The sequence below is a fragment of the Adiantum capillus-veneris genome, chromosome 12 (assembly GCF_014529385.1).
Source record: "Adiantum capillus-veneris isolate H3 chromosome 12, ASM1452938v2, whole genome shotgun sequence".
NCBI classification, from domain to species: domain Eukaryota; kingdom Viridiplantae; phylum Streptophyta; class Polypodiopsida; order Polypodiales; family Pteridaceae; genus Adiantum; species Adiantum capillus-veneris.
Genome location: NC_140942.1, coordinates 157,303,816 through 157,447,994, shown reverse-complemented (window position 1 = coordinate 157,447,994; position 144,179 = coordinate 157,303,816). Strand labels below are relative to the sequence as shown.

General features: G+C 43.6%; 1 protein-coding gene and 1 pseudogene across 3 annotated transcripts; both read left to right on the top strand.

Moving 5' to 3' along the window:
• Positions 1-24,937: 24,937 nt before the first annotated feature.
• NTRC (NADPH-dependent thioredoxin reductase C) lies at positions 24,938-109,514 on the top strand. 3 transcript variants are annotated; one of them, XM_086525925.1, is made up of 11 exons: positions 24,938-25,403; positions 66,069-66,282; positions 66,371-66,476; positions 66,629-66,894; positions 66,964-67,243; positions 107,411-107,518; positions 107,618-107,704; positions 108,506-108,610; positions 108,693-108,823; positions 108,953-109,029; positions 109,162-109,514. In XM_086525925.1, exons 1-10 carry the CDS (start codon positions 25,079-25,081, stop codon positions 109,011-109,013), a joined length of 1,683 nt encoding a protein of 560 aa, XP_086382051.1. In that variant the 5' UTR covers positions 24,938-25,078; the 3' UTR covers positions 109,014-109,029; positions 109,162-109,514. The 3 variants fall into 3 exon arrangements, with proteins under 3 accessions (XP_086382051.1, XP_086382052.1, XP_086382050.1); XM_086525926.1 differs by having other exon boundaries at positions 108,953-109,050; XM_086525924.1 differs by having other exon boundaries at positions 24,940-25,403; positions 108,953-109,009.
• Positions 69,187-73,051, top strand: LOC147446748 (uncharacterized; annotated as a pseudogene).
• Positions 109,515-144,179: the final 34,665 nt, after the last annotated feature.

Below are 144,179 nucleotides of genomic sequence, written 5' to 3'. Positions count from 1 at the left end.
CCCCGTGCATTATATATACGCCCATCACTCTAGGGCTAACTATCTTTCCATTGCACACTAAGTAACATACTCTCTATTGTGTGCCTTGAGCTTCCTTCGTCTTCTCCAAGCTGTGTGTGTTTCTTTGCAACCCTAATTCCAACATGGGGGGGTTTCTCTGATTTGGATGCACGCAGGTGACATCCTCCCATTACTAATAGTGATTCCCCCAGGGTCACTGTGCTACACACTCTTCGACTAGTTTTACTCAATTAGATCATGTGAGGCATAAATTTTATATGTAAGATAGGGGTATGATAGTTTTCTTCATTGATTGTTGTATAAGCGTAGAAAGGGGGGTCATATTCTCTAGTATCAGTCGTATATAGGGGTTTTATCAAATTTGTCCACTTGCAGGTGTCGTCCTGTTTTGTATATAGAGTGAATCCCTCGGGGTGCATAGAGGGAGCCAAGCTCCAGTGGAGTTTCGTAGAGGTGGAGATCACATATGTTCATGTATTTTGAGGTGCTTTTTTAATCAAGCTCCATTGTGCAACGTTTTACCAATTTCACAATTTTGAGAACTTAAAATGGTTCTATTTGTGATGGATGTTGCATTTAGTGGTGATTTCTAAACTACACATAGACATCTTTGCACTTCAAATGAAAGACATTGTTTTTGCAAACAACATCAAGCTTATACAACTATGTTGAAGGGACGTGACGGAGCTAGATGAATGTTGGTGAGAGCAAACTTTTGATGAAGTACTCAAGAAGCTTAGCATTGTTTTCTTCCAGACTTTTTGCAAACGCTTCCTCCTTTTCATTGCTCTAGGCAATGTCAACGATGAACTCTATTAACGTTTTGTAAGAACATGTGATGCTGGCTTCAAGCTCTCTATAAGCCTTCAAACGAGGAACATGTACTCTAAAGTTGAAAAAGTGACAATGAAGAAGTTGGTGTGAACAAGAGTTATAAACGATAAAGTTGATAAAAAATGCTAGCTAAAGCTTATGGAAAAGATTGTTTGCACTGACGTTGACAATGGCAAGTAGCTTTTCTTATGCTAATTTTTTTTAACGCATCCATGCTAGTAGGTAGCTTTTGTGAGCGATCGCCCACTTTGGGTTAAGAGCAATGGCCTAGATCATGCCAAGTTGTGTCTTCTAGGCTTAAAAAACCAAAAAAGCACTTACCAAGTAAAATTAGATCAATTATGCATGATTCATGTATCCAAAGATAATGCAAGTCATGTCGATTTAGGGACACAAATGCCACCACAAGCTAAGAGAGCTCCTATAAGATTCCCTCATAGGTATCCATATAGAATTTCATAGAGAAACTTGCAAAGAGTGCCAGGTATAGTGCGAGAGAGAGAGAGAGAGAGAGAGAGAGAGAGAGAGAGAGAGAGAGAGAGAGAGAGAGAGAGATGACACATAAAGGGTACCAAGATTGGTCAGATTTATAGCAAAATAGTGGCGTATGAGGCCATTTCAAGTAGCAAAATGTGTGGTTAAGAAGTACAGGGGATCAAAATATCCCTTGCATAGGTTTCCCTTTTCAAACAAGTCTTTGAGAGCTGAATAGATAAACGATTTTCATACACAGTACAAAAGATTTTGGTTTAACCATGGAGGGGACTACGCTTACTAGGTTCAACCATTGAATGGGAGCACCTTTGCAACTATACAAGCCCTTTCACAGGAGTTTGTAGAAGAGTTTTTACACCCATTACCATTATTGTAAAGCTAGTGATCACTTGATCAAGTAGTGTCCTAAGTTGAAGGCCAAAGAGGCTAAGAAGAAAGAGGGTGGTTCCACTACAAACGCAGCCATTGTTGAGTCTTCTGTGAAAGGAGATTGTGATGCTAATATTGATGCAGAATGGGATTTTAGTGCAGAGTGCACTTACAATCCTGTTGTCCATGATGCATGCATGTCAGCTGGCTGCAAATTCACATGTGTGGTATTTTGACAGTGGTGCTACAAAGCACATTACCTCACATCGTGAATTGTTCACCTCTCTCGAGTCTGTCCCTCATGGGAATTCAGTCACTTGTGCCAACAATGCCTCTTATCCGGTTCACGAAGTTGGAAAGATTGTGCTTACTGCTGCAAATGGCAGTTCTTTCACACTTGTTGATGCACTTTATGTACCTGGGATCAAGAAGAATCCTTTGTCTATATCTACACTTGCTAGACTTAGACTTGTAGACAAATTTGCAGATGACAGATGTACAGTTCATGAATTCAATATTGGTGATGAAATTGTTATATCTGGGCTTTTGTGTCGTGGGCTATATAAGCTCACTTTGTATGAAAAGTGTGGACAAAATTTTGCAAATGCAGTTGCTGATTCAAGGGCTATTTCAGATGCAAAACTTTGGCATGAATGTTTTGGTCATCTAAATTTTGCCACTTTGCTGTGTTTGTAGAAAACTGGTATGGTTGCTTCTTTGCCACCTCTTGATGCACCTGTCAAACATGTTTGTGAAGGCTATATTTTGGGTAAGATGTAGCGTTCGAAGTTTCCAAAGGATGGTTCAGTTAGGGCCACATGTAGGTTGCAGCTTGTGCATAGTGATGTTTGTGGGCACATGCAAACTCCGTCCTTGGGATATTACCTTTACTTCGTGACTTTCATTGATGATTACTCCAAGCATGCATGGGTATTTCTGCTTAAAGCGGTCCGAAGTTTTTGTGTGCTTCAACCAATTTCTGGCTATGGCTGAAAATGTCTCGAAATGTACTATGGGCACCCTCCGTTCCGATCGAGGGGGGGAGTATATGTCTCATGAATTTAATGTATTTCTGGCTAGTCGCGGGATAAAACACCAATGTACAATGCCTTATACACCTCATCAAAATGGTGTCGTTGAGAGGAAAAACAGGTCACTTACGGAAATGGCACGATGTATGGTCAAAATTCAAGCTTTGCCGCATTCTTTTTGGCTCGAGGCCATCATGTGTGCCACTTATGTACTAAATAGGTGTCCTACGAAAGCTTTGCAGTCTATTACTCCATATGAAGCATCGCATGATAGAGAGCCTTCTATTGAGCACATGCATGTTTTTGGTTGTTTGGCATATGCTTTGGTGCCACAAACACAGCGCAAAAGTTTGGATGATAAGACTATCAAATGTATTTTTGTTGGTTATAGTGCTAAAAGCAACGGTTAGAGGTTGCATCCTCCGCAAACAAAGCGTATTCTGGTTTCACGAGATGTAGTGTTTGTGGAAGATTCTGTTTAGCCCTTGCTGTCATGTACGAGAAAAAGTAATGTAAGCTCACAGGACATTTATGACATTGTTGCCTCTTTTCAGTGGTGGAAATACGAATGTAAATTCCAATGAGGCAATGTACAGCCTATGGGGGTTTCTGAAAATGTTAGATCAGCTTATTACTGATGCAGATGTACATGATGTACTTGATGAGGAAAAGGGCTGAAAATGAGTAGGCTAGAGGCTTGCCAAAATGTCTGGTGCATACATTACGTGACAGTAAATCGGATGCACCTTAGTCTAGTCGTACTCGTTCAAGCTCTCACCATGCATCTTATGCATCAGATTGTTATGCTTTGGCTGTGTCTAGCTTACATGATGTTGAGGAACCTCTGTCTTTTGATGAAGCACATAATTCAAAAAATTGGATGGCTGTCATGCAATCAGAATATGATGCACTTATAGAAAATGACACATGGACTTTATGTGATTTGCCTCCTGGAAAAAAGGCCATTGGTACAAAGTGGGTTTACAAGTTGAAATGCAAGTTGGATGGTGAGATCCATTGCCATAAGACTCGACTTGTTGCAAAGGGTTATGCACAACAAAAAGGCATAGATTATGAAGAGACTTTTGCTCCCTCTTGTTGTATGACTACTGCGCGTTTTCTATGTGCATTGGCAGCTCATTTTGGTTGGGTACATTATTTAGACATTGTTACTGCTTTCTTGAATGGTGACATATTTGAGGAAGTTTGTATAACGCAGCCTCGCGGTTTTGTCAAGAAAGGACAAGAGGACAAAGTGTGCAGATGTAAGAAGGCTTTGTATGGGTTGAAGCAATCTCCTCGTGCTTGGTATGAGAAAGCTGACACTCATTTGGTCAAACGAGGCTTTCGTAACAATCCAACAGAAAGTACATTGTATGTAAAGCATGAAGGCAATGTACTTCTCATTGTTGTTCTTTATGTGGACGATTTGCTGATCACCGGTCCCAATGAGGCACATATTGCTGAATTTAAGGCTGATTTGAATGCTACTTTCAAGATGAAAGATTTGGGGATGTTGCATCATTATTTGGGCATACATTTTAAGTAGTGTGATGGTGGTATTGCCTTGTGTCAAAAAAGTTACATAGAGACATTACTATGTAAGTTTGGACTTGAGGATTACAAACCTATTGCCACTCCCATGGAAACAGGTATGAAGTTGAGTCTACATGATGCTGGCGATCCTACTGATGTCACTCTTTACCAAACTATCATTGGCCAGCAGATTTATGCATGGCCTAGGGTCTAAGCATTGGCAGGCTATCGAGAGGATTTTTCGCTTCCTTAGTGGCACTTTACATCTTGGCTTGTTTTATCGCAAGGGGGGATCATTGCCGCTAGACTTACATGCTTTTTCAGACTCAGATTGGGCTGGTTGTTTTGGCACAAGAGTGTCTGCAAGTGGTAGTTGTTTCATGTTTGGCAGTTCATGTATATCGTGGTTGAGCAAGAATCAACCTACTGTGGCCACTTTGACTTGTGAGCCTGAGTACAAGGAAGTCTTCACAACTACGGTTGAGTGTGTATGGCTCAGACGCCTTATGGTTGATTTGGGTGTTGGACAGATAGTGCCAACACTATCTACACTGACAGTCAGAGCGCATTGGCAAAGGAACCCAAATTTTCATGCTCGCACAAAGCACATTGAGGTGCATTACCACTATGTTAGGAAGAGGCTCTTAGCAGGAGAGATCAGCTTGGCTTATGTGCCAACACAGGACAACCTTGCAGATATTTTCACAAAGGCATTGTCTTGTGAGAAGCTCGAAGCTTTCCGCAAAGCTTTGGGCTTACTCCCCTTTGTGGACTGATCATGTCCTCATGGCATGGCACTTCCCTTTACTCATGTGCCAGCTCTCGTTCACCACATCACTCCAGGGGGGATTTGTTACCATATACATGTGGTAGTGATGTGTGTGAACACACTAGGACTACCGGGGCATTTTTTCCCTCTTTAGGAGGTTTTTCCCCCGTCATTGTATATACGCCCATCACTTTAGGGCTATCTATCTTTCCATTGTACACTAAGTAACACACTCTCTATTGTGTGCCTTGAGCTTCCTTCGTCTTCTCCAAGCTGTGCCCGTTTCCTTGCGACCCTAATTCCAACAAAAGCTTGATTCACTTGGGAGTCTATTGAGGAATCATGTAGCAAGTGTTACCATATACATGTGGTAGTGATGTGTGTGAACACACTTAGGACTGTGGGGGATTTTTTTCCCTCACTAGGAGGTTTTTTCCCTGGTGCATTATACATGCGTCCATGAATCTAGGGCTATCTTATTTTATCACTCTTTGTTGTGTGCCTTGAGCTTTCTTCGTCTTCTCCAACTTGTGTGTATTTCCCTGCAACCCTAATTCCTCACAGGCTTAGTCGCCAACAGCTCCAGCACATGCCTGCTCACTTTCTCTGATTTTTGTGAGCTTTGGTGAGCATCAACTGGTCGACAAATTCTTTGATTCGGGCTCATTTTGGCCTTAGTTTCCACTACAAGCAGCACTGCGCATACAATTTTTTCATTTTGTGCATAATTTTTGTCAATGTCATTTTCTGCATAGTAGGTCCCTTACAATCTTGTACGGATTGTGCTATATAGCATGTGTTGGTCTTGTTTGTTGTTGAGGATAGATTGGATGTGGACAATTACTGTATGTGGGCTTACATGATGCACAATGTCCTTATGTCAAAGGACGTTTGGAATCTTGTGTAGGGCATTGATGCGCGTCCCGGTTCTGAGGATGTTGTAGGTTTTGGTGGCAAGGTTGCTGCTGCCAGAGCTGTTTTGCCTACGGCTGAGCAAGCTCATTGGGATGTAAGAGATGTGCAAGGTCATGCATTGATTGTGATGTCTGTGAAGCGCACTATTACTTCTCATATTCGTTTAGCAAAATCTCCAAAACAGGCTTGGGACATTTTGGCCAGTCTTTGTTGAAGTCGCAATGAGGCTAATTGCATTGCTACGTAAAGAGCTGGAGTCAAAGATTATGCATGAGGAAGATGAGATGGACACTTTCCTTGCTGGTGTTAAGGATATTAATGAGCAACTTATTTCTGCAGGCAAAGTCGTTTCTGACAGTTCCCTTGTGCATATTGTTCTTGATGCTTTGCCAAATTCTTACAAGACTTTTGCTAGTACTTTGAGACTTATCACCCAAGGAAATTCAGAAGTTGTCAAGTTTGAACAATGTAGCCACTCCTCATGGTTCTTCAGTGAGTGGTAAATTGCTAGTTCCTAATGCTTCTGCTGGCAACAATTCTTCTGAAAATTTTGGTGAAAAGGGCAAAAAGAATATGTGTTTCCATTATTGTAAAGCTAATGATCACTTGATCAAGAAGTGTCCTAAGTTGAATGCAAAAGAGGCTAAGAATAAAGAGGTTGGTTCCATGACAAATCCGGCTATTGTTGAGTCTTCTGTGAAAGGAGATTGTGATACTGATGCTGGTGCAAAATGGGCTTTTAGTACTCAACAGACTAGAGGTATGCCAAAATGGATGGTGCATACTTTGCGTTACAATAAATTGGATGCATCTTTGTCTAGTCATACTCGTTCACGTTCTCGCCATGCATCTTATGCATTGGATTTCTATGTTTTGGCTATTTCTAGCTTATGTGATGTTGAGGAACCTCTGTCTTTTATGAAGCACATAATTTGAAGAATTGTATGGCTGCCATGCAATTAGAATATGATGCACTTATAGAAAATGACACATGGACTTTATGTGATTTGCCTCCTCGAAAAAAGCCCATTCATACAGCGTGGGTTTACAAAGTTGAAACGCAAGCCGGATGGTAAGATTGAAGGCTTGATTTATTGCAAAGGGTTATGCACAACAGAAAGGCATAGATTATGAAGAGACTTTTGATCCCATTTGTCATATGACTACTGTGCATTTTCTATGTGCATTGGCAGCTCATTGACATTGTTATTGCTTTCTTGAATGGTGACATATTGGAGGAGGTTTATGTAACACAACACCTCGTGGTTTTTGTCAAGAAAGGACGGGGATAAAGTGTACAAATGTAAGAAAGCTTTGTATGGGTTGAAGCAATTTGCTCGTGCTTGGTATGAGAAAGTTGATGCTCATTTGGTCAAACAAGGCTTTCGTAATAGTCCAATAGAAAGCACTTTGTATGTAAAGCGTGAGGGTGATGTACTTCTCATCATTGTTCTACGTATGGATGATGTGCTGATCATTGGTCAGAATGAGGCACGATTACTCAATTTAAGGCTGATCTGAATGCTACTTTTAAGATGAAAGATCTGGGATTTTGCATCATTACTTGGGCATACAGTTTAAGCAATGTGATGGTGGTATTGCCTTGTATCAGACAAGTTACATAAAGACATTGCTATGTAAGTTTGAACTTGAGTATTGCAAACCTATTGCCGCTCCCATGGAAACAGGTTTGAAATCAAGTCTTCATGATGTTGGTGATCCTGCTGATGTCACTCTTTACCAAACTGATTTTGGATGCCTTATTTATGTATCCAACACAAGGCAGAATATTCAGTTTGTAGTCTCATAGGTCGGCAAATTTATCCATAGCCTAGGGTCTAAGCATTGGCACGATGTCAAGCGGATCTTTCGCTACTTGAGTGACACTTTACATCTTGGGTTGTTTTATCCCAAGGAGATCATTGCCACCATATTTACATGATTTTTCAGACTTAGATTGGGCTGGTTGTTTTCACACGTGAGTGTCTACGAATGGTTTTTGCCTCATGCTAAATAGTTCATGCGTATCATGGTTGAGCAAGAAGTAGCCTACTGTGGACACTTCTAGTTGTGAGGCTAAGTACAGGGCAATCTTCACAACCACGGTTGAGCGTGTATGGCTCAAATGCGTTATGGATGTTTGGGGTGTTGGATAGGACAATGCCAACATCATCTACACTGACAGTGAGAGTGCATTGGCAGTTGCAAGAAACCCAGTTTTTCATGCTCACACAAAGCACATTGAGGTGCATTATCACTATTTAGGGAGAGACTTTCAATAGGAGAGATCAGCTTGGCTTATGTGCCACCATATGACAACCTTGTAAATCTTTTCACAAAGGCATTGTCTCGTGAGAAGTTCGAAGCTTTCCGCAAAGCTTTGGGCTTGCTCCCCTTTGTGGATTGATCTTGTCCTTAGGGCATGGCACTTCCTTATACTCTATGTGCTAGCTCTCGTTCACCGCATCACTCCCAGGGGGGATTTGTTACAATATACATGTGATAGTGATGTGTGTGAACATACTTAGGACCATCAAGGCATTTTTTCCCTCACTAGGAGCCCCCCCCCCCCCCCCCCCCCCCCCCCCATGCATTGTATATATGCCCATCACTATAGGGCTATCTTATCTTTCGATTGCATACAAAGTAACACACTCTCTGTTGTGTGCCTTGAGCTTCCTTCATATTCTCCAAGTTGTGTGTGTTTCTTGCAACCCTAATTCCAACATCAAGTGTAATGCATCCCATCTCTCAAATCACTTCTTTATGTCTTGCATCGATCCCGTGCTCAAGATGTTGCTTTTATGTGTCTTTGAAACTTTTTTGCTTGCTTCCCATGCAATTGTAGACTCTCTGTTGTGTGCCTTGAGCTTCCTTCATATTCTCCAAGTTGTGTGTGTTTCTTGCAACCCTAATTCCAACATCAAGTGTAATGCATCCCATCTCCCAAACCACTTCTTTATGTCTTGCATCGATCCCGTGCTCAAGATGTTGCTTTTATGTGTCTTTGAAACTTTTTTGCTTGCTTCCCATGCAGTTATAGGAAGTAAATGTGAGGGGTTTTGATGCATATTTATCATGTACTCCACCACTCTTTCCATGCCCATAAACTCAATTGAAAGAGGTCCCAACTCAAGAAGTAGGAGCATATATTGTGTTTGTGTCTTAACTTGGAGAAAGCTTGTAAGAAAATGCTTTTGGGCATTCTCAAACTCTTTCCAAGTAGACATTGAGATTCTTGCCAGCACTTCCACTCCATAAAGGAGAATCGATGTCACCAATGTGTCAAAAAGGTACTCCTTGGGAACCAACACTTGATGTGTTACACATGTTCTCAAATGCATAGTACGCTCTCTTTCCGGTTTCCAAACAATGCATAGCACATTCATGCCGCTTGTTTTTGGTCACAACCTCAAGGCCAAGGTACTTAAATCTCTCAACAATTTCAAGTGTCTCATTGTTGTCACAATGAGACACTTGAACAATTTCAAGTGTCTCATTGTTGTTCACAATGCATGGCTTCTCCTTATTGTTGGTTTTCGAAAGTATAACCTTTTTTCCGTATTCATTCACACCAGCCCACTATGCAAGCAAAAGTTCTCAAGGGCAACCATAGGAGTTTTTGCATCCTCAAAAGTGTGTTCTAGAAGCACATTGGCATACAACAAAAACATGATTACTTCATTGCAAATAGTGACCTCTTCAATGCCTTCTTCTTGCATAAAGTCAAGTACCATTTGTTCCAAATGATCGATGCATAGACCAAAGAGAGTTGGTGACAATGGGTATCCTTGTTTAACCCCAATAGTGCTTGCAAAAATAAAATAAAATTCCTCTTCCCATGTGTAATTAACACACCACCTTCTCATAGATTTGAGAAACCGCAAGCATAAAATCACTTGGCACTTGGAGTTCTTCCATCCTTCTCCAATTTTTTAAATGTGGAATCATATTAAAGTCTTTCTTAAAGTCCACAAAGCAACAATACAATTGCTTGCCTCTCAACCTACTTTCCTCCATGAGAACACATAGTGACAAGATGATCAATAGTGTTATGGCATCGACAAAAACTTACTCATCCTTTTGCACGCTTGGCATTCTCTTCATCCCAAACACTCAATTTTATCTCCATTATGCAACCAAACAACTTTGTTATAAGAGACCCAACCATTATAGTCTGGTAGTTACTTACATTCTTTACATCCCCTTCTTTATGCAAAGGCTTGACCAAATGAGTGCTCCAATAACAAGGCATGCCATGTTAAAGTGCAAGGTTGACCATATCACTATTGAGGATGTGTGCGGCGTGCTAATTTAAATGATCTCTCGCTTTGCGAGTGGCCAACTTTTTCCGCCCACCGCACACATGCTCAATAGTAAAAAAAAAAAAAACATACATGGGAGTGAACCATAAAATGGTATCTTTTCAACATTTGGTTGCTCATATAGTTGCCTACAATGTGTGTACATATCCACAAGCTCGAGTTACCAAAACTCTCAACCCGCTTGCCTCTCAAGTTTCTCCAAAATCTTCCACATGCACTTGCCTTTTCTTGAACTTTAAAATTTTGATGCTTGACTTTCCATCTTCTTCTCTTCTTTTGAATCAATGCCTTGTATGTATGCAAATGCCTTTGATAGTTGTCTTTGTCCATAGTTGCATGAAGCTTTATCAAGGACTTTTGAGCATCTTGATATTCTTTATCAAACCACCTTTTACGTAAACTATCTTTGTTGATACCATGGACATGTTTTATGGAAAAGCATTCTTCGACACAAGAACAAATGACTTTCTTGAAAGCTTCCCATTTAGTTTCCAATGGTGAGTCATATTGAAGCTTTGTCATCCATAAGTTTAGCTCAACCATTTCAATATACATTGGTACCCATTTGAAATCCATACAAAGTGATAACTTCTCTTTGGTTAAGCTAAGATTATCATGCTTAGTTGTTTCTCCACATGCAAGGTCAATAGATAAGGTTTGATGGTCTGATTTTGGGGTTCGTAAAACTCTTATGTGATACATGATAGATTTGGAAAGTAGCATATAGTCAATCACACTATCTGCATTTTCTTTTCTACGTGTAAATCCATTGGTTCCACTCTACAAAGATACACCATTTACAATGAGTATACCCATGGTATTGCACATGTGTAAAAGTAGCTTTTCATAGTGATCCACGGCTCTTTCTCTTTCATTGAAGTATGATAATACAATTGAACTCTCTCCACCTCACTTGAAATGTATGGCATATCAAATGGTAATTATGTTGAAATGTTTTTGTGCGAGCATTCATACCCCCAAAGACAATAACATCACCTTTGCCTTTAAAATATGCAATGTTCTCCTCTAAATTAATGAATACATGATCTCTATCCGTGCAAGCATAAAAGGGAGAATCATTGGAATCATGATGAGGAATGTAGCAACTGGCTACAAAAATCTTGTCATCTTTCACAATTGATACAAAATCTTCCAATCCTTTCTTAACCATACATGCTACCCCTCCTCTTCATTGCTTGAGATTCTTTGACCACATCAATGAATGTAATCATAATCCTCCAACCCACTAATCCTTTGTGTATCATGCTCCCAAGTTTCAACAAGAAGCACAACATCGGCTTTGCTTGTTAGTTCATATATGCCAACCCCCGCATTCCATGCATATCCATTGCAATTCCAAAAGCATACTTTAAATTAACTTGGCCTCATAGGTCCCACATTCCTATTAACTCAAGGGGCTTGCCTCCTCCTTGGGTACAAATTTTTTTGTGAGAGATGTCCTTGTTTTTCTTATTTCTTTCTTCATATGCCTTGCGACGCATATTTCGTCGCTCAATAGTGCGATCTCACGTACAAAACATTTTGTATTCCTCAACTAAATCCATCTATTATCAAGAATAATCTTTTATTTGGTCTCATCCGGCATGGTGCATACAATTGGCCATTTTATGAAGCAACACAATGATATGTCCCAAGAAAAGCCCACCCAAAGGCCACCAAATCCAAAAAATATCAAGAAAGACACCAAGAATTTGGCCAAATACGGTATGAACACCCCAAAAAAGGGATCGCACTTGAAGGAAATAATCACCAGTGTTTTGGCATTGCATGATACAGATATAGTGAAGCTTGTCAAAGGAACACAGATCGCGATTCATGTACCTACCGAGTACTCTATATGCTCCGTAAACCATAACTCTTGACCTACCAAAGTGGGTTTTGAAGGATTCTTCGATAACAATAGCAAGAAAAGAAAGTGTCTCTAACTTCTCTTTGGGAACTCCATGAATAAAAATGTTCTTGGAACGACGCTCTCGTTCCTTAAAATCCTCTACATCCACATTCTCAATATTCTTTGTTTGAGCCATACCTTGCATGCGGGAGGAAATAGGAACCACATTGTTACCACATACATCAGCTCAAGAGTTTCTTGTATATGCAATTTTTATGTTGCATTCACCCCCGCTCATGGTGTCAAATTTCTCTCATCTTTCAATACATGGTCATGCTCCACTTTGCTCCTGCACTCCTTCAAAGCGTTCAAGTCCACAAGAGAGCGTTTATATTCCTTGACTTTCTCTTCGAGTTGCATCAAAGGTGTTGCTTGGATCTCAAGTGTCTTTGTTGAGATTCTCATTCTCAACACAAGAACCTTTAGCGTGCCATTCTCCATTGCAAGTGCGTGTAAGTCTTCACCTTCCTTGCCATGTTTATGGTTTTCGATATTGTTGGTTGAGTGGTTGTGTTGCTATGTCCACACTTAGGAGATTTTGGATCATTTTCCACAATGGTTGTGGACCTTATTGAAGAAGAAGAACCCTTGCGAGTGCTGAAAGATATTGTATATAAAATAAGAGATGAGAGTCAACTTCCCCGAATTTGTTCACTTCAAATATGCTGCTGCAGAAAATCCTTCCATAAATCTTTTTTTTTTGCTTTTACTCAGAGAGAGAGAGAGAGAGAGAGAGAGAGAGAGAGAGAGAGAGAGAGAGAGAGAGAGAGAGAGAGGGATAGTGAGAGGTTGACTTAGAGATGTCGGGGAGGATCATGGGTGGAAATGGTGGTTCATGGTGGTTGAGGGGGGGGGAAAAAAAACTTGCTCTGAAGCTCACACCCTCAAGATCTCTTTTTGTCTTCCCCTCTTGGGAAGAAGGAGAAAGAATCCAAACTAGTGTTGTGAAATGTCGTGTATATTAGATTTCTTTACATGAGCCCACTCATGCTCGATTTTATGCCAAGTCGATCTTGGATATAGAGCATGTGTGTAAGAGCCTCTACATGGACCTTGCAAAAGACAAGGGGAGAGAAATATATTATCTTGCATGCATGCAAAAAAGCAACACCTCTCTCTTCCTCCCTTTTCTCCAATAACAAAGAGAGAATAGGGGTCTGTACCATCCATTATAGGACTACCTATGTCCTCATAGGTCTTATTCTTCACCTATCAATAAATCTTAGGCATGCCTTGTTGTCTAATAGTAGAAAATATGTTCCCCTCAAACAAAATCAGCTTTTAGGTAAGTCTTCCTTGTATGTTAGCGTTGATGCAAAATGTTTTAAGAATTCTGACGTCATTAAGAAAAATTTCCGTAAATCATATTTAGAAATACTCATATGTGTTGGGGTAAAGGCGCTTCACCTTTGCCCGGGGCCCAGACGTCCGATGTCCAATCGCCTCCCCACCACTGTGTGTACACTTCCTTATTCATTATATGCATAACCAATTGTGAGTGCGCGTGTGCGCGGATACGTGCATGTGTAGTGCGGTGCGATGCGTGCGAGAAAGGGGAGAAGCATGAGAGTGTGGGTGGAGCAACCTCAAGAAGTGGCGTGAGTGAGGATCTCCTTATTCATATGTATATAATGATTAAGGAAGTGTACACACGGTGGGCATGCGATCAATCACCGGAGGTCTGGCCCCAAGCAAAGGTGCAACGCCTTTACCCCAACAAACTCCACTTAAAGGCCATACGTCGATAAGTGAGACCTACTAGCTAAACTACTAGTATGTACAAGAAACAAGGTGAGAGACTCTCGCAACCTATGCCCACTGGCTCACTCAGTCGATCTACATACAATCGTATTGGCTCTAGTGGTAGGCGAGTGTGCGTATCCACGCTAGAGCCTGCATGTAAATCCCGCAGACAACTTTGCATGGTTTGCAAAGCTCCACGAAGCATCATGCTTAAGTCAATCACCGTACAACTTACAATCCCTACTACAAATGCTCCCACTGCAACTTCTAGATTGGGCCTCGACACTAACAAGTCAAACATGAGACGTTCGAACACTGATGAAATCTACACAAACCTGGCTGTACTCGCCTCGTCTGCACTATCTGCATGTACTACATCATAAGGACTACTCATTGCGTATGGATGTGTCAACACCGACATTAGGATGGCTACATCCCTCTCATCCATACACGAAACTGTGTATCCTAGCACCAAATCATCAGCCATCAAATAACTCTATGTATGTCAGCTCTACCTATGTCTCTAGGGAGCATAACTTCTCTACCTCTACCTGCACAAACTCTAACAACACCTGTTGTGTCTCACTAGAGCACTGCCGCTCTACCTATGTCTCTACAGAGTCTATTGGCATGTCGTGCATAGCTAAATGCTCTGTCTCATGAGCATGGTGGAGCTCACCCATGAAGGAGACATGTCTCATCTCTCGCTCAAGCACGCCAATCACAAAACCGAGACTATGCCGTTTTGAACCTCAGACACATGCATAGGATATACCAAGCCACTACGGGCTCCTCTAGCAATCACTACTGCAATGTTGCATCTGGAAACACTCCTCTCTAAGAAGTGTGTGACAACCAAGATCTGCCTATTGTCTCACTGAGATCAAACTTTGTCTCAAACGAGGAACATAATGCATATCCCGTAGCGTATATGATGCACCATTGGGTAAAGACAAGCAAACACCTCCTGCACCTACAGTGTCAAATGTCGAACCATCGGCCAAGTGTAGACAACCAAAACTCCCACTATAGAAGGTGCTAAACCAGTCACGACGCTGTGTGATGTGGAAAAATGCATCTTCATCTAGCAACCAACAAGGAGAAGTGTCACTCAAAGACATGTAATAAAGAGGAATGCTAAAGGCAAACGTGATATCACTATCACTGGCATATGAAACCATTGCTCTAGCATGTGTCAAAACCTCATTTGCACCACGCATAGACCTCCGCTACTGTCTCATACGTATGAAACAACAACACCTAATGTGCCTTGTGTGACCACAATGCCAACAACGCAAGTATCAACAACTACAAGACCGCCATCTCTCATGAGTCGTCAATGTAGACTCTAAATTGTCACACATATTGGCAGCCATAAGTGGAACCAAACTATGGCGAGAGATCCTGGGAGAACTCTGGCTGAGTCTCCCCTATAAACTGACTAAAACCTCAAGTACAATCTCTATCATAAACATTGCTAAATGGGCAACAAAGTGGGAGATAACTCGACCACTACACAATCATGAAACCATGATCAATCTGCATCAAAACCAATGCTACATATGCATAAAACCAACTCCACAATCTAAAAACTGCAAGCACACAATTTGGGACAAATTGGTCAACCGAGTGTAAAGCGCATAACCATATAAGCAAGTAGAGAGCAAACTAGCTCAAAACGCATCCCACAAGAGAAATTGCCTACAAAAATCTGCAAAAAAACCTATGAAACATGTGATTGCATATCTGCAGCCACACAAGCATACGAAATCCTCACTCCTACGAGAGTGGGTACAGGAACACCAAATTGTGTCCAAGCTGACAAAACCTGTCAAAGTGGGAGTCACGGTCGACCACTATGCCATCAGAGAGCAAACTGCGGATACACGTAAACCATGACGATGGGGTCAAGGCACTGAGCCTTTGCCTGGGGCCAGACGTCCAATGTTCGATCGCCCGCCCACCGTATGTACACTTCCTTATTCATTATATACATATGAAATAAGGAGCTCCTCACTCACACCACTTCTTAAGGTTGCTCCACCCACACTCTCGTGCTTCTCCCCTTCCCTGCACGCATCGCACTGCAGCGCACACACACGCACTCACAATATGGAGATATCAACCACTCCTTAACATCAAGATTTTTCTCAAAAGCTAGTCCATGGACTCCCTTTCATTCATGCACCCACTTCTCTAGGTGCATATATTAATTTGTAGCACAAGACTCATTGATCACGTGTCCTGATATTTCCTACTTATGCTTTGTTGTCGAACGATAGGGAATGTGTGTCCCATATAACACAATGTTGCTTTGTTGCATATACTAATTTCCAACACAAGTCTCGTTCATGACCTGTTGATGTTTCCTATGTATGCTTTATTGTCTAGCAATAGCAAATGTATGTCCAATATTGTACTATGTTGAACAAGTAGTCCAATTAAGGAATAGTGCTATACATATCGAGCATTCTAGAAAACTTCTTAACTATTTTTGACACTCTCTAGAGTTGACAATAGTAATAAACATGTATATCTTGCATGGTAATAAACATGTATAGGTCTAGCATTGACTATATTAGTAAACAAGTATATCTTGCATATTAATGAACATGTCTATCTTGCATAATACTTGTTTGAGTGGAATTGGCCATTAGTTTTGCAAGAGTCAAGATAACAAGAAACACATTTGTCATCCCCACACTTTAGAATTAAGAAAAAATAAACATGTATATCTTGCATAGTCCTTATTTGAGTAGCATTTGCCATTAGTTTTGCAAGAACTGAGATAACAAGAAATACATATGTCATCCCCACACTTTATAACAAAGAAAATTAAAGTAAATAGATATGCAATCAATGTGAAGGAACAACTACTATGTAGCAAATTACACACTTTTCTTGGAATTTGAGCTCAATGTGGACGTGCAACCATCCTATAACAAATGTCACAAATTTACTAGCTCATCTACAAGACAAGGGGCTGTTTTGGATTTGTGAAATTCTTTCTTGTAGGGTGAATCTTAGAGAAGTCAACACCATGACAAAGTTATGTGTGGGCTAGAACACACATGCATATATGGAATGCCATTCATGTATCAAGCCGAATGGGTGACAAAGAAACCTACAATTTGAATGTTTGTTAACCCTCACGGCTCACGGACACCCTATCACCTACGACGGACATTGTAACCTACGACGGACGTTGTATTATTTACTTGGTAGACTCAGGTACCGGGCTTGTTGGTCCAATAGGAAAAGGGTAAGAGTGATCGCCGATGAGAGGCGCACTCTAACTGGAACATTCAAGGGATTATTTGGCTAAGCATGGGCGCCCAAGTGTAAATGGGGCAATCTCATATAAATGTCAACTAAACCTAAAATTCACTCATTCTCTCATTTGTGCAATTGAAGAGTGCTCTTGCTCCATCCCCATCTTCTTCTTCTTCATCTCCTTGTGTGTGTGTGTATGCGAGAGAGAGAGAGAGAGAGAGAGAGAGAGAGAGTGCGATCGAGCATTGCGGCGGCACGACGGCGGCGAGGCGGTTGAGCGGGGCTTAGCGGCGTCTCCCTCTTCTTCGCGGCGAGGAATCCTCCACGAAGCAAGCGTAGAGCGGTGAGTGACACACCATCGTCATCTTTGAGCTTACTAGTTTAGGCTTGTTGTATGCTTTGAGCCATTTGTGGCTCGCACGCGGTGTATCGGCAAGTTCCTTGCATTGACACGTGCGACATATGCACACATTTTTGACGCCGTTGTCGGGGAATGCCATACACTAAGCTTGAATGGCACTCTGTGCTTCTTTTGTGGTGCAATTTCAATTGTAGGAAAGGTAAGGAACGAGGGTGTGTGTTGTTGAGAAGAAGGATTTTGTGTTATACTATGTATTTTTTTTGTTAATGGAGTTTTCAAACGTACTGTGTTTATTCTTTGTGTATTAAGGTTGTTAGTTTTGTTTGTTAATGGAGTTTTCAAAGGTACTGTGTTTATTCTCTGTGTATTAAAGGTTGTTAGTTTTCTGTGTACAGTAAGAAGGAAGTAGATATGTGAGAGCTAATATAGTGTGTTAGTGTGTAACAGTAGGTGTATTAGTTAGAAGTAGGTAGATAGAGTGTGTGTGTGCTCTCACGTAGGCCGCGGTGACCTTATCCTTTTTTAAAAAATAAAAAAATAAAAATAAAAAAATAATTTTTTTTAAAAAAAAAAGGTAGGACCGGGATCGGGAATATCTCCCAGACCCAAGCCCAAGCTCACGCTCAGGCCTTGGCCTCAGTCGCCTTTTAAAATTACGAATTTTAGCTTCACACGTAGCTAAAAATCGATTTTTTGAGGACCAACGGAACTTCAGATGCCCAAAAATTGTGTTGTAAAGCACATAACGACCCTCTAAGTGATACGCTCATTTCAAGCTATCAAACACTTTAATAAAAAAAAATCAAACATTAAAAACGTAAAAAACACGAGTGAAAATGGACGCTTAAAAAAGGTAAGCGGTTAACCTCCGAGGTTATTCGCCGACGCTTGTAGGGTGCCAAAGGCACATGTATCTCCTAAGGTAGTACAAACCAAGACCCGAACATAATGGCTAGTGACTCTTCCTCTGACTACGACGTCATGGAGGGTTTTCCAATTCCTAATCCCGATAGCTCAAGCCAAGACATGCATGCCATGGGCCTGCGGTCCGGGCCGAGCGTGCTTAGCCGCCTAAAGGAAACCTTTAGTAGAGCCACTCGCTCCGAACATGGAGCTAATGATGTAAATGAGGGGGGTGGGGAAGTAAATTCTCCATTCATGACCAACATAGACCCTACGCCCTTAGAGAATGTGCATGTGAATACTTCATTCACTGCACCTCCTAACTCTTCAGAGTTATTTCCCTCCGAGGTCATATTACCCGATGGTAGAAGCCTTGCTGAAGTGCAAGAGGTTGAGCGATATATGCTTCCAGCGAGGGAAAAGGAAGTCGAGAGCTTACGTAAGGCAGAGCAACGAAGATAGTTAAAAGCAAAAGCCCCTATGTCAATATCCTTGCTAAGAGAGCAATCGAGTGCTCCTGATTTAGCAACCGCTAAGGGCCAACCCCTAGAAACCAACATTGCATCTAGCTCAAGGGACACCCCTAGCACCTCAATCCTAGATGGAGTGTTCTTAAATGAGAAATGGGAGTACGAACTACAAACGGAAACTCTGACCGACCTATACACATGTCACACCTATCACGTGGGTTGGTTAGATATCCTACAATCCACAATGGGTGCTACTAGTGTGGAGGATCAACAACAAAGAGTTTGTGAGGTCATCCATAGGGTGATTGAGTTAGAGAGACAGAACAAGGGGATCAACATGCCTTCAACGGGTCTCATGAGATTCTTGGATACAGGAAAGGCTAAACAACCGACCTTATCACAAATGGAGACTCCCTCGGATGGATCCTCCATATGTTGTTTCGCCAGGGGTCTCAGTGCAATCTGAGCCCACAAGTGATAGCTTCACCTGTCCAAGTCTAGCTCATCTTTCCCTTGATGACACCATGGCTACCATGCCTACCCCAATGATGGGCATGCCTAGAAACACGCCATGGACCTCATTTGTTAGTAAAGCACCGCTACATGGTAGCTCAATGCCTGCCAACAATACCCACAAGTGTGTACCAATCGTATACACCCATGGGTCCTCGTACTCATGTAGTCTCTACTCTTTCCATTGTTTCAACAACATATGCTCCACAACCACAATACCCAAGTTATTATTTCCATGGGACTATACCGGCTAGCATTAGCATGTCACATCCGACGTCTGCTATGCCTATGTCTACACATATGAACTATGGACCACCACATGGCACAACATCGTACCCAACGTGGAACCCAAGGGCTTCCTATGCGCCAAGCCCAATGCCAATACCTACTCCACATGTAGTCTCTGGAGCACCTCCACCCACGGTGCCTGCTCACTTTGGTGACTTGGCAACACTTGCTCAAGCTATTGGTCGATCTATTGCTGAGAATATGCGTAACACGCCTAATAGAGAGCTTAGAAGTAAGGCAGTACAAATAGCCAAGCTCACACAAAAATTTAGTGGAGACGGGGATGTGAGGAAACATATCGAAGTGTTTGAACAAATATGCGATTCTCTAGGAGAACACAATGACCTACATAAGAGCAATGCTTTAAGCCTAACCTTAAGTGGAAAGGCTTGGGATTGGTATAGAACCCTAAGGGTGAAAGAAAAAACGATTTACCCTACTCTTAGGAGACTATTTTTAAAAGAATACATACGAGAGGGAGTACTTTGGGGTGTAGCCTCTCAGCTCCAGAAAGCCCAATGAGAGGAAGAAGAGTCGGTGAGAGACTTTATTAGTCGCTTGAAGCATTTGAATTCTCGATGTAATCCAAATGAGCGCTTCACAATAACCAATTGCTTGATAGATTCATTAGGGGATTACGACATGAGGATATCTACAATGGCTTAGTCATTAGAGGTATCACCACTTGGGAAGCAGTCACCACCAATGCGATCCAATTGGAGGATAATTTAATGATTCAAGGAGAAAGAGTGTCTGTTGAGCCTAAATCCATTAGCTCGCAAGCATCGGGGCATCAACCAATGACCCTATAGCCTATTGCTAAGGAGCCAAAGATATCTGAGATGACTTTAGCAGATCTCACCAAGGCTATTCAAGAGAGTCTTAGAGATAATCGTGCTCCGCAAAACAATCATATGTATCCAAGAAGGGAGCAACAATGGTGCTCAGTATGCTATGGACCGCATAATACCAGTGAATGCCCTACTTTTAGAGTAAAATTCAATGGGAACTACAATGTCTGTGGGAGGTATGGTCATCAAGCTAAGGATTGCATAGTATTTAAGCGCGCGATGGCCAATAGACTAACCTTAGCATGAACAGACACACCTCAAGTGCTTGCATTGATGTCGGCCCCACCTCTTGAACAAACAGCACAACACATGGTCCCTAGGGCCCAAAATGTTGTTCAAACAACACCCTTACCACCTCCAATGCTAGGACCACAACCACCACATCCGAGAATCATTTCTGTAAATCAAGTGGGTTGTGAGTCATCTATTGCTTGTTTAGAAGGCTTTAAGGAAGATATAGATCCTAATGTTGCCTATGGGATGGATGTGCTTGAAGAAAGTCCACAATACTACACGGAGGACTATTGGGGACAAGTCAAACCTGTATATCAAGTAGCTGCTCTTGCGGCAAGAGGCCAAAATATCAATTACACTGCTAAGAGACCACCTCTTCAATGCTATGAGTGTGGAGGTCCACATCGTGTAGCTGAGTGTCCTATTAGGCTACAAAAGAATGCCACACTAATGCAAACCAATCAAGTGAGCACGTCTACAATGCCGATACTCATGTGTAATCGATGTGGCATAGATCATTTGATTGCCCAATGTCCAAATAATCCAAATGCACCGAAGATCACGCCATTAAACTTGATTGAAGTTATCGAGGAGCCATCACAAAGTACACCTATGGTACCAGTAAACGTACTCACACGATTGATGCTCCAAAAACAAAACTATATTCTTGAGGAAAGAGACACGGCATCAATTTTCCAATCTCAGAAAAAGAAGAAAACACGAAGGAAGAGATCTCAAAAAGCAGCGAAGTCAGACCCCAGTTTAAAGACCAACATAGGGATTGGTGACGACCCCGTATATATGAATGACGCTGAAGAGGATTCTGATTCAGGAGAAACCATGGAGACCAAAACAACCACTAAGATAGAAACGAATCAGAAGAAACCATGGAGACCAAAACAACCACTAAGATAGAAACCAACAAGGAAGATCTTCATGAGCCACAATGGCAGGGATCCAAGAAGAAGATAGGAACTTATCCAAACCCTACAGAGGATATTGAGCGAGTCAAGCAATTAAGGAGTTTGGTAGAAGATACCCAAAGGAATCTAGAACCAGCACCTAGGAGGATCCAGATTACAGACACCATGTTCCCTATGCAACAACAACCTCACCAAGACCATAGACCCTTAGCCATACTTAGTGTCATCCAAGAAGAAAGTGACTTAAAGTCATGGGAAAGTGGGCGTACTCACTTCTTGATGGAAAGAATGTTTACAGAGGGACTACTTGATCCTATCAAAGAAATGGAGATCCTATCTTCCCCACGTCAAGGGACTCAAGGCCAAAAGGTGACGTTAAACATTGCCAAATTGATGGATTTCATGTCTTCAGAGGTTAGAACCACCATCATGTCCAAACTATATAAGACCCTGAGCTGGTCTCAGCTCTTCAAGCCTTCCTCAATGGAGAACTAAAGTTTGGGCTACCACAATTTGCACAGATGGATGGAGCTGGGGAGATGCCAATAGAGGAGGAACACTTAGATCCACAACCCAACCTAGATGAGAACCTTGGTATAGAAATACCTGTTAACAAGTTGGGACAATACTTTGAGGGTGATGAATCCAATGCGACCATACCAATCACTACTAAGGGATTAGCTGTGAAGGGAATTCTTGATGGTGGCGCTGGGGTTAGCATTGTGACTAAAAATTGATGGGAAACTATGGGAAGACCTCACCTTACGACCACAACCATAGTAGTGAAGATGGCCAATGGGTCTATGGTTAAACCTATTGGGATGCTAGAAGATCTCAAGATCAAGGTCTTTGGACATAAAAAAAGAGTTACCTTCATTGTTATGGATCTCTCCAAACACACTATGGCATCAGACATGATCTTAGGACGTCCTTTCATGAGGGAAGCAAAAATGGTTCATGACTGGTCTAAAAACCATGTGTACTTGCAGTTCCAAGATTCTGTTATTCGAGTAGATCTTGTAGCTGGTCGAGCACATCCTCTAGGAAACAGGTTTATAATTGATCATAGATCTGACACCACAGTTCACTCGGCCCCATTGCAGTATTGTTATACGTGTAAAGCGGACACTGATGTTGGGGAAGATTCTCCTTATATGGATGTACAACTGTTTATGCGTTTGATTATATTGCAATTTAATGTTTATTGCGGACAAATGGTTTCAAATTCTGTTACCAATCAAATTGTCTGCCTACAACTGCATATGCTTTTTAATTGCTTATGAGAATGCAATTACTGTGCCAATGTTGTTTGATTTTGCAGTAACTGAAGGAGGCTAAGGACATTCATCTCAAAAGCTCTTCCACCTCGACGAACGAGCTTCAACTCAATAGCTTCCGAGGACGGAATCTACATCAGGAAGGGGGGCATGTTAACCCTCACAGCTCACGGACACCCTATCACCTACGACGGACGTTGTATTATTTACTTGGTAGATTTAGGTACCGGGCTTGTCGGTCCAATAGGAAAAGGGTAAGAGTGATCGCCGATGAGAGGCGCACTCTAACTGGAACATTCAAGGGATTATTTGGCTAAGCATGGGCGCCCAAGTGTGAATGGGGCAAGCTCATATAAAATTCACTCATTCTCTCATTTGTGCAATTGAAGAGTGCTCTTGCTCCATCTCCATCTTCTTCTTATTCATCTCCTCGTGTGTGTGTGTGTGTGTGTGTGTGTGTGTGTGTGTGTGAGAGAGAGAGAGAGAGAGAGAGAGAGAGAGAGAGAGAGAGAGAGAGAGAGAGAGAGAGATTGAGCATTGCGGTGGCACGACGGCGGCGAGGAATCCTCCACGAAGCAAGCGTAGAGCGGTGAGTGACACACCATCGTCATCTTTGAGTTTACTAGTTTAGGCTTGTTGTGTGCTTGGAGCCATTTGTGGCTCGCATGCGGTATATGGGCAAGTTCCTTGCATTGACACGTGCAACATACGCGCACAATGTTCATTTTGTATCTTGCATTATATTAGATAGAGAGCTTTTTTTTTTGCCACATGTTGGAGGGTGTGTATAGTATCTACTAGCTCAATCCAAATCATTGGATGCAATTCAATGAAGATGTCATGTCCTCTTGGGAAAGAACAAGCCGAAGTCAGAGTATATTGAAGATACCCCCCATCTATTGCCTAGTTTTGTGAAGAGCGCTCTAGACAATTCTTCATACTAGCTCAAGGAAAACATTTGGTAGTGACTAAAGCTACACAAATGTAGAAAATTGGTAGTTATTGAAGCTACACATTGAATATCTAGAAGACAAAAAAATGCTGCACTATGGGAATACTTGAATTTATGGGCTAGAAATGTAAGAAAACAACCAAAATATGTGTAATGAAATCAGCAGTTGCACGTTATCATGAGTAGGCTTACATATATGCATGCCAAAACATTGCAAAACTTACATACACAAGAATATGTGACAAAAATTCCATCATGGGATTGCTTAAAGTGCTTATCAATGCGTGCCTCCAAAATACCCCAAAATTGACATTTCAAAATCAACCTAGAGCGTCTCTTTGAATCGATATAAAACATGCTCATTGTTTTCAATCAAAAGAAAATCATCCACATAAAATGCAACAATAAGAGTACTATGATTGGACTGGATACATATAATGTGCTCTCAAGTGGAGACTACAAAAAAACTATAACACTCAGCCACAAATAAATACACGTGGTCTATGAAGACTACACACGTGAAGTTTATGTTTGGCAAAAAGTTATTGTCTGATTAAAGTTTAAACTACTCAAGTAGGGGGTTAATCTCAAGGTCACCCATTAAAAAACCCTCAAATTCTCGAGCATGTAGGTATAGCATTTGGACTTTAAAATGATCTACATTTAAAGTGATGATGCGCAAAATCACACAAGTAGAAGCTCTAATACCACAAATGTTGGAAGCGATTGGTGAGCACGATAAGGATCCGATTAGACACCGATGCAGTCGTCAACAATAGAGACACACTATCAAAAGCTTCCATTCATGAGGCTCAGAAACATTGGGGCAACTTGCAATGGTACCTTTTGGGCGGACAGGTGTGGGATTTAGTGGGGTTTGAAAAGGGAGGCTATTCGGCTCAGCCACAAAGGTTCCTTGGGTTATTGTATATTGTCGTCGACCGTTCATTTAATAGATGATGGGCTGCAGCACACAGAGGAAGAAGGGCCCGCCAAGGATGAAGAGAAGAAGAGCAAGGAGGCCTACTCGTTTTTGGTCCGAGTAGCTGCGAGCTTCCATTAGCCAATTCTGTCCAGAGCTCCATGGCTCTTGCTACCACCGCTGTCTCTTGGGGCCTCTCTCGGCCTCTCGACTCATGCACTTCTTCCTCTTCCTGCTCTGCCTCCTCGTCCTCTTCGTATAGCGACGCCCTTTTCTTGGAATGCAGAGATTCAAGGCTTTTCTGCCACCACAGCAGTAGCAGCAATCTCTTTGGTGGTGGCCGCCTCTTTTTTAATGGCACATCAGGCCCTGGTTCTTGGATCATGACTACAAAGATACAATATCCACGCCGAAGAGGAAGTTCTTCTTGTACAGCCATCAATGCCGCTGTTGCTACAAAAGAAGCCCCTCCCTCCACATCTGCAGGTTGAAACCCCCCCCCCCCCCCCCCCCCCCCCCCCTCTTTTCCCCCCTTCTTCCTCTTTTATTCTCTTTAAGAAGTGTCCCTTGTAAATGTAACGAGTGCATATAGTCGAATTATCAAGGCAGCAGTGGCTAGGCCCATTCGCTCAATCCAATATCCGAGTGGGGTAAACCTTACTTAGATACTGAACAGCTTTGCTTGTCATCATCATTTTCGAGATCAAGGACTATGCCTACATTGACATGGCTCCAACAGTGAACCTAGAGCTGTTAACAGGGTTGCTGACCTTCCAAAAACTCTCAAACACGTCCAAAAGGCTGCACCATGTTGAAGCATAAATATAATCTTCATACTCATCCATTCATTCCCCCGATGTGGCCGCATCAGTACAATCCTATAGCTCGAATATGAACTGTGATGCTCATGAACCCGTTTATTTTTTCAGAAGAATAGAAAATGCTGAGTTATTTCTTTTTCATTAAATCCCTATCAATAGGGGGAGTTGCATGCTCAGTATATTTAAGAGAACAACATTGTGGACTATCAAGAATGCTGAAGATCAAGGCTTTGCATAGTTCTTGAAAGCGTTCTAGGAGTGTAAAAGGTTGCAAAAATCATCCTTTTGACCATAGTGTAGATGTGACAAGGAATCTTGAAGTTGATCTCTGGTCTGATTTGACGCACCTTTGGATCCGTCTCAATGAGGGGTTGTTGATGGCCACCAAGGGGTAGATCTATGGCTAATTGCGCTCCCAATGTGAGAGGAATGCAGGGCTGAAAAGGCAGATGATCATGGAGCTGATAATGGACAACAATGGGAGCACTCGATGCGGTGAGGGAATGGCCGAGAAGAGGCTTAATGGGCTGTGGAAGGTCCGGGTTGTAGCAGGGAAGATAGTGTTTGGAGATCCAAGCAATCTCCGACGAGGAAGAGGGCTGAATGTTGGGCTGATCTGCTGCTATAGAAAACACTGGGGATAGCAGCAAACATTGGGGCTGATCAGCGGTATGGAACCAAAAATGCAAGGGCATGTAGATACAAAACGCTTGGCTGATCTGTGATAACATTTGTCAAAACACTTGTACAAACCATTTACGCACGAGGTTTCCAAAAGTGGAAAACCTAATCTAACGGAATCGTTTGGACATAAAGGTCTTGCGAATAGGCTCACAAAATTGCCGGTACTAATTTAGAAATGGCACGTGAAGATAGGATGGGGACAAATTCACCCTTCAATTTAACATCTAGTTTGATTTGCTTGTTGTTATGTGTCAAAAGGATCTCACAATTGCAGGATTGTAGAACCAAGGCATTCAAACCAAAGGATCACATCCATCTAATTGGATTCAACTACTCTGGGATGTGGAAATTTTTCGAGTCAACAAAACTTAGGCATCTATACTCGGTCACTTGGCAAACCTTAGGCCTCTATACTCGAAAGTAAAGGTGGCTAGTGGATCCAAGAAGCGTGTTCGTATCGAGGATGGCCCCGATTCTTCTTTTGTAGAGAGTTCCAATAGTTCTTTCCCTCTAGTTCCAGTGAGGATGAGAAAAAGCGGAGAAAGACCAAGAAAAGTAGATCCAAGAAAAAGTCTAGAAAGCAATCTAGCAATTCAAAGGAGGAGACCTTGTTCTCTTTTGACAATTCAAGCAGTGATGTCCACACGTTTGGTACCATTTATGATGAGAAGGAGAATCACTTGTTGAGTGCCACTTAGCACGACAACTTCTAGAAGAAGAGAAAGACGAAAGAGTTCAAGGTGTTAGATTTACACCACTCTGCTGCTTCACAAGTCTAGGGCATACATGTACGGCTAGTGTGCCTCTAGGCTGGCCACCCTTTGTCTATGCATTTAGATTGCATCACTGTCCGGCCACCCACTCCGGGCCGGCCGCCCACTTTTGTCCGGGCGCCCTTATATCCCTTTTTGTGTTATGCTGGGTCGTGGAGCACTTTCTGGCACTGCTCGACCCCCTCCTTAGGCACCTGTATATGGAGCTAGGGGGGTACCCACATATCATTGGCGTTTTTCTGTCTATGGTCAGTGGGGGAGGATGATCGCCCCCTCTTCCACATCTAGCGTTTGTGTTCTCTGTCTCTCTCTCCTCTCCTCTCCTCTCATGCTTCTGCACATGTGCACTCTCACATGGTATGAGCAGCTTCAGGCTCTGTCTGTTCCGAGGCGCTACATCACATCAGGCTCTTCTCCCAAGGGCTGGATCAGCCAGAGTTTTTGCAACTAGAGGCAGATCTGCCAGCGTTTTTACATCAGCCAGGCAAGCGCAGAAACGGGATCCATTTCTGTCGTGGAGGACCTCACCTCAACCTGCGTTTTTTGCAAGAAACGTCAGATCTGCTGATTTCCCTGCTAGCGCTACACTTTTGGGACATTTTCGTCGCCAGAAATGCCCCTCCTCCATTTGCGTTTTTGGACAAGTGCTGCGTTTTTGCAGCAGGAGGGCAATACCGGATCTCGCCACCACCTACCCACCCTTGGCATCCAGTGCCTTGCCGGTGAAGTTCCTTCTTTAAATCTACAGATTTCAGCCATTCCCCACTGCTGTCTTTTACTCTGTTTTCAGCCATCTGGGGCTGTGCCATTGATTCCCCACCCTCCCTACACCCTCTACACCGCTCCGGATCCTGCCGGGAGCGTATGAGCATGCTGAAAAATGCTGGACAGCAGCGTTTTCATCACCTCGCAGTTGCGTTTTTGGGTGGACAGCAGCCACATGGCTTGTGTTTTTCACAAAGCATGAAGTTACCTCCTGCCAAGACACCATCCAATGGTGGGCCATGCGGTCTCTCAGTGACTGCTGCAGTACACGGTATCTTCGACATTGGCTTGATCATCTACGGGCGTACGATCCTTGGGAGATCCATTCATTCAAGCCATCATTCGGTGGTTGCGCACTCGAGAGGGGGTTTGCTATGGACACGCGTATGCGCACTCATTAGAGGAGTTCACACGAGATATGGCCATGCTCATGGCATATGGGCAATTTGACTTACCCCATTGACGAGGTCTTGACTCAAAGAACCCAATAGACTTCTAACAATGAAAGTAGAAAGAGAAAGAGTTCCCAAGAAAAGAAAGACAAGGATTCACGACCCCGGCTCACTCTTCGAGAGAGGGCCAACTACATCAAAGAGGGGAAGTGTTTTGGATGCGGGAAACATGGGCACGTCTCCTCGAAGTGCCCTAAAAAGGCACAGAATGAAGATAGACCGGAGAGTTCGAGAGCAGTTGAGGAACGTGGCAGAAAAGGCAAGATGAAAGCAGGATTGGTTCCAGATTGCATGCGTACTGACCCAAGCATGATTGATGAAAGTACAAAACTTTGCCGAGCTTGGGGCAAAGTGAAAGATCAAGAAGCCTTGATTTTCTGATGGAGGAGCCAAGGCCAACTTCATTTCACCTGAATTGGCAGCGCGGCTCGAGATTACACCCGATCGGATGGGACCACAAGCAGAGGCAGTTCTAGCGGCACTCGGATGGGACATAGCCATTACACCTGTCATTGGCAAACTTCGGTTGCATTGTCAGGGGTATTTGGGGCACGAGGACTTCTACATAATGCCCTTGGAAGGTTGTGATCTCCTCCTGGGAGTCCCTTGGTACCATAAGAACAACGCCGTTGTCGATTATCGGGCGAAGGAAGCGACACTAACAAATGAAAAGGGCCAAAAAATTGTACTTGGTGTGAAATTGAAGGGGGAGTCTGCCCCTATTGTATCGGCTTCGGCCGTTTCCAAATTAATGAAATCCAGTCTACTTGCTTACTCGATCTATTTGAAAGAGTTAAATGATGAACATAGGATGAATATGTCTGAACTTGATAAAGAACGCCAAGATTTTCTCGACACTCTTGCCGATTGCTTTTCTGAGGGTCTGTCAGGCGAGTTGCCACCATCTCGTCCTGAGGATCATACCATTGATCTGATACTTGGAAGCACACCACCGAACCGGCCACCTAATCGTGTAAGCCGAGCCCAGAATGAAGAGATTATAAACCAAGTGAAAGACCTCTTGGAAAACAGTCTTATCTAGCCGAGTACTTTGCCCTACAGCTCTCCAATGTTGCTGGGTTTACAGAAAGATGGAGCTTGGAGAATGTGCATTGATTATAGAGCTCTTAATAAAATCACCATCAAGGACAGATTTCGATTCCAAGGATCGATGATACTCTTGACAGATTACGGGGATCCTCTTGTTTCAGCAAGATCGATTTGAAAAGCGGATATCATCATATCCGAAGTGCCAGGAGATGTCTACAAGACAGCTTTTCGAACGAGCTTCGGTTTATATGAATTTTTGGTGATGCCTTTTGGCCTTACCAATGTTCCAACGAGTTTTAACCGACTTTTAACCGAATGATGGATAGGATTTTCAGAGAGTACAAATTTTTTGTCGGCACTTTCTTTGATGACATTATAGTCTTCTCCAAGGATGAGGCAGAACATAGACATCATCTACTACGGGTCTTTCAGGCATTGCGAGATCACAAGTTGGTAATCAATGCCAAGAAGAGTGAATTTTTCTTATCGGAGATACACTTTCTTGGACACATCGTCTTAGCAGCAAGAGTACAGATGGACCCGGCCAAGATTGAGACTATACGTGATTGGCCCGATCTGAAGAATGTTCATGAAGTTAGAAGCTTCTTGGGCTTATGTTCTTACTAAAGGCGGTTCATTAGAAAATTTGCAGAGGTTGCTTCCCCTTTGCATATTTTGACACAGGAAGGAGTCTCTTTCTCGTGGGGACCCATAGAGGTGACTGCCTTTCAGACTTTGAAAGAGAAATTCAGTATAGGACTAATTTTGACTTTGCCAGATTTGCAAAAAACATTCGAAGTATAAAGTGATTGTAAGGTGCAGCGGAAGTGAATGTCGAACTTTGCTCAAGATGAGTGCTCCGAACTGTGCTCAAGGTTTCTTTTACTTACGGAAGGAAGAGCCTTACGTTCCTATAGTGACATAGTACAATGGACACAAACAAGTGGTGAACACTGTGAATGAAGGTGCTGAGACTGAGAGATAGAGAGAGAAGAATACGACACCAGACAAGTTGTCAAACCCTCCTCCGAAGGCCCTTCTCTCGATGGTGAGAGAAGTCTATGCTATTGATTGCACAAAAACCGGTACAAGATGCTAATGCAATGTGTATCAAAGTTGTCGACTATGGTGGCGACGAGGCTGAAATGCTAACAACGGGGTGACATATAGTGCCCTGTGTGACATAACATAACACATCTTTCCGCATTTTAGGCCAATAAAAGAATCTTTCTATTTTTTCTATAGTGGTGTTCATTCCCCTGTGCCCACCCGTGAGAGAATCATGTGCATCATGCAATATGGTTGGCTTGAGAGAGGGCAACAAACATAGACGTTGACCAAAATACAACAAACCATCACGAATGAGATAGTTGCTTGGCCCTTGGGAAGCAAGAGCCTGCAACCATTGCTTACCAAACTCGGAATCCGCGTACTAGTTCTTCATGCTGTTGAAAGACACACCCTGAAGAGAAACTGTAGATCTTGACTCAAGAGCCAAAATCTGTCCTTTGCGACTTAACGCATCTGCACAACAGGGTTAGCTTTTCCAGGCACATACTCAATCAAACCTCCAAATTGCTCAAAGAATTGTGACCACCGTGCTTGGCGATCACTCCAATGTGCACTAGGCATAGACTGGAGCCGCTTGAGGGCTTGGTGAATTGTGTGAACTGTAAACTCTCTACCATAAAGAAAATGCTTCCAATGCTTACGAGAGTGAATGACAGACAAAAGTTCTTTTCTGCACTATTGAGCTTCCGGCTAAGGAAAGCTACAGGACGACCATGCTGCTGAAGCACAGTGGCTATGGCGACATTGCTCGCATCCGTCCATACCTCAAACGGGTCATCCCTAGAGGCAAGGATAAGACACGGTGCTTCTGTCACCGCAACCAGAGCTCCGAAAGCTTCAATGGTTGCCTCGGGCAAGTCTACGCGCTGACGGCGAGTCTTTACCCCTTTCAAACCATTAGTCATAGGTGCGGCAATGTGTGCAAAATTCTCTATGTGCAAACTATATGCTTGACGTAAACCAAGAAAAGAATGGATATCATATGCAGTTTTGGGAAAATCCCAATTATGTACCTGTTCCACCTTCGTGGGATTTAGCTTGACGCCTTCTGCAGAAATGATATAACCCAGATAAGTAACTTCAGTGAGAAAAAACTCAGATTTCTTAGCTTCAATGTACAAGTGACACTCATCGAAACTGCTCAATACCCTTTCCACATCCCTTTCATGTTGTTTTCACGATGTAGAAAAAATGAGAATATCATCAAGAAAGATGAATACACATACACCAACCATATCGCCGAAACAGCTTACCATGAGACAGTTAAATGTACCCACGACGCCTGTCAATCCAAAAGGCATAACAACATACTCCCATTGCCCTCGCTCTGTACGAAAAGTGGTTTTGAAGATGTCGCCTTTGAATACCCGTACGTGATGGTATCCACTCTTGAGATCGACCTTATTGAAAACCTTTACCCCATTAAGCCTATCAAGGATATACTCAATGGGAGGCATCAGAAACTTGTTCTTAACGGTCATCTTGTTCAATGCCCTGTAATCAACAAACAAACGAGACGAACCATCTTTCTTTCGGACAAACAAAATAGTAGTAGCCAAAGGACTTACACTAGGACGTATGAATCTTCTGGCCACCAACTTCGTGAGTTGCCACTCTAACTCTTCCTCCTGTGTCTTGTTCAAACGGTACGGAGCCTTACTGACAGGGTGTGCCCCCTCCATAAGCTCGATGCGATGGTCCTCCGGTCGCGCGGGTGGGAGACAGGGTGGAAGATCATCTGCAAAATGAGATGCTTAAACTTGGTAATCAAATCTGAATACCTGTCTGGAGCTTGAATGCTTTGGGAAACTAGAGCAGCATAGATGAATGCCGCTTGTGGTCCTTGTCGTAATTCACGCTTTACCTGCACATGAGAAATGAGAGGAAAATAATGCACACTCCTCAGCACGAATGATCATGGGAGAGTCAGTTTTGGCATTTAATGTGAGAGTGTTGGCCTCTCAATCAATGAGAGGGTTATGCTAATGAGAAATGAAAGGCAAAGAATGCAGACCCTCCTCAACACGAATGATCATGGGAGGGTCAGTTTTGGCATTTAATGTGAGAGTGTTGGCCTCTCAATCAATGAGAGGGTTATGCTCACGAAACCATCTAATGCCTAAAAGCATATCACATCCTGAAAGAGGAGACACGAGAAATTTCCTACAGAAAGCAGCTTGTTGAACTATAAACAACACATCAAGGCACTCTTTCGTGATGAGAGAGTCCATACCGGGAGCGAAGCCAGACACCTCGAGAGGAGATTTCTGACTAACCTCTAGGCGGGCTCTCTCAACAAGAGAGGCACTAATCACATCATGCATACTGCCTGGATCAAACAATATGATAAAACACTGACCCTTTAACATGACCATAACACTTCATGAGAGACTCATCAATGTGTGTGTCAGAGACATGAGAAGATTCAACTTGGTTCATTAAAGTGCTTGTGGTAGCTATGGGTTCCTTAGGTAGGGCTATTTGAGGACAAGACTTCTCAATGTGACCCTTGACGTGACATTGATAACATCTACCTTCCTTCGCATAAATCACTTGTTCTTCAGCCTTTATGTATCCTCCTACAATTCCTTGTGCGGCTTTTTCATCCGGGGTTAGCTTAGGTTTTGCAATGCTTTAGCTTTACCCTTAGATTCATTTTGAGAGTTCTTTTCCGAAGGATTAGAGGAAGATGGGCTAGAAGAGTTACCATTCTCACCATTCTTACCGTTCTGAGAAGTTTGAGAGGTACTTTTAGACGACTTGTTCTCCTTAGGCTTTCCCTTGTTGTGCTTCATCTCCCGTGCTTCGACAAATGAAAGTAGAAAGAGGAAGAGCAACCCAGAAAAGAAAGATCCACGACCCAAGCTTACCCCTCAGGAGCGAGCTCGCTGCATCAAGGAGGTGAAGTGCTTTCGATGCGGGGAAACTGGACATATCTCCGCGAAGTGCCCTAACAAGGCACCGAATCAACAGGACAAAGAAATGCCAGAAAGTTCTAAAGCAGCTGAGGGATGTGGTAGAAAAGACAGATAACAAGCAGAATTGGTACCACTTCTCATGGCACCCGACCCGAATCAAAGGAATGAAAGTACAAACTTTAGCGCTTTTAGGGCAAAGGGAAAGATCAGGAAGCTCTCTTGAGGGAGCCAAGGCCAACTTCTTGAATTGGCGGCTCGATTTGGAATTACGCCCGACAGGCTGAGGCCACATGCGGAGGTAGTTCGAGTGGCACGCGGAAGGGATGTTGCCATTACACCGAGCATTGGCAAACTTTGTTTGCAATGATAAGGGTGTTTAGGGCACTAGGAGTTTTACGTATTTGCCTTGGAAGGTTGTGAATTTCTACTCGAAATCCCTTGGTACCACAACAACAACGCCGTGGTTGACTACCGGGCCGAGAATGCGACTTTGACAAATGAAGGGCTTAGAGATTGTACTTGATGAACTTAGTTTCTTTACTCACTTTTTGGGAGAGAACTGAATGATGATTGAAGGTCAAATATGTTTTGACCTGAACAAAGAACGCCAAGATTTTTCTCCTCACTCATGCCGATTGCTTTTTAGAGGGCCTAAGGATCATACCATTGATCTGATACTTGGAAGCACGCCACCGAATTGGCCACCTTACCGTGTGAGCCGAGCCCAGAACGAAGAGATTATGAACCAAGTGCACGACCTCTTGGAAAAGGGTCTTGTCCAGCCTAGTACTTTACCGTATTGCTCTTCAGTGTTGTTGGTTTTGAAAAAAAAAGACGGATCTTGGAGAGTGTGCATCGATTATAGAGCTCTCAACAAATTCACCTTCAAGAACAGATTTTCGATTCCTAGGATCGATGATATACTCGAGAGATTACAAGGATCCTCGTGTTTTAGCAGGATTGATTTGAAGAGAGGATATCATCAGGATGGACATGATTTTTCGAGAGTACAGGCTATTTGTTGGCACTTTCTTTGACGCTATCTTTGTTTTCTCCAAGAATGAGGTAGAACATAGAGATCATCTGCTTCAGGTCTTCAGGCATTACGAGATCACAAGTTAGTGATTAATGCAAAGAAAAGTGATTTTTTTTCCTACCAGAGATACGCTTTTTGGGACACTTTGTCTCAGCAAGCAGGAGTGCAAATGGATCTGGCCAAGATAGAGACTATCCGTGATTGGCCAGATTTGAAGAATGTCCAGGAAGCTGGAACCTTCTTGGGACTGTGTTCGTACTATAGGCGGTTCATTCGAAATTTTGCAAAGGTTGCTTCCCCTTTGCATTTCTTGACACAAAAAGGAGTCCCTTTCTCTTGGTGACCCACAGAGGTGATTGCCTTTCAAACTTTGAAAGAGAAATTGACTACGGGGCCAGTTTTGACTTTGCCGGACTTGCAGAATTCGTTTGAAGTATATTGTGATACTTGTGGTCGTAGTCTGGATGCGGTCTTAATGCAAGAAGGCCAATGTCATTGCCTATGAAAGCCGATTGTTTTTTCAGGGACGGAATTGACAGCACAGATTTGTGAGAAAGAGCTTTTGGCGGCTATCCATTCTCTTATTCAGTGGCGACATTACCTCTCGGAGCCGATTTTATGGTTTTCACAGATGATGGGAGCTACGCTACTTGTCACGGAAGCAGCTATAGGAAAAAGCATATGTGGTGGACAAACATCTTGTCACGATTTACTTCCGGATCGTCCATGTGCAGGGACAAAAGAAATTGGTGGCAAATACTTTGTCCCGAAAGCGTTGGTTCTAGCTATTTCCGCGATACATCATAGGAACTTCGAGGAGACGCCACAGAACAGATTTTGCAGACGTATTCAATTGAATACAGAAAGGGGAGATAGTAGCGGATCGTTCCATTCGGGATGGCTACTTGATGAAGAAAACCATGTTGTGCGTTACACAACCGTTGAGGGGAATGGTTCTAACCGAATGCCACTGTCCGACTTTTACGGGTCATCGCGGCATTGCTACCACCTTGAAAGGGGTAGAGGGATATTTCTGTAAGGTGCAACGGAATGAATGTTGTATTTTCTCAAGATTAGTGATCTTTACTGCTCAAGGTTCCTTTTAGTTCTTAGGGAAAGAGAGAGCTTTCCGTCTTATAGAGAGTGTGGTGATCATGAACAAAGTGAGTGGATCTAGTGCGTGCAAGTGAATGAGACTGAGAGAAGGAGAGAGAAGAGATACGACACCGAGAGGTTGTAAAACCCTCCTCCGAAGGCCCCACTCTCGTCGGTGAGAGTGGTCTACTTGATTTCACGAAAGAGTACAATGCGAATGCAAAGGACTGATGCTGTTGGACTATGCCGATGACGATGACTGTGACGACGATGGTGACGACGATGGTGGTGATGTCGACGGCTTCGTGGCTGTAACGGGGACTGTTTTCGCTGCTGAAAATGGACTGTTTCTTGTGGCTTAATGGCTGAATCTGAACGCTGGAAAAAACGCTAGGTTCCGGGTCCCTTTTGCTGCGTTTTTGGGGGATAATGTTGGCTGAGAAAACGATGTTACCGGGGTTCTTGCCGCTGAAAATGGCCTGTTTTGCAAGTGGGAAATCACCCTTACCGGCTGTGATGTACTGCTGCGATTGTTTGATGAAAAACGCTGCTGCTGCTGACAGTTCCTCTTGCGTTTGTGGTGCTGTTTTGCTGCAGATCAGTCCTGATCCCTAGCGTTAGTAAGTGCTGGTTACGGCTGCCAAGGATGGTAAAAAACGCTGGTTATGCTGAGGTTTCCTGCCGTTAGTAGCTTGGTGAAGAAAACGCTGATTATGCTGAGGTTTCCTGGCGATATCTCCAAGAGGGAAGGCGCTAGGCTCTACAAGAGGAGAAGGTGACACCAAGGGCTGAAGATGCGGGGGGATAGCCTCACCAAGGTAGGAGAGGTTCTTGCTGAGAGGGAGGGAACACCTGCTGCTTGGGGAAGCCTGTTGTGCTCTCTGCTCATCTGCCAATTAGTGCTAACATTGGTTTGCTTATAAATTAACTTACTCAATTTGCCCTACTGACTACCCAACAAAAGTCACTTAATAAATAAGTGAAAAATGTCAAAAATAGGGAAAAATGGGATAAAGTCATCTGAAAAATCCCCAAACTGACTCTGATGGAATCTGATGGAAATGCTTATGCTTATATGGGATAAAGTCATCTGAAAAATCCCCAAACTGACTCTGATGGAATCTGATGGAAATGCTTATGCTTGTGCAACCAGAGGATATGCATCTACTCTGAGTGATTGGGCATGCACGGTCTACGAATAGACTCACAAAAGTGCCAGATCACTTCTAATCTAACTTGACTGGACTTGACGGAAACCCTGCTATGGTGTAGCTTGTCCACAGACACATAGGGTTGGGATGTGTCACGTGACATCCCCTCCTTTTTAAAGTGAGGTACTGGTACCGAGCTGCATGGCTTTCTTGTAGTCTGCCAACAACTCTGGATAATCCTTGAAGAACACTTCGTCTACCCACACCGCTTCATGGGTTCCTCGATCTTTGAACTTCAAAAAATACTGTCGTACTTGTTTCTTCGAACCATGGCGAAACCAATGCAACAAGACTTGATCCGGCTCCATGACCTTTGCTTCATCGATGATCTCCGGCTCTTCTTCTTCCGTAACGTCCTTTGGAGGTGTTCCCTGAAACACTTTCAACCAAGAAACATGAAAAACGTTGTGCATTGACCAAGAGTTAGGCAACTTTAATTTCATTGAAGCCTCATTAATCTTTTGATGACTGGAAATGGACCATACATACGAAAAGATAATTCAGGACATTTCTTTCCAACTTGCTTAAGACGCTGTTTCATAATCCGTAGATACACCTAATCTCCTTCCTTGATCGAGACCTCCTGACGATGCTTGTTAGACTGTCGAGAATAAGATTCCTGAGCCTTGCTTAGCCGAAGCTTCACACTCTCAGAAATCTCATCCAATGACTGACTCTCAGCATTGGCATCAGGCATTTGACTGACCGATCGAGTCAACAATGACTGGAATCGGCGGCCAAAAGCTGCCTCATACGGAGTTCGACCAATAGCAGAAGAGAAGGATTCATTGAGAATAGCCTGTACCAATGGGAGATAGAGCTCCCATTGAGATTGCTGATCATGAACATAAGACTTCAACACATCAAAAGCTAACTGATTATAAATTTCCGTTTGACCATCTGACTATGGCTGAAAAGCGGATGAAAAATTCAACTTTGTGTTAAAATTTTCAAAGAGTGCACGCCAAAAGTTGGACGTAAACTTAACATCCCTATGTGAAACAATGGACTTTGGCAAACCACAGAGGGGGTACCAATGCTTTATGAACAATCGTGCAACATCTTGTGCAGTAACTGTGGCCTTACAAGGAATCAACATGCAGAATTTGCTGAAACGATCAACAATAGTTAAACATTGAGTGTTCCTTGAATGCTGACTTGGTGGTAAGTTAGTCACAAAATCCATAGAGATATCCTAGAAAGGTCCCTCGGGAATAGGCAGCGGAAGCAAGAGGCCTTGCTGCTTACCCCGAGGAGCTTTCACTTTTTGACAAATAGTGCAATGTGTGACATAACTAAACACATCTTTTCGCATTTTAGGCCAATAGAAAAATCGTTCAATCTTTTCCAATGTGGTGTTCATACCCTTGTGCCCACCCGTGAGAGAGTCATGTGCATCATGCAATATGGCTGGCGTAAGAGAGGGCAACACACATAGACGCTGACGAAAAAATAACAATCCATCACGAATGAGATAGTTGCTGGGCCCTTGGGAAGCAAGAGCCTGCAACCAATACTTACCAAACTCCGAATCTGCATACTGATTCTTCACGCTGTCAAAAGACTCACCTTGTATAGAAAATGTGGTTCTTGACTCAAGAGCCAAAATCTGTCCTTTGCGACTCAACGCATCTGCAACAACAGGGTTAGCTTTTCCAGGCACATACTCAATCAAACCTCCAAATTGCTCAAAAAATTGTGACCACCGTGCTTGGCGATCACTCCAATGTGCACTAGGCATGGACTGCAGTCACTTGAGGGCTTGATGATCTGTGCGCACTGTAAACTCTCTACCATACAAAAAATGCTTCCAATGCTTAAGAGAGTGAATGACAGACAAAAGTTCTTTATCATAATCTGAATAATTCATTTCCGCACTATTGAGCTTCCGGCTAAGGAAAGCTACTGGGCGACCATGCTGTTGGAGCACAACGCCTATGGTGACATTGCTCGCATCCGTCCATACCTCAAAGGGATCATCCCAAGAGGCAAGGATAAGACACGGTGCTTCTATCACCGCAACCTTGAGAGCTGCGAAAGCCTCAATGGCTGCCTCCGGCAAGTCTACGCGCTGACGGCGAGTCTTTACCCCTTTCAAAACATCAATCATAGGTGCAGCAATGCGTGCAAAATTCTCTATGTGCGAACTATATGCTTGACAGAAACCAAGAAAAGAACGCACATCATATTCAGTTTTGGGCAAATCCCAATTACGAACCTGTTCCACCTTCGCGGGGTCTAGCTTGACACCATCTGCAGAAATGATATAACCCAGATAAGTGACTTTAGTAAGAAAAAATTCAGCCTTCTTAGCTGCAATGTACAATTGACACTCATCCAAACGAGTTAGTACCCTTTCAACATCTCGTTCATGTTGTTCCCACGATGCAGAAAAAATGAGAATATCATCTAAAAAGATGAATACACATACACCTACCATGTCGCCGAAACGACCTACCATGAGACGATTGAATGTACCCATGGCTCCTGTCAATCCAAAAGGCATAACAATATACTCCCATTGCCCTCGCTCGGTGCGAAAGGCGGTCTTGAAAATGTCGCCTTTGAATACCCGTACTTGATGGTATCCACTTTTGAGATTGATCTTGCTGAAAACCTTTGCCCCATTGAGCCTATCGAGGATATACTCAATGCGAGGCATCGGAAACTTGTTCTTGACGGTCATCTTGTTTAATGCCCTGTAATCAACACACAAGTGAGACGAACCATCCTTCTTGCAAACGAACAAAATAGGAGCAGCAAAAGGACTTACACTAGGACGTATGAATCCTCTAGCCACCAACTCCGTGAGTTGTCGCTCTAACTCTTCCTCCTGTGACTTGTTCAAACGGTAGGGAGCCTTACTGACGGCCTGCGCTCCCTCCATAAGCTCGATGCGATGGTCCTCCGGCCGCTCCGATGGAAGACGAGGAGGAAGATCATCCTGCAAAAAGAGATGTTTAAATTTCGTAAATATCTCCGAATACTTACTTAGAGCCTGCATGCTCTGGGAAACTGGGGCAGCATAAATGAATGCCGCTTGTGCTCGTCGTAATTCACGCTTTACGTGTACATGCAAGATGAGAGGCAAAGAATGCAAGCCCTCCTCAACACGAATGATGAGAGGGGGGATCAGATTTGGCATGTAAAATGAGAGTGTTAGCTTCAAAATCAATGAGAGCGTTGAGTTCACGAAACCATTTTATGCCCAAAATCATATCACATCCTGAGAGAGGAGACACGAGAAATTTCCTACGAAAAGAAGCTTGCTGAATGGTAAACATCACATCAAGGCACTTCTTCGTGATGAGAGAGTCCATACCAGGAGCGAAGCCAGAAACCTCGAGAGGAGATTTTTGACTAACCTTTAGGCGAGCTCTCTCAACAAGAGGGGGACTAATCACATCATGCATACTATCGGGATCAAATAGTATGATGAAACGCTGTCCTTTTACATGACCATAACACTTCAAGAGAGATTCATCAATGTGTGTGTTAGAGTCGAGAGAAGATGCTGGTTGTGTTGTGACAGAGTTTGTGGTAGTTGTGGGTGCCTTTGGTTCTTTAGGTGGGACTGTCTTAGGACAGTTTTTCTTAATGTGATCCTTAATGTGACATTGAAAACATCTACCTTCTTTAGCATAAATCACTTGTTCTTTCGCCGTGATGTATCCTCCTATAATTCCTTGAGAAGCTTTTTCATCAGGGGTTAGCTTAGGTTTTGCAGGTGCTTTAGCTTTACCCTTAGATTCATTGTGAGAGTTCTTTTCCGAGGAATTAGAGGAAGAAGGGCTAGAAGAATTACCATTCTGACCGTTCTGTGTGTTCTGAGAATTCTGAGATGTCCCTTGAGAAGACTTGTTCTCCATAGGCTTTCCCTTGTTGTGCTTCATCTCTTGGGCGAGAGCGATTGCTACCGCCTTGTTGAGATCCGCGGGGTCAAAGACTTCAACATCAAACTTGATGTATTCGTCTAACCCAAAGAGAAAAGCCTCTTTGCGCTCATCATCCGACTTGCGTAGTTGAGTGCCTAGGTGCAAAACACGGTTAGAAAAAGACATGATTGGCATACCATGTTGCTCGAGATTACGCCAATCCTCTTTCAAGCATGCAAGATACTGAGGTGGCATAAACCGTGCCTTGAGCTTGTCTTGAAAATCAGCCCAACTAAAAGAGAGGGGCGTGAAATTGTTGGCTGCCTTTAGGTGCGTGGCTAGCTGTGCCTCTTGCCATGTATGGTACCAATTGATGGCATCACCGGCAAGGTACATAGCTGCCGTCAAAATTTGCTATTTCCTGTTTTCTTAGTTGTTGCAAAATAAGCATTAAATTGATGCAACCAAGAATGAATAACTGTAGCATCCATCTTACCGTCATACTTACTGAAAAAGTCAACTTTTTTGTGACTGGATGATCGGAATCCGCGTCGTGGCTTGCGCCACTTGACGAACTTCTCCGATCTTTGGGTGGATCGGTCTTCGAGGCTAGGACTTGGGTAATAAATTCTTGATTGCGAAGCTCCCTTTGAGCTTCACGCTCGGCCTCCAATGCTGCGTTTCTTGCTGCGGCTTCTTCCTTTCTTAGTTCTTTTCTTTCTTTTCTTGTGTCGCGCTCGCGTTCCAAAGCAAGGCGCTTGTCTTCCTGTCGATCCATCATGGCCATCATTTGCTTCATCATTGCTTCCATAGGGTCTGGCGTAGATGGTGAAGGGGGAGGGTTGGAAAAACCTCCTGGTGGGGAGAATCCTTTGTCGCCTCTCTCATGCTCATCACTTGAAGGCAAAGTATCCATGCCGCTTTGGATGACGACCATGCACTATGATCTTGGGGTCTTAAGCTCGCGAGGAACTTGGTTCTTGAGGGTCTTGAGGTTCTTGAGGTCCTTCATTCGTGAGAATCTTGGGTTCTTGAGGGTTTCTTTCGCTTGCAAATCGCGTTGGAGAAGGATCTTCTCTTCACCCGAGTTCTACTCCTTTTTGCGGGCGCACCCCTCGGCGGCCTTGCACTCACACCAAGGTTGCTTTTTCCCACCTCACGTCGATTGGCCGGCCGCTAAGCGTATGGTCCGCTCTCAATGAGTGAAAAGAGACACAAGGGGAGGCTGGACAAGCCCTTCTTTCTTGGGATTCCTGTCACTCTTCAACAAAACACGATTAGGAATCGCCACGCCCAAGTAAACTTGGGTTCGTGCGACCGCAACAAGCAAAAAAAATTCTTGTGGTTCTTCCCTTGAGTAATGCAGAACACTTCCAAAGCTCTGATACCAATGTAAGGTGCAACGGAATGAATGTTGTATTTTCTCAAGATTAGTGATCTTTACTGCTCAAGGTTCCTTTTAGTTCTTAGGGAAAGAGAGAGCTTTCCATCTGATAGAGAGTGTGGTGATCACGACCAAAGTGAGTGGATCTAGTGCGTGCAAGTGAATGAGACTGAGAGAAGGAGAGAGAAGAGATACGACACCGAGAGGTTGTAAAACCCTCCTCCGAAGGCCCCAATCTCGTCAGTGAGAGTGGTCTACTTGATTTCACGAAAGAGTACAATGCGAATGCAAAGGACCATCCATATTCTCAACATATCGATCTACTTCGAAAATTTTGTTCTTTGTGTGCAAAATGGGAGAAACCATTTTGCCACCCTCAACAATCTCAAAAGGTGCCTTGCTTGTTGAAGAATGCACCGTATTGTTTTATGCATACTCAAGCATAGGTAGATACTGTTCCCGCTTGCCCTTATTATTTGACACATAAGATTTCAACACTTATCTGGAATAGGCAATGGTTGTAATAACCCTGGTGCCTTTTGCCTGTCAAACTTGACCTTTTGGCAAATGACGGATACTTGCCCAAAGGCGTGCAGCGGAACGAATGTTTGAACTTTGTTCAAGATTAGTGCTCCGAACTGTGCTCAAGGTTCTTTTTTCTTCTTATGGAAGGAAGAGCCTTCCGTTCTTAATGAGAGAGTGCAATGAACACAAACAAAGTGAATGGACACTGTGCGTGAAAGTGTATGAGACTGAGAGATAGAGAGAGAAGAGATATACGACACCAGAGACGTTGTAAAACCCTCCTCCAAAGGCCCCACTCTTGTCGACGAGAGTGGTCTACTATTGATTGCACAACTTGGTACAATGGGGATGCATGTGACTGATGTAAGTCTAGGCTATGTCGATGACGACGACGGGGATGGCGAGACCGACCTAAGGGCTGAAATCTGCAATCTTTTATCTGCTGTTTAAAAACTCTATGGACTGAAATCTGCTGTTGCCGAAAACGCTAAGGAAAACGCCGATTCTGCTGGTCTTTAGGGCTGGAAATCTGCATCTATTGTAGGGCTGAAATGGCTATGGAAACTCGCTGAAAATGACCTGCTGAAATTCTGCAAAGGCTGAAAATCTGCAGTGCTTCTTGCTGGGATGAAAAACGCTAGACTGGTTGGTACTTTTGGTGGAAACGCTAGTGACTGTTGCTTGCAAGAGATGGAGGACTGTTGAAAACGCCAATCAACTGGAGCCAGGGCAATGAGATCCAAAAACGCTAGAGGAGTTGGAGTCTTGCCTTGGAGGAAAATCGCTACCAAGGGGTTTCTTGCTTGAGAAGTTGCCTGTTGAGTGGTGAAGCTCCTGCTTCCTCTTCTGCCATTTAGTGCTAGTGTAGGTTTGCTTATATACAAACTTACTCAATTTGCCCTACCTACTTTCCAACAAAAGTCACTTATAAATAATAAGTGAAAAATGTCAAAAATAGGTAAAAAAGGCTAAATGCATTGAAAAATTCCCCTGAAGGATTCTGATGGGAATGCTTATGATCATGTTGTGTGCAACCAGAGGATATGCATCTACACTAAGTGACTGGGCATGCACGGGCTACGAATAGACTCACAAAAGTGCGAGATCACTTCTAATCTAGACTGACTGGACTGACTGAACCCTGGTCATGCTGTAGCTTGAACACGGACACATAGGGTTGGATGTGTCACGTGACACATCCACATCTCTCCTCAAAGTAGGCCAATAAAAGAATGTCTCAACGGCTTTCACTGTCCCATCTATACCACGATGCCCTGCATACGGTGGGACATGGCTTTCTACCATAACCTTATGTTGCAATGGCCTAGTGACACATAGTCTTCCATGCATCATTATAAAACCGTCTCTGAGGAGATAGTGCTCATGGCGTTGTCCATCTTGTAAGTGTTCAAAGATTCTTGCAAGATCTTCATTAGTGGCGTACTATTCCTTCATGTTGTCAAGCTCATGATGATTAGGAAATGACACAGCTGAAACTTGTGGCTTTCTTGATAACGCATCAACCACGACATTCTTCTTGCCTTCCACATGCATAATCTGAAATTGGAACGTAGAGAGAATGCTTATCCATTGCATATGCTTTTTGGATAACTTTGACTGTGTCAAGAAGTATCGCAAAGTGTGATGATCTGTTTGGTGTCTTTCCTTTTCTTCCGTGCTTGGGTTGCTGTTGTGTAGCTCTCTCAGGCTTATCTTTTTGTGGTCTTCTGTTTCATCTTCTCATGAAGAGTTTTGTCCAGCTCTTTTGCGAGTACAAGTTCCGCTTTTCATGCACTTGTTTGTCCTTTCCGCTTTCCTCCTAACTTGAGAGGAGAATCAACGGCTTCACGCCATCTGTAGTAAATCTCATCAATCGGCTAATTATTTAGGTGTTTTACAAATCTCGGGTCTTTGGAGTACTGGATCAATCTTTTTACACACGTCTTAACTTGCAGTTGACGCTCGGACTGCGCTCTAGCAAACTTCTATGCCGAAATTTTTTCCCAACTCTTCATTCTTTTCTTCAGTTCTCCCATCGGATTTCAACTTTTCTTTGACCCCCCCTCGAGAGTGTTATCTTTGTTAAATTCTCCGCGAGATCCTATGTGTAATCTGGGGACTTGTAACATATAATGGCCTAGTAACTTGTGTGTAGCGGAAAATAGCATGAACATAGTGAGCATTTTATTAGAATAGATTCCTAATGAGCATAACAAGAGTGCTTGGGTGGAGAGAGCAACAAAAAGCATAACACCTAGTTAGATAGGCATGAACAATACTTCAAACGAGAGAGAAATTAAGCTATTGACAACAGTTGAGGACCTGTCACTTGACACATCCAACCCTATGTGTCCGTGGACAAGCTACAGCATGATCAGGGTTCAATCAGTCCAATCAGTGTAGATTAGAAGTGATCTGGCACTTTTGTGAGTCTATTTGTAGACCGTGCATTCCCAGTCACTTAGTATAGATGCATATCCTCTGGTTGCACACAGCATGATCATCAGTATTCCCACCAGAATCCTATGTGTCCGTGGACAAGCTACAACATGATTAGGGTTCAGTCAGTCCAATCAGTCTAGATTAGAAGTTATCTGGCACTTTTGTGAGTCTATTCGTAGACCGTGCATGCCCAGTCACTTAGTATAGATGCATATCCTTTGGTTGCACACAGCATGATCATCAGTATTCCCACCAGAAACCATCAGATTTTATCAGGGGAATTTTCCAGTGTATTTAGCCTATTTTACCTATTTTTGACATTTTTCACTTATTATTTTTAAGTGACTTTTGTTGGAAAGTAGGTAGGGCAATTTTACTAAGTTTGTATATAAGCAAACTAGAGCTAGCACTATTTGGCAGAAGAGGCAACAAGAGCCAAGCTTAGCAGGCAACTTCTCAACAAGACCCCTTGGTGGTTTTCCTCCAAGCAAGAAGTAAAACCTCCCCTAGTGTTGTGAAGACCCCTTGCGTGGCATTTTGTGCATCAGCAGTCATCGCCATACATCCGAGCCAATAGCGTTTTGCATCACCATCCATCGCCAATAGAAGAAGTCACAAGCAAGCTAGCGTTGTTGACTTCAGCAGCTCTAGCGTTTTTGGTCCAAATCTTAGCCCTTGCAGATTCAACATGCAACGTTTTTCAGCAGATAAAGACTAGCAAGATTCAGCCTAAAGTGTAGCAGATACAGCCCGGTAAGAACCTCAGTTTTCAGCCTTAAGAAGTCTCAGTTTTCAGCCCTAAACCTGCAGAATTTCAGCGACAAAGACCCACAAAAAACAGCCCCAAAATCAGCGTTTTTGGACTAGTCGCAGATTTCAGCCCATAGCGTTTTTGGACAGGAGATCAAAGATTGCAGATTTCAGCCCTTAGGTTGACTTCGTCATCCCCGTCGTAGTCATCAACATAGTCTAGACTTGCATCAATCTCATGCATCACCATTGTATCAGATTGTGCAATCAATAGTAGACCACTCTCGTCGACGAGAGTGGGGCCTTCGGAGGAGGGTTTTACAACGTCTCTGGTGTCGTATCTCTCTTCTCTCTCTATCTCTCAGTCTCATACACTCTCACCCACAGTGTCCACTCACTTTGTTGTGATCATAGCATTCTCTCATTAAGAACGGAAGGCTCCTTTCCATAAGAACAAAAGGAACCTTGAGCACAGTTCGGAGCACACAACGTCTCTGGTGTCGTATCTCTCTTCTCTCTCTATCTCTCAGTCTCATACACTCGCACCCACAGTGTCCACTCACTTTGTTGTGATCATAGCATTCTCTCATTAAGAACGGAAGGCTCCTTTCCATAAGAACAAAAGGAACCTTGAGCACAGTTCGGAGCACTCATCTTAAGCAAAACGCAAACATTCATTCCGCTGCACCTAACAGGACCGGATTTACATGGAGCCGGTCCCCCCTCCAAAAGGCTTTGTATTATAGGTTTCCCCCATCAAGGGAGACATTTTACAATACTATTCTTTGTGTTCCTTCATTAACTAGCCGGTGCAATGAAGATGGAGAAGTCAAGCACTAAGCAAATACTTATAAAACACAACATCAATTCCCTCATGGTCTCAGACCCAAGACCTTACACACCTTCGAAGATGGTGAGAGCTAGCAGGGTATGAGAGTAGATAGAGAGGGAGGAGTACTCGTACGAGAAAGAAGTATATCTCCTCACGTAATCACTCATAATAGCTTAGCATAGCTTAGTAATTAGCATGGTAGAGGAGATGAGCATGCATTGAAGCTTGGCTCTTGGTTGGATTTGCATCACAAAGCCAAGAGTTGTTGGTGTAGGCCTCCCTTCTCACAAGGTTGGAGTAGGTGATGAGGTTTCCATTAAAGCTTGAGAAGGAGAGAGAGAGTCTTCTTGCTTCACACATGAGATTGTGTGAGTGTGTGTGTGATAATGCCTTGCCAAAATCAGCCCCCCTCTCTCTCTTGGTTGACCCCTCTTGCAAATTACTCCTGCTGGCACTCCATTGGACCCTACAAAGCTTAGCCAATGAAAATTGAGAAGCATAAGTGATAGCCTTGTGACATGTGTCTCCCTTTTCCGTTTTGTGAGAGCTTTAGGTAATTAAATAAATCAATTAAACTCTCATTGGAACCCTTTATCTGCTGGCCAATAGGAATCAAGCAAGCCATTGGGCTGTTGAATGCTCATTGGACCCCTTGGGAGACTGTCCAATAGTCTTCTAGAGAGATTAATTCTTATTGGTTCTTTTATCAAGTGTTTTTAAATGAATTAAACTAGATTTACTCTAGCTTAATTCTCATTGGTCCACCTCTATTGGCCATCCAATAGGATTCAAGTGCACCTTGTGGGCAATTGGCCTAGGGAGTTGACATGTGTCCCTTATTCCCTTTGTGTAAAGGGAACCTGTGAGTGTGTGTGTTTCTCTCTCATCCCCTACTTACAGGCAGTGTAACACGGAATGGGGGGAACACAGCCCAAACATTCTGAAACGGCGTTCTGAACGAGTCCGGTTCCCAAAAGGGAGATGGGAACGGAAGACCGTTCCGGAATGGGGTGTAACTGGAACGGTGTTCCGGAATGGGGGGAACGAGGCGGAAGATGAGACGGAAGATGCGAATCGCAGGGCGGAACGGGTAAAATTAAGCATTTGGGGGAAAACAAGTGGGCTTTTGGAGGCAGATTTGGGACTGTTCGGAGAACATATTTGGTGCAGTTTGAGGGTAGGTTAGGGGGCAGATTTGGGGTTGTTTAGGAGTTTATCTGGGACTAAGCTGAATGGAGGTAATTCAAGCCTCACTTTAGGTGGACCGCTCCGGCCCTGTTCCCGTTCCGTCCCCCTCTCCTCCTCCTCGTTCCCGTCCTGTTCCGGACCCTCCCGTTCTCGTTCCCTATTCTCGTTCCGGGTAACTATGCTGACAGGGCTGGCCCCCTCCTATGTAGGAGTCTTGAAGACTTTTTGGCACACTCACAAAGCATCCAATTTTTTCTAAGCTTGACCATAGGACACAACCTTTGAATTTTGAAATCTTTTTGCATTTTGGAAGTCTTAATGGGCTGAACCTTAGGGTCTTTAAAGCCCATTGTTGCACATTGCTCTTTTGCAGATGGCCCTCCCATTTGGATCCCTATTTTCCCTCCTTTGGATCCCTACTGTGGCCGGTCTGTCAGCTTAACCAATATTCTAACTTTTTCTCCCCTCGTACTTCCCCATATTAAATGATCAGTTTAACATGAGAAAATTATGTAGGAGAATTAGATATTAGTTATTATGACATTACCTCTCTCATGAAATCATAGTCGTCCTTGACTATGGGGTAGAGAAGATAAAGCCTATTCATTAGTCCTTTTTCTAGCGGGTAGAGGATCCCTATCTTACTCTACGACATCGTTCCAGAATGGATGACTAATTCATTTGGCGCTTGAGAGCCTAAGGCTGCCCCAAGCAGGTCTGCACATTAGTCCTATCAATCTTCCATAGTAGAGTGACAAGCTCTACTTGGTGTTTGGAAGACGTGTCTTCACAAACTTGATTCTAAGCATGCATTCTACTTAACATTTGTGCACAATAAAGAAAAAGAGAGTTTTATAAGACAAAAGTTTTGTTCATTTTAAACATTTGTACATTTGCTTACTCTAGGGAAGCATTGAAAGCATGGACAAGGTTTAGGTTATCCTTTAATTGTATGCCTTGCATCCATCTAGCATCTTTAATTGTATGCCTTGCATCCATCTAGCATCTTCAAAAGGATAATTCTTAAACTTAATAAGATACCGTCGGATATCTATAAAAACTTTTTGAAAATTTGAGAAAATTGGATAACTCTAGTTCCTTGTGATTGTTTATATTTTCTTTTGCTAAAGCATTAGGTTCATTTTGAGAATCTTTAACAAAAATCATGTACACGAAAATAGAGCTCTTTATTGACTTATTGAAAGCTTGCGTATGTACAATGGGTATGGTGTTACCCATCTCTTTGGCATCTATGTACATATCTTTTTCCCTAAACCTAATGTAGATTTTCCTTTCAGGGAATTTAACATTGGCAGCCATGCGATCATACTATGGTGCCCCTAGGATTACATCCTCATGCTTGAGAGGAGAGATAAAGAAGTCCTCTTTGTCCACATAGCTTTGGACATGGAGCCTCAATTTCCCAGTTAAGGGGTGACTGAAGCTTCTTGCCCCTTGAGAGCACCATCTGCGGGTAGGACATCTCCCATCTCATAGGCTTGGATGCCTAGCTTGGTGGCCAACTCTGTGGATATGAAATTGTGAGTAGAACTAGGGTCAAAGAGAATAAAAGCATCATGTTCTCTTACCTTTCCCCAAGCATGGCATAGAGGAGATCCTTTGTGGTGAGCTTCCTCTTCTTGGATTTCAACCAAGGAAGCTCTAGGAGGCTCATGGTGGGTGTTCTTTTGGGAACAAGCGTGGTACGCATGCCCTTGTTCGCCGCACTTGAAACAACGGTTATCCTTGCGATAACGCTCAAGCTCTTCAGGAGAGTGTTTGTTTTTGCCTTTGTAAACTCCCTTCTCCTTAGCTTTGTTGTTATTGGAATTGCCCTTAGGAGACTTTTGGACATTGTCCTTTCCCTTAGGCTCATTGGAACCCTTGTTTTCCGTGGGCTTAAGATTTCTCTTAGCCTTTGTTTGGAAATTGATTTGTGAAGCCACCATAGTATGATGTATGACCGCAAATATGGTGCGTGGCCTTTTGGAGTTGACATACTCCGCCATTTCTTCAGTTAAGCCCGCACAAAATTGTTGTTTTTTCTCTCCAAAATCCTTCTTTTTGAAGACAACGGCTTTGAGATGTAAGTCCCAAAACTTGTCTACATATTTATGAATGGATTCGTAGGGAGAGAGCTTCAAGCTTCGCTATTCGGTGAGTACTTTATCTTTGGCATCGGTGGCTAAAAACTGCTTGATAATGGAAGCTCTTAAAGCTTTCCATGTTCGTGGAGCTTCAGCGTTTGCCCGTAGGCTAGACCACCATTGCGTGGCGGACTTTTGAAAGTGCATAGCTACATGGCGTAGCTTAGAGGACTCTGTGAGGCCCTCATCTCCAAACGCCGCATCGAATTGGTGGATGAAAGCCAAGACTTTTTCTGTAGCACCAAAGGTGCCATCATAGGTAAGGAAAGAGATGCTCTTTCGTCCCTCTTTGAACTTCTAGTCTTCTTGAGCTTGGACGATCTCTTCCACGCGGCATAGGATTTCCTATTGCCTCTTCTTTTTGATGCTTCAAACGTTGCACCATCGCTTTCTTCAGAAGATAAAGAATTTGAGGAAGATGGAGAAGAGGGTGACCTCTTTCTCGCCTTTTTCTTGCCTTGATCCTCTTTGTCTGCACCATCACTTTTTTCATAAGAGGAAGAGGATAACGAAGATGGAGAAGAGGGTGACCTCTTTCTCGCCTTTTTCTTCTCTTGTTTTCTGTCATCACTCTTTGAATTATGGTGTGGAGAAGTGTGCGATGGTCTTCTCCATTTAGGAGGTGATGGAGGGCGTTTTGCCCGCCCTATTCGTAGATCCATCTCCGCCGAGGTGGTCACAAAACGGGAGCGTACATGAGCACTTGGAAATCTGAAAAATAAAATACTTTGCAAAAGTGAGAGAAGGGAGAAGATCGACACAGTATTGGGGACCAGAAGATGGGCTGTTCCCCCCCCCCCCCCCCCCGTCAAGAGTATTCTTTATTCAGGTAGAATTCTTATACACGCACGAGAACCCGAGGAAACCCCTCCGTTCTGTAATCTTAGACCCGAAGGTCGTGCTTTCCCGTAAAGGGCTTGGGCACAAGGCCGTTCCTTCTCGTAAGGGACTTAGGCGCGAAGCCGTACTTTCCCGTAAGGGACTTAGGCGTGAAGCTGTACTTTCCCGTAAGGGACTTAGGCGTGAAGCCGTACTTAGCGTGAGGGGCTTTCCCGTAAGACGGGAGATTCCTGCAAAACAAAGCACACAAAGCAATAATTCTCAATGCGTACCAGCACCTTATACTTGTCGCTCCTTGCTCGGAAAAGCGACCTCCGTACTCAGTCGTCACACGAACACTTGCAATTTCCATCGCCAACACTTGCTCCAAAATCCCAGCGCTAGCTCCTTTTGCTGCTTCCGGCGTGTGTCTCAACTGGAATGCTTGCTGCCTTTTTATAGGCCCTTGCACCCGGCGGGAATAGGAGCCGAAAAAGCAGAACCTTGGCGCCCCTAGAGAGAGGAGAGAGAGAGATCGCTGAATCTGGCCCTTTTAGAGAGAGGAGAGAGAGAGATCGTTGAATCTGGCCTGCGTAGCTTATTAGCGCTGGGTTTGCCTTGCTTTATTTTATTATAAGAGGGCTAGTGACCGGCCACTTTATAAAATAAAGTGTGAACCTGTTCAAACTTTAAAAACTCACTGAGTTAGTGAAAACAATGCTACACGAATACATTCCAGGCGTCCCCGGGTGCAGAACACAGCACAGATGCAATGCAAACACAGACTCCTCGTGGGAAAGCATCTGCCCTCCCGCGAATGTTCCTGCTTTTCGTAAAAAGCTTCATTGAACCCATCTTTATTTTTGTGCTTGCGTACTTACGCGTATTTTCTTACTCAGTTTGGATTTCCTCCTTAGCCTACGGAATGCCCCCTTTCTGATGCACCCATCACCCATCCTGTGACGTATCAGAGGCACTCGTAACCCGGCCCTTTCCACCGAACTTACGGAAACTCCTTTGCGATGTTTACCGTCACCCATCAAATGACACATCAGAGTTGTCCGTTCTTGATGGCAGTTCCTGTAGCTACAATCTTTTAACAGTTCTTAGTGCACACAATAAAATATCCTAGAAAAGAAATTAATCATTAAAAATAAGAAAATAGTCCAATTAGCAACATCCCTCTGGCTTCTAAACAGTTGACCTCAACTGTAGTGCTTGGACATATACCTCCAGTATCTCGGGATAAGCTGCTAATTCCTCCTGCGTCATCCACTGAGCATCAAGATTTGAATAGTTCTTAAACTTAACCAAATACTTCCGTGTTATTTTTCCGGACTTGAGAGGCTGCTCCTGATGACTTACTATCTGCTCCGGTTGGAGTATTTCTTCTGTTTCCTCAACCTCAGGAGGTTCCTCAGCACTAGGCTGGCTCGGAGGCGGTCCCACATACGGCCGGATTAAACTGACATGGAAAGCATTATGGATCCTCCAATTAGGCGGTAGCTTTAATCAGAAGGTGACATCATTCACTCGCTCAGTGATCTTAAATGGCCCATAATAACGGGTAGAAAGTTTTACCACCTTCCCCTTATGAGACGCTTGTTTCTTAAGTCTTGCCTTCTCAAACTTGAGTAAGACTAACTGTCCGACTGTTAAGTCTAGATTCCTCCTGTGCTTGTCTGCAGTTTTTTTATGCTTTTCCTGAGAGCGTGGAATAGCTCTCCTAACTTGCCCATAGGCTGTGTCCAAATCCCGGACAAATTCATCTGCTGCAAAAATCTTATCCTTAGTGAAAAGGATTGGTGGAAGCAAGGGCTTACCATAGAGAATCTCAAAAGGTGCTTTCCCCGTCGATGAGTGTATGGTATTGTTATACGCATACTCGACAAGAGGCAAATATTTCTCCTAGTGAGATTGCCGGTCTGACACAAGCTTTTAACATATCCAATATTGTGGAATTGGCCTTTCAGTTTGCCCGTTTGTTTGAGGATGGTAGGGAGATGAAAAATTCAACTTCGTACCAAGATTATCCATCAAGGCACGCCAAAAATTTCCTGTCATGCGAGGATCTCGATCACTCACAATAGACTTAGGCATTCCATGATGCTTAAAGATGAGGAATCTCAAACTTCGAGCGAACTTTTTTGATCGATGATAAAATCGAGCGAGTTAATGAGCCAAGAGTTCCTTTAAATCGCTCATTTTTCACTCGAGAGACTAAATAGATTGGCCCTAGACCTCCTAAAGATGGTGATTAAATTTAAGAATGGTTATGCTAAGAGGTATGTGCTAGCAAGCTTGACATTGGTGGATAACTCTTGAGCTTGTTCTTTCTTGTGTGTTTTTCTAGCAAGTAAAAGAAAGCTCGTAGCTTTTCCATTGCCCAAAGTATGTGAAGATCATTTTACCCAAACATTGGTCTAACATTGCCAGCATGCTATCTGCAGGCCTTCCTATGAATCAGTTCTGGACCTTGCGGGCAACCCCCCCCCTTACTTTTGCACTATATTTGAGTATTTTTCAACTCTTTTCTTAATTATAGTAGGCCTTAGTATTTTTCAACTCTTTGCTCATGGGGCAACCTTAGTAGCCGACTATGGTGAATATTTTACAGTGCTGCAAATTGAGACCGTCACTTATTTGTCACTATTTGTTGACCGGCATCAGTATCCTCAGTGAGTTTTATTTTGCTTTTATGAGAAATCTACGAAGATCTTAAAAGACAAATTGATCGTCGAATGTAGACAAGAAGTTTGTGTTGCGTGACTACTTCATGCTTGTCTCACCCCCCCCCCCCCCTCTCTCTCTCTCTCTCTCTCTCTCTCGGTGTTATCTTGAAGGCTTCTCCCAACATTGTGAAGTTTACATGCGAAGAAGCTTTAGGATCTTTTTGATAGATGCAATTTGGCGGCCTTTTGTAGATGGTGTTGATGCGTAAGAGGGAAGGTTCACGTATGTGATGACTCTATGGCAATTCATGTGATGTAGCCTACACATGACTCTATGACAATTCAGCTGATGTAGTCTACACAAAAAGACCATGTCCCTTCTCATCAAGACTGTTTGCCACCACATCCACATCTAGTAGTGCCACCACTATCCTCAAGTGCAAAGATTTCTATGGTCAGGGGCTATAGCAAAAAAAAATTGAGAGGAAAATATATCTCTCTCTCTCTCTCTCTCTCTCTCTCTTATCTCTAATCTTGCTTCTAGAAAACCTGTGATGAGCAGGTGGTGGAAGCTATTGTCACCCAACTCTTGACAGTGCATGGTCATACTAGGGAGGCGAGGTGAGATTTTGGTTGTTGTACGACAGACAAGGTGAGTTGCTGTTTGCACCCTTCGAGGGCTTGGAGGGGTGGCCTCCACCATTTCTAGAAAAAAGGGCATAGAAAAGGAAGGCCGAAGAATAAGGGGCCAAAGACGCCCGATGGCTCACCTTAGAGCCTGCCATTCTCTAAGCATTGAGTGCGCTTGACCTCGAGCTAGTCCCACCCAGTCTCCACCCTACCGCAGATTGTTTGCACCCTCGATGATAGCGACCCGTAGGCAATAAAGCCCCTAGCGAAGTAACTCCAGAAACCTGAGAGAGAGAGAGAGAGAGAGAGAGAGAGAGAGAGAGAGAGAGAGAGAGAGAGAGATTGTTTTTTTTCAAGAAAAACCCTCCCTTGAAGGATCTGCGCCGAGTAGATCCTTTGGGGAGGTCTTTTCTTTTTTAACTCTCTCTCTCTCTCTCTCTCTCTCTCTCTCTCCTTTTGCACCAAATGCAAAAGTGAATAGGCTGTTGATTTTGGAAACTCTTTGGGAGGGTAAAGTGAATAAGTTGGCACACATTTATCTTTAACCATAATCTAGGAAGATACCCTTTGAAATTGACAAGTTTGAAAGAAAAGTAAACAGGAGGTGCTCTACGTAGATGGCTAGTGGAGGGGGAAGAGAGAGAGAGAGAGAGAGAGAGAGAGAGAGAGAGAGAGAGAGAGAGAGAGAGAGAGAGAGAGAGAGAGAGAGAGAGAGAGAGAGAGAGCGAGAGCGATGATGTACGTCACCCAAAACGTGGGGGTGAGAGAGAGTAGCAAGGAGATTTTTTGTCTGCTTGTGCGCGATGCCACAAAGCAGGGAATGGATGGGGAAGACAGCAGCGTTAAGTTTTTTTTTCTCTATCTGTCCGGGTGGTAGCCCCCCCCCCCCCCCCCCCCCCCCCCCCCCCCCCCCTCCTCTCTCTCTCTCTCTCTCTCTCTCTCTCTCTCATTGTTTGAATTCGGTATTGCATTGAGGTGCTCCTTGCAGATGAAAGAACGGACAAGATGGATACGTGATGGCGTGGCCTGTGTGTGTGTGTGTGTGTGTTGCTTGGCTGATGGAGGAGTAGCGGTGGGTGTGCAATAGAAGCAATTGTGGAGGTTTTCGAAGGGCGTGGATGTTCAGAGCAAGGACGAGATGGCTTGGGGGAGGAGCAAACAGAAGATCACAGTCATGAAGGGTGGGTACCAGATATCCTTTTTTTTTCGACGCCTCTAGGGGCCAGCGAGACGCATGCACAGAGCCGGGGAGGGGAGCAAAGTGGCAGGGGACGTGGCGAGGAGCAGATGGGAGGGTGCAAGATTGTTAGCTCTCTCTCTCTCTCTCTCTCTCTCTCGTTTTCCCCTTGCGAGCACGCATGCTATCCGTAGATTGAATCGCGGCCGGTGGAGGCACAGGTGTAGATGGAGATGGGCACATAGGATTGGACGGCGCGATAGAGATGGAGATGGGTGCAGGGGATTGGACGGCATGATAGGCAACAATGCCCGGGAGGGGGGCCGGGCAGCTTTTAGTTTGCATAGGACACGGAAGAGCAGAGCGAATCTAGTCAGATTCACCTTAATGATTTGAAGTTGACTCAATAGAACCTCTAGAACCTCTTACAACTATTAGTTAGGGTAGGCTTTTTTTTTTTTTTGAACTCTTTGGGAGGGTAGAATTGGTTGGACCTACTAAAGAGAAAGAGAGTTATAAAAAAAATACCTCCCTCAAACGATCTGCGCCGGCGCAGATCCTTTTGAAGAGGGGGGGGGGGGGGGGGGGGGGGGGGGGGGGGTTTGGTTGGACCTACTAAACAGAAACAGAAAGAGAGTTATAAAAAAATTACCTCCCTCATAGGATCGGCGCCGGCGTAGATCCTTTGGGGGAGGTTTTTGTTTTACAATGCTTTCGCTTGGAGGGTACTCCCATATTGCCGATCGACACCCCCCTTTGCAGAGCTCCCTACGCTCCTCGTGCACTCTACCATTTTCACGCACGCAAACCTGTTGTACTGTCTAGCCAAGCTCAGCCTTGCACTGCTCTAGCCCAATCCATGTCTACTCTGCGTACACCTCAGGGCTTTTTGATGGTATGTTGCGGCGAACCAAATGCAAGAGCAAGAAGAGCATTCTCTCTCTCTCTCTCTCTCTCTCTCTCTCTCTCTCTCTCTCTGTGTCAAGACGGCAACCATCTATATTCCCTCTGACTTGCTCTCTTTTCCAAATTGGCTCATCAGAGACAGAGATGAGCCTTCTGCTCTAGTGTTGCTCCTCAGAGATGGCACGCAAGAGATGCATGAATACATGAATAAAGCATCTCTCATGCACACGCCGTATGAGGAATCTCTCTCTCTCTCTCTCTCTCTCTCTCTCTCTCTCTCTTGCTGCTCTAGATATGCATGCACTCAGAGATGTCGATCCTCACTTACCCAACTTGCACTCCTCTTGAAGTGCAACCCCCCACCCCTAATTTGTAGACAGTTTGCAGCTACCCCAACCACTCCCAGAGTTCTCGTGCGTGTGTTGGCCGACACACATGTGCTGTAGATCCCCCCCCCAACCAAAGAACCGACTGTAGTCTTGCGAGATTGTGTGTGTGTGTGTGTGTGTGTGTGTGTGAGAGAGAGAGAGAGAGAGAGAGAGATGCGCATCAAAAACTAATCAATCTCCCCCGCCCCCCCCGGGCCGCCGGGGGCAGTCTTTTCATCTCCTTTCCAAGCAAATCATTAACCTTTGCGTTTCCTTCATCAACTTTCCCTTTTTCCCCCAATGAGCATTTCCTTATGATTCTGCATAAACAAATGGGTCCAAAATTGAGCCGAGTAGCAGCATGAATATTTGGCTCCACTACGTTTATTACCCTGAATCTTCTTGAGATTACCAAGAAGGATCCAAAAGTTTAATGGAAAACACCCTCCTCCCCCCTCCATGCTCCCCTTGTTGCACTCCTCATGCTATGGAGCCTTTCCCCTTGTGTCACCTGAGCCCGCATAACCCATTCTCCCCCCACGTCAGTCCTTTGCGCAACATCTGTGACAAACCTCATACATGCCAATAAGGCGCACATTGCTCGCCAAAAATCTTTTTAGCAACCAATGGAAAAAAGGAGCGCATTGGAAATCTCCGTGTTTTCAGTGAAAATTTTAGTGCTTTTATTAGTTTCTACACTAAAATCTTCCAAATTTACCAGATTTCCATCAAGTTGACCCTCCTACCTAGCTCTATTCTCTTCCCCTATTAATTTTCATGTAATATACCCAATCTCTCTCCCTCCCAAAACTAGGAAAAGTCAAGCAAGACCCGTCTCATGCACTCGTTGCTCGTCTTGCACTCGAGCCACAAGCTGGAGTGTTCATAGCTAGTTGCCAGCACCTTGTTCTTCTTGCACTCGATCCACAAGCTATGCCATGCACATCTCACCTGCATCTCCACACTTTTGCCTTGTTGTTGCACAGATGTCAACCTCGGTCACCATATGTCGTGTCCTTCATGTGTGTGTTCCCAAGTTCTTAATTTTCAAAGTGCAATTTCTATCATGCGCAACCTAGTGTATATGTCTTGTTTCCTGCTCGCAAGGCATCGTCCCCTCAAATCCCCCTCCTCCATGCTAACTCTCTGTCTCTGCCATAACACACCTCTACACATGCTCTCACCTACCCATCGAGGCTCACAACCGCGTTCTCCCTTTTCGATTGGCACTGATGCACAATACCCGCTGGACGTATGCCCTCAAAACAAGAGACAAATAACTCTAAAAAATAGAACAATATCTTGGCACTTCGATGTTTACGAATTTACCTCTTGGTATTAAATCCAAAACCAACACCTGATTAATTGAAGAGACCTACTCGTCAAGCAAGCATACATTAAAAAAAATCTCCCTTTCTTTGTTGGCATGACAATGTCGAATAAGATATCTCTCTCTCTCTCTCTCTCTCTCTCTCTCTCTCTCTCCACGTGCCATTTCCCCCCTTTTTCACCTCTAGGCCAAATGGAGCATTTCATGAGATTCTACCTAAGTAGAACTTCAAAGATTTTTTTGGCTAAGCTTATTATGCCCTAAATTTAAACTTATCCATTATTTTAAGGCCTAGATTCCTCCTCATTCTTTTGGGAAAAGTATTAAGGTTTCCTTTTCACTTCATTCTCGTGCACACATACACCCTCATCAATTTCATGCCTTGTTGCAAATGAGTCCTCACCAAGCTCTTGCTTCCAACCATGATGGAGGCTCCCTCCCCTTGGTTTTCTGCCCTAGTCCACCTACGTATGCATCTTCTCACTCTCATCATCACCTTTAGTTGTGGCAATTGCAGACACGAGAAGTTGTTGGTTCCATTGAAATTACTGTCCATTCAAAGGGCAGAGATATAGGGACTCTTTTCTCAACTTGAGGAGAGCACCGGCCAATGGGCTACAGGTAGGATTTGCATAGGAGCAGCCATGGAAAACACAAGTTGTTGGCATGCAACGCTTTCTCTACAAAATCACTACTGTCTCCACCACCATTTCGATAAAACTTTTATCGTGTCAATTTTGTTATTAATAATTGGCCCTACAACTCTTGGAGCCAAAGACTCACGAGTCACATGTCTCGAATAAGGACGTGAAGACAAGAATTGACATACATAGATCACTACTCTATTAGGCAATTTTGCATATGCTATTGTGCGCACACGAGAGAGAGAGAGAGAGAGAGAGAGAGAGAGAGAGAGAGAGAGAGAGAGAGAGTGAGTATTAAAAAAACTATAGGCATGGTCTCTAGGTGGCATTCCCCCCTCTTCTTCATCCTTGATGTTGAGGATGGGACCCCAATAATGCTCAGTAAGAGAAGTTTCCAATTGCTACATATTGGACAACATGGGCCCATGTTGTATAAATATTCGCTCGGATTTTGGTTCGCTCGAAAAATGTCGCTCGGTGTATGGTAAGACTCCTTAAAGATCTGTGCCAGAAAGACCCTAACCATATGATCTGCTTTGATCGTTTTCTTGACTGGTATAAAGTGTGCTTGCTTGCTAAACCTGTCCACAATGGTCCAGATCGCGTCATTTCCAGTCTGAGTTCTAGGGAGGTCCATGATGAAGTCCATGGCAATACTTTCCGAAGGTTCATTAGGCATAGGCAATGGTTGTAGCAACCCAGGCGTCTTATGCCGATCATACTTCACTTTTTGGCAAACCAAGCATTCCCTGAGATACTTATCAATGTCTGTTTTAAGGCTAGGCCAAAAGAAATATCTTTCCATTGCTAAGGTCATAGGGAGGATACCCCGATGACCCGCATAAGGCGAAGCGTGTGCTTCATCCATGATCTTCTTTCTTAATGGTTCCGCCACACATATGGCTTGATGGTGGTAGAGATAACCGTCCCGAATGGAATAGGGAAACTCATTCTCTCCACGGTGTAGCTTTCCCCAAATGGTGGAGAAATCTGGATCATTCGGATACAAATCTGGTAGTGCTTCTAATTCTTGGTGATACACCGAAGTGATAGTGTTCACCCTTGGCCGCCTAGACAATGCGTCCGCGACTACATTCTTACTCCCAGCCGTGTGAAGGATCTGGAAGTGAAACATAGACAAAAAGTTTGCCCATCTCATCTGCTTCTCAGATAGTTTCCTTTGCGTAAGAAAATATCGCAAACTCTGGTGATCAGTCTTGATCACAAAATCCGCTCCTAGAAGATAGTGCTTCCAGTTGGATAAGGCGTGAATCATAGCCGTGAGTTCCTTTTCGTAGATTGATGCATGCAACTCTGCATCATTAAGCCGTTTGCTTTCGTAGGCCACTGCATGCATAGTAACAGGGAATGGCCGTTTTCAGGTCTCCGTTCCCCGTTCCCATTCCAAGTTCCCGTTCCAAATCCCCGTTCCGTGTTTCAAACGTGAGTACCCGTAACAGGGAATGGCATTTTGTTCGGCGTTCCCGTTCCGCATTCCCGTTCCGGTTTCCCGTTCCTGGTAACTATGACTGCATGGCCTTCTTGGTTTAACACTGCTCCGATGCAATCGCCTGAAGCATCGCAGTGAACCTCAAATAGTTTTCTTAAGTCAGCCACTATCAAAATAGGTCCATGGCTTAGCAAGTACTTGAGCCGATCAAAAGCTCCTTGTTGTCTCGATCCCCATTTGAAAGGAATCTTCTTCTTTTGTCAAATCATGAAGGGGTCCTGCTACATGAGCAAATCCTCGGACAAACGTTCGATAATACGAACATAATCCCAGGAAGCTACGTACATCATGTACCGTAGTGGGAATAGGCCAATCCTCTACCACTCGGATCTTGGCAGGATCCATACTCACTTGATTGTGAGAGACTACATGGCTGAGATAGTGTATCTCTGAGAGGAAGAACTCGCTCTTCTTTGCATTCACATGCAACTCATCCTTTCGCAATTCTTGAAACACGAAGTCCCAAGTGCTTCCGATGTTCCTCTTCTGACTTAGAGAAGATGAGTATGTCGTCAAAGAATACTCCCGTAAAAGCTCGATACGGGCTGAAAATGCGGTCCATCATGCGATTGAACGTCGCAGGAGCATTGGTCAAGCCGAAAGGCATTACCAAAAATTCATATAGTCCAAAGGTTGTGCGGAAAGCAGTGTTATGGACATCCTCATGGGTGATCTGTATCTGATGATACCCACTCTTTAAGTCTATGCGACTAAAGACACTTGCACCCTGCAACTTATCAAGTATATGATCAATCTGAGGGATCGGAAAGCGATTCTTGACCGTGATCTTGTTTAAAGACCTATAGTCTATGCACATTCGAAACGTGCCATCTTTCTTCTGCACCAGTAGAACTGGAGAGCAGTAGGGTGAAGCACTTGGCCGTACTAACCCTTTCTCTAGAAGCTCGTTGACTTGCTTCAGAATTTCCTCTTGCTGAGCAAGACTCACCCGATAAGGGGGTTGATTGGGAGGCGAGCTACCCGGTATGAGATCTATGCGGTGATCTTCCGGGCGTACCGGAGGGAGTTCATCAGGAAGTGTTTCCGTGAAACAATCTTTGTACTTTTCAATAAATTCGAGACGCTTAATTTCCAGACTAGAGAGAGAGTCCCCACTAGTTTTATCCTTCTCACGTGCAAAAATCAAGTAAGCAGAAACACACTTCTTCATTTCTTTCTTAATGGAGATATGGCTTACAGTTGGGAACTGCCAATCTCCTACATCAGCATGAATCTTTATTTTCTTACCCCCATGATCAAAAGTGAGGGTCTTTTCCACATATTCGGGGACAGGTGTCATGTGGAAGTGCCATGGCATACCCAGGATGATATCACATCCTTCGATGGGTGCCATCAAAAATGATTCACGGTCCTTGTACTCGCGAATCCGAAGATTGAGCTGTCCTTGCACGGGAGTTGCATTGGTTGTCAACCCCTCGAATGCCGATCCGGATGTAACCGGTGTGCCAAGCTGAGCCGGTGTGAGGCACAAACGTTCTGCAGTATCCAGGGAGATAAAATTATCTGTGGATCCTGGATCGTAAAGAATTAGTACACGCTGGTTGTTCAAAGACCCCTAGCCCTTCAGAAGTTGACGCTTCCCTTTCTCCGTTTCTGTGTTTCCTTGAACATCTGGAATTGAGTTCGAACTTGGTGGTGCGGGTTCCTTCCTTGCTTTCTCTTGCCTCGTAAAGGCTTGTTCTTGCCGTTGCTGCTTTAGCGGGCAATCCGGTTTCACATGTCCTTTCTCGCCACAGTAGAAGCATCTTCCTTTCTCTCTGAAATTTTGAAGTTGAGTAGGAGAAAGATACTTAGTTCCCTTGCCATTGCCCTAGCAAACTTCTATGCCGAAATTTTTTCCCAACTCTTCATTCTTTTCTTTAGTTCTCGCACCGGATTTCAACTTTTCTTTGACCCCCCCTCGAGAGTGTTATCTTTGTTAAATTCTCCGCGAGATCCCATGTGTAATCTGGGGACTTGTAACATATAATGGCCTAGTAACTTGTGTGTAGCGGAAAATAGCATGAACATAGTGAGCATTTCATTAGAATAGATTCCTAATGAGCATAACAAGAGTGCTTGGGTGGAGAGAGCAACAAAAAGCATAACACCTAGTTAGATAGGCATGAAGAATACTTCAAAAGAGAGAGAAATTAAGCTATTGACAACAGTTGAGGGCCGGATTTACATGGAGCCGGTCCCCGCTCCAAAAGGCTTTCTATTATAGGTTTCCCCCATCAAGGGAGACATTTTACAATACAATTCTTTGTGTTCCTTCAATAACTAGCTAGTGCAATGAAGATGGAAGCTTCAAGCACTAAGCAAACACTTATAAAACACATCATCAATTCCCTCACGGTCTCAGACCCAAGACCACACACCTTCGAAGATGGTGAGAGCTAGCAAGGTATGAGAGTAGATAGAGAGGAAGAAAGAGTAGTCTTACGAGAAAGAAGTATATCTCCTCACCTAATGACTCATAATAGCTTAGCATAGCTTAGTAATAAGCATGCATTGAAGCTTGGCTCTTGGTTGGATTTGCATCACAAAGCCAAGAGTTGTTGGTGTAGGCCTCCCTTCTCACAAGGTTGGAGTAGGTGATGAGCTTTCCATTAAAGCTTGAGAAGGAGAGAGAGAGTCTTCTTGCTTCACACATGAGATTGTGTGAGTGTGTGTGTGATAATGCCTTGCCAAAATCAGCCCCCCTCTCTCTCTTGGTCGACCCCTCTTGCAAATTACTCCTGCTGGCACCCCATTGGACTCTACAAAGCTTAGCCAATGAAAATTGAGAAGCATAAGTGATAGCCTTGTGACATGTGTCCCCCTTTCCCCTTTTGTGAGAGCTTTAGGTAATTAAATGAATCAATTAAACTCTCATTGGACCCCTTTGTCTTCTGGCTAATAGGAATCAAGCAAGCCATTGGGCTGCTGAATGCTCATTGGACCCCTTGGGAGACTGTCCAATAGTCATCTAGAGAGCTTAATTCTTATTGGTTCTTTTATCAAGTGTTTTTAAACAAGTTAAACTAGATTTACTCTAGCCTAATTCTCATTGGTCCACCTCTATGGCCATCTAATAGGATTTAAGTGCACCTTGTGGGCAATTGGCCTAGGGAGTTGACATGTGTCCCTTATTCCCTTTGTGTGAAGGGAACCTGTGAGTGTGTGTGTGTTTCTCTCTCATCCCCTACTTACAGGGCTCGCCCCCCTCCTATGTAGGAGTCTTGAAGACTTTTTGGCACACTCACAAAGCACCCAATTTTTTCTAAGCTTGACCATAGGACACAACCTTTGAATTTTGGAACCTTAGCATTTTGGAAGTCTTAATGGGTTGAACCTTAGGGTCTTTAAAGCCCATTGTTGCACATTCCTCTCCCCCCTTTGGATCCCTATTTTCCCTCCTTTGGATCCCTACTGTGGCTAGTCTGCCAGCTTAACCAATATTTTATCTTTTTCTCCCTTGGTACTTCCCTATATTAAATGATCAGTTTAACATGAGAAAATCATTTAGGAGAATTAGATATTAGTTATTATGATAGGACCTGTATGGCATCGGGGTCGGGGCACGAAGATTCTTTCACAAAAATAGTCCGGGGTTGGGACACGAGAATTCTTTCTTAAAAATAGTTCCAGGTCGGGACACGAAAATTCTTTCACAGAAACCTGCGTGTGCTGCAAAAAAGATCGGATCCTTCGCAAAAGAAGAATCTTTTTGAGCTCTGATACCACTGTAACAGACTTGGACACTCCAAGAGAAATCAATAGCAATACACAAATAGAAACTCAAAAATCTCCGAACTTTAATAGAGAGAGAGAGTCGACATGGTCCAGTGTAGTTCCGTGCCCAGAGGTATCGACCCCAAATTTTGGCACCCCTTTCGGGATTTCTTTATCATTAATCATTGCAAAGTACAACTCTCGAGGGACCTCTGCCCTTAGACTCTGCGTCCAGATGCTCTGCAGAGTGAGGCCCGAAGGACTCTTATAACAAGTACAAGAGATGCCCAATAGCAGTGCCCCAAAAGCAGTACAATGAAAAACTTCAGGTCCAAAAGCTAGCGCTCTGGGCAGCCAACGTAATTCGTGGAAATCCGTACGTTGCCACGTTAGCATCAACACAATTCGCGGGCTGTCCGTATAACACTTGCCACGTCAGCATCTTCGTGATCTTTCTTTCTTTTATTATCTCTATGTGTCCCTAAGGGCCCCATCCGATGGGTACCCAATAAGTTGGAACAACTTAGAATCTTGTTAGTCTGTCAGTTTACGGGTGGACATACCACGTCAATCATTTTGTGACACCTGGCTTGAAAAGCATTAGCTACAAAACTGGCGCCCAAAAGTAGCTTCTGCAATTTCTAGCCAGCTTGCCACGTCATCACCCGTGATTCGTGGCGCCCAAAAGTAGCTTCTGCAATTTCTAGCGAGCTTGCCACGTCATCACCCGTTCACTACCTTAAAGGCTTCTAAATAGAATTGCAATGGTGGGATTACTTTATTCCATCTAGTTGCATCTGACATCGCCACAAATGGTATCTTGTGATTGTTATTTTGGTGGTGGTGCTGGATTTGTCTTGTGCAATTGGGAAGGCATGACATTTGCGACAACAAATATAATACCTTCCTTGTACTCTGTTATCTGTTGTGGGTGTGAACTGGAATAATCATGGAGAAGCTTGTGAAGGTGTAGGATTTCTCTGCCGAGAAGAAGCGGGGGTGAATGTTTGAGAGTTGGGAGGGCTTCTTTGACTAGAGAATGAGGCTTCTTAAAAGAAAAAAAGTTTTATTGATATATGTATCCACCCATGCACGTGACATAAGTAGCCACATATTGGAAATCACCTTGCGAATGCAATAGTTACACAAGAGAAAAGGCAATGCAACCTTATATTTCTCAATTTGACCAGCCAAAGTGTAGTCCCTAAATGAGAAAATGACAAAAATATCTTAAGGATTTTAGTTGTAGGTCTCCGACGTGTAGGTAGGAGAAATTCTTAAGCTAGACCAAGCAGAAACGAAATTTCAGAGCATCCCATTATTGCCTTAGAACTGTCCTTGAGGAAGGAAGTAATAATTAACTCTGATTCCCCCGGTGGTGCGGGAGATAACATCAAATCACTGAAGAAACTTAGGATGTTCTTGGAGTGTTGGATGCCTAAGAAAGTGAAGAATTTACTTGTAGAGAAGCCATCTTTGAATGTCTTAGGTGCTGGTGAATCAAGAGGTGGCACATTTTAATAAGCCTAGCAATCTCCAAGAAACAATGGATAGATTATCAGAGGTGGTGGAGAGGCCGGTGGAGAGGCCGGTGGTGGTGTACCGTGTGGGAGGTGCAAGCCAGTAGGTAATGGAGGTTGGACCTCATGAGATAGGAGAGGACCCTCTTTAAAAGCCATATGCTTAAATAAGCCTAAACGATAACCCACCTTGTTGAAAAGAGAAAGAGAGCACACCCAAAACCCCAAGTTTGCCTTCACAAATTGAAAGGATTGACGTGTTATTGAAAGCTTCAATGTGGGGGAGGATGATCAACAGAGGCAAAGATCCTGTCCTTTGTGAAGCTGAGAAATCGTTAACAAGCATTTTGTGATAATGCACCACATTTGGTGCAAGGGATGTCTTTTGCACATGAACAACGAGTAGTACATTGTGACCTGCATCCAATGATTTGTCATGCTGGATTTCACGAGAGAATCAACCGACAAAAGGTGGTGACTCACCTCGTAATACTCATAAACCTGAAGATCCATCACAGCTACATGGAAAGTTTACATGGTGTTTCAGGCATGCGTATGAGAGCAATGTCTTTCGCACATGAACAAGGATTAGCACATTGTGACCTGCATCCGATGAATGTCATGCTAGCAATGGGTGCATATCTATATCTATGTCTATATATGTATGTTTTTTAGTCACTGCTTACTGAGCCTATATTATTGATAAAAGCTAAGGAAAATTTGTTTTCCAGAAAATTGTTACGTTGTGGTTGTTACTTTTGTTGTTAAATATTTGCAAATGGTTAAAGTTCAATCACGTTTGAAATCTCATGAGGAGAAACTGCATTTGTTTATCTCAGTACCAAAAGGAGGTGTGGAAAATTTGGTAATCATAGGATCGGGCCCTGCTGGCTACACCGCAGCAATTTATGCCGCAAGAGCAAATTTGAAGCCTGTTGTTTTTGAGGGCTATCAAGCTGGTGGTGTACCTGGTGGTCAGTTGATGACGACTACTGAGGTGGAGAATTTTCCTGGTTTTCCTGATGGCATAGCGGGCCCAGATCTGATGGATAGGTTGGTCTGCTTTGAAACAGTACAATCAATGCTGTAAAGACTATTTCCTTTCAGTTCCAGGCTTCATGGGGGCATGGCTGGTTGACAGGATGCGGAAACAGGCTGAGCGTTGGGGTGCTGAGCTTCGTACAGAAGATGTGGAGTTTGTTGATGTCACAAACCGGCCATTTACTGTGAAGAGCAGTGATTATGAGGTGAGGTTTGGCTGCTTGATCCAGTTTGATAGTATGGGTTGCTGTTAAGCCTGTTTAGCTTCTCTTTATAAGAAATCTTTTGCCAGTGTGAATCATGAGTTTAATGTAGACATGCTATTATAATTCTTAAGGACTATGGCATTGCCACCCAGGTAAAGTGCCATACCGTGATTATTGCAACTGGTGCCACTGCAAAAAGGTTGGACTTGCCCCGAGAACACGAGTTTTGGTGTAGAGGGATCAGTGCATGTGCCATTTGTGATGGTGCATCACCCCTTTTCAAAGGGCAGGAGCTTGCTGTTGTTGGGGGCGGGGATACAGCAGCTGAAGAGGCCATTTATCTCACCAAATATGCTTGTCACGTGCATTTATTGGTGCGAAGGGATCAAATGCGTGCTTCCAGGGCAATGCAAGATAGGTAGACTTCCAGATTGGTTTTAATTATCATTTTATAGCTCCATCTTATGATTGTTTCTTAATATTTCAGGGTTCTGGATAATGCAAATGTGACTGTGCATTTCAACACACAGGTGGTAGATATAGCTAGCAATGATAAGGGCCAAATGACTGGCGTTATCGTACGTGATACTAAGTCCAGTAAGGAAAGAACCATGAGTGTGAAGGGTCTGTTTTATGGCATAGGGCATCAACCAAACAGTCAGCTTTTGAAAGGCCAAATTGATCTTGACGACGCTGGTTATGTCGTTGTTCGCAATGGTGGAGCAGAGACTTCTGTACATGGTGTCTATGCTGCTGGAGATCTTAAGGTACCAAACTAACGTTACTTTGAGTAAGATTAGCAAACATTGTGCTATAAGGATGTGTGCTATTTTATGTGGGAAGATGTTTAGATTGTATTCTTTTTAACAGCTTTTTGGGCCATATGGTTTCAGGGCTCTCTTTTCTATCTCAATTAATATAAAGGTTTTTGTTTTTACAGCCCCTTTTCTCTCTCTCGTGTTTGTTTGGAGTCCTGGCAAATCTGGAGAACCAAAGTGAGTGCCAAGCCAAACACGACGAACCGTCCAGTGCCAAGTTATGATGACCATAGTGTAGGTTGCGCTGCTCAAGCCGCATCTAAAAGCTGTAGAAAATGGCAAAAAAACGGAATCAATCACGGGAGAGGATGAATTGAGAAGAAGAAGAAGAAGAAGAGTGTTTTAACGTCGTAGGAAACTATTCCAAGAGACCTTAAAGATCTAGCCGACGAGGAGAGTTGAACTCAAGACCTGTTATGTGTGTGTGTGTGTGTGTGTGAGAGAGAGAGAGAGAGAGAGAGAGAGAGAGATTGAATTATCGTCCGCGGAGGTCAGATATGACCCATGGGACCGAAATCGAAACATTACAAAAGGAGTTCTTCTAAACAGGAGGATCGTGAGATACATCTCAATTAAGGACTGAGGGTCCAAAGAGGTGTCAAAAGGAAAGTTAAAATAAACAAAACTAAGAAGGGGAAGGTGAGGAGGGAGCCGGCTTGGGAATTCAAAACTCCTGGATGATGGCTTTACCTCCTGGATAGACTGCCCATTTCCCTGCCGTGCGTGCTTGTCGCATCTTTTGGAGTTCTGTCTTTTTTTGTTTGAGTTGGGCGGGTGTGAGATCTTCTGCAAACCAAATTTTAGTATCCTTGAGAAGCCTTGATTGCTCAAGGAGTTCGACTCGATATGCCTTGGTCTTGAAAGTGAGGATTGCGTGATTGGTGCGATGCTCATGTGTAAGAAAGGTGATTGTTGCTGGATCCCATTGTACCAATGGGGTTACTGCTTAGATACGGGCAAAGCACTCGTGAAACTTGTGATCTCCCTCCCCTTTCCAGTCGCTTGGGAGCCCGCCGATACGAACATTGAGGGAGATGTCCTCTTGTCGTTGTCGCTCGCGTAGCGTGGATGCCACACGGTCTTCGACCTTGCGAAAGATTACCTCGTGTATTTGATTTTTGACCTCCTTTGTGAGTATGGTCTCCACTTCCGTCTTTGTTTTGTTGAACTTGACTTCCATATCTACCGTCTCTTCTTTCTTGCGGTTTTCCATTGCGGCAAGCCATGTCTCGATGGCAACAAGTCTTTGTTTGAGCTCGTCATTCTCCTTGAGAACCTTTCCGACTTCATTTTGGAGGCAGACGATGTTGTCTTGCTTCGGGGGTGTTGCTACAACCCCTGCGAAAGTGAGCTTGCTGCGGGATGATGCTCGAGTGGCCATCGCTGTTGTTTAGAAGACCCAAAGGTGGGCTGCTGATGGGCTCGGGGTGGGAAAGGCCGCTTAGGAGTTTAATATTCCGCTGTATAATCTTGAGGCTTGAAGGTAAAGTAAATTTGAAATGCAGAGAGCAGTGAGGAGACGGGGGCGGGATGGGGGGGATGTAGAGACAACGCAGAGCAGAGGGACCTGTGATGGGTGGAGCAGGGCCCGGCCCGTGAGGGCGCCGTTGGAGCAGGACCAAAGCGGTGGTGCAACAGTGGCGGACCAGGATGGTAGGCGCTGTTGCTGGAGTTTGGGCTGGGATGGGGCGGTGCTTATTCGAGCCGGGGACCCCCCCCGCAGGGCAGCCCCTCGCCCAAGGTGAGGTCAGCGAAGCAAAGGAAGCTTGAGCTGCTAGGGTTTCGATCGGATATATAGAGAGAGAGAGAGAGAGAGAGAGAGAGAGAGAGAGAGAGAGAGAGAGAGAGAGAGAGAGAGAGAGAGAGAGAGAGAGAGAGAGAGAGAGAGAGAGAGAGAGAGAGAGATGATGATGATGATGATGAAATGAAATGTAATGTTATATTAATGTCTTCAGGAGGCCAGAATGACCTATGAGACCAGAAAGTTACAATGTGGTGGATCTGATACAAAGTCAGAGTAACAAAAATGACAGAATAAAATGCTATGGAATCCTAAACAACTAGGTGTGAGCTAAGCAGATAGGTGGAATAGCTAAATCACAGATGACAAAAGATCCAGCATCGGTCGCTGGCGGATCTCATCAATCTCCTCCATGGTCAATAGCTTGACCGGGCGTCGTGCATGTTGGGCCAAAGTGATCCGAATCCTTTGATGCAATTTCCATCGATGCTGTGTAGTCCTCCGCAGTCGTGGGCGTCTTGATCTCCCTAGCTCGGTCACTTGGTCGATCAGTGTGCCTCCGTTGTGAGGCGGCGAGCTCTCCTTTGGTAGTAGCTCGTCCGGGTGTTCAGTGTTTGCTCTAAAGAAGTCCGTGATCCGTCTTTGAGACTGGCCGACCTCTCCTCTCATCAGGCTCTCTTTGTGTCTGCGCAGCTCGAGCAAAAACAGACCCAAGTATCTCTGATCCTCGTACCGCATGACTCTCGAGAGTGGTCCGAAGCCCTCTCTGAATAAGCAGTGGAAGCGGCCGCGTATCTCGTAGCAGACGGGGCAATCGCATGTGTAGTGCAACTCTGTCTCAGGCTCCAGGTCACATAGGAGGCATGTCTTGGCCTCTGCTGTATCTCCCAGTCTCGTGGCCTCTGTTGTATCTCCCAGTCTCGATCCGCAGCTGGTGTGAAGATGTGCGCATCTGGCCAATAGCACATTGTATCCCATGAGACAAGTGGGTGTCCATGTATCTGGGTCTCGTCACAAAACCGTCCTCCGTAAGCTGGAGAAGATGCTCTCTGTAGAAAGCCATCTTCGTGCCCAGCTCCCGTGGTGGCTGTATCCATGTCCTCCTGGTGTCTAGCTGAGTCAGGTCCTGGCGGATGAGCCTGGTGATCTCGAACTGTGTGAGAGTCAGAGAGGGTGCATCTAGTGAGTACTGGAAGGGGGGCAGTCTGTCTATGCTGAACCCATGCGCCTGAAACCATGATGTCATCTCCCCATACCAGCATGGTGTTTCTCCCTGCATGGCTAACTATCGAGAGGACTCGAGTGCAAGGCGGGCATATCTGTTTCTGGGAAGTTCCCAGATGCAATGTATGAAGGAGACAGATCTGGTGAGCGCCTCAACCACTAGTGGGGGGGGCAGCTAGCTCTGCTTGTGTAATGGCACGTGGTACTGAAGCCTTGGCTCTAATTAGCCGTGAGATCATAGAGACTAGTGGCTTCTCCATGTCCCACCATCCATCAGTGCGACTTGTCCTCCCATGATGGTCCAATGAAGGTCCCTAAATCTCAGCTCTCTAGAGATGGTGACATCATCATTCTAGGGGATTTCAATGCTAGTACTGCTCATCATCAGATAGTTTTTTATGATACTTCAGAAGAGATGCTGAGAGAGCTGGATGTTGCAGAGACAAGCCTATCCAGACTATCGCAAGATGGGGAGCATATTGAGTATGGACGACACTTGATAGACATGGGGACTGCACATGGATTGGTCATCTTGAATGGCCTACAGAGATTTCCCGCTGCGGGGGGTTTTACACGCTTTCCACATAGACATGGAGCTAGCATAGTGGATTATGTCATGGCACAACCGAGACTCATCTCTAGTATCCAAGACCTCATGGTTGGACCCATACCTGTTGGTGTGGCAGTGGACCATGCTCTTGTGTCGTTGACTATCTCTTTCGAGTTTAGTGTAGCACATAGGCCACAGGCAGCGGCTCCTACTCGCTACACCTTCACGCGGGAGACGGACTCTGTATACATAGATAGGATTTACAGACGCTTGTGTACAGAAGAGCCAGGGCGACCTTTGGAGGAGCTTACTACTATACTGACGCAGACGTTACATGATGCAGTAGCAGAGGCATACCCACACACACAGCCTGAGCAGAGACGTCGTTCTGGGAGCATGCCCCAGAACAACTGGTATGATGAGGAATGCCGAGAGACCAGAGCTAGACTTCAGAGGGAGGTGCTTTTGGGGGACATCACTCACAGACAGTCACAGATTGACTTCCGACGCCTAGTGCGGCGGAAGAAGAGGGCATTTTTGGCTCGCCTAGAGCAGGATCTATACCAGCTATTCTTGAGTCAGGACTCACGTGAGGCATGGCGGCTCTTTCATGAGCACTCCCCTCCCCCACAGAGGCTTGGGGCCAGTACGCGTCATCTCTGTACACAATTCCTGGACAACCGCCCCTTCCCGGCCCCCCCGATCCATGCCCCCACACATGTGCTTTTTTCACCGCTGAGATGGTGAGGAAGGCCATTGACAGGATGAGGATTGGGAGAGCATATGATCATAATGGCTTAGTGGCTGAGCACTTCATGCATGCCAGAGATCTACTAGCAGAGCTCCTAGCAGTTATGTTTAACCGTGCCATGTGTGAGGGCTTGCCTGATACTTGGAGCCTAGCTACTATTGTATCTATTTTCAAGTCAGGAGACCCTATGGAGCCTGGGAATTATCGCACTATCATGATCGGACACACATTGGCACGGTTGTACGCATCCATTCTTGAGCAACAACTGAGTAGATGGGCAGAGAGGGAAGGGATACGGGCAGCCGGGCAGGCAGGATTCAGGAGATGTTTTTCTACTCTTGACCATATCTTGACTCTTAGAGCCATCATTGAGGAGGGAAGATCACATGGGGGACGGATCTATTGCAGCTTTGTGGACTTCCGCAAAGCATTTGACACCGTACCCAGAGCTAGATTGATCCGCAGATTACAGGAGATGGGAGTACCCACAGAGCTCATTTGGGGGGTCATGGCACTGTACGGGTCAGTAGTGGGGCATGTACTCACCTTAGAGGGCCTATCTACAACGGCTCATTCCACTATTGGGGTGAAGCAGGGTTGCCCGCTCTCTCCTACTTTGTTTGGTATTGTGCGCGTATGTCGCACGTGTCAATGCAAGGAACTTGCGATACACCGTGTGCGAGCCACAAATGGCTCCAAGCACACAACAAGCCTAAACTAGTAAGCTCAAAGAAGGCGATGGTGTGTCACTCACCGCTCTACGCTTGCTTCGTGGAGGATTCCTCGCTGTGAAGAAGAAGGAGCCGCCGCTTCGCCGCGCTCAACCGCTTCGCTGCCGTCGTGCCTTCGTAATGCTCGATCGCACACACACTCCCTCTCTCTCCCTCTTTCACTCTCACACATACACACACACACAAGGAGATGAAGAAGAAGAAGATGGAGATGGAGCAAGAGCACTCTTCTATTGCACAAATGAGAGAATGAGTGAATTTTAGGTTTAGTTGACTTTTATATGAGCTCGCCCCATTCACACTTGGGCGTCCATGCTTAGCCAACTAATCCCTTGAATGTTCCAGTTAGAGTGCGCCTCTCATCGGCGATCACTCTTACTCTTTTCCTATTGGACCGACAAGCCTGGTACCTGACTCTACCAAATAAATAATACAATGTCCGCCGTAGGTTACAACGTCCGTCGTAGGTGATAGGGTGTCCGTGAGCCGTGAGGGTTAACAGGTATGCATGTGGATGAGGTTTCTGACTACATTGAGAGAGATGGTGATAGAGGTGCACAACTGGCAGGACATGGATCCCACTATTGTTATATGTTGATGATATTGTGTTGATCTCCGACTCTCCAGAGGGGATGCAATGTCACTTGGATGCTTTGCATAGCTTTGCCCATGAAAGTGGTTTGTCTGTCAACCTTGGTAAAACCAAGGTCATGGTAATTAATACGACCCCACAGTGGATCAGGAGGTCAGCGCCCGCATTCACATGAGAGAGAGAGAGAGAGAGAGAGAGAGAGAGAGAGAGAGAGAGAGAGAGAGAGAGAGAGGTGAAATGAAATGAAATGTTATATTAACGTCTTTAAAAGGCCAAAATGACCTATGAGACCAAAGCGTTACAATGTGGTGAATCTGATACAAAGTCAGAGTAACAAAATGAAATGACAAAATCCTAAACTGGTAGTGTGAACTAAGCAGCTAGCTAGGATAGCTAAATCACAAGTCACAAGAAATCCAGCATCGGTCGCTGGCGGATCTCATCAATCTTCTCCATGGACAGTAGTGACCGGGCGTCGTGCATGTCGGGCCAAAGTGATCCGAATCCTTTGATGTAGCCTCCGTCGATGCTATGAGAGAGAGAGAGAGAGAGAGAGAGAGAGAGAGAGAGAGAGAGAGATGAAATGAAATGTTATATTAACGTCTTAGGAGGCCAAATGACCTATGAGACCAAAAAGTTACAAGGTGAATTTGATACCATGTCTGAGTACGGAAAGTATAAAGAACTAAGACTAAAAACACTAAGGAGATGAATCTGAAGCTGATCGGAGCTGAAACAAGATAGAGGGAGGGGGGGGGGGGGGGGGGGGGGGGGGATCCGCCTAGCTCAATGGCTCGATCAATCAACGTACTTCTAGTGTGGGTGGGCTCTGAGATCTGGCGTGATAACTGCTCCTCTGGCTCTCCCTTGGCTGGTGTAAAGAAATATGTGATCCGTCTCTGAGACTCTCGCCCCTGATGTCCTCAGCAAGCTCTCCCTAAGTCTGTGCAGCTCTAGTAGGAACAATCCGAGACATCTCTGATCCTCGTATCTCATGACTCTAGAGAATGGTCCAAAACCCTCCTAGAATAGACAGTAGAAGTGGCCTCGTATCTCATAGTACGCCGGGCAATGACATGTGTAGTGCTGCTCTGTCTCTAGCTCTAAGCGACATAGGTGACATATCCTGGCCCCTGTTGGTACCTCTCGAAATCGGCTGGTCTCGATCTAGAGCTGATGTGAGCATGTGCGTATCTGCCCAGTAGCGCATCGTATCCCATGAGATAAGTGTGTATCCATGTGTGCAGGCCTAGTCACAAAACCATCCTCCGTGAGCTGGAGAAGATGCTCTTTGTAGAAGGCCATCTTCGTGCCCAACTCCTGTGTCGGTTGTATCCATGTGCTCCTGGTATCTAGCTGAATCAGATCCTTGCGTATTGAGTCTGGTGATCTCTGTGTGTGTGAAAGATAGGGAGGGTGCATCCAAGGAGTATTGGAACGGAGGCAATCTATCCAAGCTGAAACCATGTGACTGAAACCATGCTGTCATCTGTCCATACCAACATGGTGTATCGTCTTGTAGCGTTAGTTGTCGAGATGACTCTAGGGCAAGCCGAGCATATCTTTTTCTGGAGAGGTCCCATAAAATGTGTATAAAGGATACTGATCTAGTCAATGCCTCAGCCACGGGGGGGGGGGGGAGAGCGGCTAGCTCGGCTCGGATAATCTCATGCGGCACTGAGGCCCTAGCGCGAATCATCCGAGCGATCATAGAGACTAAAGGCCTCTCCATATATCTCCATCCATCTGTGGTGCCAGATCTCCCATGATGGTCTACTGAGGGTCCCCATACTTGAACTCTGTAGAGCATAGCTGAAGTTACTAGTGTCAAAAAGCCAGAGCTTTGTTCGCGGTTCCTAAAACTGAACCTGTGAACACATTCTATCTAGTCCTCCCAAGGCTGCATAGGCTCTCGTCAGTCTAGTCTCTGATGTGCTCCTCATTGAAAACACCGGTCCACTGAAAACTACCCCAAGATAGGTATATGCATCTATGTACTCCACAGTCTCTTGGCCATACGTAAATCTGGGTGCTGACCTCCTGACCCTCGGAGATAGGGCATCCCTGCTTCACTCCAATAGTGGAGTGGACCATGTCAGACATTCCCTCAGTAGTGCGTACCTGCCCCATCACTCTCCTGCATAAAGCCAAAATACCCCATATCAGCTCTATAGGCACACCCTTGTCCTGTAGTCTGTGTATAAGGCTGGCTCTCAGTACCGTGTCAAAAGCTTTGCGGAAATCCACAAAGCTACAATAGATCCTCTTGCCATGGTGTCTACCCTCCTCAATCTCAGTGTCATAAAGTGGTCAAGAGTGGAGAAACCTCTCCTAAATCTTGCCTGCCCTGATGCTCGTAGGCCCTCTCGCTCTGCCCGTCTACTCAGCTCCTGCTCAAGAACGGATGTATACAACCTAGCCAATGTGTGACCAACCATGATGCTGCGATAATTCCCTGGAATCATGGGATCTCCTGACTTGAAAATAGCCACAATTGTAGACATACTGTCACCAGCGTGTGACTACTATTTATCCTTTTTGTTGATTTCTTTCTTATTATCTATTTACTTTCACTTTTTGGAAACACCCCTCGGGAAATCTAACTGCCCTGCATTGCATAGCTAGTGTGGAACTGTCCAGAGGGAGTCCAGGCCTGAGGGCAAGAGAGCACTAAGGTTAGACAAGGACTATGGTTAGCCAAAGTGGGGTCATTGACTAGCCAAAGCGAATCCTTTGCTACAGAGGCTACATTTCAGTTCTGGATGTGGCCACAATGTACAAAGAGGGTCGGATGACCTAGAAAGATACAATGGCAGCATCTCCTAAAATTTAGGGAACTGCTATTTTGGGACCTGAAAATGTGTTTGCGTCATTACCTCCGGAATGACAAGGAGAACATTTTCTGACTCTGCCGTGAAGTCAACTGGGCAACCGGTTGGGAGATTTTTAGGCGGCAACCCCGAAATGGGAAAATGCTTGTAAATGTGCCAAGTGGCACAATTCTGTGCACTTTCCTCATGCAGAAAATTGGGCGCTGATTTTTAAGCTGGGAGAGGCTGATTTTCAGAATTTGTCACAGGTTAAGAGCTATGGAGTGCTTGCTTTCCCTCTTATGCTCAGTGCAGTGCCAGGAGTGATGCCCTGCACGCTACGCACTGCCCTCTCTCTCCCCTTTTGGCAGTATGTTATGCCCCACTAGTGGGCTTTTCATTTGACCAATGTACAGTTGTGTGGGTTCATGCGCGATTGCCGAGGCAAGAGCCTCTTGCACAGGTACTGGATTAGCTAGCGGCTAATCCCCCCGCAGGTACAGGTGAATTCGGAGAGGTTTCACGCCAGAAATCTCGTCCGATTCAAAGGGCAAGTAGCCCTACAGGTGCGGGAGCTCGAGGACTTGCTAAGGATGCGACCGGCACACGAAACGGAGCCCGAAACAGTAACTTACAGCCTGCTGTGTATTTTTGCAGGTTTAGGGTTTTGGCACTAAACGGACCCTAATACCCCCAGGAGGTTCGGTGACGCAAGGGGACCGCTGTACAAGCGATCTGGCGCATTTTCAGGGCTGAAAACAGAGAATTCAGCGTGCTGCAGATTCTCGCCAGGTTTTGCAAAGTGCTCGTATGCGTCGGGAAAGTCATTTAATGCGTGGGAATACTGATTGTGAAGGGTCCTAGTACAGTTATGCTGCGGAAATCGGCTGGAACAGTTGAAATTCAGCCAAGTGTGTGCGGGGCAGCTTGTAGGGATCCACAACGTTTATTCCCTCTTTTGAACAATAAAGAAATACCGAAAGGGGCACCTAAGTTAGGGGCCAATCAGGTGTCGGTCTACTCATACAGGTGCAATCTAGCAGCTTGTATCCCTCTCCCCTTTGTTGTGTCTTGAAAGTACAGGTAAAATAGACGTCTAATAATGGGTGAAAGCTAAATCAAGGTTTGAAGTAAAGTCTACCGTCCTTTTTGGATTGAACAGGCCGGTTACATGGTTCCATCGACGGAATTAAATCACTTTTTCCCATAGAAGTGAGCCTTGGTCAGTTGGGCTTGAGGACACAGGGGATCATAGACCAGACACAGGGAATTGCAATTATGGCTGACAGACCAGATGATGTGACTGAAGAGGTTTCCTCTTCACAGGGTCAACAGACACATGAAGTGGGTGAGTCCTCAAGACCACCACAGACGGATGATGATATATTCAGGACCCAGTTGGCTACTGTTGTGGCTAAGTTCACACAAGTAATGCAAAACCCGAGGTTTTTAGTCTTTCTGCAACCTCCTGTTCCGTCTCAGCAAGTTGGGTCACTGGATCATATTCAAAAGCCTGTTAAGGCTCAAGCACAGGTGATTCATACTGCACAGTCAATGGAAACACCTGTACACTTGACGGAGAACATGTAGTCTCCGCAACGTGTGCCGAAGGTGCAAGAACAGGTGGCTGAGATGCCAGTCTTTCAAGCTGTACCAGTTCAGCCCGCCACCTTTCAGCAGCCTATAGCTGGTTCTAATGGGCAGGGAGGCAACCTACAGGCTATGCAACAGGTCTTCCCACCACCTTCAGTACACCCTGGCTATTTTGGAGGTGGATCGGTATTCCAGAGCATGGCTGGTCATGCACCTGGAAATCAGTTTTACACGCCAAGAACAGTGTTCGGGAGTGCTCAAAGGATGATGCCTAACCCCATGTATGGTGTCACGGGCATGCTACCAGGGTTTCAGAGCACTCAAGGCCAATTTGGGATGCCACAGGCAAATTTTGGTATGGCTGGAATTACAAATCAGCAGCCAAATATGGCATTTCCAGGTCAAGTTATTAGCGGCCAAGGAACACATATGAACCCTAACAGTGTTCCCATGTTTTAGTCACTTCCATATGACAATTTAACGCCGCTGGAGAGGCCAACTCCGTACAAAGAAGGTGGCAAAGGTGTATCTTTCACGACCTTTACAGGGTTTGATGACAGGAAGAAGGCTCTTTCATTCCTCCAGCAGTTTGACAAGGCCTATGAAGGGGGAAACTTTACAGAGGCTTCAAAGGTCCGCAAGGCAGCCACTTTCTTGACAGGGAATGCGGGACAATGGTGGACAACTTTATTGCTGCAAGGGCAAGCTCCGTCCACATGGATTTACTTCAAGCAGATTTTTGCAGCAGCATGGTTATCTGATGACTTTGAAGCAGATGTGATGACAGAATGGCACCAGCTTAATGCTGCTACTTGCAAGAATCTGGATGATTACAATCGGAAGTTTTGGAAAGCTCTACTTCCAGTAACTTCCTATAGGTTTGTGCCATTGACAGAACAGATTGAAAAATACTGTTGTGGCCTACCTAAAGGATTGAGAAAGTATTGTACGAAGACCAAAGTCACTACTATGACGCAGCTCATCGAGGTAGCAAACACTGGCAATGGTTTGCTCAAGGGAGAAGATTGTGAATTCAATACTGGCGTCAAGGAAGGATCAGCCACGAAAAATTCAGCGAAGAAGTATGTTTCCAAGGAGGTTCCTAAAGTGACTCAGGAGCCAGCCAACGCAGGGAAAGGCAAAGTTTCGGCTGAATCAGAAAAGAGACCAACGAAGAAATGGAAAAGACGTTTTCCTCGCAAGTGTGAAGAGCAAAAGAAGGTCCTGAGGACAGAGAACAAATGCTTTATTTGTGAGCAACCCGGCCACATTGCTTACAATTGTCTTACAAAGAAAAGGCCAACTGGTTCTGAAGACAAGGAGGACAGGAAAGGAAAGAAGCCCATGGCTGGTCTAGTGCCAGATATGGTGGGCGACAAGCCAAATTCAGATGCAAGTGAGCTTTGCAGAGCATGGGGAAAGGTTAGGGATCAAACAGTGCTTATCTTCTTTGATCCAGGTGCCAAAGTCAACTTCATTTCCCCAGAATTGGCTTCAAAGTTGGGAATCAGACCTGAAGAGATGGGGTATACAACAGAGGCAGGTTTGGCATGTCCTGGGCATACAGAGGCTGTGACACCCATCATTGGAAAGTTGCGTCTACATATCCAATCCTATGTAGATGCTGAAGAATTTTACATCATGCCACTGGACGGATGTGATGTGTTGTTAGGTATTCCTTGGTTGTTTCGTGTACAAGGAATCATGGATGCCTACAACAAAAAGATCACTGTACAGAGCAGGGGAAAGACTCACATTCTGGATGTAAAGCTTAAAGGGGAGTCTATACCATCAAGAATAGGTTCCCTATACCTAGAATTGATGATATTATGGACAAATTAGAAGGAGCAGCTATGTTTAGCAGGATAGATCTAAAGAGTGGGTACCATCAGATCCGCATTAGATCAGAGGATGTGCACAAGATTGCTTTTAGAACGACGTTTGGCCTTTACGAATTTTTAGTGATGCCCTTTGCTCTCACAAATGCTCCTGCTACGTTCAATAGGATGATGGACAGAATTTTCTGTCCACACCAACAGTTTGTTGGTACATTCTTTGATGACATGATAGTCTACTCAAAGAATGAAGAGGAGCATAGGCATCACTTGGCCATTGTGTTCAAAGAGTTACGCAGTCATAGGTTGCTCATCAATGCAAAGAAAAGTGAATTTTTTCTGGAAGAGATCCACTTTCTGGGACACATTGTCTCAAAGGATGGTGTCAGAATGGATCTTGCAAAAGTTGAAGCGATCAAGTCATGTCCAAATTTGAAGACGGTGCATGATGTCTGAAGCTTTTTGGGACTATGCTCCTATTACAGAAGGTTTATCCGAAATTTCGCTGAGATTGCTTCACCTTTACATGCTCTTCAAAAGAAGGTAGTCACCTTTAGATGGACACAGAAAGAAATTTCAGCTTTTAATCTCTTAAAGGAAAAGATGACTTCAGATCCAGTCATTGTGTTGCCAGATCTTAGGAAGTCATTTGTGGTCCAGAGCGACGCCCGTGGTAGTAGCATTGGTGCAGTGCTAATGCAAGATGGCAGGGTAGTAGCCTATGAGAGCAGTTTTTTGCAAGGGCCAGAGATGACCATGCAGGTCTATGAGAAAGAGCTACTGGCTGTGATTCATGCGCTCTTCAGTTGGAAACACTACCTGCTAGGTGCAGATTTCGTTGTCCAAACGGACCATCAGACCTTGCGATACTTCTTGACACAGACAAAGTTATCTGAGAAGCATATGCGATGGGCAAATATCTTGTCCATGTGCCATTTTCAGATTGTGCATGTGGAAGGCAAGAAGAATGTTGTGGCTGATGCCTTGTCAAGGAAGCCACAAATTTCAGCTGTGTCAATTACTTATCATCATGAACTTGATGATATGAGAGAACAGTATGCAAATGATGAAGATTTTGCAAGGGTCTTCGAGCAGCTAATGGATGGACAACGTCATGAACACTATCTTCTTAAAGACGGGTTCATGATGATGCATGGCAGATTGTGTGTCACAAAGCCATTCCGACGCAAAGTTATGGAAGAGAGTCATGTCCCACCGTATGTAGGGCATCGTGGTATTGATGCTACAGTTAAATCGGTTTAGACATTCTTCTATTGGCCTACATTGAGAAGAGATGTGGATGCCTTTGTGCGAGAATGCCTAATTTACCAAAAGGTCAAGTTTGACAGGCAAAAGGCACCAGGGTTATTGCAACCACTACCTATTCCAGATAAACCATGGGAAAGTATTGCTATGGATTTTATCTTTGATCTTCCGAGAACGCAGACAGGAAATGATGGTATTTGGACCATTATTTGCAGATTCAGCAAACAGGTTCATTTTATTTCTATCAGGAAGAAGATAAAGCCAGATCAGATGGCACGCTTGTTTATGAGCAATATTTTCAAGTATCATGGGATGCCACAGTCGATTGTTAGCGACCGTGATCCACGCATGACAAGTTTGTTCTGGAGAGGCTTGTTTGAGAATATGGGCATCACGCTCAAATTCTCTTCGTCATTTCATCCTCAAACAGATGGGCAGTCAGAAGAGGCAAATTCTACTGTCCTAGATCTGCTGAAGTGTTATGTGTCAGAGCATAAAGGAAAGTGGGAGCAGCATTTGCCATTGGTGGAGTATGCATACAATAATACAATGCATTCATCAACTGGCAAGGCACCTTTTGAGATAGTTGAAGGTGGCAAGAAAGTTCCTCCCATACTGCACACAAAGGACAAGATATTTGAAGCAGATAAGTATGTTCAGGACATGGATGAAATGTACAAGAAGGTCAAAGTGGCCTTAGAGAAGACTCAGGCAAAGCAAAAGAAAGCAGCTGATCGTCACCGTCGTGAAGTGGTATATTCACTTGGTGATTGGGTGCTTTTACGCTTTGAAAAGGCAAGTTTAAAGAAGATGAAGGGCAAGGAAAGACTGTTTCCAAAGCTCAGCATGCGTTACTATGGGCCTTTTCAAGTGTGCGACATAATCAGTGATGCTGCATATAGGCTGAAATTGCCTGACAGTTGGAAGATTCACAATGCGTTTCATGTGAGTCTTCTCAGACCCTATGTGGGTGATGTGCCAGAAGATATGCCAGCTGAAGATCAACCGGAAGTCGAGGAACTTGACGAGATCTTGGTCCCTGAACAGATTTTGGCACACAAAGAAAGGAAAGTGAAAGGCAAGGTTGCTAGGCGTTACTTAGTAAAGTTAAAAAACTATCCACGAATGGATGCTAAGTGGATGGAAGAAGGTGAACTTGCAGAGTCACCAACTGTGTTATCACTATACCTTGAAGCCTTCGGTTTGCAACCTACCTTGACCCATTGAGTTTCAAAGCTACATGGATTGTCAGTGTGACAATGGCTTCTGAAACAAATGATGTACATGGTATTTAAAGTGAGCTCAAATGAAATACCTGTTACATGAATGTTAGAGCTGTACAGATTGTCAGTTTGGCAATTGCTCTTACGGAATGTCCAAAAGTTTGGTTAGTGCTATAGAAGTGAGTATTTCTTGTTAGTTTGTCAAGGATACAGTAATTGCTTCTATTAAAGAGTACATGTGTAACTGCATTCTTAAACTGTCGTTTTGGGTATGCTCGAAAGTGTTACGGGATCCAACGTGTACTATAAGACAGTGGGAAAATGTGCAGCTACCATTTTGTCATTGGAAAGTTAGTGACTCAAAGCAATGGCAGAGTGCGAAGCTACCACTATGTCATTGGGACAGGGTTCACACGCAGGCAATACATGAGTCGACGAGGTGTTGAATACACCAGGGTTGACAATGAGCATGTATGTGTTGTACATGTGTCGACAGGTGTTGAATACATCAGTGTTGACTAGGAGCATGAACGACATAGATGCAAACGAGGACGTTTGAGATTTCAAGAGGGGGGTATGTCACCAACGTGTGACTACTATTTATCCTTTTTTTGCTACAGAGGCTACATTTCAGTTCTGGATGTGGCCAGTGTACAAAGAGGGTCGGATGACCTAGAAAGATACAATGGCAGCATCTCCTAAAATTTAGGGGGCTGCTATTTTGGGACCTGAAAATGTGTTTACGTCATTACCTCCGGAATGACAAGGAGAACATTTTCTTACTCTGCCGTGAAGTCAACTGGGCAACCGGTTGGGAGATTTTTAGGCGGCAACCCCGAAACGGGAAAATGCTTGTAAATGTGCCAAGTGGCACAATTCTGTGCACTTTCCTCATGCAGAAAATTGGGCGCTGATTTTTAAGCTGGGAGAGGCTGATTTTCAGAATTTGTCACAGGCTAAGAGCTATGGAGTGCTTGCTTTCCCTCTTATGCATAGTGCGGTGCCAGGAGTGATGCCCTGCACGCTACGCACTGCTCTCTCTCTCCCCTTTTGGCAGTATGTTATGCCCCACTAGTGGGCTTTTCATTTGACCAATGTACAGTTGTGTGGGTTCATGCGCGATTGCCGAGGCAAGAGCCTCTTGCACATGTACTGGATTAGCAAGAATCCGTCTCCCTCACCATATACTGGATTAGTATATGGTGCCTGTATATCTCATCCATATACACAGAATCCGTCTCCATCACGAAGGTATACGGAGTGTGTGTGGGGACCTCTCCTAATGGAGCTGTGCTGAACTGATACGTAAGAGTGAAAGACAAGATAGCATGATCAACTGCTACTCCAATTGGCCTAGTGCCCACCATGAAATCCTGTAAGAATGGAACGAGACCTGGCTGGGCCATAACATAATGCACTGTACTAGCACCACGTCGATGTGGAAAGCATGTAAAACCTCTAGCTGTAGAAAATCTTTCTAGGCCATTCAAAATGGCCAATCTATGTGCAGTTCCCATATCTATCAAGTATCTGCCGTACTCAGTGTATTCCTCATCCTGTCATAGTCTGGATAGGCCCATCTATGTAACGTCCAGCGCCTAAGCATCTCCTCGGAAGTATCATAAAATACTGTCTGGTGGCAGTCTTAGCATTGAAGTCCCCTAATATGATAATGTCACCATCTTTGGAAAACTCCCATATGTCATTATCCAAAATAGCAAAGGGGGACTGTCCTTTAGGTGATGCATATACTGACGTATTAGGAGGAAAGTAACAAATAGCAATATAGAGGTATCTGCATGTCTCTGCCCTAAGCCTCACCCACATGTACCTAGTCTGCTCATCCCTGCGTGCTATATATATCAATGGCTGCAACTCCTCCTTGACCACTCCCCCTGAGCCCCGTCCTCGATGCTCCGATCTGGTCTCCTGTTTGCAAGCTGTCTCCCATCTATATCCGCTCACCTGTGGCATGGATTGCCCAGGGGCTTGATGTGTCTCAAAATAGAAAATGGTCTCTTCCAGTGAAACTATCCTCAAAGGCACCTACATCAAGACGGAGTGACCCATTACAATTCCAGGCTGCCATCTATAGTGTGGTCCCATAGGTCTCGCACCGTCATGCGGAGTGTCGCTCCAATATCCCCACCCTTCCATCCAGGTAAAAAGCAATCTTCCCTTTTTCCCTTGCTGCTCTAATTTCCGGCATCACCTCTTGCATATGAGCAATCTGCGAGAGGGTGAGGTCATCTCCAAGAAAGATGCCTGTCTTATTTAGAGTCGGTCTCTTCTTCAAGAAGTCCTTCACTTCCATGGAGGGGAAACGGAGGATGAGTGCCTTTTCCTTCGAGGTTTCCCCCTTGCTCCCACTTTTCTTATTGCCCACTCTCCAAGCCCTTGTATGCGTCTGCTCATTAACCCCCACCATAGTCATGAGTTCTTTCACCTCTTCATCCACATTATCTTGGTCTGTGAGGCCACATATCCTTACGTGTAAGGCCCGCACACGTTTCCTTTGCTCCTCTGCTAGTGTTAGGTTAATGATGGTTGGTGTGGGGGTTATTTCCTTGCCCTTTCCTTTCTTGACGATCTTGATCCACTTCTCGGCCTGTTCTGCTTTTTGTTGGGTCTTTGTGATGACATCTACCCATGAGGTCCTCATTTCTTTTTGTTGCTCCTCACCTTCTTTGATGGCCCGCACTTGTTCTTTAATCGTGTTAAGCTCTTCAACTACTGAGGGCTGAAGCTCTCCTTCTTCGAGGATCGTGCTTTCTTGTGCCGACACGCGCTCGTCGAGTGCCTTTATAGTACTCGCTCATTTCTTCTTTGCATTTTTGAATGGGATCCTCCATAGGACCATCTTTGCCATTTTGTTTCCTCATGATTGAAGGCCGCTAAAGGAGAGGGAGAGGAAGAGAATTTTGAGGCTTTTTTTTTCCTCTCTACGTGTGCAGGTTTTCTCTCTCTACGCTTTTTGTCTCTCTACGGGTGCAGGTTTTCTCTCTCTACGCTTTTTATCTCTCTCTCTCTCTATATTTTCTTTTTCTCCACTCTCTCTCTCTACGCACGGGGCAGCAAGGGGGGCCGGGGGGGAGCATGAGGGGGTGGCGCTGCAAGGAGAGTGCGAGAGGGGGGGGGGGGGGGGGGGGGGGGGGGCTGCAGAGGGAGAGCGCGCGAGGGGGGTTGGGCAGCAGAGGGGGGAGCGCGAGGGGCGTGGGGTTGGAGAGAGAGAGAGAGAGAGAGAGAGAGAGAGAGAGAGAGAGAGAGAGAGAGAGAGAGAGAGAGAGAGAGATGAAATGAAATGAAATGTTATATAAACGTCTTCAAAAGGCCAAAATGACCTATGAGACCAGAAGGTTACAACCATGTGTGACTCTAGTAAAGTGTAAATAGTACAAGCTCAAAACATATGGGGGTTGGGTACATTCACATGAGGGCTAATGAGAGAGAGAGAGAGAGAGAGAGAGAGAGAGAGAGAGAGAGAGAGAGAGAGAGAGAGAGGACACAAAATGATGGGATCACAACCAACCTGCACAAGGCTCCCCCACACCGTTGCGGATGTGGTGTTTGCTTTGGATTGTGTTAATGGAATGTACACAGATGCAATACCTCAATGCAAGACTCTACTTGATTCAATGGATGATGTAGCCGCTCATAACCCTTTGAAATTAAGCGCTTTTGGGGCTGAGAGATGCACCAATGAGATACGATTTGATGTTGCGTGCGGATGGTCATCATGGCGTAGATCTTGGGCTGATTTGCACACCTGATGTGACGAATCAAGGGCTGAATGCTAGCTGCTAAAACGTAGATCTGAGAAGGTGATTACGGAGTAGATCTTGCGTTAATGCAGGCTGAAAATGATGCGGAAGTTGCACTGGATGGAGCAGCAAAAGGTCTCTAATGGCAAGGCAATGGGGTCGCCACGAGAGGGAAAGGACAGGCGGCTGATGCATGCGACAAAATTCAGCAGATCTGGCACAGGTAAGGCTGAAATCACTAGCACAATGCAGGGGGCTGCGATCTCTTGCAAAACGCAAGACACTGAGAAGGATCGGATCTCTTTCAGAAAAGGCTAGAGAGGGAGGGACCTTAAGATTATGAGTTGATGGAGAGGCTAAGGTTTGATTTTATAGTGGTTTGGATGGCCTCCAGAATAGTAATGTCAGTGGGCTGCCCATAATGTGCAAAGATGCACACAAGTGAGTTTCTAGCGGTAAAATGGCCACAACTCAGGGATCGGTGACACATTTGACGAGGGAATTATACTATCGTCCCTCTAGCCCTAATCCGCATTCTCGTGTTGTGAAAAAGACTAGATAGCTCCATCTAGTACCAAACTTGAGGGATGGAGGGGATGTTATGCAAAGGTGAGCATGGAGTGAAGAGTCCTTGCAGTATACAAGTGGAGTCTAAGAAAGCCCGCTCTATCATCCTCTTGTCTATAAATCTTGGCCTCTAGATGAAGCCGCCTCTAAGATAGTCATAAAGTGAATCTATCGTACTGCATCTTTGATGGAAGAGGCTGCTTGGGTGTGCTCCATGCCAAAGATCATGTATGAGGACCTAGTTCCTCTCGCATTGTGAGATGCATACAAATGATGAGCCCGGGCTATACTGAAAGGGCGGGAGTTGCTCTATATCAAGACCATGCTTCCTCAATCTTTGAATGAAACATACTATCTGAAATAGAGCCTCCACTAGCATGGATGATGTGGCCAATTCTTCTATGATAATGTCATGTGGGACGGAAGGTTTGTTGTCGACGATGCGAGAGAACATCATAACCTGTGGTCTCTCAATGTAGCCAACTTTCCGCCGTAAGAACTCGAAGAGTAGCAAGTTGATTAATGTTGCGTAGACTTTTGACAAAAGCCCACTTGTGCATGAGCACCTTTGCCATTTACTTTAGCCCATGCACTCATTTTTTCTTGCATTATAGTTCCAATTAGCTTTGCCATAAGAGATCCAACCTTTATAGTGCGATAGTTATTTACATTGTTTGTATCTTCTCTTTGATGTAGATGCTTGATCAAATTAGTGGTCCAATCATGAGGCATGCCATGGTGAAGTGTAAACTTAAACATATCACGAATCCAACCATACATTGCCGTTCCGGTTCAATTTAACATTTCAAGTATCATTTGTTCCAATTGATCGATGCATACACCAAAGAGAGTTGGTGACAGCGGACATCCTTGTTTAACCCCAATAGTGCTTGCAAAAATTTCTGAAACGTCTCTTCCCATGCGCAATTGACACATCACCCTCTCATAGATTAGAGAAACTGCAAGCATAAACTCACTTGGCACTAGGAGTTCTTCCATCCTTCTCCGCAAATTGTTACGTGGAATCATATCAAATGCTTTCCTTAAGGCCACAAAGCAACAATACAATCGCTTGCCTTTCAATTGATTTTCCTCCATGAGAACACGAAGAGTGACAAGATGATCAATTGTGCTATGGTGTTGACGAAAACACGCTTGTCCTTTTGTACGCTTGCCATTCTCTTCAACCCAATCACTCACTTTTATCTTCATTATGCACCCAAACAACTTTGCCATAAGAGACCCAATCATTATAGTCTGGTAGTTATTTACATTCTTTGCATCCCCTCCTGTATGCAAAGGTTTGAGCTAATTAGTACTCGAACCATAAGGCATACCATGTTGAAGTGTAAGGTTGAACATATCACACATTCACTCATGTGTAAAATCTCTTGTCCATTTAATCATTTCCGGCTTGATACCTTAAAGATCTTCCGCTTTGTGAGTGGCCAACCTTTCGAGCCCATCGCATATATCCTCAAGAGTGAAAAAAGAGGGCATACATGGTAGTGAACCATAAAATGACATTTTTCGAGCATTTTGTCGCTCATATAGTTGCTTACAATGTGTGTACATATCCACAAGGCTCAAGTTACCAAAACTCTTAACCCGCTTGTACCTCAAGTGTAACAGACTTGGACACTCCAAGTCAAGAATCAACCGCGAGAGCACCAAATAACCACTTCAAAACAATTCACAGATCACAATAGATTTGCACTGGCCCGGCGGAGTTCCGTGCCTAGAGATATTGGCCCCAAAGACTGGCTCCCCTTTCGGTATTTCTTTTATATTAATAAATCATCAAAGTACAAGAGAGCGGTTAGGGTTTCACTCTCAGACTTTGTGTCCAGATGCTCTGAGAAGTGAGGCCCTCACCACTAATTTAAAGGTTACAAGGGATGCCCAAAAGCAGAGCCCCAAAAGCTTTTAAAATCAAAAGCATCAGTTCTCTCTCTCTCTTAGAGTCTTTTCTCTAAAGCAAAATTCGCGTCGCTCATCATTTTCCAGATTTAAAAAAAAAATTTAATAATCCGCCTCCGCGATTTCCGAAATTTAGGGTTTCTGGCAAAAATTAGGGTTTGCAGGAATTTTAGGGTTTCTGGCAAAAATTAGGGTTTTTGCTGTCCGCCACGTCATCACTTTGTGACATACCCCCCTGTTGAAAGCATTGTAATCGACCGCGATTACGCCTGCAAAACCGACAAAAGCCATAAACCGTCTTAGCAGACACTGACTGTTAGTACCTACGTACTAGGAACACACATCTAGCACATGTACAAAATCGACAGTCACATCACACGACATCACAGGACATCACCAGACATCACAGGACATCACATGACATTCAACATTCATTCGGATCTTAGACCATGATTTATCGGCAATGTAGCTAGCAATCACATCTAGGTCCAATCGGGACCTCATCGATGTCCGATTGACTAACCCCTATTGCAACCATGTCTATTCGAGATCAAGTAGACCAAAATGCTGCAGTCATTTCGTCTACCAGTTCCTGCACTCACAAGAAGTCAAGAACAAATCAGTATCATAATCAGGAATTCCATTTCATAAAGTCATCCAGCAGAATACTGTCAGCTCTCAGTATCCCTGAAGCTCAAAGAGACATCAGTGACTTTAGTATCAAAATCGAGGCATCTGTTGACAAAGGAGTGGAGTGACTCCCCTCTTGTGCATCCCACTGCAGCAGATCTCCGGCCAAGCTGAATTCTGGGTTCCGTTTGGAGTAGACTATGCTAAACCAAAACATTGAGGTAAAGTTTCACAATCGGAGGAGTATCTGCTAGGTCCTCCTCCTCCATCCACATCGCATCAAATGCAGGAAAGTTCTTGAACTTAACCAAGAACCGCCTTCGGACTTTACCTTTCTTCGTATCATTATGTGCCAAAATCTGTTCAGGAACAAGGATCTCCTCGTTTTCTTCCACTTTGGGTTGCTCATCAGGCTCCCCATCATCAGGCACATCACCCTTAACAGGGTTCAAGAGACTCACATGCAATGCATTGTGAATCCTCCAAGTATCTGGCAGTTTCAATCGGAAGGAGACATCATTTATCTTGTCAGTAATCTGGAAAGGTCCGTAGTATCACATACTAAGCTTTGGAAAAAGCCTCTCCTTTCCCTGTTTCTTTCTTAGGCGTGCCTTCTCAAAAGTAAGAGCACCCAATCATCCTCCTTCAGTTTCCAGTCGCGACGATGGCGATCCGCTGCCTTTTTCTTTCGTTCTTGAGACTCCTGCAAAGTCTCGCGAACCTTGGCAAAAGCCGTATCCAAATCTCGCGAATATTCATCCACTTCAAAATTTCTAATCTTTCGTGCTCAGGAAGGATGGAACCTTCGCAGCAGTTTCAACAATCTCACATGGCATCATCCCCGTCGAAGAGTGTATCGTGTTATTGTAGGCAAATTCCACCAAAGGTAAGTTCTTTTCCCATTGAGTCTTCTGATGCGAGATACAAGACCTCAATAAATCTAAAATCACTGAATTGGCAATCTCAGATTGCCCGTCAGTCTGCAAGTTGAACGATGACGAGAACTGTAACCGCGTGCCAATGTTCTCCCAAATTGCCTTCCAAAACAAACTCATAAATCTGGGGTCTCTGTCGGAGACAATCGTCTCATACGTGCCATGTAATCGGAAAATCATCGTGATCATTCTGTGTTCTTGGGAGATCAAAAATGAAATCCATTGCAATACTTTCCCAGGGGCGGGTGGGTATGGGTAAAGGCTGTAACAATCCCTGTGCCTTATGCCTGTCAAACTTGACCTTCTGGCATACCAAGCAACTGCGCACAAACTCTTCCATATCCTTCTTCAGTCTCCGCCAAAAGAAATCTCGCTCTACCCCTTTCATGGTGGTAGCAATGCCGCGGTGACCCGTAAAAGGTGGACAATGGCAATCAGTCATAACCTTTACCCTCAATGGCTGTGTAACGCACAACATAGTCTTTTTCATCAAGTAGCCTTCCCGGAGGGAGTATCCAGCTACTGTCTCCCCATCACGTATCCGTGTGAAAATATCTGCAAAATCTGTATCTGTGGCACACTGATCGACCATATCCTCGAAGCTCCTATGATGTATCGCGGAAATAGCCAGAACCAACGGTTTCCGAGACAAAGCATCTGCCACCACATTCTTTTGTCCCTGCACATGGACAATCTTGAAGTGGAACTGTGACAAGATGTTTGCCCACCGCATCTGCTTTTCCGAAAGCTGCTTCTGTGACAAGAAGTAGCGCAAACTCTAATGGTCTATAAAGACAGTAAAATCCGCTTCGAGTAGGTAATGCCGCCACTGAGTAAGAGCATGGATAACCGCCAAAAGCTCTTTCTCATAAATCTGTGCTGTCATCTCCGGCCTAGAGAACAAACGACTCTCGTAAGCTATGACATGGCCTTCTTGCATCAAGACCGCACCCAGACTACGACCACAAGCATCACAAAATACTTCAAATGACTTCTACAAGTCCGGCAAAGTCAAATCTGGTCCTGTAGTGAATTTCTCTTTCAATGTCTGAAAGGCAGTCACCTCTGTGGGTCCCCACGAAAAAGGTACTCCTTTCTGTGTCAAGGTATGCAAAGGGGAAGCAACCTCTGCAGACTTTCGTATGAACCGCTTGTAGTACGAACACAGTCCCAAGAAGCTTCTAGCTTCATGGACATTCCTCAAATCGGGCCAATCACGGATAGTCTCTATCTTGGCCGGGTTCATTTGCACTCCTGCTATTGACACAATGTGTCCCAAAACGTGTATCTCTGGTAGGAAAAATTCACTTTTCTTAGCATTAATCACTAACGTGTGATCTCGTAATGCCTGAAAGACTTGAAGCAGATGATCTCTGTGTTCTGCCTCATTCTTCGAGAAAACAATGATGTCGTCAAGGAAAGTGCCAACAAATAGCCTGTACTCTCGAAAAATCCTATCCATCATCCGGTTAAATGTCGCAGGAGCATTGGTTAAGCCAAAAGGCATCACCAAAAACTCAAATAACCCAAAAGTCGTCCGAAAAGCTGTCTTGTAGATATCTCCTGGTGCTATCGTGATCTGATGATATCCACTCTTCAAGTCAATCCTGCTAAAGCACGAGGATCCCTGTAACCTGTCGAGTATATCATCGATCCTAGGAATCGGAAATCTGTTCTTGATGGTGATTTCGTTGAGAGTGCTATAATCGATGCACATTCTCTAAGATCCGTCTTTCTTCAAAACCAACAACACTGGAGAGCAATACGGTGAAGTACTAGGCTGGACAAGACCCTTTTCCAAGAGGTCTTTCACTGAGTTCATAATCTTTTCATTCTGTACTCGGCTCACACGATAAGGTGGCCGATTCGGTGGCGTGCTTCCAGATTTCAGATCAATGGTATGATCTTCAGGCCCTCTCAAAAGCAATCGGCATGAGCGTGGAGAAAAAAAATCTTGGCGTTCTTTTCTTCAGGTCAAAACATTTTCAACTTTTATCTATCGTTCAGTTCTCCCAAAAAAATGAGTAAGAAAAGTGAAGTTCATCAACTACAATCTCTAAGCCCTTCATTTATCAAAGTCGCTTTCTCGGCCCGATAGTTCTTGTGGTACCAAGGGATCCCGAGTAGAACGTCACTCGCGTGCCCTGAACACCCCTGTCATTGCAAACGAAGTTTGCCAATGCTCGGTGTAATGGCAACATCCCATCCGGGTGCCAGTCGAACTACCTCCGCCTGTGGCGTCAGTCTGTCGGGCGTAGTTCCAAATCGAGCCGCCAATTCCAAGTGAAAAGAAGTTGGCCTTGGCTCCTTCGAAAGAGCTTCTTGATCCTTCACTTTGCCCCAAAAAAAAAAGCGGCAAAGTTTGTACTTTCATTCATTAGATTCGGTGTAGGTCCCACGCCATGTGGTACCAGTTCTACTTTTCTATCTGCCTTTTTGCCACATTCCTTAGCTGTTCTCGAACTCTCAGACCTGTCGTCGTCTTTTTCATTTTGTTCTTTCTGTGCCTTATCAGGGCACTTTGCGGAAATAAATTCGGGGATCGGATTTCTCGTAGAAGAGAAATCGGCCGTGCTCTGATACCACTGTAACAGACTTGGTTACTCCAAGTCAAGAATCTACCGCGACAGCACCAAATAACCACTTCAAAACAATTCACAGATCACAATAGATTTGCACTGGTCCGGCGGAGTTCCGTGCCTAGAGATATTGGCCCCAAAGACTGGCGCCACTTTCGGTATTTCTTTTTATATTAATCAATCATCAAAGTACAAGAGAGCGGTTAGGTTTCACTCTCAGACTCTGTGTCCAGATGCTCTGAGAAGTGAGGCCCTCACCACTAATTTAAAGGTTACAAGGGATGCCCAAAAGCAGAGCCCCAAAAGCTTTTAAAATCAAAAGCATCAGTTCTCTCTCTCTCTTAGAGAGTCTTTTCTCTTTTTTTTAAAAAAAAAAGCAAAAGCAAAATTCGCGTCGCTCATCATTTTTCAATTTTTTTTTAAATTTATAATAATCCGCCTCCGCGATTTCAAGAATTTAGGGTTTCTGGCAAAAATTAGGGTTTCTGCTGTCCGCCACGTTATCACTTTGTGACATCAAGTTTCTCCAAAATCTTCCACATGCATGTGATTGTTGCTTTACTTCCCATTGTCTTCTCCTCTGTTGAATCAATGCCTTGTATGTATGCAAATGACTTTGATAGTTTTCTTTGTCCATAGTTGCATCAAGCTTTATCAAGGACTTTCGAGCATCTTGGCATTCTTTATCAAACTACGTTTTGCGTGATCTATCTTTATTCATTCCATGGACATGCTTTATGGCAAATCATTCTTCGGCACAAGAACAAATAACTTTCTTGAAAGCTTGCCATTTAGTTTCCAATGGTGCGTCATATTGAAGGTTTGTCATCCATAACTTTTGCTCAACCATTGAAATGTACAAAAATGCCCGTTTGAAATCCATACACAGTGATAACTTTACTTCTCTTTGGTTGAGATTATCATGCTTAGTTGCTTCTCCACATGTAAGGTCAATACATAAGGTTCGATGGTCTGATTCTAGGGTCCATTGGCCAAGCATAAAACTGTGTCACGATTATGACTATGTTGCAGTAGTACATACACTCCGAATTGCAGATATGCGAAGTGCCATGCCAAGGAGGACCTCTATGCTTAGATGGCTGCAAGAGACCCAAATGTTCCAAGGATGTTGGCCTCTTAGACTCCCCGGTCATATAGTCTTCAATGCCCACCGCAAAACCAGGAGAACGTGGAATGGCGTCTCTGGTCGCAGTTGAGCTCAGGCCCTTTGAGCTCAACTTCTCTTCCCCGAATCAAATTTTCATACAATTTTTTCCCAAAGGTTTAGGGGCTTGGATTCATGGCAATGTGTACATCTTGCAGCGCCAGTCGGGCGAAGCCATGACAGTCGCTTTGAAGACCCTTGCCCGAACGTTGGGGGTCATCTCGAACAAAAACCTACTGGTAATTGTTGGAGGTAACTTCAACATGAAGACGGGGACGCTGAAGAAGTGGCTACTGAGATGCGGAAGAGGATTCAAGAGCTTAAAGGTTCGAGGCTCGAACCTCACGTACCATTCCAGGTGGGGGAAGGGAAAGTCGAACATCGATCACTTCATCGTGAACGAATCCGCCGCGAGACAACTTCTCAACAATACAGTACAGAGGGGGATAGATTTGTCAGACCAGTGGCCACTAGTGTGCCACCTACACTCTGTGGATTCGGGAGTAGCAGCCAAAGCTAATTTGGCGTCCGTACCCAAAGTGGATGCATGTAAGATGGATGTGAATTGCAGGTTATTTCTCGATGATAGTCGGTGGAATACTCTGCTGTTCCTCGAGCATGAGGACGGACGTGCGACCCAACAGTGTTATGACAAGTTTGTTTTCGCTGCTACATCAATTGCCAAAGAGGCAGGAGCTCTTTCAAGTTTCCACGAAGCCCCCGCCGAGGCCAAGGTCAGGTTGTCGACTCGAACCTCGGGCTTGGAGACTCTTTAATGCGCGCCGGAAAGCTTGGAATAGGGTGAGGAACAGGACTGCGAACACTAGGGCTGGCCGGCTAGCGATTAGGGAGTACAAGTCAATAGCACTTCGTGCGAAGGCCGCTGTCCGTGACAGTAACCGAAGGTCCTTCGAGCGCTTCGTGGAAAAAGGGAATGAGCTCCTGAGGGAGGGTCAAATGAAGAAATTCTTTACCCACCTCAAGAAAGTTGTTGGGAAGGGCAAGGAACTCTTGCCAATCAACCTTTGAACGCAAATGGGGAGCTAGTAATGGAACCAGAGAGGCAATTACAGGTATGGGAGGGTCACTACTCCAAGGTCTTCGCCGATACGGACGGTACCAGCAAGGATCCTCTTGCTTGGTATGACAAACACGTGTGCATCTGGCCTGGTATGCCTGAAGTATGTGACCCGTTGAACTGGTACGAAGTGCGGGAGGCCTGTCGGCAGTTGAAGAGAGACAAAGCAGCTGGAGGAGATGGGTTACCACCCGAATTCTTTAAGCTGCTTGTGAAAGATAAGGGGCTTAGGTCGGATCCGCGTAAGCCATGATCGGAGATGGGCAAGGCTCACTTGCACATGATTGAGGGCATTTACGATACTGGAGACATCCGGCCGGCGCTAGCGACGCAGTGATTGTGTCAATTCCCAAGAAGGGCGATTTGACCAACACTGATAACTATCGCGGGATCGCGCTAATCTCCGTTGCCATAAAAGTCCTCACTACGATCGTGATTAAGCAGATCACTAAGTTACTTGAAAAGAGGAATTTCTTCAATCTCGGCCAAGCAGGCTTCCGCTTGCCACAAAGCTTACCCCCCAGGAGCGGTGCATTGAGACAGAGGTTTGTTGGGAGCTCATCTGTGGCTTGAGGGGGGCCCGATGCTTCCGTATCTTCGAGGCTAGACCTGTTCCACCGCCAGAGACTATTCCTGATGTTTGGTTGGAGCTGATCCACACTCTTAGGGGCCAGCTCGAGAGAGTAGGGCAGTTCCGACCGCATGCGGGAGCGCAGAGAGGCTTTCCTGCAGCTCCTTCACCTTGGTCCAGGGTCCACTTAGATGGCACTACCGTCTACGTGTGTGGCTCTTTCCGCTTCCCATCTCGTGATATAGTGCCCATTGCACATAATGTGTTTTTTCATTGGGAGAGTCTCCCCTTGCTGTTGATATAGACCTCTCTAGTAGAGGTGATTGTAGCCCTATGGGTAGATTTATTAACTAATGGGAGGATCTTTTTCTCGGAAAAAAAACAATGGCAAGAGAAGGAGTTGTCTCTAGTTTCTCTATGGAATTTTACGAATAACAATGTAACAAACTTGGACACTCGAAGTCAAGGTTCCCAGCGCCACACAATAGAGATTCACTTCAAAACAGTTCACACTTCACAATTAAGTCGACACGGCCTGGCGTAGTTCCGTGCCTAGAGATATTGGCCCCAAAGACTGGCGCCCCTTTCGGTATTTCTTTTTGTATTTATCTGTGTTCAAAGTACAAGAGAGTGGGTAGGTGCTCACTCTCAAACTTTGCGTCCAGATGCTCTGAGAAGTGAGGCCTAGCCCACTTATTTATTGATACAAGGGATACCCAAAAGCATAGCCCCAAAAGCATTCAACTTTAAAAGCTTTTAAAAATAAAGTAACTGGCCCAAAAGCTGCCATAAAAACAGCCAGCGCAATTTCAGGGCTTTCGTACGCTGCCACGGTATCAGGAGGCTACACAAAAGCTGATTTCCGTACAACTCGCCACGACAGCTTGTCAGCACCATTTGCGCCGCAAAATCCAGAAATGCCGTACAATCTGCCACATGTATTGCCGGCCAGTCTGTGTGTGTCTGGGTATGTTATCACGTTATCCCATTCTGACATACCCCCCCTCTTGAAAGCGTTGTAATCGTCCTCGATTACGCATGCAAAACAGACAGAGGTCATGAACTGGCTTAGTAGACACTGACTGTTAGTACCGACGCACTAGGCAACACATCTAGCACATGTACCAATCGATAGTCACATCACAGGACATCAGAGGACATCACATGACAAATCACATTCAAAATCATCCCAAATCTCATACCATGATTCATCGGCAACGTATTTAGTAGTCGCATCTAGATCCAATCGGGACCTCAGAGATGCCTGATTAGCTAATCCATATTGCAATCATGTCTATAGAGATTTATGAGACCGAAATGTTGCACTCATTTCGTCTATCAGTTCGTGCACTCAAACAAGTCAACTACAAATCAATCAGTATTATATTCATTATCGGGAATTCCAGTACATAAAGTCATATAGCAAAATATTGTCAGCTCAGTCGTATTCTTGAAACCCAAAGGGACATCACTGACTATAGCAAAAATCGGGGCAATCTGTTGACAAAGGAGCAGAGTGACTGCCCTCTTGTTCAAATCCGTTGCACTAGATTCGCCGTTGCTGAAACTGGGGTTCTATCGGAGTAGACTATGCTAAACTGAATGCTCCAAGGTAAAGTTCTACATTCTGAGGAGTATCTGCTAAGTCCTCCTCCTCCATCCACTCTGCATCCAATGCAGGATAGTTCTTGAGTTTAACCAAGAACCGCCTAATCACTTTACCTTTGATCTTTCTATCTTTATGTGTCAGTATCTGTTCTCGAACGAGTATGTCACGTGACACATCCAACCCTATGTGTCCATGGACAAGCTACAGCACGACCAGGGTTCAGTTCCGTCAAGTCAGTCTAGAATAGGAAGTGATCTGGCACTTTTGCATGCCTAGGCACTTAGTATAGATGCATATCCTCTGGTTGGACACATCATTATCATAAGCATTCCCATCAAAATCCATCAGAATCCTTCAAGGGAATTTTCCAGTGATTTTAGCCTATTTTCCCTATTTTTGACATTTTTCACTTATTATTTTGGAGTGACTTTTGTTAAAAAGTAGGTAGGGCAAATTGAGTAAGTTTGTGTATAAGCAAACCTAGATTAGCACTAATTGGCAGAAGAGGCAGCAGGAGCACCAGTGCTCAACAGGCAACTTCTCAGCAAGAACCTTCCTTGGTGGCGTTTTCTCCTCCAAGCAGACTCCCCTAGCCCTAGCGTTTTTGATTTGCAGACCAATCTCAACATTTTTGCAGATCTTCCCGACAGAATCAGCCCATAGACCAGCGTTTTCAGTTTTCAGCAGGTCAGACATCGCAGAAGAAGTCCCGAACCTCGCAGATCTCACCTTCCCACAGCAGATCCTCGCCGCACGGTCAGTTTCCTCAAGGTTTACAGCTTCAGCCCGGAAAACGCAGATTTCAGCATCTGCATTTTCAGCGCGTTGTCGTCGCATCGTCGCCATCGACATCGTCTCCGACATAGTCAGAATTCAGCAAATAAAGATTTGCAGATTTCAGCCATTAGCGTTTTCAGATTTCAGCCTGTCTCGTCGTCGTCCTCATCATCGTCGAATCGTCGGCAAATCCAAGCATTGTAGAGATATGTGCAATCATAAGTAGAACGCTCTCGCCATAGAGAGTGGGGCCTTCGGAGGAGGGTTTTACAACGTCTCTGGTGTCGTATTCTCTTCTCTCTCTATCTCTCAGTTTCATGCACTTTCACGCACAGTGTCCATTCACTTTGTTTGTGTTCATGGCACTCTCTCATTAAGAACGGAAGGCTCTCCCTACCATAAGAACAAAAGGAACCCTGAGCAGAGTTCGGAGCACTCATCTTGAGCAAAGTTCAAACATTCATTCTGCTGCACCTTACATTGGTATCAGAGCTTTGGCAGTGTTCTGTATCACTCAAGGAAAGAACCACAAGAACCACATAATTTTTTTTGCTTGTTGAGGTCGCACAAACCCAAGTTCACTTGGGCGTGTCGATTCCTAATCGTGTTTTTGAAGATTGACAGGAAACCCAAGAAAGAAGGGCTTGTCTAGCCTCCCTTGTGCCTCTTTTCAGTCATTAAGAGCGGACTGTGCACTTAGCGGCCGGCCAATCGACGTGAGGTGGGAAAAAGCAACCTTGGTGTGAGCGCAAGGCCGCCAAGGGGTGCGCCCGCGGAAAAGAGCAGAACTCGGGTGAAGAGAAGATCCTTCTTGAACACAGATTGCAAGCGAAAGGAGAACCGCAAGAACCCTAGAACCTCAAGACCCTCAAGAACCCAAGACCCCTAAGAACCCAAGTTCCTCGTGAACTTACGAACCCAAGACCACAAGAACCCACAAGAACCCAAGACTTCAATGGACGGTCATCACTCGAAGCGGAATGGATACTTCGCTTGGAGGTGATGAGCATGAGAGAGGCGAAGAAGAATTTTTCCCACTAGGAGGTTTTTCCGACCCTCCCCCTTCCCCATCTACGCCAAGGATTGCACTAACTCCTATGGAGGAGTTGGAGCAAATGTTTATGGACAGGAAGTTAGAACGCGAAGCAAGAAGAGCAGAAAGAAAAGAAGAAATGGAGCGCGAACACCAAGAAAGAATGGCAGCCATAGCGCGTGAGAGCGAGCAAGAACGCTTGGAAGCCAAAGAAAGACAAACCGAATTTGATCGCGAGAAGAAAGCAAGAAAGGCAATGAACGACCGACACATGGAAGAGATGTTGCGACTTTTTTCTCAAGTGCAGGCGCACTTTGCACACAATCAGGAGAAGGAGACTCTCTCAGTCTCTTCTTCTCCAAAGCAAGACATACATGATTTGCATGATGATGATTTGAATGACAATGCTCAGCATGATGATTTGAATAACAATGATAAGCATGATGATTTGGCTGTTAATGATGAGCATGATGGTTTGCATGATCAAGGTGTGATTTCTCACAAGCAATGATGAGTTGCATCAAGATGATGTGATTGTTTACATGGATGATAGGTTAGTTGATACTTTCTCTAGTGTAGCTAACCTCATTGCAGAGACGATCAATCTCGAAGACCCCGTCTTGGCTATTGAGCCTAGGTCCAAAGAACCCCCTCAAGAAGAACTGATCTTGGCTCTCGAGCCTAGGACCAAAGAACCCTCACAGGAAGTATTATATGTACGAATGATTAGTCAACACGCATTGTTTGAGTGTTAGGTTCCTTTTTGTTCTTATGGAAGGGAGAAGCATGACTCTAGACGAAGTTGAAGCATCGAAGGAGCCACAGGAGACTTTGTGTCGCTTTCGGCGCGGCCCAAAGAAGCAAGCGTTATAAGCCTTTATGAAGTTCAACTACCGCACGGCCCACACATCAGAGTGGGCCGGCGAAGAGTCCCTTCCAGGATTCCGGATGCTATTGGCGATCTCCCTCGACGCCATACAATTCGGTACCAGTACCTCACTTTGAAAAGGAGGGGATGTCACGTGACATCATCCAACCCTATGTGTCCGTGGACAAGCTACAACATGACCAGGGTTCAGTTCCGTAAAGTCAGTCTAGAATAGGAAGTGATCTGGCACTTTTGTGAGTCTGTTCGCAGACCGTGCATGCCCAGGCACTTAGTATAGATGCATATCCTCTGGTTGCACACAGCATGATCATAAGCAAAAGAAGTCCCGAACCTCGTAGATCTCACCTTCCCGTAGCAGATCCTCGCCACACGGTCAGTTTCCTCAAGGTTTACAGTTTCAGCCCGGAAAACGCAGATTTCAGCATCTGCGTTTTCAGCGCGTCGTCGTCGCATCGTCGTCGTCGACATCGTCTCCAACATAGAGTCAGAATTCAACTGATAAAGATTTGCAGATTTCAGCCATTAGCGTTTTCAGATTTCAGCCCGTCTCGTCGTCATCCTCATCGTCGGCGACATCGTTGGCAAGTCCAAGCATTGTAGAGATTTGTGTAATCATAAGTAGAACGCTCTCGCCATAGAGAGTGGGGCCTTCCGAGGAGGGTTTTACAACGTCTCTGGTGTCGTATTCTCTTCTCTCTCTATCTCTCAGTCTCATGCACTTCACGCACAGTGTCCATTCACTTTGTTTGTGTTCATCGCACTCTCTCATTAAGAACGGAAGGCTCTGCCTTCCATAAGAACAACAAGAACCTTGAGCATAGTTTTGATCACTCATCTTGAGCAAAGTTCAAACATTCATTCCGCTGCACCTTACAAAGTATCTCCTCGCTTTCCTCCACTTCGGGTTGCTCATCTGGCTCCCCATCATCGAGCACATCGCCTTTAGAAGGCTTCAAGAGACTCACATGAAAAGCATTGTGAATTCTCCCAAGTATCGGGCAGCTTAAGTCTAAAGGAGACATCATTTATCTTTTCTTTTATCTGGAAAGGTCCGCAGTATCTCATGCTAAGCTTTGGAAAAAGCCGCTCCTTTTCTCTTTTTCTCTCTCACGCGTGCCTTCTCAAATCGTAACAACACCCAATCGTCTTCCTTTAATTTCAAATCGGGACGGTGTCGACCAATTGCATTCTCGTGTCTTTCCTGAGATTTTACTAAAGCCTCCCGGACCTTGGCAAAAGCAGTGTCCCAAGTCCCTCGTGTACTGATCGGCTTCAAAAATCTTATCTTTCGTGCTTAGAAAGGGTGGAACCTTCGTAGCACCTTCAATAATCTTAAATGGCGCCTTCCCCGTCGAAGAGTGGATCGTGTTATTGTAGGCAAATTCCACCAAGGGCAAAAACTTTTTCCGTTGAGTCTTGTAATCAGAAATGTAAGACTTCAGTAAATCCAGTATGACTGAATTTGCAATCTCAGATTGCCTATCTGTCTGCGGGTGGAAAGATGACGAGAACTGCAACCGTGTGCCAATGTTCTTTCAAATAGGCTTCCAAAACAAACTCGTGAATCGGGGATCTCTGTCAGAGACTATTGTCTCAGGCATGCCATGTAATCCGAATATCTGGGTAATGAACAATCTCACTAAATGATCCGGCTTGACTGTTTTCTTCACTGGAATGAAGCAAGCGTGCTTGCTAAATCTGTTAATAACAGTCCAGATACCATCGTGCCCACTCTGTGTCTTTGGGAGATCAAGAATGAAATCCAATGCAATACTTTCCCAGGGGCGGGTGGAAATAAGTAAAGGCTGTAACAATCCTTGTGCTTTATGCCTGTCAAACTTGACCTTCTAGCATACCAAGCAACTGCGTACAAAATCGTCCGTGTCCTTCTTGAGTCTCGGCCAAAAGAAGTATAGCTCCACACCTTTCAAGGTGGTGTCAATGCCGCGATGACCCGTAAATGGTGGAGAGTGACATTCGGCTAGAACCTTTTCTCTCAACGGTTGTGTAACGCACAACATCGTTTTCTACATCAAGTAGCTATCCCGAATGGAACATCCCGCTACTACCTCCCCATTTTGTATTAGAGTGAACACATCTGAAAAATCTGGATTTGCGCCGTATGGATCAACCATGTCCTCGAAGCTTCTATGATGAATCGCGGAAATAGCCAAGACTAACGGCTTCCGAGACAAAGCATCTGCCAACAAGTTCTTCTGTCCCTGCACATGGACAATCTCGAACTGTGACAAGATGTTAGCCAACCGCATCTGCTTTTCTGAAAGCTGCTCCTGTGACAAGAAGTAGCGTAAACTCTGCTGATTGGTGAAGACCGTAAAATCGGCTCCGCGTAGGTAATGCCGCCACTGAGTAAGGGCATGGATTACTGCCAAAAGCTCTTTCTCATCAATCTGTGCTGTGAATTCTGGCCTTGAAAACAATCGTCTCTCATAGGCAATGACATGGCCTTCTTGCATTAAGACCGCACCCAGAGTACGACCACAAGCATCACAATATACTTCGAATGACTTTTGCCAATCTGGCAAAGTCAAAACTGGTCCCGAAGTCAATTTCTCTTTTAAAGTCTGAAAGGCAATCACCTTTGTGGGTCCCTATGAGAAAGGGACTCCTTTTTGTATCAAGATATGCAAAGGGGAAGCAAACTTTCTAATGAACCGCGGGTAGTAAGAACATAAGCCCAAGAAGCTTTTGACTTCATGGACGGGTCTCAATCTTGGCCGGGTCCATCTGCACTCCTGCTGCTGAGACGATGTGTCCCAGAAAGCGTATCTCTGATAAGAAAAATTCACTCCTCTTGGCATTGATTACCAACTTGTGATCTAGCAATGCCTGAAAGACCTCTAGCAGATGTTGTCTATGTTCTGCCCCATCCTTGGAGAAGACTATAATATCATCAAAGAAAGTGCCAACAAAAAATCTGTACTCTGTGCATCATCCGGTTAAAAGTCGCTTGAGCATGGATAAGGCCAAAAGACACGAAGCTCGTCCGAAAAGTTGTCTTGTAGACATCTCTTGGCGCGATTCGGATCTGATGATATCCGCTCTTCAAATCGATCCTGCTAAAACAAGAGAATCCCTATAGTCGGTCCAAAATATCATCGATCCTGGGAATCGGAAATCTGATCTTGATGGTGATTTTATATTGAGAGCTCTATAATCAATGCACATTCTCCAAGATCTGTCTTTCTGTATAACCAACAACACCGGAGAGCAGTAAGGTGAAGTGCTCGGTTGGATAAGACCCTTTTCCATGAGGTCTTTCACTTGGTTCATAATCTCTTTATTTTGGGCTCGGCCCACACGGTAAGGTGGCCGGTTCGGTGGTGTGCTTCCAGGTATCAGATCAATAGTATGATCCTCAAGACGAGCTGGTGGCAACTGGCCTGGCAGGCCCTCAGAAAAGAAATCGGCATGAGTGTGGAGAAAATCTTAGCGTTCTTTATCAAGGTTAGACATAGTTTTTTTATGTTCATCATTCAACTCTTTCAAAAAGATTGAGTAAACAAACAGACTGGATTTCATTAATTTCAAAACCGCCGAAGCCGATACAATAGGGACAAACAATGGGCCCTTTTCATTTGTCAATGTCGCTTTCTTCGCTTGATAATCGACCACGGCTTTGTTCTTATGGTAGCAAGGGACTCCTAGAAGGACATCACAACCTTCCAAGGGCATTGTTTAGAAGTCCTCGTGGCCCAAATACCCCTGACAATGCAATCGAAGTTTGCCAATGAGAGGTGTAATGTCCACGTCCCGTCTGAATGCCGCTAGAACTGCCTCTGCTTGTGGTCCCATCCGCTCCGGTGTAATCTCGAGCCGCACCGCCAATTCAGGTGAAATGAAGTTGGCCTTGGCTCCTCCATCAAAGAAAATCAGGACTTCTTGATCTCTCATTTTGCTCCAAGTTTGGCAAAGTTCTGTACTTTTATCAATCGTGCTTGGGTCAGTACCCATGCAATCTGGAACCAGTCCTTCTTTCATCTTGCCTTTTCTACCACGTTCCTTAGCTGCTCTCGAACTCTCTGGTCTGTCTTCATTGTGTTCTTGCTGTGCCTTTTTCGGGCACTTCGCGGAGACGTGCCCATGTTTCCCTTATCCAAAACACTTCCCTCTATGATGTAGTTGGCCCTCTCTCGAAGAGTGAGCCGGGGTCGTGAATCCTTGTCTTTCTTTTCTTGGTAACACTCTCTTTCTACTTTCATTGTTAGAAGTCTGTTGGGTTGTCTGAGTCAAGATCTCATCAGTGTGGTAAGTCAAATTACCCGAATGTATCGCCGTTTTGCATGACCCAAGCAGTAGTCTGGGATCTCTGTAGAAAGTCTGCAGCAAAACCGCTCAATCTGTTCTTTAAACGAGACCTTCTTAAATGAAGAGGCTGGTAGAAAAGAGCTCCAAAATTCTCGTAATAAGCGTCCAGAGAATCTCCCTTGGTCATCCAAAGATGATTCCAAGCAGTTCGTATATCTCGTTCGTACTCTCGAGTCAGCCAAGAAGAAATAAAAAGCCTTTTGAATTTCAACCATTTAACTAGAGATTGCTTTCTCAGTAGAAGGGTGGACCACCATGTTCGAGCATTTCCCTTGAAGAAAGATGTAGTCCTCCTAATCTTGGAGTGCTCTGAGTTATGCCCTTCAAAGAAAGCTATGTCAAACTGTTGTATGAAGGCCAAAGCCCTCGGAGCATCTCGGAATCCGAAAAAAGAATCAAACTTAATTGACCGTCCACCTTCTTTGAATTCTCTTACTTTCTTGCTTTTATCTTCGAGGAAGTCATATTGGTTGGTTTTATAAAAATGCTCCTTCTTTGCGTAAAACATGTGATCGTCGGAGTCCGAAGTATCCGAGGATGGGTCCTCTGTAGAATTGTCAGAAACTGGGCGAAATTTAGGCTTCTTTGCCTTTTTCTTGCCCTTTCCGAAGCTTTGCTTTTTGCCCTTTTCTGTCTTCTTCGCTCGAGGCAGAAAAGCTAGAAGAATTGATAGAAAAAGAAGAAGAAGAAGAACTGGGTAGTCCTTCCAATTGTACACGCTTCTTCTGCTTTCTTGCCGATGCAAAAGTAGATCGACGACCCAAATAATCCGGGAAGTCAGTTCCTTTCTTCTGCTTTTTGTCGTGCTTTTTGGCTTCATTGTTCGTGTCTAAAAGCCTGCTGATCTATGTTTAAACCACCTCTTCTAATTCTTGCTATGTAAACATCGTTGTAGAAGGAGGTTTCTTGAGTGCCGGTTTGATGGGTGTCTCTGTGGCCTTCTGCCACTGGGCGTGCACTTCTTCGAAGGATTGTTGAGTCAAAAATTTTGCAAATTTTGGATCCTTCGCAATGTTAATCATCACCTTTGTTGCATCGTCAACCAATTGTCGACGTTCCATCTCTTCAATCTCAGCTTGAGTAGGCCGTGGGCCGTACTCTTCCTCTGTTTGCTCATGAGAATCTTCTTCGTGATCTCCTCCCGCATTCCCAGATGCAGAAGAAGTCGACTTATCTCTGTTGGAATCCATAAGTGTCGCGAGAAAAGGATTGGATTTCCCCGTAGAAGAGAAATCGGCCGCGCTCTGATACCACTGTAACAAACTTGGACACCCCAAGTCAAGATTCTACCACAACACAACAGAGATTCACTTCAAAATAGTTCACAATTCACAATTAAGTCTACACGGCCCGGCGTAGTTCCGTGCCTAGAGATATTGGCCCCAAAGACTGGCGCCCCTTTCAGTATTTCTTTTTGTATTAATCTGTGTTCAAAGAACAAGAGAGTGGGTAGGTGCTCACTCTAAGACTCTGCGTCCAAATGCTCTGAGAAGTGAGGCCTAGCCCACTTATTTATTGATACAAGGGATGCCCGAAAGCAGAGCCCCAAAAGCATTCAACTTTAAAAGCTTTTAAAAATAAAGCAACTGGCCCAAAAGCTGCTATAAAAACAGCTAGCGCAATTTCAGGGCTTCCGTACGCTGCCACGCCATCAGCAGGCTACGCAAAAGTTGTTTTCCGTACAACTCGCCACATTAGCCTGTCTCAACGGGTGTTGCGCCGCAAAATCTGGAAATGCCGTACGATCTACCATGTTTACAGCCTAGCTGCTAGTCTGTGTGTATCCAGGTCTGTTGCCACGTCATCCATTTGTGACTGCAATGTTCTTGGAACGTTGCTTCCGTTGCTTCAACTCCTCTACATCCACATTCTCAACATTCTTTGTTTGAGTCATAGCTTGCATGAGAGAGGAATTAGGAGCCACATTGTTACTGCATACATCAACCAAAGACTTGTTTGTGCATACATTTTTCATGTCACATACATCGTGGCTCATGGTGTCAAATTTCTCCTCTTCCAATACAATGGTCATGCTCTACTTTGCTTATGCGCTCCTTCAAAGCATTCAAGTCCGCAAGAGAGCGTTTACATTCTTTGACTTCCTCTTTAAGTTGCATCAAACGTGTTGTTTGCATCTCAAGTGTCCTCTTGAGATTCTCATTCTCAACCACAAGAACCCTTAGCGTGTCATTCTCCATTGCAAGTGCCCCTAAGTCTTCACTTTGTTTGTTTACGTTCTCTTGCAATAATACGAGGTATGCCATCATCATGGTTTCCGAGAGAGAGAGAGAGAGAGAGAGAGAGAGAGAGAGAGAGAGAGAGAGAGAGAGAGAGAGATTTTAACGTCTAATTTGGCAAGCCTCACATACGCCTGATGAGGAGCGTATCGCTGGTAAACCCTCCACCATAGAGGTCCTAGCAGCCTGTTGAAGCTGCTGATAGCATAGATGTCTAACTCGTGCATGCCATAGAGAAGAAGACTCCGTGGTCCGAGATAGAAGAGCAGTGAGGCGGTATAGAGAACCATCGCGCTCACCTCGCGTTCATGGATAGTACCTGTCGTAGAATGAGAACTGGTCACTGTACCAGTCCCAAAGTGTATGTCAGCTCCTTGAGAGTCCAAGCTCGACATAGAGAGGAGGCTGAAGGCCATGTGCGGAACGTAAAGCGCCTCCACTGAACTGAACTTTGGGTCTGAGGTAGAACGAAAGAGGGTAATCTGGCTTGTGCTAGACATTGGAATCTCATGGTTGTCACATATACTGAAGGTCTTTCTGTGAGTCTCCGTGACAGAGCTAAATCAAGACTGTTGGGGAGTCATGTGAGTGGTGGCTCCACTGTCAACAACCCAAGTACCTGACTACGATGTAGCAAGAGCGTGGTCCGTCGTCGCGACAAGAGCGGTCCCCGTCGTCTTGTGAGAGGCTATAACTGCAGTCGAGGCTGTTTGTTTCTCCTTGTTGGACTCGTCTTGCTTCTTCTTTTTGCATTCTGATTCTCTGTGCCCTTTCTTGTGGCAGTGGTAACATACGATGTCCTTGTTGTTGTTCTTCTTCTTCATTCTTCTTCTTGTTACCTTTACCTTTCATGTTGCCTCCTATCAAAGCTCCTTCCACATCAGGAAGGAAGTTTCCAAAGAGGATCATGCACACCCATTGTGGAAACGGATTCTTGACCAAAGTGAGGAGGCCTCGTTTTCCAAAGAGACCACACTTGAACGGGAGTTGTACAACATCCAGTTCAAGGATTTCAACTCACTCGATGGGTTGACCCGCCGCATGCGGGAACTCTTGGATGACCATGCCTCTGCCGGGGGCAACATCACCTCGGCACGCATGACTGGCCTTTTACTAAAACACTGCTCATTCTCACAAGTTGCATCTTCACCCTCATCTTTGTCACCAGCTGCTCTCTCTCTCCTATTCCTCCAGTACCTCTGGCTGTCCGATTTTACTAGTTGGCAGGCATCTGAAGACACCGGCTTAGGTCGAAGTGCCTATCTTTTAGAGGCGCCTAACATCTTCTCTCCCCTTAGCTTGCCAGGGCACTTTTTACTCTCTTTAGGAGAGATTTTTACCCTGACCTTCCGTTTTCCCCGTTTGGGCATGTGCCTAGTTGTATCTAGTTTTACAGTTTTCAGATTGAAGCCTACGGGCCTGCTATGTAAATAGAGATGTACTTGCACTCAGAATAGGCACCACTTGGGCAAGGCAGCTAAGGTTGGGTCTGGGAACCCCTACCCGCAGGGTCTTCTGTGGCTTGACGCGTCAGCAGTTTGACTGAGAGAGAGAGAGAGAGAGAGAGAGAGAGAGAGAGAGAGAGAGAGAGAGAGAGAGAGAGAGAGAGAGGCAATGGCTATATATAATTGAGCTGTTTATTTCATTCGGAGACTGGCATTTAGGGTTGGCTTTTAATCCAAATCTATTACCAAATGTTTTTTTCCCTCGTGGCAAGTAGGATCCAGAGTGGAGACAGGCTGTAACAGCAGCTGGGTCAGGCTGCATGGCAGCATTGGCGGCAGAGCGGTATCTCGCCAAGAATAATCTACTTGTTGAATTTCACCAGGTTAAAAATTGATTGTGCTTTACTGGAGAACAAAGAAGTTTATTGCCTGATTCATTGTCACCACAAGTATCCTCATTCCATAAATTACTCGCATTGCAGCCGAAGTTAGAGGTGACAAAGAAACAATTGACTCCTGAGGATGTAAATATGGGATTCGACATCACCTTGTCAAAACATAAAGGACAGGTAAACAGCTGCATATAGGCCGCACCCATATTGTTATCTGTTGCATTTACTTGGTGCTTGCTTAATTCTTTTTTTTTGCAATGGTTTTAATTGACAAGGCTGATAGCAAGGTTGCAGATATCTTTTGAGGACCATGATATTGTTTGGGATTAGTTCTGCTTTGGTGCTGGAAGACTGATGCTATATTCACATAGATCCACATGTCCTTCCATTCACAAGGGGGATTTGTCCTTGTTAAAAGTTTAGCCATTAAACATAGTTGGGAAAGGGCGGCATTGTGTTTAATGGGAAGGGCCACATACTGTCAAGCAACAGCCGCTGTGGTAAGGAGATGGGCTGCATGGCTGAACTGAGGAAAGAGTGGCGAAGATATGCATCTTCGGTCCTCCCACTGTTGCTAGGAGGACACCTGCAATTGGGTATTAAAGGGCAAGAACCCTTCCAAAGTGTGACACCAGAAGACGGCATACATGTCTAATGTTTAGTCGCATCTAACCAGATTTCCAGGCGCAAATTTTTAGAGGCTATCAGTGTCCCTCCTTGAAGCTTTGCATTATTTCAAAAGCTACCGGCCGTCCGACATTTTATCGGTCATCATAAACAAATATCAAGTTTTGGATGGCTACTACCAGTCTCGATTGCAATGTTATGGTCACTCTGGACACAAACCAGATTCAGTTTCTGGATTTCTCATCTTTGAGAAATTATGTAGGCATGTAATGCATTGCCAGGGTTTGAGTGATTCCAACTTTCTGAGTCCATTAACTTATACTGAATAGCATTTATCTTTGTATTTTGCAGTACGCTCTTCGCAAGCTCTATCATGAGAGTCCTCGCTTGTTAATAGTTCTATATACATCTCCGACTTGTGGGCCTTGCAGAACGCTGAAGCCAATGCTTAGTAAAGTAGGGGCCTCTCTAGTTCTTGTAGTCACAAAGAAAGCTTTGTGGACTAGATTAAGCTAAATGCGTCTCCTGATGGTTCTAGGTGATGGACGAGTTTGAGCAGGATCTACACTTTGTGGAAATTGATATTGAAGAAGACCCAGAGATAGCTGAAGCAGCGGGCATCATGGGAACGCCTTGTGTCCAGTTCTTCAAGCAAAAAGAGATGCTCAAGTACGTGGGTTTTCATTTTGTTTAGTGTAGGGAGGTACTCTTGCGTATACGTCGAAAATGTCGCACTTTTCTAACTCGTGTCTCAAGAAACTGGTGAAAGTATCATGTTTTCTTTTTCTGAAACTGCAGGTCAATGTCAGGAGTCAAGATGAAGAAAGATTATCGAGAGATCATCGAAGCAAACACGTGAAGATCTTTCATTTTGTGTACTTGTGACGCTTTTTCTGGTGAATTCGTCTCCCTGCCCAACAACGAGAAAACATCACCAACAACGTTCACTCTTTGTTTCTCAAGAAAAGTGATATGAGTGTAATGTTCCCCTTTTTCTGAAACTGCAGATCAACGTCAGGTAGCACGATGAAAAAAGATTCTCGAGAGGTTATCGAATCCAAGAAGTGAAGATCTTATTGTCTTGTTTACTTGATGACGCTTATTCTGGTGAATTCGTCTCCCTGCCAAACAATGACAAATTCTTTAGGCAAGCTGATGGGGTACCACTAAACGTTGTCTTAAAGCATATTAAGACACATTATTGATTTACATCATGTAGTAAAAATATGGCACCCCTGCCAATGTACTATCATACTTGGCTGCGGCTCATATTTCTTGCAGGGAGCAGCATTGAAAATACAGAGCCTTCTTGTAAGAAATCACTATTAAAATTTAATTGATTGTTATGCTTGCAATACTATTGATCCGTGCACTTTAGCTCCTCTGTACGTTTTACCATTTTTGTCAACAGGTCCAGTCTCAATCGACTCCTATTCAATCATTCAAGACCCCTTGTTGAAAAGAGGGATTCCCACGCCAAAAAGCTAAATCTAAAAACACAACTGTGTTCAATTAGCTGTGTCACATGGGTCACACAGTTGTTAGTAAATCATATTGAAGTGAATGCAACCACTGTTATGTCACTAGGGTGACGGCGATGAGCGGATTTGTACGCAAATCTGCATTAAAAAAATCACTTCAATCAAGTCGTGGTACCTTAAGCTCATTATGTTTTGAGCATTGCCTCTTTTGTAATGGCATTGCCTTTTGGACAACTGTTTAGAAGGTGTAGGGAATGGTCACTCCCTGTAATACTGCTCCCGCTGCATGGTGATCAGCGGAGCTGGCCTTCACAATTGGTGGGGGGGGAGTGGGGCCAACTGAATTTATGGACTGCAGGGAGTGCTGACAGTGAGCTCAGCGGAACAAATTCTGCACGCTGAGTTGGCAGAAATTCCTGCTGCTGACTTGGCGCAAGATGCTTGGATTATGTTGGATTTCCTTCCCACTGCTGGCATCTGTCACCTGCAGGCTGGATTATGCAGAAGAAAGTTCACGAGGTAGACTACCCTGATCGGCTGCCCTGCGACCCCGACTGTGAAAATGATAGCATTGCATGCATGGGCAAACATATTATTGGATATTGGGGGACCGATGAAGTATTTTTTATCTCAGAAATATCTGTGCACTGAGCCAATCCTGAATAACCTTGTCTTGTGAAATTTTCAAGGAAAAGAAGGCTACTCCTTTGTTTGATTCAATAAATTATCTTATAGGGATATAATTACTCCACTTGATAACATGATCTGGGATATTTTTAATTGCTTATTGAGTGAGGGCTAACAGGTTTTTTTTGTATCAAGGAGATAGTAGCATACTACCAAGACCCATGCAACAATTCAGGGGATGATCACCCTTCTCGCCACCCTGTACATTCTATCTTTGCTCCTTCATTTCGATTGTTACAAAAGATGTATAGACATCTTTCCTCGTCTTAGGTGATCTTTTATTCATTTCATTTTGGCCTTTTGTAGAGGTTAATAGTGCATCCTCTCTCTCTCTCTCTCCTTCCTCTTTTTCTTCTAATGCTTGCACTTCTTTATGGGCTTAAAGTTTGGGGTGTTAGCTTTAGTGTCCACTTAGAGATTGAAAATGTCTGAAGCATGAGGTAAAGGTACAAACACCTTACGTGCTCCAGTTGTGATTACTTACCATTGGGGTTATGGCATGAAGAGAGTTGTGGGTGCATGACCAAGATACATCAAAGCTTGCCACATAACATCCTAGAATTTCATGGAAGACAAGTAACAAAGCTCAAAGACTCTTGAGAAACAAAATATCGAGCTCTTGATGGATGTAAGATGTCAAGGAAGTGATTTGTGTAAGATTGCGGGGGACTGGACCATGCAACTCTCCACCCAACCGTGCCATATATAGACTCCTAGCCCCTAAATATAGCACCCCTTGACCGCATGTCCGTCTTGGCCCTTGCCTTGCCCTTGGCCTGACATTACTCCCCCCTTGGAGAAGCGTTTTCGTCCTCGAAAACACAAGTGGTAGTATCTTCGTAAGAACACTGATGTTTTCCTTATTGGCATCTTCTACACGGGCCAATTGTCCATATGACTGATACCTGGTGCAGTGAGGAGGTTCAATGAAACCAAGAGCAACATCTTGATTTTCAACATTGTTGTCCTTTTGCAACCACTCGTATCTAAATGGTAACTCATGTGAGTATCTTGAAAAGCTCATAGCTACTAAAAGATAAAATAGGGAGTGTCCTCATGTCAGACTTCTGAACATTTTGAAACACACAGAACCACATGTCCACTCCTAACAAAGGTTACATGTCAACATACTCTGTCAGCACACCTACTAAGTCCTTGACTTATGAAACTATCGGTATCCAACCCCACCACAACAGGTGTTCAAAGTTGAAAACCTAACCTAAGCAAATTCTAGAATAAGGAGAGAATCACCTATTCAGAATGCATTGTGCTAACGTATGCTCTTAGCAGATCCTTTAGCACGGTTTACTAACGTATGCGCTTAGCATATCCTTTAGTACTAAATAGAATACTTGTCAGCTGTCTATCCAACGTGGGATGAATAACAGCAGTAAGAGTGAGGTACTTTCCCCAACCACTTACAGACAGTCTTTCACGATCGACGACAAACTATGACTCAATCATTGAGTATCCAGCCATATACTCGATATAGAATGGAGACAACCAACTAGGTTGAAGGTAGATTGGAGGTTCTAGCATCCAATCACTAACATCCATACTCAGCGATCACCTTGTATGGTAGGGTGTAAACTCATACGAAATTTGCAAGAGAGATTGCACTAGCAATGCAAAAGGGTGCAAAAAGAATAAAGTCCATGGATTTGTATGCCGCTCCAAATAAATTTGTGTTAAACATTAAGGCCCATAACACTTAGTGTGCATGCATTTAACACAAACATATCCAAGCCGCAATTCCATGACGAGATTTTTCACGATACTTACGTGAAAATCTTGCAACAAAGTTGGACCATAATAGAATGTGACAACCTGGTCACACCTAGGAACCAACCATGAGACCTTCTCATGAACGTAGCATACTTTGCAACAAAAGTTGGACCATAATAGAATGTGACAACCCGGTCACACCTAGGACCAACCATGAGACATTCTCATGAACGTAGCATACTTTGCTATATGTAGAAACGACCCTCCGTTAAGGTGGTTTCACAGCACTTGTAATCACAACAAGTCTGTGCTTAGTATCCGACAATTTTTGGCCACTGAAATTGTTCCTGATACTGTGTGCGTCAATTGGTTTAATGAACGGATGCGACCAGTACCTAGGGACTTCGTCGCGACACATCATTTCGAATTGGGCGCCAGTGTCAGTCCCAGAGACTCATATTCTCCACATGTGGAATATGTCTTAAGTAAGAATGCCAGGAAAAGTGATATCCATCAAGTACGAGCTGTACTTGTGTGTGGAGGAACTACAAACACTCTGCGACGCGAGTGAGAGGGACCCTCATTATCATGCTCCACACTGGCTAAACCAAACTCCTTGAGTTCTTAGACCATGTTGTATCCCATGTGACAACATGTGCCAAATCAAACCCTACAAGTAGGTTCGTAACAGCATAAGGCAAAAAGGTAGATTGGACACTTGGCCCAAAATACTTTGTGCCGACATGCCCTTGGCATGGCTCTGTAACATTCAAGCGTACTTATATGTCTTAAAAAAAAACAAGCAAAGTATACAAAAAATGGAATAACACTAAATTAATAGATGCGTACCTGGAGGTTTGAATGGAATGTTCACTTACCAGTATTCAAACGGAGAGGAGCACATCTCCTACCTGAAAAACAAACAGCATTGCATTGGGAACCGTGGGTGTTTCCTTCGCAATCCAACCCCTTTGGTTAAAATCTACGTAGTCAAACCCCTTGGTAAGACCCTTTGTAGAAACTGCTCAACTAGGAGGTAATGGCAACCAACATAGTTAACCGTGTACATAATGATTGGAATCAACTTCAAAAGTTGAGTTTGTCCGCTACCGCATGGTAGATTGCGGAATTCTTTCCTTGAAAGTTTAACTGAGAGAGATCAAACTGTGATCCTCAATGCAGATCAAACTGTGATCCTCAATGCAGATCAACTATGATCCTCAATGCCTATGGGGTGATGTAGCAGTCACCCGTCGGGTCGTACCCCAAAACAATATGTCCATAGACACTCTGTAGTGCTATAGAGAGAGCAGGAAATCCACACAAGTGAACTGCCTAGCTCGTGTGGACAGCCATGCTGCACCACTGATTGTTGCATATATACTTCCTTATAGAGATCAACTGCTGTGAGTTGAAGATTATCAAAAACTCAGCTTGAGTGTCGCACTGAAAACATGTAGTGCAAAAATGACACCTTAAACATCCGTAATGACAAGACTCTTGCTTGTGCATTAACGTCGATGTATACTTCCCTGGGTAGATCTGTTCAATCTTGAAAACAATCACCCCAAAGAATGCCAATAGTTGGGTCTTACCCTTGGCCTGACAATGGCTCTTAGCCGATGTGGCTCATAGCCCTTATGAAAATTAGTGTTCAATGGACGAACCGATGAAGACTAATTTGAGTAGCATCGTAGCCACGTGGTAGCTGAGAGTTAGAGCACCTTGGCTCAGGCTGACTCACGAGCAAAACACGTATCAAAAGCTTCTTAGAAGATTTTTCATTTTTCCCTTAAAGAGAGGGAGAGAGAGAAGAAGAACACGCTGGGACACAACCACATTTTGACCTACTTGCCTTGCAGGGTCGTGATTGTATGAAAATGACTTAGCATTGGCACTTTGCCTATGAAATAAGTTCTAGATTTAGTTCCTTTTAGTGTTGTTGGGTGTTGATAGCAACCAACTAGCAGGTTCAACAATCCATCACTTAGTCTGTCCTTCACAGAGTTGCGAGGGTGATAGCGGAAGCATAATGCATAAAGTGGTGGAATCCATGCCACCTGCGTAGCATGCCTTGCATGCAAAAACTTAAGCCCTTGGCTACTATAACGGTCTCAAGCGTGAGAACCAAAACCATAAGTGCCTTGCACAATCTAAACTGGTCGGAATTCTGTGAGGTGATATTCCCTACTTTGCCAGTTTTTGCAAACTTGTGTGCCACGGCCCTTGATGACAAGTCATTGGGAAGTTCCTTGGCACAAGGGAGAAGCTGTGCTTCATGTAAAATTGCCAAAGCACTTTGCTTTGCACAATGACAGTAATTGCCAAGTAAAGTGTAAACATGGAAAAATAATAAGAACATAAAATTGGCTAACCTGGTCGTTGCGGTCACCCGTTGACTCAAAAGTCCGTGGAACAAAACTCGCTTAAAATGGCTCGTAGCCATATCTGCTGCACGGATAGGAGCTGTTGGATGTAAATATACATCCCTTGTATGATATACGCTCGTCTGTCACGTAATGAAATAAGCTGGAAGCATTTTGCCAAATCCTTCCCAAGTTTGTATGCTCATAGCATAAGCCGAACGTGGGAATTTTCCATGCAATATACCTGGCTTGAAGCCTTGCTTCGCATAAAGAATGTTGTGATACTAGACGACGAAGTCGGCTGTTGAGACACAGATATCATGACAAAAAGCATTGACCTTGTCGAGTGATTTCAATTGAAAATAACCAGTCTTGTGTGGCAAACATCCCCTGTCCGCTTCGAGAACAGTGACACGAAGTCGGCCATGCCGAGCAACATGCCCCCCCCGCATCAAGTCTAGCAGTAGGATGTGCCAATCTCCTTGAGATTCTAAAGCATCGCGAATTTGCTATGCTTTTGCATCAAAGTCAACCGTTGAGAAGCCGTGCTTCAGAGCCAAGTGCTTGGGATTCAAGCAGTGCTTGATTCGAGTGTCCTAAGCAATACACAGCCTTGCTGTTAGAAACATCATAACCATGTCATACTCAAGCCAATATGAGAAGGAAGCCTTGCTGCACATGAGTTCTTATGTAGTTCTGATGCGGGGAGCCACCAGTTACGCTTGCCAGTTGACAATGGCATTCACAGCTTACTCGACCATGTCGAATTGTACTCATGGAAAGTATGTACCTTGTACCTGCTTGGTTGGGCTATGGTAGTCCCGATAATTTGTAAATGGAGTTCTGCTCCCAGGATTGCTTAGAAAACTCATTTAAGCACGCTGATTGAGAATGGGAAGATCCTGTTGTTGCCTAATTTCAACAATAAACAACAACTAGCCGAGGAGCCATGTCCTAACAAACTTGTTTTACAACTTCGTGAAAGTGTAATCAGCGGTTGGCCTTGCCAAATATTTGCATCTTAAATGCCACAGGCCTTGCCTGTACCAATATGGCATAAGCCTTGCCTGACCCGAAGGAGCAAACATGGCCGAGGATCAAAAATTTCCAAACCAAAACTGGGAATTTGATATCTATAACTGTAGACCCGAACATGCTCAAATTGCTCCATGCTTTGCTTGTGGTGCGTATAATGCAGATAAATCTGCGAGATTCAAAGAAGTTATCATTGAATATATTAAAGTCGACTTGCTTACCAACTCGTAGAAATCCAGGTTGAACAGCGTAAATCCTTTGTTGTCAACATCCGGCATGTATGTTGGCTCGTAACCCTTGTGCATGTCTTGACGACAACTTCCATGTCTTGCATAAATCTTGTGGGAGTTCGAAGAAAAGCTACTGCTTACCTTGTGACGTACTCACCGCGACCTTGATCCGATCTCAGTGAGTGGCATTATGTCTTGCAGGGTTCGTGTATGCGGTCCTGAGAAAATTTTGCAATTTGTTTCTTGCTGCATGCAAGCTAGCCCACGCATGTCATCTTTGTTCAAAAACGCACCAGCCTGTTGAGAGGTCATATGCCCATGCGACAAGGGGGGGACCTTGGCCCGTGGGCAACATCCTCTAATTCAATTTAATTGCCCAAGGCCTTTGGCCTTAGGGCATCTTGATGTGAAACCAGCGAACTCGCTGGGCGATGGAGTTCTCCACAGAGCCGCCGTGAGAGAGAAAGGGAGGTCGGGCTCCGCGCGTTGCTCGGATGCACCCTCAGCTGAGTCGGGTTTGCTCCGGCTCCGCCTCGCGCTCCCAACTAGGCTGACCATGAGCGATTTGGAGCCTGTCGATGAGCCATCTCCTCCCGCCTCAAGAGGCCTTGCACACGCCGCTTGCGTCTCGGCCCAGCCTTCCCCGCCTGTGGAGAAGCCCTTCCCACGGCCATGCACTGTCGGCTTGTCCACGACCGGAGAGAGAGAGAGAGAGAGAGAGAGAGAGAGAGAGAGAGAGAGAGAGAGAGAGAGAGAGAGAGAGAGAGAGAGAGAGAGAGAGAGAGAGAGAGAATGCCATGCTTCCCCCCTCCATAGCTCCCTGCTGCCTCCTCCTCTCCCCTGAGCTCTAATACCAGTGTAAGACTGCGGGGGACTGGACCATGCAACTCTCCACCCAACCATGCCATATATAGACTCCTAGCCCCTAAATATAGCGCCCCTTGACCGCATGTCCGTTTTGGCCCTTGGCCCTGCCCTTGGCCTGACAATTTGGACAATGGAATGCAACACATTTTTGTCATGATTCATCACTTGACCCTACAACAAATGAGGCTTTCCTACTATATCAATCTATCACGACATGGTAAAAAATATGAAGGCTCATCCTTTATGCATTAACACTAGTTCGGTACCAAAGTAGGACATTTAATTCTCCTCCTTTTACAAATTTAAATTAAATGTTACTTGCGTATTTCAAAAAATCCTTTTGATATGCTCAGCTACAACATCTTCTTAAAATATAACCTTGCATTTTGGAAGCTATCATGATTAAGAACTATACTCATTAAGTGGACCACTATAAGACTATGATTGATGCTTTGAAGAAATCAATTTTATAAGCTTAAGAAAGAATGAAGAGACCTTGTAGAAAATTGTACATGATTTTTCACCATTGGACTATAGATAATTGCAAGTTTCACGTGCAAAAAAATTTACTTGAGAGTATATAAAATAATGTGAATTTCTACGTGTTTGATATGGCCAATTCAAGCATATCATTGTATACAAAGAAAAATATATTTTTCAAGTATTTGTGAGTCTTAGAAAGTGATACATTGCTTACTCTCTCCATTGAGGATTCAAGGTGGTACGTAGAAGAACTTTGATAAGCAACAATCATTGGATGATTTTAAATATTCAGAACTACGCATGAGAAAACTTTGATATTATAATTCTTGAGATATTAAAGCATTCAAAACGTCAAATAACTTTTCACATACATCAACTACTTGTGTCAAAGTACATGGTATGCACATAATTGGGACACCTAAAACCTTGGTTTTAATGTTATTGTGGACTCCTCAAGATTTTCAAGAGATTTTGCACAATAGAAAAATTCAAGCTAGGGTTCAAGCAATGAGATTTAAGTGAGTTAGGAAACCAAAAAAATACACAGTTTCTTGGTTTGAACATATTAAGTCATTTTTAGTTGTCAAACTGCACTAGAGTAACTCCAATTTCATGAGAGAACCTTTGGAAGGTCAAAATTATGCACTTACTTGGCACATGCTCAAGTATATAGTTTTGTCTATAACTTACATGTCACTTGGAAACTAATCCTTGAAGGGTATTTCATTTTTTTGTAACACTAAGTACTAACACTCGGCTTTTATAAACATAAAAAAGGTCATCTCTACAAAAAGATATAAGCATTCAATGATTTGTTTTGGCAAAATAGCTCAAATTTTACTAAAATTAACTACTTAGAACTTACCATAGTTTTCTCCATAGGTTTTGTATTTTAAGATGGAGAAAAATCCAATGTTTTCTGTCTCTCATAAACAACCTATGGTAGAAGCAAGGTGTAGAAAACATGTTTCTAGCTTGAAAAATAAATTGGCAAAACATGATAGGAAAACATAACACTTTAGTGTCTTAGGCCACTTGAATGTCCAATTACAGAACTAGTGCTAAACCACCCACATTGCCCACAATTTCAAAAGCATGTTCTTCTTTTAGAGGAGATCGTACTAACCCATACATGCTTGTGCCTATCACCTTATCCGTTATAATTGTGTATGCACACTATGCCCCTTGCAAGTTTGACGGTATGAGCAAACTTGAGTGCTCGACTTTTGATCATGCTTAGCTCAAACTACTCTCTATATACCTTTCTCTCCCTACCATTTTGTAGATTCTGAATTTCCACCCTCATAACCATAGTCCTCAAGCATTGACATTCATCGGCGACAATTATCGGATGCTTGAGTAAAGGATCAGCTCAACATAGAGCGTGTGGCATGTTTCATTTTGTCCCACAGGGCCCATATTTGATCTTTGAGGATGATAATACAATCTTCTATCTATCTCTATTGTGCATTGTTTGCAAGCACACATTTTGTGCACACACCGCTACATCAGGTTTCTTTGTCAAAGTTGGCATGTCCGATTGGTCACTATTGACGTATTGCTTGGGTTATGGCTATACGATGGGGCCACGTTTAGCATTAACTAACTAATTCCTAGCATCCTCTGCCATATCGGAGTCCCATCCTGTCACACACACACACACACACACACACACACACACACACACACACACACACACACACACACACACACACACACACACACACACACACACACACCTTTGCGTGTACCTAGAACTTCTAGTCTCCCCACGTTAGCTTGGGGACCTTGCCACGAAAACTCGGCATAAATTAGTATAGGAATGATCCCGTATGTTGAGTGCCAAAAGTAACTTCATTACCCATGTGATCTTCTTCATGCCAAGATATTCCCTCTCCTTTCTCACTTTGAGTAAACATGGTGGCTGCCTAAGGATCATGGTGATGATGTGCATCCTCGCTTACCCTATTAAAAAGAACAGGTGAATCCCCCTCGCGAGTTCACTTAGTCCATTTTTCATTGCATATGTGAGTGTTAAATTGTCTCTGCATGGAGAGTGTGAGTGTTGAACTGTCTCTACGTGGAGAGTGCTTACTGTCGTCATGACTAAAAACAAAGGAAACAAGGTGGAGGAGGTGTTGACTCCATCACAGGTAGTCAGAATCTCATCTTAAGATTGTGTTTGCCAAACAAGAATTTGTAATCACTTTCTGCATTTTTTGTCTCGTTTGAGACGTGCATATGGTTTTTGAATATTAATTTGTTATTCTTGAACACCCAAGTGGGTATGGTTACCCTGTGTGGGGCCTATAGTTGTGTTCGATCCCAAACTACTTTTAATGTTTATGGGCTACTCTTTTTGGAACATGCACATATTAAAAAATGTCATGATCACTAAATATTGAAGTACCCTATTTAGGGGAATATTGTACTCTGTTTAAGGAGGTTCCCCATATAGAGGAACGTGTGCATATGGTATTCCTTGGAATTCTTGTGTATTGTGTTTATTTGTCGAATCACTATATTCAACGACATGACACCCCTTGCATAGGGACTAACGTGTAATCTCCTTACTGCCCCGTGTAGGGTCTGCACATAAAACCAGTCTGTATTTTTTCTTTTATTTGTAATTGACAGAGCCCATGGTAATCTTTAGTATGCACGAATTGATTCACTAATTAGAAAACTTGTATAGTGGTATTGTGTTTATGGTGATGGTAACCCTATACCATGATCCAAACATACTTTATTGATGTGGTTGCCTTCAAGGCGCATTGAAGTGACCTTTTGTTCTGCCATAAATAATGTTGAGGTTATTGATGTACTTTGCATGGTTTGCAACATGGTAGATGCTTGGTTTACCATGGTTGAGAAGGCCTTGGATGGCTCACCAAATCATCACCATAGTGTTTGGCTACGTATTGGAAGGGGATTGGACTACTCTACCATAAAGGCAAAAATGCTTTCTTTCTTTGTTGGGGGGTATACTGCTCCAATTATGGATACATTCAGATGATTCTTGGGTGCTAAGTTTGTAGGAGGCTATATGGAAATGGTCTAGGTTTGAACCAAATATTGTGTGGGAAGTTTAAGGGTCACTTCAAAGCCTTTGTGGCATCAAGAGTGTTAAACAAAAAAGGGCTTAGCATACTTTTGGAAAGACATTATTGGGGTAATTAAGCTATATAGGTTAGCAAACATAGGATATAAAGCCCGATGATTAACTTAAAACTAGGCTTGTGTTGCAAGCCTCAAAAGGTCTTGGATGAACTACCTCGAACTCAAGGAATTTTGTTTCAGACTCCAAGATAGAAGTATTTTCTGGGAATTCTACTCGATTATTAATTCTTAGTCTAGAGTCATTTACTAGAAACTCTATTAATTTTTTCTTTGTAAAGGATACAAATAGAATTTAAAAGAAAGAAGAAGAATAAGAAACAATCTTAAATGTATACTATTTAAACATTATAAATTTAAGAATGTGGGTGACATCAATAACAAGTAGAGAGTTTGTTGAGGCCTTCAAAACGCATAAAGGACTAATGAATAGTTGTGTGAGGATCTCTCTCTTTCTCATTTCTGGTTTCATGTTGTTCAAAGGAACATAGAGGATCTTCAACCGTAGACAAAACTCAATTTTTAAAAATCAAATCTCCGATTTACCTCTCTTGTACTAGATCTGCAAAAAGTCTTGGACTATAGTACATAAACCCTTTACTTTCCTTTGTCAAATGTCATTTGTAATAGTTATTATGTTCTACTATGGGTATTTTAGTCTATATCAAACAAGCCCCCCCCCCCCCCTTCCCCCCCACACACACACAAACAAACATGCATGCGCGTGCACACACAATTCTCTCTCTCTCTCTCTCTCTCTCTCTCTCTCTCTCACACACACACACACACACACACACACACACACAAACACACACACATACTTTGTTCATTGACTAAAGATGTGTTAGCAGCAAGCTAACTCAAATACCATTTTTGGAGCTCTCAGTGTAAAAACACTTATTATTTTTGATAAATCGGGAATATTGTAACTCCTATTTTTTGGGTAAATTTTATAATTGATGAGCCGGGGCTACAAGCTTCCAGATTGTATCAACCTGTCATTACCTATCTTTAGTTAGAGCTACCAGATTATTAGTTTTGACCACCAAAAACCTTGGCTAAGGTTTAAAAGCCAATTTTTGTAAGTTATTATTAAGTTTTGGAAAATAAAATATACAACGTGAGCTAACGGCGTTCACTTCTCTCCTTCTCGTGCTTCCTACTCCCTCTCCGGTTGTTACATTTCAGTCGCGTTTGTTGCATTGCAACCGGAGGTAAGAGCTCTACGCATTGACGTAAACACTTCACGGTATTTCGTAGCTTTTGGCGTAGCCGACCCGCGGCCTAATTTCATCATAAGTAGAAATTTACACTTCAAAATAAAAAACTAAGCATAGACGGGATATTGGGGCATCATTGAGCATTTAGGTGTATTCTGGGTCGAAAACGACTAGGTCAAAAATCCACTGCTGTTAATGATTGCGATTTTGGAACTTGACCTAAAGTGGGATTTAAGACCATAAGCATGTGTGCTTAGGTATTATATACATGTCCTAGAAGTTTCGTTACGTTTGGATGTCATTTGATGCTGTAATGGATGTGATTTGTTTGTCGATGAGCGATTGGCTTTTGTTGATTTCAATCACTTGAGTGTAGCTTGAGTTAGATGCGAGTTGTTTGTTGTTTTCCGAGAGATTGACAACCTCTTGTAGCCTCTATGTACTAGTCGAGTCAACTTCATTCCATGGATTGACAATAAAATCGTGGTTCTCGCTAAATCTACAATAAGATAGGAGTGAGGTTAGACACCCGTCCCACATTTGGCACCGTTGCCGGGGATAGGAGAGACCTAAACTAGAAAAAAACACGAGCGTCTTGTGAAGTTATACTTTAACTTCCTCTAGGATCTTCTAGAGTAAAAAATTTCTTTTGGAAACCGTATAGCTTAAGATTGTCGTCTTTTGTTGTATAGAGGTAGCTTGCAAGTAATCGTACTTGTCGAGTGCCTTTAGGATCGTAGGATTGTAGAACTAGATTAGGATTTTGAGAATGATTGATGGACGAGACAAGTCTTAAGATCAATGCTCATAAAATCATAAAAAACAAGAAAACGAGTGTTTGTGAACACTTTCCACAACCCCATTGCATGAGAACCTAGGAGTAGGGTAAGTAGGATCCGAGGTGGATTTCAGAACATTGCTCTCTCCGAAAGAATCATCGTGAGTTGTTATTTGAAGTTGCAGAATTTCAGATGTACAGCTAGAAATAGCATGAAAAGACTCCAGATCACTCAATCTGACTGAAGAGTATGCTTGAAAGTTGTATAAACAAGTGGGTAAGTTCAAGGACACTTTGAGGTAAAAATTTCAAGAGTTTGCAAAAACTCAGATTATTTACTTTTTTTTGATATTTTAGGTCAAATTAAGTTTTGACTTGATTCTTAGGCTTAAAATAACTCATGAAATGACTGTCCATGAAAAAAGTGCAAAAAATGGTTCATTTCAAGTCTGAAGTAAATAATCACAATTATTTACTTTTAGCTCAAAATTGACCAAGGTTGATACCAGTGACTCATTGCATGTGTACAAACAACTTTTGTAAAGGCACATTGAATTTGGATCACCAAACTGGCAAAAAATTGGGTAAAAACTAAAGTTTGTACTGACTTTTGAGAACTTGAGTATAAATTAGAAAAAAAATAGTCCAAACCTGATGAAAATTGATTCATAGGCTTATATTGATGTGATAGACATGTGTACATGCTCACTTGACCAAAAAGATGCAAAAAATTTTTAAAAATAAATAATTGTGATTATTTACTACTGTCCCATTTTTCTACTTTTTTGACTAGGTTGGCATACAACTAATTTTACTATGTTGTAATAAGCCCACAAACCTTACTTGGTAAGATTTGGATCATTGGATTGAAAATTGTGACCAAATTTGCAAGCTAGTATGTGGACAGAAAACTGATGACCATTTGACCAAAAATTGTCCGAACTTGGGAAAACTTAGCTAGAGACCTTAAGTTGAGGTGCTTAACAGATTTGTGTCAAGAGTGGGACAAAGACTTGCAAAAAACTAGCTAGAGTAAATTATCGCGATTATTTATATCTGCTTTAAAAATTGTCAATCTTGCATATTTGGGCATACCACAAGGTCAAGCATATCAAGTAGACCACATATATCAATTTTTGTGAAATTTGGATCACAAAAATGAGACTTAAGCCAGATTCTTGAAATCAGAGTCTCCGGACACGAAGCAGTTGATAAACTTGAACAGATTTTGTCCAAACTTGTTGAAACTTGTCCAAGGACCTTAACTGGTTGTATACTTGGCAAACCAAGCCAAAAATTGTAAAAAAACTGACAAAAGTAAATAATCGTGATTATTTACTAATGCTACACAGAGCCACCAATTTTGACTTTTGAACTTGTACAATTCTAGACCAGCTTAATACAAAGCCACCGAGCAATTTTGGATGCAATCGGATCCAAATTTGGATGTTCACTCAGTTTTCAGGCTGCAGATTAATCCTTTGATTTTTGCCAAATTTGAGCCTGAAAATCTCAATTGCTGACTAAATTAGCTCGATTTGAAGTGATACACATAGACCAATCACAATAGTTAGCAAAAACTACACAGTCTTCGTGAAAGAATAGCTAACTTGATCAAAATTGATATAGGAATCAGGTTGCAGACGAGGAAACGGCAGCTTGACAGAAGTTGCAATCCAGTCAAGTGATAAAAATTGACAACAAGTCAATCCAAAAGTAAGTACTCTATCCAGGGCTTCACAAGTTTTTATGAACCTTAGGTCTGGTTGTGTACTAGGAAATGAGGGCATATTTGGAGAAACCTCTAGTAGAGTATCCACCGAAGAAAGTGTGAATCAAGGCAATTCTTTGCACACTATCCTTGGAGAAGTTTCAGACACTTTTTCTGATTCATCATCTGAAATGTCTTCTTATTCGACTCACTCTAAAACTGGAACGACAATGCGCTATAAGCACATACTCTCTTTTTATAAGACTAATCGCCCTGGAGCTCAGGTTTACCTGGATCCTAACGAAGAGTATGCTATTCGCATTGATGACCATGGTATTGAGTTCAAAGAAGAGATTAGGGAAAACAAACAAGGAAAAATGTACATAGATAGAAACATAACTCAATATTTACAAGTCGAAAACCTTGATGTGATAGACAAATGGGGGTTAGAAGTAATTCCATATATGGTCGCAAAAGAAGGACCACCAACTTTAGAATTCAAGGGACACGATCAAGTTGATTTGAAGTCTTTGAAACGGCTTAGTACTAATAATCCCAGGATCGGAGTCTATTCTTGGGAGGATAGAAATGTAAAAGATCTTTTGTGGACTTCGCATGCCAAATTAGGACAATTAACGCCCATGAAGATCATCTATATCTTCAAGATCAGAGAAAAGAGATCAACAGATCTACCAACCTACTTGTTTATGGATTGTTATAACAACAACTTTGTTATGATGACTCCTGAGGAGGTAGAACAAACCAAACATAAGGGATTGGATATTGAGACAAGGACCAGAAACTATTCCAAGAGATGAACACCGTGAGAGATCTTTTGAGAGTAATCTTAAGAAATCAGAAAACACCTCATCACGAAGAAAACCGGGTGACACTAAAGCCAATCCAGGGCTACATGAGTGGGAACGGTTGCTGCAGCACCACTTTCAGCCATAGAAGACATGTTCAAAAGGATGAATGACATGATGAATAACATGCAAAAAGCACCTATGAAGGGACCAGGGCAAGGGATACCTCAACAAGGATAACCAATTAGACCGCAAAAATGGTGTGCAATTGAGGGTAAATGGACCAACCATGAGACCGATGAGTGCTCGACCAAAATATGATGGGAATGTTTAGTACGTGCCCATGAGGCCACAAGGACAACCCATGTACAGATACCGGTCTAACATGGCACCAACTCAAAGACCACCGATCGGTATGGAAAGACCTCAACCCGTGTTGGGTCAACAAACTCCATATCGAGGACATAATACAGTGCCTGTAAAGTACATGCATTCAGAAGGAGTCATAAATGAACAAGCACTAGTGCCTGTTATACCCTATGCTGAGCCTAGTCCATCTACAATATTGGTATAATGTACATCCACCACCAATGGAAGACTTGTGACTTATACTCCACAAAAGCTTGCACCAATGTATTATGTGGCTAATCAAGATGTTAGACCTCCTATGGTAAGACCCATGATTAAGCCAAGAATGAAAAACTGTCATAACTGTGGTGCAGATGATCATTGGAAAAATGAATGTCTAGAGCCTGACAAAAACCTCAAGAAAGTTGAAGCTTATTGCATATAATGTTGCAAAAAGGGAGGACACTTCCCGGAAGATTGTCCTAAAAATCCTTTAAACAAGGGTAAAACAGTAGTAAACGTAGTCAAAGTGATACCTAGTAGCTCATCTGAGAGTGAACCAATTGTTCCAATCAAGGTAATCACTAGAGCCCAGGCTTCAGGAATGTTTAAACCATTGACCTTGAAAACATTACCCTCTTACTTGGGAGATAACGAAGATGAATCCATAGTGTGTAGGACCACTCAGTAAAAAGGGCAGAACAAACCCTAGAAGTAGACAATATTTATTCAATCATGTCTACACCCATCCAATGCACTCTTACTTTGGGAGAACTGTTAAAAATCATACCATATTTATGGAATGATCTATAGAAAACCCTAGAGAAGGTGGGGATAACGGGGCTCATCGCAAAAAATTTGGAAAGATTGAAACATGAAATGGATAACAAAGAGATTCGATATGTTCCAATGAACAAAGTCGGAGAATACTATGAAGGGGAAGAAGGAAATACCACCCTTCCAGTGAAATATAATGACATTGAAACCATGGCGATACTGGACAGTGGGGCAGGCATAGCCATAGCCACGAAAGCAGTATGGGAATCCTAGGGACAAACCGCCATTAGACAAACTCAAATGAAATTGCAATTGGCTGATGGACATATTGAAAGACCCTTAGGACTGCTTGAAAAGGTGATATTTAATTTCTGTGGAGTTGAATATCAACATACTTTTGCCATAGTAGACCTTGGGAAGAAACTCAATTACGAAATCATATTGGGAAGACCTTTCATGCGACAGGTACAACTCATCCAAGATTGGGAAAACAATTATCTGTACTTGAAGCAAGTGGTATCTATAACAAGGGTTAATCTAAAAGTTCACACTTATAGAGATGTCATAAAAACGCGCATAGAAGAGTTCAATTCAGTCTCTTCGGCTGAAACTAAGCTTCCATCGTGGTTGAACAAAGATACTCCTATTTGGATGTGTGGAGCTTCAGAAAACGGAAGTTTAAAACGAGAAGAATGTACCTTAGAAAAGGATTGCACAGACGAAGCCTATGTACTTGAACCCTTTTCAGAGCATTTGTTTGAGCCATTTGAGTGGACTCAAATTTTAGCGACAATGGATGTATGTGTGAATACGTCAATGCCTACTCAATTTTTCAATGAGGACGGCTATGACATAATTCCCATCCAAATGATTTCAACCCTCCACATTGAAGATGAAATTGAGGAACCCAAGGACTTAATGAAAGCTCAAGAAGTCTTTTCAAACCTCTCCTACGATGCAACAGATGAGTTAGAAGAACATTGAGCTACCTCAGACGATTCGGGGTCATAAAGAGAACATGTGAGAGCCAAGCTACTCATGAAAGGAGGGGAGGAAAAGTTTTTTGACTTTCCAAACCAGAAATCAAGAAGACAAAAATGGTATAGATGAAAAAGAGACACCAGAAACGTGAAAGCTAGACCTATGTCATCAGTCTCTAGTAGAACACAGTTCTTGATGCAGATAGATGTCCATGATTGTGTCAAGGACAAAATCACTGGCATATATCCTTCAAATGAAAATCCAAAAATGTCAAAAAAATCAAGAAAAACGAGGAAGGATACTCAAGCAAAGCCAAAGAAACAGGACAAGGAGCCAACCATGACATGAGTTGAGCGGAAAAAGAAATGTCAAGAGTTGAGAAAAGCTCTAAGAGAGATATATAAGACTAAAATGAAAACCACAGAAGAGGATGGTAAAGATGTAATGAGTGTTCCATCCCATTACAAAAAATATACTCTCCAAGAGAAAAAAAGCATAGTCGAACAACCTGTTAGAGAACTAAGAAAACAGGGCGAGTCCTACGAAGGACCTGAAAACGTGAAAAATATAGATTTGGCTGAACCAGGAGAAGAGCTTAGGCCTACCTACATTGCAATGACCTAACAAAAGAAGAAGAGGAAGATCTCTTAGTAAGCTTACTAAAAGAATACCGAGATATCTTCGCTTGGTCTTACAAGGATTTCAAGGGTGTTGATCCAGAAATCTGTCAACATACCATATCCATGAGAGATGATGCGAAACCAAGTAGACAAAGGCCATACACATACAATGAAACATTCGTCAGAAAGATCAAAGAAGAGATTGAAAAAATAAAGGAAGCCGAATTCATCTATGAAGTTGAACACACAGATTGGGTGTCTCCAATTGTAGTAGTACCCAAGAAGAATGGAAAATTACGAGTGTGTGTCAACCTCAAGAAAGTGAACGCAGCTACCATTAGAGACAACTTTCCTCTTCCAATCACTAAGCATGTTTTAAAACGAGTTACAGGAAAAGAAGCTTACAGCTTCTTAGATGGATTTTCGGAATACAATCAACTTTTGGTTGACCCAAAAGATCAGCATAAAACTGCTTTTGCAACGGAATGGGGTATTTTTGCCTATTGGGTTATGCCTTTTAGATTAACTAATGCTCCTGCCACATTTCAAAGATTGATGAGCCATGCTTTTAAAGAATATCTTAGACAGTTCTTGGAAGTATATATGGATGATCTATGTGTACATTCGTCAATCCTGGTTGATCATTTTGAACACCTCAAAAAGATATTCGAAAAATGTAGACTCTATAGGATTTGCTTAAATCTTGAAAAGTGCACATTCATGGGTAGACAAGGAAAAATTCTTGGACATATAGTGTCTAAAAATGGCATAGCTACTGATATGGATAAAATTCATGTTATTGTTGATTTGTCTAGACCAACAACATTTAAGGGGGTTCAAGCCTTCATGGGACATGGTGGATATTACAGACGGTTCATTTACATGCACGCTATAATTGCAAAACCCATGTATAGATTGATTACACACTTTGAATGGACTGATGAGTGGGAATAGTCCTTTATGAAGCTTAAGCAAGCTCTCACCTCAGCTCCAATTTTGAAAGCACCAGATTGGAATAAGATATTCCACATACATGTAGCTGCTTCCAATTTTGCCATAGGGTGTATACTAGCTCAACCGGGAGACAGAAAAATTTATTTTCCTATTTCTTATGCTAGCCGTTAGTTGAACATGGCGAAAAAGAATTATACAACCACAGAAAGGGAAGGATTAGGAATGATCTATGCTGTAAAAAAGTATAGACATTACCTATTAGCAAACAAATTTGTGTTCTTTGTGGACCACCAAGTCTTATTGTACTTGGTCAACAAACCATGTAGCACAGGAAGAATAGTGAGATGGTTCATCATTCTTCTGGAATTTGATTTCACTGTAGTTGTGGAAAAGGGCACCACCCATCAAAGAGCAGATCATTTTTCTAGGATTGTTTCAGGGGAATCGTTGACGATGATCTACCAGATGCATATTTGTTCATCGTGGAAATGATACCTCGATGGTGAAAAAATAGGGTATCATTGATGACCATAGCTCATGTGGATTCGCAAATACCACTTCCTATTACAATCAGATTAATTGAGCAATCGGCTATGTATCAACTACTAGCTGGTAGGCTATACAAGAGGAAGCGAGATGGAATATTGCTCTTATGCATTAATCCTAAAGAGAAAACCCAATACCCAAGTCAAGCACATATTACCATCGTAGGACTTCACTTTGCGGAACACCAAACTATGCAAAGGATCTTGAGACTTGGAGTATTTTGGCCAACTATGAGGAGTGATGTTCGCTCTTTTGTAAAGGATTGTCCTTAATGTCAAAAACAGACACGCCATACCTCATGTAACATTGTTTCAAATGTCACCTGTTCCTAAGTGGAGTAATTATCTAGTCACTTACTTATTGAGCCGAACATTTCCTGAGGATATGAGTAAACGCCGTCAAAGAGCAATTGAAACTGAAGCAAGAGACTATGCTCTTATTGGAAACCAATTGTATCGGAGAGGCAAGGATCAACATTTGCGTCTTTGTGCAAACGAAGACGAATATATTCCGATTATAGAACAAGCACATGCTGGATTAGCTGGAGGTCACTTTTCTAGTGAGACCACCGCAAGAGAAATCTTAATGGCAGGCATATGGTGGCCAACACTTTTTACAAATGCCAAAGAATATGTTCGGAGGTGTGATGCTTGTCAACGAGCAAAAATGCCAACACGTATAGATAGCATGCCCTTAAGACCAATGATGGGAGCTATAGCTTTTGCAAACTGGGGTATAGACTTGTTGGGCCAATACAGCCACCTGCTTATAGAACCCAAGCTCAATATATTATTGTAGCTTGACTAAGTGGGCCGAGGCTAAAGCAACTCAAAAGAATGATGCTAGAACCACTATTGTATTCTTATATGAGTATGTGTTCACAAGATATGGACTACCAATAGAAATTGCCAGTGATAGGAGAACTCATTTCCTGAATGAGGTAATTGAGTATCTGCTTAATGAATTTATGGTCATCCATAACAAATCAGCTCCCTATCACCCACAAGCAAACGGACAAGCTGAGCATACGAATAAAATTCTTATCTTGGTATTGACTAAAGTGGTTAGTTCAGAAAGGACAGACTGGGAAATAAATCTCCATGCAACTCTATGAGCTTATCAAGTTTCATTAAAAACAGCTTTAAATGCTACATCCTTTAACCTTGTTTATGGTGTTGATGCCATACTTCCAATAGAATTTCTATTGCCGACACTAAGGGTAGTTAAGGATCTTGAATGGACTGGACATGAATTGTCAGAAAGACTTGAAGATTTAGAGAAGCTAGATGAGCAAAGGCTAACTGTTGTAGCTCACATCTATGCACAAAAGCAAAAACAAAAACAATTTTTTGATTCCCATCTAATTACAAAAATCTTCAAAAAAGGGGATTTAGTTTTAGTCTATTCCCTTAAGCAACACATTCCCAAGTTTAAGAAAAAGAAAAATGGACCGTTTATCATTGAATATGTATCTCCAAGTGGACCAATTAAGTTGTCCACCCTAGATGGTGAACCAATGGCTAATTGGATTAGTGGATGTTGTTTAAAGAAGTACAATTTACCGCTAACCAATGGATTGCTAGAAAGAATGCACGCAGCCAAGCAAAAGAAGATAAAACGATAGCAGGTTATTGATGAAGCCCAAGAGGAAGCTCGACTTTGGGTACTCAAAAGGAAAGCTGCTCTTAAGAATCAACAAATACCTATTCCCATGAACACCCTGGAAGTAGATGACCGGCAATGGGAACTGCAAAAAGATGCAGTGTCAACAGATGATGAATGGTTAGATGGAATGGACCTTCGCATCAAAGTACAACTCAACAACCATAGCACAAATGCATTGGTCTATATAGGAGCGAGAGTGAATGCAGTCAATTCTTCCGCGTACAAGAAAGCAACAAGTCATTCATTGATAGCAGAAATAGCGACTATCAAAGGATGCAACAAGAACCCAACACCAACATTGGGAGTAGTCACTTGAATGTGATAGTACATGGATGTTCATGTCCTCATCAGTTTGTATGCTTACGAGATGAGCACATGAATGAGACAATGATTCTTGGAATTCCCTGGATGCGAACATACAAGGTAGTACTAGATTAAGATACAAATCATCTCAAGCTATCACCTAAAGTCGGACAACTCATTGTTCCAATTGCATCAAGTAAGGAGGAATGGAAAGACAATTACCAGCAGAGCAAACCACGAAGTAATCAATCTTCTCCATCCTATCGACAAGCAAATGCTACAAGTAGCATGCAAGGAGTCATGCAAACTTGGGTACCGAAAACACAGCTTAAGGACAAGCCGATTCAAATCTGGGTGCCCAAAACATCATCAGCAATACCAAAGACGGTTCCACGAGTCAAAACACAGAGACGAGTATCTCCAAGAAAGGAACTTAACATGAAATGGGTTTGGAAGAAAAAGGAGCACTTATCTTCTACGCAAACTGAAAAATAAATCAAGCAATGGAGAGTTAAGTCTCATAAACCTCAACCACACCATTCTGACCAAGACAAACCAAGATATCGATGGCGAGTAAAAGCTCGACAACAGCCATTATTGATAACAAAATCTCAAAAAATTAGCACGCTAAAGCATCCTGATGGCACAATCAAGCAAAAAGCACACAAGCTACAAGATTTTCTCTTTGGAAGACAACATCAAAAAGCCTCGACATCAGAAACCCTTGAGTTAATTACTCAAGACCCAACTCTTGCACAACATAATGGTTTGAACTGCATTGATCTTCAAAGCATGGTAGAGCCAACCAAGGCTATGTATAGACACGATTGTTCAACCCATGCACACAGTCGTCTCGGAGTACGCCATCTAGGAGGGGTGGACGAGTACTAAGTAATTAAGGGCAATGTTTGAAGAGGGAGAAAAAAGTTTGATGTTAACGTGTAATTTTTTTGCAAAATTACCTAATAATGCCCTTATAATTCATCAACAAGGAAAATTTAAGTGATAATATGTCCCCGATGAGTGTAAATAGTGTATATATTATGAGAAAATCATCAAAACATGGTCCTTTTTTGTTATTTTTCTCGATATTAAGACTTGAAAATAGAGAAATCCAACAAAAAACAATAAAGCTGTGTTTTTCAATGGATTTTATTTATTATTGGATTTTCACTTTGCTTTTTTAGTATATTTTGTTATTTTCTTTGATTTTTCCAATAAACAGGTCAAAAATTAATAATAAATAGCAAAGGAGCTCAGATGAAAAAATTGAAGACACGGTGGTGATAAAAAAAATAAGGTGGATAAGCACAAAAAATTTCAATCAAATCGACAGATGGAAGCGGGAAGCCTAAATTAGGCGGCCGGACCTACTTTTGCAGACTTCTTGCAGAATGAGCTACAAGAATCCTATTGGGAAATTTTTTGAGTCTAACATAAATTTCATGGCCTAATAGGACTAACAGGGGAATCTGGGGAAAAATGGTTCGAGAAGTCCGAGTATAGATATCCAAGGTAGGCTAAAATCACCTCATTTCCACTTGTTGCCTTTGGAGAGAGAGCCTTTCGACCCTCTTCACGCGTATTTTTTGGAGTCCACAGTCACTTGTTTTCAGCACTGTCTCACATGAGACATGAGGGGTAAGTTCTTTACTCATCAAAACAATGATCCATTTTGTATGACTGGTAGCTAGTCTAAACTCCTAGAAAAACCCTAGAATCCGAGCAGTGCACGAAGACGTCCTACGACCAAAAATCGACCATAGCGGCCTGTCAGATCAACCAAATCGGATGAGATTTGAACTGTAGCATGCCCAACATAAAAGAACACTTCTGTATCAACAATTGACCATTCGGCAAGGGTCGAGGGGGTCTCAAGTAGAAAAGCTAGGTTTTTGGCAGATGCCAGAATTGGATTCTAACTCCACAGACAGCTTACCTATGAGGTCTATATACATGATTGGTTTCATGAAATCAATCAAGAAAAGCCCTCAAAAAGCAGAAAACGGCTCGAAAGCTACAAAGCGTCAAATTCGACATAGGAGGTCAAATTGACTCTAAATGGGCCAAAATTGGATGAGTTGCTTCATGACAATGTTGCGAACGAGTCCATAGCTTCAAAAGTGACTGATCTACAAGCAGTGTAGTCAAAGAAATCGGTGATTTCATAGTCGAAAAGCACGAAGTGATGCCGGCAAGACCAAACTTTACCAAATTCAATTTAGGACTTGTTTTAGGTGTATAGAATGTGTTTAGGTCAAAAATTTTAAGTTTTGCAAGAAAAAGTTGACTGCTATAAATAATCGTGATTATTTACTTTTGCACTATTTTGGCTTGAAAATTGCATCATCACCTAACCTATCACTTGTACACACCTATTACATGCCCAATTTCCAGTATGAGCCAAAATGATCAAATATAACTTGGAAAATTGCCAAAAAACGCAAAGAAGTCCGTCCAAGCCAAATTTTGAGCTATGAGCCACAATTTTTGATCCAAATCTCCTCATATCACATACACAGGATCTATACTATGCCTAGAACTAAGTTCTACCAAAAAATGTTCATTTTGATGAAAAAGCTAATAATCGCGATTATTTACTTTTTGACCAAGATGGAAGAAATTTGCAACTTTGCCATCATGGGAGCAAAGTACATGATGTCCTAAGCCCACTAGCCAAGTACAAATTTGGAGCTCAAAATCTCAAAATTTCTCTACATCTACTGTTTCAGAGACCTAAAGCTCAAATCTGGCACCATTTTCACCATGTGGATCTAAATGAGCCCATATTTTACCTAGAGTATCTATTTGGTATATACTTCAAGCTTATAATGCCAAGTTTGCAAAAAGTTGAAAAAATTACTCAGCTATAAATAATCACGATTATATACTTTTGTTGCAATTTTTTGTTTGGACTTCATAATTTTGATCTTTACATGTTTTTATGCATCTATGCATGTTCAAAAATTGATTTGAAGCAAATTGGACCAAAATTGTCAGCATTTTAGCCTGAAGGACATTTCAGAGAAAATCTACCAAATTTGCTAACTTTCACACTCTATTCACTCAACAGGAGCCACGCAAGCCGCAGAGAGGGCCAAGAAGAAGCTCTCGCAAAAGCAGAAGCTGTAAGAGCTACTGCCATACCAACTGGACCCCAGTTCAATCAAGACTACCAAAGCGACCTACCTATCGAAGGAATAGCTTGAAGAGCATAACACAACAGTGTTCACAGGTAGATTCAAGAGCAAAGAAGAACATCAGGTAGAACTGCAACTTCTACCAAAAGAAGTTTATGATGTTGCCGCAAAGCCCGAGACCAAAGAAGCCAACAAAAGGCTTGGACTAAGAGTGTTTTATGAACAAGAGCCATGTGGAGTGGACTTCCAAAAAGCTTATGAGCTCTTGTCCACGATCAAAAAAGATAGAACCGCCCAAATCTCTGACTAGCAAGGGAACAAAGTCGAGGTGGTGATTAGAAAAGACATAGTGGTAGAAGTTCCAACAGAAGGAATGATAATGAGGGTAAGAGATAGAAAGATGGCAGGAACCTGTTGGGGTAAAGCCCCATGTGGCCGGTTAGGCCAGGTGTCCCTCCACTATACTTATTCATTATGTACATAATAGAATAAGGGGGCTCACATGTAGAGAGTGAGTTTTAGCCCCTGCAAACACAAGGTGTCCTCTTCTCCTCTCTTCTCCATTGTTGCACACTCTCGCGCACTTCAACTGGTATCAGAGCTCAGGGATTGGGAGCACCATTGGAGGTCAGCGGGGAGGCAGGCAGAGAAGCAGTAAAAACGCATCACGTTTTTACAGATCTGTTTTGGCCTACCAAAACGTCTTCATTCAAGCCAATTTTTGTTGCTACTGACCGATTTTTTGTCCTCTTAAACTTTGCAAAAGAAAGTTTTCTCAAAATGTTCACCAATTTTGAGATATGTCACTCAGACTGCCTGTAGGTCGTGAACTAGAAGCTGAAGATTTTTACAAGTCTATTTTGACCTATAAAAACAACTTGTTTCATGTCCATTCCTAGAGTCCCCAAACGTTTTTGCGTGGTCTACAACTTTGTAGAAGGAAGTTTCTACAAATTTTGCACAGTTTGAGAGATATTCAGTTCAGACAGCAGGGTGGTCTACCTTCGTCGGTTCTTCTGCGTACAGGTTTTTCGTTGCAGACTCTTTCTGCAATGTCTATCACATGCATATCTGATGTAAGGTCTTGAGGGTCTGTTAAATCAGATAAATCGTTGCAACGGTTACAGAAAAGGGTTTTTGTGGTTGATGTAAGATCTTATGCGGTTTATGTATTGTGATGAAAATATGCAAAGCCTATTGTTGAGGGTCGTGGTAAGGTTTTATTTGAGCTGGGGGATTCTCAAATGTGGAGATCCTTTCGGTGATACATGTTTTGGAGCGAGCCTCCGACATCCCCATAGTTTCGGCATCGACATAGGATGTATGTTTATGCGGTTAGTGTAGTATTGGTGTGCATCTGCTAACCCGCCATTGTTGGCATTGCTGTCATCTTTATGCATATGTGTTTGACAATGTTCAGTTGGTCAGAGACACTCTTCTAGAGTTAAAGACATTGACAATGACTCTGCCGAAATTTTCAGGTTTTCTATCATCTTCTTTAGTACAGCGGATCTATTACTTTTGTTCCTTGTTGAGTGATGGCTTCGTCATCGGAGAACTCTTTGTTCAACATTGAGAAGTTAGATGTGACTAACTTCCCATTTTGGAAGGAACAAATTTACAATGTCTTAGTACAGAAGAAGCAGATCCGGCCAATAAAGATGAAAGGGATAAAGCCTGAGGATATGGATGAGTATGATTGGGAGAACTTGGATGAGTTTGCACGTTTGAAGATCATGTTAGACCTTGGTGAGTCTGTCTATCGCATTGGTTTGGATGCATGTAAGCTAGAGAGTTATGGCAAAGATTGTGCAATGGTTTTGGCACAAATGAGTCTAGAGAGATGCCTACAGTCAAAGGAGGATCTCGCAGACATAGAGATGTTGTGTGTTGGCATTGTGGTCATACAAGGCATGTACGTAGCCATTGTTTTCGGTGGATGAGACAGCGCAGGAGACAACATAGGAGGGATGCTATCACTTTGGATGATGTGGGCGCAGATGTAGCGTATGTGGCTATGCATGACGGAGATGTCGCCTTTGCTTCCGTGTTTACTCTTGACTTTCTTATGTGGGTTTTTGACGACACGTACCTTCGCATTGGATACTAGATGTGAGTGTTAGGTTTCACGTCACTCCGAGTCATGAGTGATTTAGCATATATGCTAGTGGTATGCTTGGACGTGTGTGTCTAGCTGATGGTTCAATGCATGACATAGTTGGTGCAGGAGATGTCAGACTATTGTTGTTGAGTGGTGCATCATACGTGCTGCGAGATGTACGCCATGTGCCAGGTTTGACACAAAGCTTGATCTTTGTGAGTCAGTTACGAGACATCGGATGCCAGGTAGTACTGGATGAGCACAATTTCAGATTGCATCGTGGAGAGCTAGTCATAGCGAGAGGTGCTAGTATTGGCACAATTCATGTGATACGAGTATATCATGTACGAGATGACACAATCTTCATGAGTATGCAGCCATGCAGAGAGATGAGGCATGTCTCCTTTGCAGATGGGTTGCATGATGCTCCAGTTTGTGAGCATGTTGAGCCAGTTGTGCAGATAGTTGTGCAGCAAGGCATGTCATTTGTGGATACAATGATGGATATGGATGGCTTGAGTGTTGAGGATTCAACCGTGATTCAGTCATTCATGGATATGCTTAGGCCAGAGGCTGATGTGTGTGAGTTAGAGATAGGCATTGCTCTTACCACACAAGGTTTAGGACAGACAGATGCTCTTGGTGCGCATGTGACATGTGATGGACACGAGGATGGATTCCAGGGATGGGAGTTTGGGTGTCAGAGTGATTTCCATGAGTGGAGTTCTGAGCAAGATTTGACTGAGATGGTCGGATTGGGAGATATTGCTAGAATTGCATCAGCATTCCGAAGTCTCATGTACGAGATACTCATCTTGAGACCAAAGATTGCATTTGTAGTAGGTGCATTTGCAGTGGGTGCAGTTAGTCATGTAGTGACTGACGTCGGCCTTGAGCATAGGGGCACTTTGCAGCGTATGGTGAGATACCTGCAGGATGTGTGCGGCTTTGGTGAGGAGTATGGTGTCGATCGCTCTATACTTTCTCTACGATTAGAGCTGGATGCACATAGATTCAGTGAGCGAGTGGGCGTTGGCTGAGGTCATACTTGTGATGGCCTTGTACAGGTTTTGTATGGTTTTCTTTTCTCTCTCAGGGCCACATTGGCCTTTACGTGGGAGGTTGTTGGGGTAAAGCCCCATGTGGCCGGTTAGGCCAGGTGCCCGCCCACTATACTTATTAATTATGTACATAATAGAATAAGGGGACTCACATGTAGAGAGTGAGTTTTAGCCCCTGCAAACACAAGGTCTCCTCTTCTCCTCTCTTCTCCATTGTTGCACACACTCACACACGCTCTCACTCACGCACTTCATAACCTTCACCAAGGAAACCGCCGCTGCAACATTTTGCGGACCTCATCCAAAAACAGGTGGAAGAGCTTGCAAGATTGTACCACCAGTGCTTCTACTTCCTCGCCAAAAGATCACCAAGGTATACGACACCCAATCATGTGGGTTCTCAAATCAACAACCAGGAAACCAATCGACCATGCATAGTACGTGTTGTCCACATTGAAGGGGACAAAGAAAGAGGGAAAAATAACATATCTGGGAGCACTAGAGGTTCTAATCAGAATTGCCTACCATGCTATCAGCATGGCCAACAACTTGCTGCCTGCCCCAGATCAGAACACTTGGATAGTGTTTGCACAACCATCCCCTCGAGCAACAAGATCTACCAAAAGAACATACAAGTCGGATGAAGAGTCTATTGAGAGCTCGCCAGAACGACATAGCAATGAAAGCTCAGATAACAAGGAAAAAAGAGCACGAAGGGAAGAGATGAAAATAAAAGCCGTGGCAGCACATTAGGAGGAGCCGCAACAAAAATAGGCCAGCTTTGAAAGAGAAAAGCAGTCCTATGAACGTAGCCGCCATGCACAAGGCAAGGACCCGACAAAGTGGGTACCCATTGAACTCAAAGGGGCAAGAACAAAGCGCCATGCCAGGAAACAAGCAGAAGACCCCACAGAGTTACTGGAAAAAATGTATGAGAAAGAAAAAGCTTTGAAACTGAAAGAAGCCCAAGAAGCAGAACGGAAAGCTAAAGAGACGGCGGAGCAGCAAAAGCAAGGAGAGGAAACAACTGCACAAGGAGAAGCATAGCATGATCAAGGTGACGTGTCTCCCCAACCTTCTTCACTTGCTTCAGAATAACATGATCACCCCATGCCAAGCCCACCACCTTCACCAGTGGATAAAGCCACAGAACCTGAACCTACAAAAGAGATGGAGTCTAAACAAAGAGAAGCAATTGAATCTGCACAATAGGCAGCTACTACACAAGAGCAACACAAAGAGCCAGAGCCAGAGCCAGAGCCAGAGCCAGAGCCAGAAAGGGCAGCAAGTCCTGCACCAGAAGACAACACAAGGTTTGAGCAAACAAGAGAGCATGAGGCCGAGGAAACACCTTCTACCTCTACAAACATGACAATATCGAGGCATCCACGAAGCCTCACGATGACACAACAAAAGAAGACCATCCACAGTCTCAAGGGCAAGAACAACCAGCCGCCATGACTCAGCCGAAAGAGATAGAAGAGACTGTCGAGACATCTAGGCAGCTAGCAAGAAATGAAGATTGGCAATCAAACGATGAAGTAATCCTGCAAGTCGACGAGTATGCCAATCAAATGTAGACATGATGGAAAGACTTCGAACAGCAGCACTTAGTCGCAACACAAAGGCTAAAGAATTAGAGATGGTGATTGACGCACTCCAAGGGGAGTTAGACGACAGATTAAATGTCATCATCGATCTACAAAGGCAAGTGTAGAAATTGAAAGCTGAAGCTGAACAACATCAGCTAGCAAGGAATAAACATCAAAAAGAGATGGAGGAGCTCGGTGACCTACTTATGAAGTTGTCAGATGCTTGCAAAGCAAAAGATGAACAACTGACAGAAGTTACCAATGAAGTTCTAACTACAGTTCAGAAGATGTAAATACAGTTAGATGTAGCAAATGCCTCCCTGCAATACTTAGAGAAAAGAATAAATAATGAGGCAATGTTCTTGCGGCAAATATGAGAAAATCCTGTAGTGGCCTCGATCAAAGGAATAGACAAGGTCTACAAAGTATTAGAGAAGAAGAACAAAGACCTCGAGCTAGAGCTAAAACTGGAGCAGTCTCAGCGCAGAGACCTGGCTTTAATGCGGGTGCAAAGAGAAGATGATAAATGAGCTTAAAAGAGTCAACCAACTATTGAGAGATGGATGGCCAAAAACACAAGAAGAGGCAGGAACTTTAGAGCCCAGATAGAGATCCCCTCAGTTTCTTTTGCTGAGATGGAGACACAGCCTGCAGAAGAGCTAGGTGGTGAGGAGGAATTTCAAGTACAAATAACAGAAATGGATACAGTGCTAATGTCCAGCTATCAAAGGCTGAGGAAGATGCACTAAAAGAAAAGATTACACAAGAGGTAGATGAGCAGTGGAAGGCAACGATGGATTGGGAGTTGAGAGTTCTTTACTCTGTCAACCTTACACAACTCACTCCCAATCAAATCAATGGGCAATGGCACCAACAATACCTGCCCTATCCTTTGATAAAGGTGGAGTTGCTCCAAGTCAAAGAGAGGCTTTACAAAGACATGCAGGTAGAAGGCGCAGATCAAGACCACCCAAAGTGGAGGCTGAGCTGGTTGAACAAGAATCCAAGGTATTTGATTATGTTCACAAGAGCACCTGCGGCTCTACAAAAGGATCCTACTTTCTATCCTGTACCGAGGGTAAGAACCTGGCAAGCACATGAGGCATTAACAAAGAAGTAGCCAACTTGGCTGATCTACCCAAGATTGCCTGCTCCAGAAAAGGGACCGCCGGCAGAAGAGTACATTGTGAAAACCCTAACGCACGCCATGTTCTTCTTCAAAAGTCTTCCGGATCTATCATGTGTGATTCTATATAAAATCTACTGAATGCTGCTCACTTGCATCGAAGTTTTCCATGAGCCAGAGCAAGTAGGCGTCCCTTGGATGTCATTCCTCGAGGGTAATAAAGGTTTATGCTATGATCTTAGTGGCCAACCTTCCGAAAAAGTCCTCTATGGATTCTACGCCAGATGTATGTTCTTACCTTCTCACAATATGCTGGAATTTGAGGAAACGTTCTACACAGGGTTCTTCACTTGGCGAACGAAGATATTTGGGCCAGTGATCAACAACCTGACATCAAGATTTGTAGGCTACTCAGCAGTGGAGCTGAAAAATAGAGTCACTATGCAATTCTTGCAGGTGCCAGATAAAGAGAGGAAGATCAGATATGAAAAGGCCCTAAATGCACTTAAAGACCGCCTCGCTGCCGTCAACCCAAAGACTACTTCAGTCCATAAAGCTGTGTCAAGGGACGAGACAGGCGAGGAGGGGGGAAATGTTAGTAGCAAGCTAACTCAAATACCATTTTTGGAGCTCTCATTGTAAAAACACTTATTATTTTTGATAAATTGGGAATATTCTAACTCCTAATTTTTGGGTAAACCTTGTAATTGATGAGCTGGGGCTACAAGCTTCCACATTGTATCAACCTGTCATTACCTATCTTTAGTTAGAGCTCCCAGATTATTAGTTTTGACCACCAAAAACCTTGGCTAAGGTTTAAAATCCAATTTTTGTAAGTTATTATTAAGTTTTGGATAATGAAATACACAGCGTGAGCTTACGGCGTTCACTTCTCTCCTTCTCACGCTTCCTACTCCCTCTCCGATTGTCACATTGTAGTCACATTTTTTGCATTGCTACCGTAGGTAAGAGCTCTACGCATTGACGTAAACACTTCATGGTATTTCATAGATTTTGGCGTTGCGGACCCGCGGCCTAATTTCATCATAAGTAGGAATTTACACTTCAAAATAAAAAACTAAGCATAGGCGGGGTATTGGGGCATCATTGCTAAGCATTTAGGTGCATTCTGGGTCGAAAACGACTAGGTCAAAAATCCACTGCTGTTAATAATCGTGATTTTGACACTTGACCTAAAGTGGGATTTGAGATCATAAGCATGTGTGCTTAGGTCTTATATACATTTCCTAGAAGTTTCATTATATTTGGATGTCATTTGATGCTGTAACGGATGTGATTTGTTTGAGGAGCGTTGGCTTTTGGTGATTTCAGTCACTTGAGTGTAGCTTGAGTTAGATGCCAGTTGTTTGTTGTTTTCCGAGAGATTGAAAACCTCTTGTAGCCTCTATGCACTAGTCAAGTCAGGTTCGTCCCATGGATTTAATCATGGTTCTCGCTAAATCTGCAATAAGATAGGAGTGAGGTTAGACACCCGTCCCACAATATGATAGTAGCTCCTTCTACGACTTCCTTTGGAATCTGAGCCTCGGAGCTTAAAATACAAACACCGCACACACACACACACACACACACACACACACACACACACACACACACACACACACACATTGTTTCCAAAAAAAAAAATTACTCCTCTTTGACAGGAAGTGTCTAGGTTTGGGCGAGAAGGCACACACACACACACACACACACACACACACGGAGTTCATTAACAAAACCTAGGTGATAACCCTTATCAGTATATTTTACTATGGACTCGAGGCCTAAAAAGGTTTTTTTTCTCTACCACGTCACACTTTACCAAGCCCTAAATTCGTCTCAAGCTCTTTCTTTGCCTACCTATCCTCGGTGAGAACGATAGGTTAGTAAAGACAAAAAATTCCCTATGGAAACGCACCCTATCGATGGGAGGTTTTCCTTTTTTCTTTTTCTACTCTCTAAATTTAGGTTGTCACGCCGTTTTGGCATTATTGCAACTGGCGAAGGCGGAATACATGTACCCAAAACAAAAGCGAAATAGAATTGAGTCTTTGACTGCTTGTGCGCATCTGTCGCACGTGTCAAAGCAAGGGACTTTCCGTACACTGTGTGCAAGCCACAAATGGCTGCAATCACACAACCGAATTAATCTAGCAAGCTCAAGAGAGCAAGGGTGTGTCACTCATCACCCTACACTCGCCTTCGTGGAGGATTCCTTGCCGCAAAGAAGAGGGGGCTACCGCCGTGCTGCGCTCAACTGCCTCGCTGCCGCCATGCGGTCGCAATGCTCAATCACTCTCTCTCTCTCTCTCTCTCTCTCTCTCTCTCTCTCTCTCTCTCTCTCTCTCTATCTATCTATCTATCTCTCTCTCACGCATACACACGAAGAAGAAGATGGAGATGGAGCAAGAGCACTCTTCAATTGCACAAATTAGAGAATGAGTGGTTTTTAGGTTTAGGTGACTTTTATATGAGCTCGCCCATTCACACTTGGGCACCCATGCTTGGCCAACTAACCCTTGAATGTTCCAGTTAGAGTGCACCTCTCATTGGAGATTACTCTTACCCTTTTTCTATTGGACCGACAAGCCCGGCCCATGACTACTAGAAGTGGACGCCGTTGGTTAACAAGCCCCCCTTCCTGAAGTTGATTCCACCCTCGGAATATAACAGTGCATCATCGAAATCCAGTACCTGTAGTAGCAGAAGAAAAACAACATTGTGAAAGCTCAAAGGCAGCATGTGCAGGTGTGTAATAAGTGAGATGCATACATGATATTCTAGGTAATGCAAAAAAATTCGTGAATTGTAACATTGCCAACTAGAACAAGCGTAGTACCTGAATGAATTGCAATTGAGTTAAGGTCTATCAGGTTGACTCTAAGAGAAGTACACAAGAGCTAGGGCTAAAGTAACTACTAGATTGACCAATGTTAATTAAAAAATTTCGATTAAAGAGTAGTTAACCCTAGGAATTTTCGTCGTGTTTTAAAGGCCACTGATCTTGTCACTTATACCACTTAAGTGTGATCAACATAAAATACAAGGAAATTTGTGCTATTCGCTTTCTCTTTTCTCTTTTTTTTTTTTTCTTTTTTGTTGTTGTCATAGTTGCTACAAGTAGCTGGGGGACTCGAAGTCTCAAATATTAGCTTAACACATGGACTTCCACAACACAAGTCACACTTAGGTGAAATAAGCTAGAGAGAACTATATCCTCATAGCCTAAAAAATTACTAAAGTTACTACAATTAATAAACTATTTAGGAATTAAAGTCACTAATTAAGTGGCGTAGTTTAGCCTAAGGTCCTAATACCTGCTTAAAGCCAACTAATAGACAAAACTCAAAGAGAAGAACAACGTACTAGAAGGTTGAAAAAATTATAGCATCTAAATTGGCAATGTCACAACTTCATAAATTTTATGCATTGTTAGAAACTCAAATGACAAGATGCAAACATGTAATTGTGGAAAGCATAGATAAAAGGAAGTAGTACACCTGATATAATGGAGAACATCTAATATAACATGTAAACATCCATTGTCGTTGTCATTCGAAGGCATCCTTATGTAGTCACAAACTGCACAATAGTCACTACTAAGCATCCACCTTCCAGAGGCACAACAGTGGGAAAAAAGAACTTTTCTAATCACTAAACTCTAAAACAGATCACTCCTATCGTACTAATCCTACTTACCCTCCATCACTTGAGTGATGAGGATCAAAGTAAGTGGAGGTTAGAGAGCTCGGTCGGTAGCTCTAAAGCTAAACCGCCATCCTCATCATCAAGGTAGGTGCAGTCCTCTTCGGTAAGGCCGTGTGTCTCGTTTGTCCAATTGCCATTATCGTTCTCGTCCTCTTTCGTGCAAAATAGTATTAGGAATGTCACGAGGCATGCATACTCAACCTAGGCAAAAGGGTAAACTTGGACAATTGGGTGAACTTCCTGGATAGAAAAGGGATCCGTCGTAGTCAAGAGGCGGACCGGCCACTCTAACTTCTCAACATTTCTCTCACAAGCGAGTGTTTCAACTGAATCCCATTCAAAGGAAATATGAGGATAACATAAATGCATTACTTGGGACACGTAAAAAGAATATTCGTAAAGAATAAGCCATACTGTGAACACAAATAGAGGATGGTTAAGTGTTTGATGACATAGGTTTCTGTTTCAGTGTACTGATGTGACATGTGTAGGTTGGGGTCAATGATTTTGACTAGTATTTTGCACACTCTAATTGCTCTTGCTCTTTAATTTTTTTTAAAAAAACTAGGGTGGTTAGTTACTATATATCTATATATA

What these genes read in the sequence shown, in the direction of transcription:
- NTRC (XM_086525924.1), top strand. Translation starts at nt 25,079, where the DNA reads ATGGCTCTTGCTACCACCGCTGTCTCTTGGGGCCTCTCTCGGCCTCTC. An exon ending in ATGCTGCTGGAGATCTTAAG is followed by an intron (nt 67,244 to 107,410) that starts GTACCAAACTAA and finishes CGTGGCAAGTAG; the next exon opens with GATCCAGAGTGGAGACAGGC. An exon ending in TGAAGCCAATGCTTAGTAAA is followed by an intron (nt 108,611 to 108,692) that starts GTAGGGGCCTCT and finishes TGATGGTTCTAG; the next exon opens with GTGATGGACGAGTTTGAGCA.